At 42.8% G+C, this 144,179-nt stretch overlaps 1 protein-coding gene across 1 annotated transcript; it reads left to right on the top strand.

Annotated features, from left to right (window-relative positions):
- The first annotated feature begins 67,280 nt into the window (after positions 1-67,280).
- LOC141138830 (vomeronasal type-2 receptor 26-like) lies at positions 67,281-133,326 on the top strand. The gene is made up of 5 exons (XM_073624695.1): positions 67,281-67,535; positions 74,326-75,108; positions 88,644-88,862; positions 124,935-125,058; positions 132,434-133,326. The coding sequence occupies exons 1-5, from the start codon at positions 67,281-67,283 to the stop codon at positions 133,324-133,326; spliced, it is 2,274 nt and encodes a 757-aa protein (XP_073480796.1).
- The last annotated feature ends 10,853 nt before the right edge of the window (positions 133,327-144,179 follow it).

Raw genomic sequence — 144,179 nt, 5'->3', positions numbered from 1 at the left:
TAATGCCGCGTACACACGACTGAACTTTCCGGCAGAAAAGGTCAGACGGAATCGTTTCATCAGACATTCCGATCGTGTGTGGGCTTCATCGTACTTTTTCTTTCTAAAATTCTGACGGACCTAGAAATAGAACATGTTTCAAATCTTTCCGATGGAATCAGTTCCTATCGGGAAAACCGATCGTCTGTATGCTATTCCGACGGACCAAAAACGACGCAAGGGCAGCTATTGGCTACTGGCTATTGAACTTCCCTTTTTCTATTACGTCATCACGTTCTAAACAATCGGACTTTGGTGTGATCATGTGTAGGCAAGTCCGTTTCAGCGGAACTCCATCGGAACTCCGTCAAAAAGTCTGTCAGAGTTCATTCCGACAGAAAGACCGGTCGTGTGTACACGGCATTACAATGGGCCTCTTGTTTCCACTCCATAATCCTCAATGTTGCAATCTTGCACAGACAGAGCTCTCTCTATATTACATGTATGTACTGTACAGGGTTACAGCTGTGCTCATAATTCTACATACCCCTGGCAGAATTTGTAAGATGTGGATTATTTTTTTAAGAAAAAACATTTATTTCATTTTTATGAGATTCCAATTAAACATCTCAAAATAGCATAACCCTAATTAGTGAAGGAATCACCAGACAAAAGTCTTTGTAATCACAATGCACTTCCTGACCTTTGAACTCAGGTCATCTGGCTTACAAGGCCGATAAGTTAAGATTTGGATGATCCACCCCCCTCCCCCTCTATAATAGGATGAGGTCACAGCAGCCATAGTGACATGTGCTTTATCTGTGATAGGGAAGATATAAGGAGTGCTGCTGATAAAGTGCACAGGGAGAGATTAGTGTAGGGATTGTAGGGGTTGGCAGGTCTGTTATAGTAAATGTAAACCCTTACTGAATGCCATAGAGGTATTGAGAAAGATTTCATGAAATTATAAGTTATGGTAATTATTTGTGTAAAGGAAATGTGGAAGTTCTATATATAATTGTATTGTATTTTGTATGTATTGCACACGTCCCTCGCTGTGCACACGGCACTAATAATGTTTTCATTACATGTTTGCGTTCTTTCGAGTCCTGATTAGAATTAGTCTGCCTATGTTACGCCCCTTGTCACCATACAAGTACAATTGTAATATTAATGTGATACCTACGTAATCATGTGTATAAAAACCTTCAATTGTGTCATAATAAAGCAGAACAGTTATTTGGAAAGATGCTGAGTGTATCTTTTGTGTCTGTTCTCTACTGCAGTAGTTATTATTAATTTGGAACCACTAATCAATATGAGGATAGGAGTTGCCTATCTATAAATGTCCATGTCATTTGTATCTTTGCTTATTATAATATGTCTATGCAATGTAAGGCTGACGTGTCATTAAGAAAACCTTTTACCCAACTCCATGTCATTTCATGTCTTGTCAGATAAAGTTGTAATCTGATTGAACTTTGTAATATCTGTCATGTTTGTCAGTGGAAACTGTTATCATATCAATGTGACCTTTGTCATGTGACTATCTCCATGTTATGAGAATTCATTATCTCAAGGTACACCTATAATAATTAGGACATAAAAGAGATTTCATTCAATAAAATAATACATAATGAGATTCCTTATGAAGTCTGTAGTCTGTGACATCACATAACCGCACACCATCTGACAATTTCCTGACCAATCATATCACACATCCATAATATATAAATAAAATATTCATCATACAAATATACGCCATTTCTTCTGCAATATCACCTTTAACCATTTTGCTGTCAGAACCATTTTTTCTGCACAAATAATAAAATGCACATTTTAAGCCTGAAGATGGGGTAAACTCCCTAAATATTATATATTGTCTGAAAGCAGAGAACCTGGAGAATAAAATGTTGGTAGTTTTATGTCACACGTTTATAATGGAATTGTTTATAAAACGCATATTTTCACTAAAGAAAATACACTAAAGTTAATTTTAGTGCACATAAATGCAATATATTACCCAATTTTTATTAAAAAATAAAATTTGAGGTTGTGTTCAGTAAATAGATCCCCAACATGTCACAACTTCAAATTGTGTGTGCCTCTGAAACTACCACAAACTTTGCTACTCAGAATTGTCCATAGTTGACACTTTAAAAGCCTTTATTCTATCAGTTTAGTTACTTTTTTGTATTTATTATTTGTTACTATTTTAACTTTTTTTTCACAAGTATCCCTTGAATTCCACAGAAGAAAGATAATAGAGTGTTAATTGTGTATTATCTGCTTCTCTGGACACCTTTGTTGTCGGCGCCTTACTATTAGACATGTTCGTTTCATTCCCAATCGAAATTTGAACAACATTTTCATTATTCAGAGATTCAAATTTGTCTGAATTTCTGAATTATAGTAGAATTGAATTTCAACAAATCCAAAATGAAGAAATGAAATTTGTCCAAAATAGCCAATTATTCAAATCAAATTTGAATCAAACCAAACTCTAATTGAATTGGATTTGAATTTGAATTTGAAAACAAATTCAAAATGTAAACATATTGCTGACAATTACTGATGTTCTTTAACCACCTCAATACCGGGCACTTTCACCCCCTTCCTGCCCAGGCCATTTTTCAGCTTTCAGCGCTGTCACACTTTGAATAAGCGGCACTGATGGGTGGCACTGGGCACAGATAGGCAGCACTGGTGGGCACAGATAGGTGGCACTGATGGGCGTCATTAATGGGCACTGATGGGCATTGATGGGTGGCATTGATTGGCAGCAGTGATGAGCATTGATGAGCACCAGTGATGGGCATTGATGGGCAGCACTGATAGCCAGCACTGACTGGCATCACTGATGGCCACTGATTGCTGGCCCTTGTGGGCACTGACTGCTGGCACTTGTGGGCAAAGATTGGTGCCAATTGTGGGCACTGGTTGGCACTGATTGCTGGCAGTAGAGGGCATACATTGCTGCCATTGCTGGCACTTAATTGTAATCAGGGCACTGATGATCAGTGCCCTGATTACATCCCTAGATGTCCTCTGTCAGGAGATGCCGCTGATCGGCTCTCAGCTGTAAACATCTCCGTGTTTACATGTGACCAGCTGTGATTGGATACAGACGATCACATGGTTAAAGAGCCGCAGCCACAGCTCTTTACGCAGATTGGGGGCGCGTCTTGTCCTAGCAACACGGCGTGGCCCCAGGGAGAAAGCAGTCATTCTGGAGGGCCATCATATGACATCCACCCAGAATGAGAGCCGTGCTGCCCAGCTGTCATTTGACGGCTGGAGGGCAGGAAGAGGTTAAAGACTGTGGGGGGGGTTATTTATTAAAGCTGGAGAGTGCAAAATCTGGTGCAGCTCTGCGTAGAAACCAGTCAGCTTCCAGGTTTTGTTGTCAAAGCTATGCGCAGCTGCACCAGATTCTGAGTGCTCCAGTTTTAGTAAATCTCCCCCTATGTGTATATTAGTGGACCTAAAAGATCTGATGATGTTTTGAATCCAAAGGATCTTCAAATATTGATTAGATTTAGATTTTTCTTCTCCTCGCTCACTCTGCATTTTATAAATGGATAAAAATAAAGAAGTAAATCTGTATATATGAAATCATTTGTACTTTACATTATTTCTTCACACCTGCCTAAATCTTTTGCACAGTACTGTACATAGAGACAGCAAAATATTGATGACAAATGTTTCTTTTATAACTGAGAAGACATCACATATTGGGAATAAATCTTATTTTTAATGCAAATAAGATGAATGTGTCTTTTTTTTTTTTCTGGTGAATTATAATTTTATCATCATTTGTGTGCAGATCACCATACAGATCATTCATAAAGTATTCAGATCCCCTTCACTTTTATCTGGGTTGTTATGTTGCACCCGGATGATACTACAGATGTTTACATTCAATTTTCTCTCATTAATCTACGCTCAGCGCCCCATAATGATAAAGTGACAACAGCATTTTAGAAATGTTTATAAATGTATGAAAAAGGAAAAACTGAAGTCTCACATTGACAGAAGTATTCAGATTCTTTACAACAACACTTGAAATGTACCTCAAATACCTCCCAATCCTTGATCATTGGTGAGATGTTTCTACACCTTGATTGGAGTCCACCTAAATTGATTGGACATGGTTTCGAAAGGCCCACACCTCTCTATAAAAGATCTTACAGCTGACAATGCATACTATATCAGAGCAAAGGAAGAGGTCAACGGAACTGACTGAAAAGCTCAGAGACAGGATTATTGCAAAGCACTAGGGATGAGCCCAATGTTCGAGTCGAACTTAAGTTCGACTCGAACATCGGGTGTTCGCCTGTTCGCTGAACAGCAAACAATATGCGGTGTTCGCAGCAAATTCAAAAGCTGCCGGAACACCATTAAAGTCTATGGGACACGAACAAGAAAAATCAAAAGTGCACATTTTAAAGGCTTATATGTAAGTTATTGTCATAAAAAGTGTTTGGGGACCTGGGTCCTGCCCCAGGAGGCATGTATCAATGCAAATTTTTTTTTTTAAACGTCCGTTTTTTCGGGAGCAGTGATTTTTTTTTAATGCTTAAAGTGAAATAAAAATGAAATATTCCTTTAAATATCATGCCTGGGGGTGTCTATAGTATGCCTGTAAAGTGCTACATTTTTCCCGTGTTTAGAACAGTACCACAGCAAAATGACATTTCTAAAGGAAAAATTGTCATTTAAAACTGATCGTGGCTGTAATGAATTATTGGGTCTCGGCAATATAGATACAGATAATTGAAAAAAAGTTCATGGGATCCCCCCCTCCATTACCAGGCCCTTTGGCTCTGGTATGAATATTAAAGGGAACCCCAAATCAAAAATTAAAAACAAAATTGCATGGGGGTCCCTCTAAAATCCATACCAGGCCCTTAAGGTCTGGTATAGATTTTAAGGGGAACCCCGAGCCAAAATAAAAAAAAATGGTGTAGGGCCCCCCAAAAATCCATAGGGGGGGACGAGAGAGTGCCCTCTCCTGAACCTTACCAGGCCATATGCCCTTAACATGGGAAGGGTGCTTTGGGGTCCCCCCCAAAACACCTTGTCCCCATGTTGATGGGGACAAGGGCCTAATCCCCACAACCCTTGCCCAGTGGTTGTGGGGGTCTGCTGGCGGGGTCTTATCAGAATATGGAAGCCCCCTTTAACAAGGGACTCCCAGATCCAGACATCCCTATGTGAATGGGTATTGGGTACATTGTACCCCTACTCATTCACCCAAAAAAGTTACCACTAGTTACCACTAGTTACTGTCTATAACAAGCGGGGTCCCCTATCTATGCTAGCCACTCGCAAAATGTGCCCCAAAACTTGGGGGCAGGGACTTAAATAGATCTTGCTGACTCAAGATGGCCAACAAGGGTCACATGGCCACAGTGTAAACAACCAGAACACTGCTCCATTGACCCAGAATACCATAGAGAAACTGTATTTCTCTTGGACTTCTTCTCCAAGCTGTGGTATCACTCGGGTTGAGTGTCACCTACAGTGAAGAAAGACTATACCTGCCTACATGTCTATCCCACACAAGTGTGCCCATAGCAAGCAGCAGAAGGGCAGGGGGGAGGAGGGGGAGGAGCCAAGAGCACCTGCAGGGGACCCCAGAAGAGGAGGTTTGGGGCTGTTCTGTGCAAAACCGTTGCACATAGTAGATAAGCATAACATGTTTGCTATTTTTAAAAAAATCCCTTTACAATCAATTTAACTCTAGTCAGACTTGTTGTGATTTTCCAGGTTTGATTTCATACTGTCCTATCATCCAGGATCCAGGAATACTAAAGCTGATGTGTTATCCCATTCCTTCAAGAAACAAGATGTGGAGCCACAACCGGCCTTTAATATTGACCCATCTCAGATGCTGAAAGATGCACAGATATGCTTAAATCAAATTTCCCCTGGAAAAACTTTTTTTAAATTCCTGAGAGAATACACTCCCACAAGGGTACAAAACTGAATTGCAATACAAGAAATGAACAGCAAATCATTGTACAAAGTGAGAATGGTAGGCCTATTTAAGTCCTGTAGGAGTAAGAGAGAAACATAGTACAAATCTTAGTGCTTAGTATTTATGTGTAGCACCCTCTAGTGTGTGCTACTAGTAGTACTCTGACTCATATTAACAGGTGAGTCTGTAATTAGGTCAGGGTTACTAGAGGCCAAGGCTAGATGACTCATCCTGGCAGCTCTATGGTGCCCCCTTCCATTTCTTGAATGTTGAAGCATGTTCTAGAATTAGTGGGTGTTCGCTAGAAGGGGCTGCCATAAATATTTATGGGCCCTCTGCCAATCCCCAAGAATAGGCCTGGTAGGGGTCTAGGAAAACAGATAAATAGACATGGGCCATGACAGCAAGGGAGATCAGGTTGAAGATGAAGGAGCAGAGCTGAGGAGGCTGTCAGTGGCCATTGAGGGACCCCTTACTGGGTGGGGTGAGCCTCAGGCTTGGAGCTCAGGAAAAGGTGAGGAGCAAGCAGAGACAGTGAGTAGATCAGCACAGTGCAGGGGCAAGACAAGCGGAGAGACTGTCATCTGTAACGGTGCTCTCTTGAGAACCGTAGTATGCCAAGTCTTGTCATTGGTACACACCTGAAATAGATGCCCATAAAGTGCATAAGGGGCATATGTAACAGTGGGGGCAGAGGTGGAGGACCTTTCGAGGATGGAATAGAGAAATTGTAGAAAAAAAAATATATGTATATATATACTGTCAGGGAAATTTTAAGCTTCTCCCTATAAGCAAATAATTTCTTTGCGCTTAAAAGCACAAAAAACAGCTCTCTTATATAATGCCGGGAAAGAGCGATTGTATTTCTCCAAGTAACACAGACACAGATGCTGGTTTCACCTTGAGCTTAGCAGAATCCTCGAGAGAATAGCCAGCTTCTTTTATTTATACTATAAGCATGAATAACAAAGGAAGGTGGTGGCTTCAGAATCAGCCAATCAGACACTTGTATTCTTTCAAAAGAACCAATCACACACATGTATCTATTCAAATAGAAATACAGCAGTGATGTGTGCAAATGGTCATGTGCAGAGCCATGCAGCAAGCGTCTTTGTGAGACACAGAGTGTCTCACAATTTGAGCACTACTTACATGGCTCTGAACATGATCGTGTGCACATTCCCACTGCTACCAATGATGCGAGCCATACTCTATCATGGCTCAGTGGGCCATAATTTTGTATGGTTATGCTATGGTTCCCATGTACGCAGATCTGCTTACTTAGGAGTTTAGATGCGGTTGCCATGGAGTGGCCAGTCCCTTGGTGAGGCATAAACAAACATCCTTAAAAGAGCAAACAGATCTGCCGTGTCCACGGGAAGGTTTCCGCAGCCAATGGTCTTCCATCAATGTCTGTATGTGCGAATACGCTCACATGAGCGTATTACAGCAAAACTGACACTGGGGGACAACTGACAACATACATTAATAAAAATTTCCACAACAATACATATCTCTCTAGGCATATATGTAACATCCCAAAACTATTGATATGACTATGCATTCGTTTATAAAGACACTGCCTAAGCAGTAGGGATGAGCTTTATGTTTGGGTCGGGTCAGCTAAGAGAACCATAATTGGCCAAAGGCAGGGTGCCTTTGGCCAATCATGGCTCAGGGGGACTAAGTCCATGCCCCACACATTATAAGGCTGCCTGCACGTTGGCCCTGTGTAGTGTGTTGTTGGCGTGGACGGAGAGAGAGTGTGATTTAGATTAAGCAGGCAGGCAGGTTATTCAGTTAGCTGCAGTGTATTTAACATATATATACAGTCAGTCTCGTGCTTATATATACAGTATATATACATATATATATATATATATATATATATATATATATATATATATATATACACTGCATCCAGTTTAGCTATATCTGACTGCAGGCCATTCCTGGTGTGTTTTTTCTAATATACTTCAGGCAGGCAGGTTATTCAGTTACCTGCAGTGTATTTAATATTTACAGTATCTCACAAAAGTGAGTATACCCCTTACATTTTTAAATATTATCCTTAAATATAAATAATAATATATCCTTAAATATTTTATTATATATTTTCATGTGACAACACTAAAGAAATGACACTTTGCTACAATGTAAAGTAATGAGTGTACGGGTTGTATAACAGTGTAAATTTGCTGTCCCCTCAAAATAACTCAACGCACAGTCATTAATGTCTAAACCGCTGGCAACAAAAGTGAGTACACCCCTAAGTGAAAATGTCCAAATTGGGCCCAATTAGCCATTTTCCCTCCCCGGTGTCATGTGACTCGTTGGTGTTACAAAGTCTCAGGTGTGAATGGGGAGCAGGTGTGTTAAATTTGGTGTTATCGCTCTCTCTCTCTCTCATACCGGTCACTGGAAGTTCAACATGGCACCCCATGGCAAAGAACTCTCTGAGGATCTGAAAAAAAAGAATTGTTCTACATAAAAATGACCTAGGCTATAAGAAGTTTGCCAAGACCCTGAAACTGAGCTGCAGCATGGTGGCCAAGATGATACAGCGGTTTAACAGGACAGGTTCCACTCAGAACAGGCCTCGCCATAGTCAACCAAAGAAGTTGAGTGCACATGCTCAGAGTCATATCTAGAGGTTGTCTTTGGGAAAAAGACGTATGAGTGCTGCCAGCATTGCTGCAGATGTTGAAGGGGTGGGAGGTTAGCCTGTCAATTCTCAGACCATACACCTCACACTGCATCAAATTGGTCTGCATGGCTGTTGTCCGAGAAGGAAGCCTCTTCTAATGATGATGCACAAGAAAGCCCACAAACAGTTTGCTGAAGACAAGCAGATTAAGGACATTGATTACTGGAACCATGTCCTATGGTCTGATGAGACCAAGATAAACTTATTTGGTTCAGATGGTGTCAAGCATGTGTGACAGCAACCAGGTGAGGAGTACAAAGATAAGTGTGACTTGCCTACAGTGAAGCATGGTGGTGGGAGTGTCATGGTCTGGGGCTGCATGAGTGCTGCCGGCACTGGGGAGCTGCAGTTTATTGAGGAAACCATGAATGCCAACATGTACTGTGGCATACTGAAGCAGAGCATGATCCCCTCCCTTTGGAGACTGGGCCGCAGGGCAGTATTTCAACATAACGACCCCAAACACACCTCCAAGACAACCACTGCCTTGCTAAAGAAGCTGAGGGTAAAGGTGATGGACTGGCCAAGCATGTCTCCAGACCTAAAGCCTATTGAGCATCTGTGGGGCATCCTCAAACAGGAGGTGGAGGAGCGCAAGGTCTATAACATCCACCATCTCCATGATGTCTTCATGGAGGAGTGTAAGAGGACTCCAGTGACAACCCGTGAAGCTCTAGTGAACTCCATACCCAAGAGGGTTAAGGAAGTGCTGGAAAATAATGGTGGCCACACAAAATATTGACACTTTTTTTTATACATTAAAGTTTATTGAGAAACAAAAGAAAAAGTTGTATACAAGCATGGAAAACAATCAAAATGCAGACATGTGATACGATCAAGCACATAGTCAGAAAGAGAAAAAAAAGCCATGTTTTCTAAGTCAGTGGGTGGTAATATATAAAAACAGAAATAACAAAATGAACCACAAGCAATGCCTGGGTCCTCAGCTTGGTGACAGGTTCCACCACCATCGTAATGTAATTTCCCATTTGTCATATTTAAAGAGAGATGATACAGAGAAAAGAAAAGAGGGAGGAAAGTATAGAGAGAGAGAAAAAAGGCATACTATAGACACCCCCCAGGTACGAAATGTAAAGGAATATTACACTTTAATGCCCCGTACACATGGTCGGACATTGATCGGACATTCCGACATCAAAATCCTAGGATTTTTTCCAACGGATGTTGGCTCAAACTTGTCTTGCATACACACGGTCACACAAAGTTGTCGGAAAATCCGATCATTCTGAACGCCGTGACGTAAAACACGTACGTCGGGACTATAAACGGGGCAGTAGCCAATAGCTTCCACCTCTTTATTTATTCTGAGCATGCATGGCACTTTGTGCGTCAGATTTGTGTACACACGATCGGAAATTCCGACAACGGATTTTGTTGTCAGAAAATTTTATAGCCTGCTCTCAAACTTTGTGTGTCGGAAAATCCTATGGAAAATGTGTGATGGAGCCTACACATGGTCGTAATTTCTGACAACAAGGTCCTATCACACATTTTCCGTCGGAAAATCCGACCGTGTGTACGGGGCATTATGGTTATATTGTAGTGAGAGGATGTTTTGAACTACCAGCAATTATCATCAGGATCAAGCAAATATCGAGACAGGTGTCTAGTGAATCCATATGTAACACTATATATTCCAAGTCCTGAAGTAGGATTAAAAAGAGTTAAAGTGGATGTAAACCCAATGTCATCCTTTCTAAACTACTGCCATAGGGGTTATCTATAAGGATATACATGTCTCCTGCATGTATCTTTACCTGTCAAATGTCTCCCCTCTGTCTGTTATTAGACCCAAAAAACTGCAGATTCTGTGGGTGGGTCTGTTGTCTGGAGCTCGGTGGGTGGAGTCGTGATGTCAGTAGACTCCCCGCCCACCTCTACACTCCCCTTGTCAATATGCATTTTCTCCTGTGTATTCCTTACACTGAACTTCTCCTATGATCTCTAACATCCAGTGAAAAGACAGGAAAGTAACCACATGACTTCAGCATGCCAAATCATGCTGAGGTGTGGAACAGCCAATCCTTGCAGAGCTGCTGAAGAAAGGAGTGGGGGAGGGAATTAAATACTGCATGTGTCTTAGGCTGGTGCACAAGATATGTAAATCACCTGTCACTCACAGCAAGGGGGAGTATTTGATTGATTTATCTCACTGAACAATAAAAGAGGATTGCTCAGAGACGGATTAACTCTGTGTGGCAAGACTGGGCTCAAATGATAGGAAGTCTTATACTTTACTGTATGATATAAAAAAACAAATTGGGTTTACATCCACTTTAAGAAGACCAGCAAGGGTAATACGTTCATGTGCGGTGAAGATATGAGATTCAGTGAATTATGGTTGACCTATTAAATTTTCATAACATTGAGAATATCTAAAGACAAACCAGGGAGACCAAGTTTTGTGGTAACGGTCAACATTCTCAGTAGACTGGGCCTTGGTATCCTCCATCTCGCAGATGAAGGAGACCTTATGGAGCCAGTCTTTCAGAGTGGGGGTCCTTGTTGATTTCCAAAAAAGCGGAATCAGAGAGTTAGCTGCATTAATCATATGTCTAGAGAGGGAATTCTTGTATTGCTTGAGAGAAAAATTTGAAATGTGTAGCAAACAACAAGTCGCATCAAGCTTAAGTTTGGTCATTGTAATTTGATAGACAATCTCATTCACTTTGGACCAGAATGGTAGTATCATTTCACAATGCCACCAAATGTGTAGCAAGGTACCTTTTTGTTTATTGCATCTCCAGCAAATATCTTAGGAGTGAGGATACCACTTGTGGATTTTCTCTGGAGTGGCATACCAGTGAGTTAGAATTTTTAGAATTGTTAGAGTTTTATATGCAGTTTCCTGCATTCGGGTGCTGAGTGAACATCTGTGGGCCAAGACACAGGATCTTTCCCATTGATGATCTGTGATCAGTATTCCAAGCTCATCTGTCCATCTCTCTCTGAACCTGTCCAGGCTCGCAATCTTTAGACTCTGCAACCATGTATATGAGGTGGAGGTGGCTTTCTGAACCTGTTCTCCTTTTAAGCACACCGACTCAAACTCAGTGAGGTCTCTCATGAAGTGACTTCTACGAGCAATATTATTGACATAGTGGTGCACCTAAAGATACGACCACATGGGCATGAGGGGAGTATTATTGTCTTCCTTGAGTTGGTTGAAATCTTTCATTGTCTTATTGGTAAAGCAATGTAAAGCAAGGAGAGGCAAAGTCTTGTCTGATGGTCTCAATAAGCGATTCCCCAACCCTGGTGGGAAATCAGGAGATATTTCTCCCAGCACTTGCGGCCATCGATCGGCGGGAACGAGTGTGATGCAGATGGCGGCTCTGTTTGCTCATCCTCACTCAATTCAGTGCAGAATGACGGGTTAGGGCCGCTAGTCCAACGGAGCTCTTCAGCTAAGCTGCCATTCTTGCCGCGTGCCAAGCCACGCCCCAAATATTGACACTTTGGGCCCAATTTGGACATTTTCACTTAGGGGGGTACTCACTTTTGTTGCCAGTGGTTTAGACATTAATGGTTGTGTGTTGAGTTATTTTGAGGAAACAGCAAATTTACACTGTTATACAAGCTGTACACGCACTACTTTGCATTGTATCAAAGTGTAATCTTCAGTGTTTTCACATGAAAAGATATAATAAAATATTTTATATGCAGTGTATATAAATAAATATTTTATGCAGTGTATATATATATATATATATATATATATATATATATATATATACACTGCATCCAGTGTAGCCAAGCCTATATCTGACTGCAGGTAATTTCTGGTGTACTTTTTATAATATACTTCAGGCAGGAAGGTTATTCAGTTAGCTGCAGTGTATTAAATATATATATATATATATACTTTTCTGGCGGTGTACACAGTGCACAATACAGTGCACCCATAGTTGCTATTAGACTTCTGGTGGTGTACACAGTCCTGTGCAGCCATAGTGCAGTTGCTACTACTTTTCTGGTGGTGTACACAGTACACAATACAGTGCACCCATAGTTGCTATTACACTTCTGGTGGTGTACACCGTATTGTTCACCCATAGTGCAGTTGCTATTACTTTTCTGGTGGTGTACACAGTACACAATACAGTGCACCCATAGTTGCTATTACATTTCTGATGGTGTACACAGTACCGTGCACCCCTAGTGCAGTTGCTACTACTTTTCCGGTGGTGTACACAGTACACAATACAGTGTAGTGTGGTTTTGCTAAACAAAATTTACAGCATGTCCGGAAGGCCACCAAGGAGAGGCAGAGGCTCACAGGCCACTAAAAGAAGGCAAGCAGGCTCTGTGTCTACAGTCAACAGTGCTGGTCATGGACACGGTGCACCCTCAGCACATGGCCGTGGGGCATGCTTGACCTTTTTTTCTGCAGCTGGCTGTGTTATTGAGCCACAACATGCAGAAGAGTTGGTGGAATGGATAACAAAGCAGTCCTCATCCTCCTCATCCTCTGTCACCCAGACGTATTTTGCCTGCCAATGCAGCTGCCAAATCGACCTATTCCATCGGCTCCAGGTCAACAGTCACTCCTTTCCTAGCCCCACCATCATGCACGGAGGAGTCCCCCAAACTATTCAACACAGTGTTGGGTACATGCTGCAGGAGGATGCGCAGTGATTGGAGGGCTCCGATGATGATACCCTGGTTGAGGTAAGGAGTAACGTGAGCCTAGAAAGAGGGGGTGCCCAAGAAGGACAAAAAACTGGCAGTCATGTTCCCCCAGCTGCAGCATACTGCCAAGTTTGCTTCAGCGATGAGGTGGGAGGGGATGATGAGGTCATTGACTCTACTTGGGTGCCTGATAGAAGAGAGGAGGAGGCACATCTCCAAAGAGGCAGGATGCCCTCCAGGGGGCAGCTAAAGGGCAGCCACCCTATTGCATCACACTGCAGAGCTAAGCAGGTGCGGGGCGCTGCCGACTCCCCATATATTTTTAAAAGTTCTTTGGTGTGGGCCTTTTTTGACATGTGTGCAGCAGATCGCACCATTGCTGTTTGCAACATATGTCTGAAGCGTATCAAGCGTGGCCAAAAAAGCAGCCGCTTGGGCACCACATGCTGGACCAGACATATGACGACCTCCCATGCAGTCTGTTGGCAACAGCACTTAAAAGGCTCACATCAAAGAATAAGGCAGACCTCTCCTTGGTCCTCATCAGCTGGGATCTCCAACCACACTATACCGCCAGTCCTCTCAGAAACCTGCACTGAGAGGAATGAACGTATAGAAATAGGTGTCCCAAGTACTTGCGGCCAATCTGCTAGCGGTACACCAACATCCGATTTTAGCAGGCAAATTTCCGTACCTCAGTTGCTAAACTGTTGAAAGAAATTTAGTCCCAGCGATCCACATGCTCAGCGTCTGAATGCTAGCTTGGCCAAATTGCTAGCACTGCAACTGCTGCCTTTTCAGCTGGTAGACTCTGCCCCCTTTCATGAATTTGTGGAATGTGCGGTACCTCAGTGGCAGGTTCCCAAACTCAATTTCTTTTCATGGAAGGCCATTCCGGCTCTCTACCAGCATGTGGAAGGCAATGTCTTGGCCTCGTTGGACAGGGCAGTCAGCAGTAAGGTGCATATTCATGGTTCAGCAGGCATGGACAGGGATGTTACCTTTCTTTCACGGTGCACTGGGTAATTCTGCTGACAGCTGGGAAGGATGCAGGACAGGGTTCAGTATTGTTGGAGCTTGTTCCACCACCACGCCTCCAAAATGCTAGTAGTGGGAATTCTGCCACAGCTCTCTCCTCCACCCCCTCCTCTTCTTCTTCTTCTATGGCCTCTTTCTTTGCAGATTTGTCCTCTGAACCAGCGGTGCTCCGTAGGGGCTCAAGGGGCTATGCAAGCACTCAGGCAAAAAGATGCCATGCGGTGCTTGGGTTGGTCTGCTTAGGACACAGGAGCCACACTGGGGCAGAGATTCTGTCAGCTCTGCAGGGGCAGGCTCAGAGGTGGTTGACGCCACGCCAGCTTCAGCCAAGAATGGTTGTATGCGACAATGGCACCCATCTCCTCTCCACCCTCTGACAGGAACACTTGACCCATGTTCCCTGTTTGGCTCCCGTCCTGAATTTGGTGGTGCAGCGGTTCATGAGCAGGTACCCAGGCTTCCTGAGGCAGGCCAGGAAAGTCTGTGGTCATTTCCGCCGGTCATATAATGCCAGTGCTCGACTGGCTGACTTTCAAAGGGAATGCAACCTGCCCAAGAACCGCCTCATTTGTGACATGCCCACCAGGTGGGACTCAACATTGGCAATGCTGCAGCGGCTGCACACACAGCAGAGGGCCATCAATGAGTACCTTGTGAGTATGGCACCAGGGCAGGGTCAGGGGTGCTTGGATTTTTTTCACCATGCCAGTGGCTACTGATCAAGGATGCATACACTGTTCTGTCACCATTTGAGGAGGCCACAAGGATGGTGAGCCCACCAAGAGTAACTGTGAGGGCTTACAGTGTTGTGGCACCACCACCACCACCAAAGGCCCAATTTGTCTCCCCCTGTTTAACAGTGGCATGTAATTACAATTCATGATATAATATTTCACAGCAGGGCCTTTTCCTGCGCCCACCAAGAGTAACTGTGAGTGCTTACAGTGTTGTGGCACCACCACCACCACCAAATGCCCAATTTTTCTGCCCCTGTTTAACAGGGGCATGTAATTACATTTCTTGATATAATATTTCACAGTAGGGCCTGTTCCAGTGCCCACCAAGAGTAACTGTGAGGGCTCACAGTGTTCTGGTACCACCAACATCTAATGCCGCGTGCAAATGAGCGGAATTTCCATCCACAAAATCTTGGATGGTTTTTCTGACGGAATTTCGCTCAAGCTTGTCTTGCATACACACGGTCACACAAAAGTTCTCTGAACTTTCAACCATCAAGAACACGGTGATGTACAACACTACAACGAGCCGAGAAAATGAAGTTCAATCCTTCCGAGCATGCGCAGAATTGTTTCCGAGCATGCGCGATTTTTTGCACATCCGAATTGCATACAGACGATCACATTTTCGAATAGGAACTTTTCCCGACCAAAAAATAGTGAACATGCTCTCAACCGATGGAGCATACACACGGTTGCATTTTCCGACAAAAAGCTCTCATCGGAGCATTTACGATTGTGTGTACGCGGCATAAGGCCCAATTTTCCACAGAGTTTATAGGGCAGGCCGTATAGTATATTCAGGCAGTCCACTATTTTCAAACATCCGACTTACAAATGACTCCTACTTACAAATGGAGGGAGACAACAGGAAGTGAGAGGAAATCTACCCCTAGGAAGGTAAATTATCTCCTGTAAGAATTAATATGGGAAAAAGGTGTCTCCACTGATGCTTTATCACCAATCCTTGTTTCCCTAATAACCCAAAATTTTAAAAATCCAATTGTCATTGGGACAGAAAGTGAGGTGAAATCTTCTGAACAGGTGCACAGACAGCAAAACAAATGTTACAGCGTTGATAACCCTTCCCTATATTATCCAAAAAACTTAAAAATAGATTTTTTGGCTGGAGCTACACTTAAAAAATGTACCTGTTCCAAATTACAAACAGATTGAACTCAAGAACAAACCTACAGTCCCTATCTTGTTTGTAACCCGAGGACCACCTGTATACTCCTGTTCAGAGTATGTAGGGCCTGGGCGCCCCACACCTTTTTTTGCGTGCGGGGTTCCCCTTATTATCCATACAAGACCCAAAGGGCCTGGTAATGGGCTGGTGGGGGGGACCCATGCCGTTTTTCTCAATGATTTTCATCTATATTGCCAGGACCAGACAATACAATACAGCCGCAAGCAGTTCTAAATGACTTTTATTCCTTTAGAAATGTCATTTTGCTGCAGGGACTGTTCTAAACACGGGAAAAAATGTGCCACTTTACAGGCATACTATAGTCACCACCCAGGCATGACATTTAAAGGAATATTTCACTTTTATTGTTTCACTTTAAGCATTATTTAAATCACTGCTCCAGAAAAAACTGACATTTTTAAAACTTTTTTTGATTTAATACATGTCCCCTGGGGCAGGACCCGGGTCCCCAAACACTTTTTATGACAATAACTTGCATATTAGTCTTTAAAATTAGCACTTTTAATTTTTCACGTTCGGGTCCAATAGACTTTAACGGTGTTCGTGTGTTCACACAAACTTTTTGTCAGGGTTCCCCTTAATTTCCATATCAGACCTGAAGGGCGTGGTGTGGATTTTAGGGCGACCCCCACACCATTTTTAAAAAAATTTTGGTTCGGGGTTCCCCTTAAAATTCATACCAGACCCAAAGGGCCTGTTAATGGATTGGGGGGGACCCATGAAATTTAATTTTGCTGTGGTACTGTTCTAAACACGGGAAAAATGCGCCATTTTACAGGCATACTATAGACACCCCCTTACGATATTTGAAGGAATATTTCATTTTTATTGTTTTACTTTAAGCATTAAAAAAATCACTGCTCCCGAAAAAACTTCTGTTTTTAAAAAAATGTTTGCATTGATACATGTCCCCTTGGGCAGCACCCAGGTCCTCAAACACTTTTTATGACAATAACTTGCATATAAGCCTTTAAAATGAGCACTTTTGATTTTTCATGTTAGTGTCCCATAGACTTTAAAGGTGTTCCGGTGGCTTTCGAATTTGCCGCAAACACAGCATATTGTTCGCTGTTTGGTATACAGGCGAACACCTGATGTTCGACTTGAACATCGGGCTCATCCCTAATGCCGAGATGGCCGATACCTGTACCTGAAGCTAGCTAACTGATAAGGATAGGTCTAGACCTGATTGCAGGAAGCTAAGAATGCCCTGGACTGCTGGAGCATTGCACGGGTTGACCTGGAGTACATGTGATCTGTGAAACTGGCCCATATTCCTTCATAGACCCTGTTGGTGCTCTTTCTTCCAGTGTTCAGGAGGGTAGGGATGACCTCTTCTGGGCAGTCTAGAGCTTCAAGCTTTCCCCTCTCAAGAACCAAGCCCTGAGGTGCAGGTGGGAAGGACAGGCATGCAGGGATGTGCCCTAAGACAATAGGCCCGGCCTGAGTGGCAGGGGAACTGAGTCCCGATAGCTGAGGAGTTATAAGAGAGGAAACCATGACCTGTTGGGCCAGAAAGGAATTATTGCTATCACTTCCACATTCTCTGTTCTATGTCTCCAGAGGAACTGGAGTATCACAGGCACCAGAGGAAAGGCATAAGCCTTGCAGAACTTCCACTGATCTATGAGGGCATCCATCCTATAGGCCTGAGGGTCTCGGAACCCTGAGTAGTACTTGGCCAACCTATTATTGCACGGGGAGGCACTTCTACTTCTGGTGACACTCTCAGGGTCAAAAGCCACTCCAACACTACTTTATGGAAAGAGCACTTGTTGTTGTTCATCTGAACACAAGATAGGAAATCTGCCTGAACATTCTGGATTCCGGGTATGTAGATTGTTGAAATATTGGACAAGTTCTTCTGCGCCCAGCTCATAATTGGCCCTCCTTCCTGTAGCAGGAACAAGCTGTGGGTTCCTCCTTGCTTCCTTATGTAGGCCACTGCGGTTGTATTGTCCAACCTGACCATCACTGAGGATTGCACCATTAGGTGACAGAAGGCTAGTAATGCCTGGAATGTGGCCCACATTTGCAGGATTTTTGGACACTATTCCATGTGAGGGGGAGTCCCATCTTCCCTGTGCTTCCTCCGATAGACAATGATCGCCCCAGCCCTTGTTTCTGGCATCTGATGTGATTGTGACCCATGTGATGGGAATGATCGAGTGGCAATTGTGAAGGTTTCCCAGCCGAAGGAGAGACACCCTCATAACTGGAGTAAGGTAGATGCCTTGGTTCTTGTCGTCTGATCTCCATTGCTGTAGAAAACCTTTCTGGAAGGGTTGTGTCCACCACTGTTCCCACTTCACCATGGGAATTGTAGCCGCCATGGTGCCAATCACTTTCAGAGACTAGAGGGCCGAGAGATGAGAGAGATGAGATGAAGCAAGGGCTGAGCGGATTCTGTTTCGAATCACTGCAATCTTCTCTTTGGACAACCCTCTACTGTGTTGAAGTGAACTCCGAGAAACACGAGGGACTGTGAGGGTTCCAGGTGACACTTCTCTAGAGTCAGGAGCCACCCGAACTTTTGAAGGGTGGAGATGACCAGGCTCCTGTGTTCTAGCAGTTGACATTTGTTTTGTGCCAGGAGAAGGACGTCATCTAGGTAGTGATGAAGACGAACCCCCTTGACTCGGAGCAGCGCCACAACTGCCAACAAGACTTTGGAGAAGATACGAGAAGATGTCGTTAGTCCAAAGGGGAGACAGGTGAAGTGTAAGTGCAGCGGGCCTACAGCAAAACAGAGGAATTGTTAAAAGTCTGCTGCTACCGGGCTGTGGAAATATGCGTCTTTCAGATCAATCAACACTAACCAGTCTCCTGGCTGCACCGACTGGATGGTGTATAAAGACTATATTTTGAATATTTCTTTCCTGATGAAGCAGTTGAGATGGGTCAAGTCTATGACCGGTCTGCATTGTGTCATTCTTTTTCTGTACCATGACCAGAGGAGAATACATGCCCTGGTCTTGCTAGCCGTCCGGAGCAGGAATAGCTGTGCCTTGCTCCAATAAAGAGTTTATGTAGGCTAATAGGATTTACTTTTTTTTTCTGAATGTGAAAGGGACATAGGAATGAATCTGAACCTGGAGGTGCTGCTGAAGACCCAGGTGCAACTTTAGGAGACCGTTTTGATGGTCCAGAAGTCCTGGATTGAGGCCACCCAGACATGCTGAAAGTGGAGAAGACCAGCCCCCACCTGGCATTCCTGTATAAAGCTTCAGACTAAAGAATGCAAAGCAAGTGGACCTTGAAACAAAATCGATAAGGCCGAGACCTGGCCTTTGATGGTACTCAAGGCCAGCTTCATCTCTAACCCCATTTGCAGAAAGGCAAGGATTCTACCCATAACATATTTTCTAGGATGCCAACCCCTGGATTCACACCAGGAAACATATGCCTTCCAGACTCTATAATAAATGACTCTGGAAACTGGCTTCCTTGCATTAATCAAAGTAGATATCACTGAGCCTGAAAGCCCATGATTCCTCAGAATGTGGGTTTCTATAGCCAAACCGTTAAATTTAGTGTTTGTAAGGTAGAATGGAATACTGGTCCCTGCGATAGCAGGTCTGGACAAACATGGTGGTAGGGTCCATGGGGCCCCTACCGCTATCTTTACTATTTCTGCATACCAAGATCTTCTGGGCCACGCTGGGGCCACGAGAACCACTGACTTCTTTCCTTGCTTGATCCTGCGAAGAAGTTGTGGTAGCAGCAGAATAGGAGGGAATGCATAAATCAGTGAGAACTGATCCCACAGGGTCACCAACGCATCTGTTCCGCATACAAGTAGATCCCTTGTTCTTGACACAAAGTTGTCGACTTTGTTGTTGAACCTGGATGCAAAAAAGATCTACATCTGGGATCCCCCATCTTTGTCATATAGCCAGGAAGATGTCTGGGTGAAGGGACCATTCCCCCGGGAACAACTGCTGGAGACTTAAGTAGTCCGCCTGCCAGTTTTCTACCCCTGGAATGAAGATTACCGATATGCATGGCACATGCTTTTCTGCCCAGGTTAGGATATGGTTTACCTCTCCCTGGGCTGCCTGACTTCTTTTGCCCCCTTGGTGATTGATATAAGCCACTGCTGTTTCATTGTCAGATTGAATCCTGACAGGAGAATCCCGGAACCTGAATGTCTAGGCATTTAGGGCTAGGTGCGCTGCCCAAATCTCTAGAATGTTGATGGGCAAGGTCCTTTCGGTTCTGAACCATTTCCCTTGGACAGATGCTTCTTCCAGGACTGTTCCCCAACCTGAAAGGCTGGCATCTGTTGTTACCATCTTCCAGGTAACTGGTAAGAATGATTTCCCCTTTTGCAGATTCTCGGATATCCTCCACCAACTGAGGCTCTGGCGCACTTTTGGCGACAAACGCAACAGAAAATCTAGTGCTTGGACCTTCTTGTTCCAGGCAGACAGGATACTGTTTTGCAGCAGTCTCGAATGAAACTGAGCATAGGGAACCACTTCGAATGATGCCACCATTTTCCCCAACAACCTCATACAAAGGCGAATAGAAGGATCCTTCTTCGCCCTGACCACCTGAATCAGCTCCTTTATGGCGCTGATCTTTGCCTGGGGTAAAAACACCCTCTTCTGGGCTGTATCTATAACCAGACCCAAGTATTCTAATCTTCTTACTGGCTTTAAAGAAGATTTCTCTAGGTTGAGGACCCAACCTAGGTATTCCAGGTAGTTGACTGTGGTGACCATACTTTGGTCCAAGCGGGCTACGGACCGGTCTATCAAGAGCAGGTCGTCTAGGTATGGTATTATCGTTATACCTAGAGTCCTTAATCTGGCCAAAGGAAGGGATAGAAGTTTTGTAAACACCCAAGGTGCAGTAGCTAGACCAAAAGGCAAGGCTACAAACTGAAAATTGAGTTTTTCTACTTTTTCTACTTCGAAACGTAGATATTTCTGGTGAGCGGGGAAAATAGGATACATGCAGGTATGCATCCTTGATGTCGATTGATGCCAGAAGTTCTCCTCCTTGTAGGATGGAGACTACTGATTGGATAGATTCCATGTGAAAAGAGCAGATATTGAGTAACTGGTTTAGATCTTTGAGATCTAGAATGGGTCTGACATCACCATTTGGTTTTGGCACAGTGAAAAGGTTTGAATAAAATCCCAACCCCTGCTCTTCCATGGGAACCACCATGATCACTTTTTGCAACAAAAGTCGGTCTAACGATTGAAAGAGAGAGTTCTTTTTTCTCTGAATCTTTGGGGACATTTGACCTGAGGAGACGGGAGTTCTCGGAACTCTAGTTTGTAACCTAAAGCTATTGTGGAGACCACCCATCTGTCTCTAAATTCTTCCTGCCAGACCCTTGAGAACTGCAGAAGTCTTCCCCCCACTCGAACAGGCCGGGGCACCACTTCATAAAGAGGCTTTAGCATTCTCTCTTGTAGGTTTCCTCCCCCAGGACTTCTTTTGTCCCTGGGGTTGACCCTGAGATTAACCTCTAGAACCTGATGGAGGAGGCCATTGCTACTGCCTGGAGGCTGAAGCCCCTGGCACTGGAAAAAGAGCCTGTTTAAATGAGGGATGTTTACTCTTTTTCCTAACTAGAAAAAGGGTACTTTTCCCACTTATTATCTTTTGGATATATTTGTCCAAATCCTCCCCAAACAGCTTTTCACCGCAGAAAGGAAAACCAGCCAGGAGCTTTTTGCATGGCACTTCAGCTGACCAACTTTTCAACCATAATATTCTACGCATATGTACCAACCCAAGCGTAAGATGAGAGGTTTGAAGAATATAATCTCTGATTGCGTCAATTGCAAAACACAAAGCCACTGGCAGCTCGGCTAAATCCTGGGCCTGCTGTTCAGGGAAAACCTTGAGCACCTGTTTCAAATGGTCTCTCAAGGATTGACATACCCCAATTGCTGCCACTGCAGGTTGATCCACTGAACCTGCCAAGGAGAAAATGTTTTTTAACTGGAATTCCAATTTTTTATCAGTTGGATCCCTAAGCATTTGTGCATTATCAACCGAACAAGTGAACTTTTATTCGCAGAGGATATAGCAGCATCAATTGCTGGTATACTCCACATCTTAGTACCTTTTTCCTCCATAGGATAAAGTGTTGAAAACTTTTTTAGAGGGCAAAAAATGCTTATCTGGGTGATCCCACTCAGAATGGATAAGCTTTTCTAGCAATGAATGGACAGGAAAGGCACGCAAAGCTTGAGGAGACTTTAGTGACCCCAACAAGAAGTGGGCTCTTCAACCGACTCAGTTAAGGGTAGCTTAAATGTGGCGCGGACCATTTCAGTACGATAATGCACCAGAAATTTCTCAGCTTGTGAAGCTGAAGAAGGTCCTTCCCCATGGAAGTGGAGGAATCTGTTTCCTGGGCAATCCATTGCTAATCCTCTAGCTTCCTGTGTAACAGGATCACACCCTGGCTCAGGTATATGTACCTGAGCCGGGGGGGCAGTATTCAGACTCTTGCTATCAGTACCCTAAAAGCTACCTGTGCCTGTGAAGATCCAAGACTAAGGTTGGGCCTCCAGGAGCAACCCCATGCCTCTCCTTGTCTACCTCTGCCTGGGCAATCCAATGCTAAGCATTGTGTTGTCAGGGTCATAGGATCACGCCAAGGCTCAGGTATATGTACACGAGCCAGGGGGGGCAGGTACTCAGACTCTTGTTGCCTGTCTCCCTGAAGGCCACCTGTACCTGTGAGGACCTCCAGGAGGTCTACTTGTGCCTCTCCTTGTACAGCTGCCTCTCTGCCTGCATGTTCTGCTCCTCTCTTTCTCTGGACCCAACGTATTCCTGCCAGGGGACCTGCATCCATGGACCTTCCTGGACCAGTCTTCTGTCACCTAGACCACCTCACCAGCTGTCTGGGACTGTCGGGCTTCCTCAGCATTCGTACAGGAGTGTGTGAACTTTCCTGTATCACCAGACCCTGCTTCCTAGGGGAAGATAGTCTGCAGCTGTATGAGGGAATCCACACACTGGCCACAGCACACAGTGCACACATGGAGGTGTAAAGAGGTGGGAACTGTGCATAAGGTGCCAGCTGTTTGCTGCATGTCTCCCCGCATATATGCGTTGCAGGCTGTGGGGGACATGTGGGGAGTGGAGGGGAAGTTGGGTGCTTTGACAGGTGACATTTTAAAACAGCTAGAAAGACTGCAGAAGTGGTCTTCCAATCCAGTACAATGGAGTGCAAAGGGTTTCAGTAATTCTGAGCAAATGCATAGTTACCACGAGTAACTCATTTTACCTATTTACCAATTTTTTGTTGTGCATTTTTCCTAGCAAAAAAAACAACAAAGCAAAGTGAATTTTAACAATTTGACATTCACTTTCCATCCTGTAAAAATATAATTTTACCAGAAAAAAAAAACATTTTTATATATATATATATATATATATATATATATATATATATATATATACAGTATATGTATTTAAAAGTATATCCTGAAAATGAATAAATATAATACTGAATTGTTAAAAGTGTACTGAATATGAAACATAAGAATAAACCAACTTTATTAGATCAGTTACACTGCCTGATATAGATTTTATATTTTCAGGTGGACGTTACTATTATTCTGTTCTTTGTTCTGTAGTGTAAATCGGTGTCAGCCGATGTGTATAAAGTTCCGATGATTGCTTCTACTTCTGGGCAGAGCTGCCGGTGACTGAGAGGATCTGCTGTGTGACATGAAATGTTCTCCAGTGCTCTGTGTCTTTTACCTGCTGATACTCGTCCTTCCCATCACATCCTATGGAGAAGTATTGACCCGGAGCTCAGCATCTGCTTGCAGACTTGATAGGCTAAAGCCATGGTTTGAGTATGAATATTACCAGGAGGGAGATGTTATCATTGGAGGATTAATCTCTGCTCACTTACACAGCCTATTTGATACAAGCATTAAAGATGTAAGAATTGGTTTTGATGGTTCTGTAACCGTTTCCGTGTGTCACACGTAAGTTTCCATTTCTCATCTCACTCTCTCTATATAACTCAACAAAGATAAATATAATGCTTTTTCTTCATTTTCATTGTATTGTTTTATGACAATTTACAAATGTATCTGTGGATGTTTTTTTATATACTGTCTCCTTATTAGAATACAGTCTGTGTTTCTCCAATAAACATTTAATACATGGGGCTTCCATAATATTGTGTCTTCAAGCCATGCTGAGATTTCTGATAAATAGCCAAGTCAAGTCCTTATAGACGGCATCTGCAGATGGTTCCATCTCTGCCAGGAGTGAGGGAGGGAGGGAGGTGTGCTGTCTTTCTATAACTTGAGTGTACGATCTCCTACTATTCAGGAATGTTCACAATAAAGGCTATTTACAGCATAGCAGTAAGTCAGTCTGGTTAAAAATTTAAGGGTATATGTAGAAATCAGGGAATACAGTATGACACTCAACAAATATTCACTGCGGGTGATTCTCCCAGTTTTATGTGTGTACCTCAGCGCTTTGGTTAATTTATATGAGTTGTATTAACGCTAACACCAAAAATGACTAGAACTCAAAAACTGCCACGATACACAGACCCCAAACTATCTCCACACATACAAGTTGGGTGTGCTATCCCTTTAAAAATGTAATATCTCACTATTGTACTAAAATACAATCCAAATTTCAAAATATTAACCGCTTCAGCCCCGGAAGATTTTTACCCCTTCCTGACCAGAGCACTTTTTGCGGTTCGGCACTGCATCGCTTTAACTGACAATTGCGCGGTCGTGCGCCGTTGCACCCAAACAAAATTGACGTCCTTTTTTTCCCACAAATAGAGCTTTCTTTTGGTGGTATTTGATCACCTCTGCGGTTTTTATTTTTTTGCACTATAAACAAAAAAATAGCGACAATTTTGAAAAAAAAAAAAGCAATATTTTTTACTTTTTGCTTTAATAAATATCCCCCAAAAATATATAAAGAAAACAATTTTTTTTCCTCAGTTTAGACCGATGTGTATTTTTCTACATATTTTTGGTAAAAAAATTGCAATAAGCGTATATTGATTGTTTTGCGCAAAAGTTATAGCGTCTACAAAATAGGGGAACATTTTTTTTTATTAGTAATGGCGGCGATATGCGATTTTTATCGGGACTGCGACATTATGGTGGACACATGGAACACTTTTGACACTATTTTCGGACCATTGTCATTTATACAGCGATCAGTGCTATAATAATGCACTGATTACTGTGTAAATGACACTGGCAGGGAAGGGGTTAAACACTAGGGGGCGATGAAGGGGTTAAGTGTGTCCTAGGGACTGATTCTAACTGTGGGGGGGTGGGCTACCACTGACATAAGAGCGATCACTGCTCCCGATGACAGGGAGCAGTGATCTCTGTCATGTCACAAGGCAGAACAGGGAAATTTCTTGTTTGCATAGGCATCTCTTCATTCTGCGGCTCTGTGACACAATCACCGGGACACCGGCAGACATTGAGTCCGCTGGTCCGGCGGGCACGGTCACGATGTACGAGGTGGGCGTGTGTGCGCCTGCTAGCCTTGCCAATTAAAGGGGACGTACAGGTACACCCATTTGCCCACCACTGCCATTGTGCCGACGTATATTGGCGTGCAGCGGTCGGCAAGTGGTTAAAAATGTAATATCTCACTATTGTACTAAAATACAATCCAAATTTCTAAATATTAAAGACCAACTTCTAATTCATAAATAGTAAAGTTATGACTAAGGCCTTACAGAGTGAAACACGTCAACTGACTTGATCTGCATTTGTTCACTGTGGCTATTCCATAAAATGAAGAAATTTTAAGAGCAACAACCGGAGGCGGAGAGCGGATCATTTTTTCTACATAAATACTAAAGTACCTGTGCAAATAAATAGAATAACATTTTCATGTGTAAAATGAGACACGAGTTTCATGTGCAGATTTCAGCATTAATTATTAACTTCTTCCACAAACCAAAACCTCATAAATGTCCAAAATGTTATATATTTCAAAACAGTTCCATGCAAATGTGAAGAATTTAAACTTGTGCAGATCCATTGCAATCTTTTGACACCAATTTCTGTGTACTGTCCCCCAGAGAGGAGCACACACAATCTGCTTACCAGATAGGATAGACCTCTGAGGACAATTGCTCTTTGTTATCTGCTTCTCTTGAGTCTTATGAATGAATCTGCATATGGATCTTACGTTATATGTTGAATTTTGCACATGACATTTTTATTTTATTTATTTGCTCCAGTACTTTAGTATTTATCTAGTATTTATCTAGTATTTATTTAGTAACCTCAACTCGGGGCATTTTCACCCCCTTCCTGACCAGGCCAATTTTCAGCTTTCAGTGCTGTCACACTTTGAATAGCAATTATGCAACATTGTACCCAAATGACATTTTTATTATTTTTTGAGACAGATAGAGCTTTCTTTTGGTGGAATGTAATCATCACTGGGTTTTTTTGCTATATAAACGAAAAAATACAAAAAAAAACTTGTTTTCATAGTTTTTGTAAAAATTTTGCAAATAAATGATCATTCATCATAAATGTAGTCCAAAATGTATTCTGCCACCTTTTTTGGTAAAACATAACCCAAATTAGTGTACATTGTTTAGTATTTGTGGAAGTTATAGAGTCTACAAACTATGATATGTACAACAGGTGAGGTCAATGGCTGGTGAGGTGCTGGCTAGTATCAGAGCCAGATACACACAGGTTACATAAATGTTAGAGCGAGAGCAATAATTCTAGCACCAGACCTCCTCTGTAACTCTAAACAGGTAACCTGTAAAAAAATTGAAAGCATCACCTATGGAGATTTATAAGTACTGAAGTTTGGTGCCATTCTACAAGTGTGCGCAATTTTAAAGTGTGACATGTTAGGTATCTATTTACTCGGCGTAACATCCTCATTCACATTATACAAAAAAATGTAACGTAACTAACGTTTTTGTATTCATGAAACAGTTTTATTCATGAAAAAAGTCTTTAAAAAAAATTGCTGCGCAAATACCGTGTGACATAAAAAGTTGCAACGACCACCATTTTATTCTGCTAAAACAATATATATAATGTTTGGGGGTTCTAAATAATTTTCTAGCAAAAAAATTATGATTTTTACATGTAAGAGAGAAGTGTCAGAATTGGCCTGGGTGGCAAGGGGTTAATTACCATAAGTAAGTAATATACAAATAAATATTATATATTGTTTTTAAGGTAATTTACTATATTTTCAAAATCTGTACTCAAGCAGGTGGCTTAACGGACAAATAACTGAAGTTTGAAGTTATAACTTCCAACCAGTAATTTCACAGTAAATAGATAAATAATAAATTATTATCTTTTAACATTTAACATGTACCGTAAATATATGATTTAGCTTGAATATAACAGTACCTTTTCAACAGAATCAGTTTCTCCCTATTAACTGTGTGAGAAAAATATGGGATTGTGGGGAAATCTTATAGACATAAACACATGTTTTTTCCTTGTAGTTAAGAGGGCTGAGCTGGAAGGGGCCATTTGTCTTTTAGAAACATGCCCCCTTCTATGACACTGCAGTGAGAGGCGTGCCTCCACTGCAGCATTTTTTAATGGACAGTTGGGACCAATGGTACTTTACCATTGGTCCAAGACTCCAAGCTGTTCATTGAGCTCAGTGCCTCTGATAATAAGTGAGGAGAGACACTGTGAGCCCATCCTCTCAGTCTGCTGCAAACCGAGTGTGCCAGCTTGTATTTAAAGTGGCCGCTCTGTATTTAGCTTCTGACAGGCTGCACTAGAAGCCCCATAGCTCTGGAACTATAGGTCATAGGAGCTCCAAATTTTTCCCAGTGGTGGGGTGGGTCTCTGTGACCATAGGTCGCTGAGCTACGACCCTCGAAGCACTACTTTTTTTTTTTAATGTTCATGGCAGGTGAGGCCCTGCCTCAACTGCCTCCCCTGACTGCACGTCCCTGATATACAGGATACAATTGAAAATTGATCAGTCCTGATAAAATGACCACCTACTGTATATCATTTCTTGAGGCCCTAAAAGTGCAGGACAGTACAAATACCCCAAAATGACACCTTTTTGGAAAGTGAACAGTCTGAGGTAATTAGTAAGAGGTGTGGTGGGTTTTTTTAAGTTGTAATTTTTGCCAACATTTTGGGGAAAATTATGAAAGTAAATAAAATGTGTTTTTCCATAAAAATTGCATTTTAGGCTGGGTTCACACTGAAATCATATGTGGCTCACAGCGGGGGTCACTGTTCTCTGTTTCAGGGATAAATCAGGTCTGAGTTTTTACCTGAATTCGAAACCTGAAATTAAGCCAAAGACACACATCACCCTGGTTCAATCCACTCCGCGGCCACCCTAGAGATGTGTGAACTAGCTCTATTGAGAGCCGGTCACAGTCTCCTGACATGCGAATTGGATGTGGGAAAACCCACATCCAATTTGCATAAGTGTGAACCCAGCCTTAAGTTATTCCTCACACACAGCATAGGCATACCTAAAATTAAACCCCAAAACACATTCTGCTACTCCTCCTGGGTAGGACGATACCACATGTGAGGCTTTTTCACAGCTTAGCCACATAGAAAGGCCCAAAATCTAATGAGCACCTTCAGGCAGTCTAGGGACATAACATTACACATCTAATTTCCTGACTACCTAACACGTTTTTTGGAGGCCTGGAGCAACAGGATAGTGAAAACGCCCATAAAATGACCACATTTTAGAAAACAAACACCTCAAGGCACCTTTTAAGAGGCATTTGAGTCTTCTGAGGACTTTATGTTTTTTGCGATACATTTTTGGAAAATGATGAATGAAAATTAAAATGTATTTTTTTTTTTTTTTGCAAAACATTGTCAATTAATAAGATGTTTTAACAAACAGCATAGACATATTTAAAATTACATCTCCCGAGTATGTTGATACCACGTGTCAGACTTTTTCCCAGCCTAACCACATAGAGAGGCTCAACATCCAATGAGCACCTTTGAGCATTTCAGGGGCATAAATTACACATATGATTTTGTGACTGCCTATTACATTTTTGGAGGACCCGGAACATCAGGACAGTGGAAACACCCACAAAATAACCATATTTTAGAAAGCAAACACCTCAAGGTATCTTCTAAGAGGCATGAGGAGTCTTCTGAAGACTTAATTTTTTTGCCACAAGTTTTCAAAAAGTGAGGCATTAAAAAGCATCCATATCTACTAGTAAAATCAGCACAAATTAAACTTGTAAGGCACACAGTTAACCCTTCCATTACCCCTAGGCGATAACCCCCTTCCCAGCGAGTGTATTAGTGTCACTGGGGATATCAGTGTCAGTTAGTCAGTTGCTACCCAGTGTCAGTTAGTGTCAGATTACCTGCTGCAATATCACAGTCCCACTATAAGTTTCTGATCATGACATTACTAGCATAAAAAATAAATAAATACAAATTCCAGTATACGTAAGTCATCATTTGTAGATGGAATAACTTTCACGCAAACCAATCAATATACAGTAAAAAAAAAAATCTGAAGAAAACCAAAAACTTAGTTTTCTCCTCTAGCAAACACTACTCTTGATCCCCTGACATACGTGAGACTGCCGTGCTTTCTTGAATCCCACTTATACAGTGGCAGGGCAAAAGATAAGTCCAGAGGGCAGGCAATAAACATGACCAATTAACAGGCCGAGGTTATTTCAGGCGGCAGGCAGAGACATGGTCGATTAACAGGCTGAGGTCAGTTCAGAAGAAAGGCAGAAACTTGGTCAATAAACAGTTCAGGCGGTAGGCAGAGGCAGGCAAATGGGTCCAGGCGGTAGGCAGAAACATGGCATGGAAATAGTAGGTAGTAACAAGGGAAATATTATCACCATACCTTCACTAATATTGAATTGAAGTATAGTAGCAACAGAAGCACTCTCCTATACAGAGGCCAGGCTAGTTGAAACATTGGGGACAATAGTATCGGGTTCACCATGAATTCTGTTTTTGGGGCATACAGGATATCTTCTTTGGGGTATGCGCTCTGTTTGGGTAAGTCGGAGGATATCGGGGAGATATCTTTCATGCAGCCTGCTAACTGTGTCAGAGCGAATTTGTTCAGGTACGGCACTTATAGATGAGGGATGTGACAATCTTTCCTGATAGTATAAGAAGGTGACAGGTCTTTGTGCAGACTTCTGATAGAGGAAGTAGGAATTGTAAAGGGCCAAGTGAAAAAGGTAGAGCAATACTTTATACCAGCAGATTGATCTTCTGGTGGCTAAGACATTTGATTCTTTAAATCCACTCCTCCATGAACTGGTTGTAATCGTGTATGAACTGGGGTTTTTGGATGCCTCCCTTGAATTTCCAATAAGCTGTTGTTGGGGATAGAGGAAAGGACATACACATCTTGTTTGTCTCACCACTTAATGGCCATGATCTCTTCATTCCTCAGACTGGCTGACTCCCCTGTGTTCAGCCTGGTGGCAACCCGTTGTAGGAAGCCTTTCTGACTGGGTCGAACTGTGCTGTAGCCTACAGTTTTGTGGAATTTTTGGAGGCTTGTATAAAATATAAACAAAAGTGTGTTTTGCTATCAAGATAAAGGGCTAGTGCATCAATACTTTAATCAAATGATAAGGCAAATAAAGTGTTTAAACAAACGTGATTATGTGCAAATAAATTCATTCTTATAGACAGGGCCGGATTTCCGACAAGACCACCGAGGCCAGGCCTCGGGGCGGCAGTAGAGCAGGGGCGGCGCCAAAGCCGCCCCCCCGCCGCATGAAACCCCCCCCGATCTGTCCCCAGGAGTCCCGGCTCCCACGGCTGCCTCCCTGCACAAATACAGCCCCCGGCGCGGTGGCGCGTCGGCCTGTAGATAAGATACATGCACTGCTAGTAAACATAGGGGCGGACAGACTTGGCCAGGGGGAGGGAGCAAATGACGCCCCCATTAAATGCCCGGCGCCGTGACTGGCCAGACCGGGTGTATGTCATTACACTGACTGAGGCGGAGGCGGAGCTTAATTCTCCACCTACCCTCCTCTGCGTGACTGACACATCCCTATCCATGTTCTTCTTGTCCCGGGGGGCGGGGTCTCAGGGTCTCTCTCTGTCACTCACAGGAGGAAACAAAAGAGGAGGATGATGGGATTGGAACCCCCGCAAGTTGTGGCCAGGACAGCAGGTAAGTTGAATTTATTTTTGTAAGTGTCAGTGCTCACTGCTCAGCTTAGATTAAATGCAATTTTTCTGAGCATATTGCAATAAAGTGATCCATGCATGCTCAAACCCATTAAACTGTCCACATTCACTGAAAGTTCATGTACTGCAAACTTTGCAGTACATGAACTTTCACTGAATGTGGACTGTTTAATAAGTTTGCATAGGTTCCAGCATGCATGGAGCACTTTGCAGTACATGATTTTTTACTGAATGTGGTGGACTGTCTGTCTAATAAGTTTGCATATATTCCTGTAGAGTCCCATAGATTCATGATAGGCAGCATTGGTAGGCTGCACTGATAGGCGGCACTGATGGGTACTGGTAGGCTGCACTGGTGAGCACTGATAGGCGGCACTGGTGAGCTGCACTGATGGGCACTGGTAGGCTGCACTAATGAGCACTGATACGCGGCACTGATAGGCGACACTGGTATTCTGCACTGATGGGCACTGGTAGGCTGCACTGATGGGCACTGGTAGGCTGCACTGATAGGCTGCACTGATAGGCGGCACTGATGGGCACTAATAGGCGGCACTGGTAGGCTGCACTGATGAGCACTGATAGGCGGCACTGGTAGGCTGCACTGATGGGCACTGGTAGGCTGCACTGATAGGCTGAACTAATGAGCACTGATAGGCGGCACTGATGGGCACTAATAGGCGGCACTGGTAGGCTGCACTGATGAGCACTGATAGGCGGCACTGATGGGCACTGATAGGCGGCACTGATAGGTGGCACTGATGAGCACTGGTAGGCGGCACTGATGGGCTGCACTAATGAGCACTGATAGGCGACACTGGTAGGCTGCACTGATGGGCACTGGTAAGCTGCACTGATAGGCTGCACTAATGAGCACTGATAGGTGGCACTGGTAGGCTGCGCTGATGAGCACTGATAGGCAGCACTGGTAGGCTGCACTGATAGGCGGCACTGATGGGTACTGGTAGGCTGCACTGGTGAGCACTGATAGGCGGCACTGGTGAGCTGCACTGATGGGCACTGGTAGGCTGCACTGATGGGCACTGGTAGGCTGCACTAATGAGCACTGATACGCGGCACTGATAGGCGACACTGGTATTCTGCACTGATGGGCACTGGTAGGCTGCACTGATGGGCACTGATAGGCTGCACTGATAGGCTGCACTGATGGGCACTAATAGGCGGCACTGGTAGGCTGCACTGATGAGCACTGATAGGCGGCACTGGTAGGCTGCACTGATGGGCACTGGTAGGCTGCACTGATAGGCTGAACTAATGAGCACTGATAGGCGGCACTGATGGGCACTAATAGGCGGCACTGGTAGGCTGCACTGATGAGCACTGATAGGCGGCACTGATGGGCACTGATAGGCGGCACTGATGGGCACTGATAGGCAGCACTAATGAGCACTGGTAGGCGGCACTGATGGGCTGCACTAATGAGCACTGATAGGCGACACTGGTAGGCTGCACTGATGGGCACTGATAGGCGGCATTGGTAGGCTGCACTGATAGGCTGAACTAATGAGCACTGATAGGCGGCACTGATGGGCACTGATAGGCTGCACTGATGGGTACCGATATGCTTTATGTTGATATTGTTAAAGTTGTTGTTGATATTTATTTTTGGAACTTAATTCTGCATAAAACATTTAATAGTGTAATTTCATGAGATATGTTTAGGTGTGAGGTGTGTTTAGGGGAGGGGTGGGGCAGGGCAGGGTTTGGGTGGGCCAAGTGGTGGTGAGTAACTCTTAAGGCCTGGCTAGTGGCTCAGGACTTTTAGCCCTGCATTGTACATTCACATCAGACCCTGTCCTCAAAGAGCTTACAATCTAAAGTCCCTAACTGACATTCATACATACACATGGTAGGGGCAACAACCTGAAATCTAGTAGGTTAGTGAAAGCATCTTCATTTTCCTGTGAAGTTATACTGTATACTGCTGATTACCTGTCACTTTTACACACACACAGCCATATATGTATGAGTGTACAATTGATAGTCTCTGATCATCTCCTGTAATATGTCTGCAGTCTCTGACAATCTCCTGTACCATGTCCCCAGTCTCTGACCATCTCCTGTACCAAGTCCCCTGTCTCTGACCATCTCTTGTACCATGTCCCCAGTCTCTGACCATCTCCTGTACCATGTCCCCAGTCTCTGACCATCTCTTGTACCATGTCCCCAGTCTCTGACCATTTCCTGTACCATGTCCCCAGTCTCTGACCATCTCCTGTACCATATCCACAGTCTCTGACCATCTCTTGTACCATGTCCCCAGTCTCTGACCATCTCCTGTACCATGTCCCCAGTCTCTGACCATCTCTTGTACCATGTCCCCAGTCTCTGACCATTTCCTTTACCATGTCCCCAGTCTCTGATCATCTCCTGTACCATGTCCCCAGTCTCTGACCATCTCCTGTACCATGTCCCCAGTCTCTGACCATCTCCTGTACCATATCCACAGTCTCTGACCATCTCCTGTACCATGTCCCCAGTCTCTGACCATCTCCTGTACCAAGTCCCCAGTCTCTGACCATCTCCTGTACCATGTCCCCAGTCTCTGACCATCTCTTGTACCATGTCCCCAGTCTCTGACCATCTCCTTTACCATGTCCCCAGTCTCTGACCATCTCCTGTACCATGTCCCCAGTCTCTGACCATCTCCTGTACCATGTCCCCAGTCTCTGACCATCTCCTGTACCATGTTCCCAGTCTCTGACCATCTCTTGTACCATGTCCCCAGTCTCTGACCATCTCCTGTACCATATCCACAGTCTCTGACCATCTCTTGTACCATGTCCCCAGTCTCTGACCATCTCCTATACCATGTCCCCAGTCTCTGACCATCTCTTGTACCATGTCCCCAGTCTCTGACCATCTCCTTTACCATGTCCCCAGTCTCTGACCATCTCCTGTACCATGTCCCCAGTCTCTGACCATCTCCTGTACCATGTCCCCAGTCTCTGACCATCTCCTGTACCGTATCCCCAGTCTCTGACCATCTCTTGTACCATGTCCCCAGTCTCTGACCATCTCTTGTACCATGTCCCCAGTCTCTGACCATCTCCTTTACCATGTCCCCAGTCTCTGACCATCTCCTTTACCATGTCCCCAGTCTCTGACCATCTCCTGTACCATGTCCCCAGTCTCTGACCATCTCCTGTACCATATCCTCAGTCTCTGACCATCTCTTGTACCATGTCACCAGTCTCTGACCATCTCCTGTACCATGTCCCCAGTCTCTAACCATCTCCTGTACCATTTCCACAGTCTCTGACCATCTCTTGTACCATGTCCCCAGTCTCTGACTATCTCCTTTACCATGTCCCCAGTCTCTGACCATCTCTTGTACCATGTCCCCAGTCTCTGACCATCTCCTGTACCATGTCCCCAGTCTCTGGCCATCTCTTGCACTTTCAGTATTGGTGCTGTTTTGGTATCGGTTTCGGTTTTCGGCATCTTGTATTTTTCATTTTCGGTATCGGTTTCGGCACCAAAAAAACCATTCGGTGCATCTCTAGTTTTTTCATCTTAATGCATTAGATGCATCATGGTGAAAAAAAAAGCCCATTTGTATTGATCACATGTCCCTTCACTGGCCAAGGATCTGCCCCTTTTGTATACTGTATGTTAGAAACTTAGAGGCTGTTATTTAAATAGTGAGAACATTTTTAAATGCCACAGTAAGAGAAAGATTAGGTGTCATTAACAAAAGACTATTTTCTTGATTTAGAAAAAAACTCTAATATGTCAGAGAAAAGACAAAAATTGAGTGGTCATGCTTACCGCCAAATTGCAAAGGAGAAAGCTGAACGTATAAAAGAAGAGCTCAAGCACATGCCAAAAATACAAAGTTTTTTCTCTAACAGAGGCACTGTTGGAGGTTCTGTACCTGTGGAGACTGAACAGGTGGCAGAAGGGCAGCAGTACATAGAAGACAATACCACTGAGCCTATTGCAACTTCTGAAATAATTTATTCTAATGAAGAAGCCAATATTGATTTGGTATTTTCTTCTGATCCTATGGATTGGGATAGGAATAGTGAAAAGCTAAAGGACTATTTAGCTATAAATGGCATAACTCAAAATAAAAATGCTGACTTTTCCTTATCGGCTCGCAAATATTCTGATCGGACCCGGTCATTCTCCAATTTCTTGTTTAAACGCAAACTGCAGAATGGAGAACTGTATGAGAGAACCTGGCTGGTATACTCTGAGAAAGCAAAAGCTGTTTTTTGTGCCCCTTGTCATCTTTTTGGTAGTTCATCTGCTAAATGTCAGCTGGCTCAAGAAGGATTTAGTGATTGGAAGAATGCTTCTGTTCACCTAAGAGAACGCGAAGACTCTGAGCAACATAAAACATGTTTTATGAAATTAAAAAACAGGAACACTGCATGTGGCAAAATTGATAACATGCTAATTTTGCAACAAAACAAAGAAAGAGAGTACTGGAGAAATGTCCTCAGGCGTGTTGTTGCGGTTGTGAAGGCTTTATCTTCTCGTGGATTGGCATTTAGAGGCACAGATGAAAGTTTTGGCTATCATACAAATGGTAACTATCTAATGTTACTTGAACTCATTGCTGAGTTTGATCCCTTCATGAACGAGCACATTAAGCGCTATGGCAATGCTGGCTCTGGCACAGCATCCTATCTATCCAAAACTGTTTGCTATGAGTTCATTGAAATATTGGCAGTCAGACTGTTAGATGCAATAATTGTCGAGGTGAAGGATGCTAAATATTACTCGATAAGCGTGGATTCAACCCCAGATGTTTCTCACGTGGATCAGCTAGCCTTCATTATACGATATGTGAATGACGAGGGTGTGCCAGTGGAACGATTTATAAAGTTCATACCACATATTGGCCACAAAGCTCAAAGTTTATTTAAAGCTGTAAGTGATACACTAGAATTTCACCAACTTGACCTTCAGAATTGTAGAGGTCAGTCATACGATAATGCTAGCAATATGGCTGGCCCATATTCTGGACTTCAGGCTCGTTTTAAAGAAGTAAATCCACTAGCTACATATATACCATGCTCTGCACATTCCCTGAACCTTGTAGGAACATGTGCTGCAGAAAGCTGCATAGAAGCAGTATCATTCTTTGGAGTTATCCAACAGCTGTATAATTTTTTTTCTGGCTCTACCAGTAGGTGGGAAGTCTTAACTTCTCATTTAAATGCCAAGTCCACAGTTAAAAATCTGTCTGTCACAAGATGGTCAGCACGCAGCGATGCATTTCGTACTCTGAGGAAATCATGGACAGAAATTATTGAAGCCCTGGAAGCAATAGAGGATGATGACTCTCAAAGGCCAGTGACAAAAAGTGAGGCTGCAGCACTTCTAAGAAGTCTGAATTGTCTGGAGATCGCCTTCATGACAGTATTTTGGAACAGCATTTTGGAACCTTTTAATGCAACAAACAAACGATTGCAGAGTGCAGATATAGACATTTCATCAGTTGTGAAGCTCTATGGGGCACTTCTCCACCTCATGCAAAGCTATAGAAATGAGTTTGAAAGGTTTGAATCAGAAGCCAAAGACCATTTCAAAACCGCCTGCGCTAGAGCTAGAAAAAAAAAAATTTCCATTTGATGTAAGTCAAGAAGGACACGTACAGTTAAATGCTACAGACCATTTCAGGGTAAACACGTTCTTTGCAACTCTTGACAAATTAAACAGTGAGCTGCAAAGAAGATCTGAGGCTTATGAACAAGTCTACAACAAGTTTCATTTTCTTGAAAAGCTTACTACACTAGCAACCAGTGATATACAATCTCAGGCTTCCAACCTATGTAACAGCTATCCTGATGATTTGGAAACGTCACTTCCTGATGAATGTCTGCACCTTTGTTCTTACTTGAAAAATATTGATAAAGGTGAAGCTTCAATTTCAGAGCTCTACAAAACATTCAAAGCAGAAAAATTGCAGGTTATTTACCCTAACATCGATATAGCAATGCGTATTTATCTTTTGCACTCTGGTTACTAACTGTTCAGCAGAACGATCTTTTTCATGTCTGAAACGAGTAAAGAACTATTTAAGATCATCTTTGGGTCAAGAAAGACTGAACAGTTTAGCTTTACTTGCCATTGAGTCAGAACTTTTAAATACTTTGTCCTACGAAGATATTATTGATGAGTTTGCCAAAAGAAAAGTTAGAGCTAAAAAATTGTAGGGAGTTTCTTACTGCTGTAATCTTTAATTAAAAGCCAATTATTTTCAGTGTTCTTGTGTGTGGAGATATGTTTTTATTTGATCTATTGTAGCAGTCATCGATAAAGGACGAGAATGGTGGTGTGGGTGTGTGTGTGTGTGTGTGTGTGTGGGGGGGCGGCATTGAAGGACCCGGCCTTGGGGCGGGAAAGGGAGTAAATCCGGGCCTGCTTATAGAAAAGAGCACAGCAGTCCATCAATATATGCTCAGTGCAGTCAGTCCATAAATGAATGTATGTGACGCCCAAATTAAATGATCCTGTGTGTATACACCACTTCACCCCTGAGTGGGCACCACACTCACAAGCCACTTACCACAAAGATGGAGTTTCTTTTCTTAATAAATGCTGGTATTTTATGCTACTACACTACTGAGCTCCATCTGTGGATTGCCTTGGTTATTGTGGCAACCCCCGTTCCTGAGCCCTGGATTGTGCCATCCATCCATCCTAGTGGGATTTCTCCCTAAATGTGCAGCCAGACCTCCATCTTTGAGGTCTTACCTGTCGGTAAGCAGTTTGTGAATGGTGTGCGCACTCGGGTGTGAAGGGGTTGTAGAGAGTCAGCCTAGAGAAGGTTAATAAAAGAGGGCAATTACTTCCAATTCGGGCCTACTTATTAGGCAGCTCAGATAGGCTGATGGGAATGGCGGGTTTGCTATGACTGCTGAGGAGAGCTTGGTGCTGGAAGGACACCTGTTGCCTCTCTCTTGAACTTGCTGGGTGAGCTTGCCTGAACTGGGACTTTGCTATGTTATATTCTGTGGCTGGGATGTTGAGAATTATTTAAAAGGACTGTCTAGTGAGACCCAAAGAGAGAGAAAACAAGAGAGAAAAATAGAGAAGGGCCGAGCATGACAGTATGAGAAGGGGAGACAGCATAGGGTTAAAAGGCGGTGAAGGTTTTGTAAGTAGGGGAAGAAAGGATTGGTGTAGAAGAGAAGAGTTGGGAGGGGTTTTGTTTAAGGGGGAGGTGAGGCTCCCAGGCAGCAGTGGTAGGGGCAGAAGAGATAGGAAGAAGTTTCCATGCTACTAGACATCACAGCACCATGGCCGATGTCGATTTGATTCTGGCCCAGCTGCAGGCAGTTGCCGTGACCAAGGGACCAGAGTGGTTACACTGCCAGGTGTCCTCCCTTCTAGAGGACCAGGCATCTGGGTTGGCAGCAGGGGGGCAGGAGCTCCAACAGGCTCAGAGGTCCAGGCCTCTGGAGCGTTTCTCACCGGGATTCTCCCCCTGAACTTTGAGCCATGGTAGGGGCCCCACACGGGACCTGTCAGGCCCACTGGCAAAGCACCCCTCGGCTTCCGCGGGTGGTGCACCTGGACTGAATCCTTTCCTCAGGTGGAGCTAGGTCAGTGGGGCAATGGTACGCGCATGCGCCTCTCCCCTGCCCGCTCGGCGGAACTATTGGGAGATGGCGGACTCCTCCCCCTTAGGGGTGACTGCTCATGGGGAGTCTCAGTGAGGGAGAAGCACAGCCAGGGCTGCCAGGCCCTTACCAGATACAGCCGGTGGCTCCACCGAGAAGGCAGGTCCTCCTGCTGAGAGAGAAGGTGGAGAAGCAACCGGAAATGGGGGGCTGATGCACAGGGCCCAAGTTGAGGGGCAAGTGCAGCGGCGCATCGGTGGGTGGATCTGATGCTGGTAGGTGAGGCCAGAAATGGCAAGGATCCACAGCATCCAAGCCCTCCTCATCTGGGATGCTGCCGATGGAGGACCAACAAGTGCAGTCAGAGGGCGAGCTGTCTTGCTCAGAGGTGGAGGAGGAGCAGATTCTGGATCAGCCGCCATTGGGGGCACTCCTGGTCAGCCTGGTAAGTCCTCTTTATTATTTAACAATTCTTTAAGTGCTGCATTGTGTGAGTTGCTGGGGGTAGTGGATGGGGGTGCTGCAGTGGCTGCCAGAGCCACGTCGCAATCATCTGCGGGAGTGGCAGCTGGCCCACAAGTGCTTCTGGGACAGATGAGCAGCTGCAAGACTTGCTGGGGGGTCTGCAGGATTTGGTGCAGTGATTTGCGGGGGGAAAGGGGGTTCAGGTGCCGTGTCACCGTGGGTCCCGCCAGTTGGTGGATCAGTTGCGGGTGGTGCAGGGAAGGGGTCAAATGGGGTGGCCCCCCACCCCCCCGGTCAAGGTGATCACACCTGTCACTAAAGGGCTTACAGCATCGCCCCCAGCCTCGGTGTCTGTAGATGAAGCAGCAGGGGAGTAAACCGGAGCGTCGCAGGAGGTCAAGGGTAAAACGGATACTGTTAGGATTGCCGATGCAGCAAAATTTGAGGTTTACGTGTGCTTTGAGGGGCCGCTAAAGCCCGACAACACCAAGAAAGAGGATGAGGAGAAGCGGCGGTACAGATTGATTCCGCTGGCTTTCTCTAACTGGCTGCAGGCGTTCACCATTATGGAAAGCGTCATTGGGGAGAAGAGCCTGGAACACTGTTCAGCGCTCTTTTGTTACATGGATGCCATCGGAGAGGCTCATAGAGTCTATGGGGAATTGGCATGGCTACGGTATGACGAGCAGTTCTGGCAGTGTAGGGCCGTCTGTCCATCTGTCCGCTGAGATCACAAAGACATTTGCCTCTGGATGCGTCTGATGTCCTCGGCTCAGGCCCCGAATCAGTTTTTTTCAGGGGAAGGGGCGGTGGTGCATCTTCCCCAGGACAACCGGCCGGTAAGAAATGGGGTCTCTGCTGGCAGTACAATGAGGGATCATGTAAGTTTGGGGGGGCATGCCGTTTTAAGCACAAGTGCTCCGGCTGTGAAAGTTCTCATCCCATGTCCCGCTGCTTCAAAAAAGGCAAGGGCCATGCCGGAAAGTTTGCTAACAAGAGGGATGACACCGGTGAGGAGGGAAGGGACGCGGGATTCTTGGAGGGTTTTAAGATCCCATGTTCTTTGTCTGCCATCCTGCCTATAGCGTAGAATTTGCATTCTGCATTGCAGAATCCTGGAGTGGTTTCTGAGAAGTTGGCTAAGGAAGTGGCACTTAGTCGCATGGGTGGGCCTTTCTCGGTTAAGCCTTTGCTGGACTTGGTAATTACGCCTCTGACGGTGATGCCTAAGAAGAAGACTCACAAGTTTCGCCTTATTCACCACCTGTCTTTCCCGAAGGGAGGTTCAGTCAACGATGCCATAGATCCTGAAGCATGTACGGTGTCTTGTACCTCTTTTAACGCAGCAGTTGCTTGGGTTTGCCGATTTGGAAGGGGGGCGCTGATGGCAAAATCTGACATTGAATCCACTTTACACTTGCTTCCAGTCCATCCGGACAGTTTCCGCCTGCTTGGTCGTTTCTGGCAAGACATGGATCGCTGCCTGCCCATTGGCTGCTCCATTTCCTGTGCCTTGTTCGAGACATTCAGCTCCTTTGTTGAATGGGTGGTTCGTGATGTATCGGAGGTGAATTCATTCATTATTTGGATAATTTCCTTGGCGTGGGGCCACCTTCATCTAATGTGTGTGCGATACTTGCAGCACATTCCGTTGGCTGCGGATAAAAGAAGGAGGGCCTGACAACCGTGCTCAGTTTTTTGGGCATAGTTCTCGACTCGGGCGATATGGAGTGTCGCCTGCTGGAGGATAAATTAGTGGGGCGCTCAAGATGGAAATTCGGGGGACATTGGGACTGCACAAGATTCTGCTTCGGAAGCTACAATCTCTGTTGGGTAAGTTTAATTTAGCATGTCGCATTGTTTTGACGACGGCTCTCGGCGGCTAATGCGGGGGTTAGGACCCCCACCCATTTTATCCGTCTCACTAGGGAACATCGAGAGGACTTGAGGGTGTGGCACACGTTTTTGGAAACCTATAACGGTCAATCAGTTTGGATATCCGGTCTGGTGAGCAACTTTGACTTGGACACAGCCAGGTTGACAAGTTATAGGGCTTTTGATCAGGGTCACTGGAGCGCGGAACCTTGGCCGCTGGGTAGACGCGGGCATTCTATGTAACCTGGTGCTCCTGGAACTTTTTCTGATGGTGTTGGCTATAGGTGAGTCATTTCGGAACTTTCGGAAAATATGGTTAAACTGTGACAACATGGGAGTGGTTTAAGTCATTAACTGCATTACAGCATCGTCACAACCTGTAATACGGCTGCTGTGCCACATGGTGCTGCATTGTTTGCAGTTGAATATTTTTCTTTATGCTGTCCACCTTCCTGCTGTCGACAATACTTTGGCTGACTCCTTGTCTCGGTTTCAGTGGGACAGGTTCTGAGAGCTGGTACTGGTGGCCGAGCAACAGGGGAGTTCCTTGTCCCGGATGGCTGTGGAAGATTGTCTTGGAGTCATCGCTGGATGGATCGGAACGGTGTTTGAGGGAGTCCACGTGGGCGGCCTACGCCAGGGTATTACAGGAATGGTTGGTGATGATTCGGTGAGCCAGGGTTGAGCAAGAAGGTCAGGAGGTAAGGCTACTGGTACTTTACTTTGTTTACAGAAACCTGGAGTAAGGGGTGTCGGTGTCTGCCATTGAGCAGAAACTGGCTGGCTTGGCATTTTTCTTCAAACTACAGGGCATGGTGGATTTTACAAAAGATTTTTGGATCTGCCAGGCTTTAAAGGGGTATCGTAAGTTGCATAAGCACAAGGAAGCTAGGCGGCCCATGTCCTTTGTTAATTTACCGGTAATTTCTGGTCATCTGGGGTCATTGTGTACGTCGAGATACGAGGTCTCCTTATTTAAGGCTGAGTTTCCTCTGGCCTTTTTTGGAGCGTTTCGGATCAGTGAACTGGTCAGCCCATCTAAGAGCGTTCTGGGTGGGGTTTTTGGTGCAGGATGTGATTTGCAGGTAAGACAGTTGCTGTGCAGTTCCAAGACAGACCAGTTTGGCAAGGGTACGTGGGTGCAGCTGTTTTCTCTGCCAGGTTCCCCCGTTTGCCCGTGGGGGTGGTACGGGAGTTCTTAGTGGTTTGCACAGTCCTGGAGGGGCCATTTTTGTTACATGGGGATGGGTCTCCTTTAAATTTCAGTTTGTGTCCGTTTTGCCAAAGAGTCTTAGGGCAGTGGATTTAGTTCACAAACAATATGCCTTGCCCTCCTTCTGCATTGGGGCAGCTACGGAGGCCGCACAGTGTGGGCTGGACGAGGCAGCTGTAAAACGGATTGGTAGATGGGATTCCAGGAGATTCCATACCTACATTTGCCCGCATTTGTTGTCAGATTAGATGATGATGGAGGGGGAGGGGAAGTAGTGGGTGCATGTCTTTATGTGTTTTCATGTTGGGTGAGTGTCCATTGTTTGTCTTGGTGTTATTCCATGGTGTTTTTGTTTTTTCTTTCAGATGGAGAGCAGCTAAGCCTCATCTGGATTATGGGCCACTTGTATGTTTTTGGGGGGGCCAGGCAAGCTGGGTATTTCTAGGCAGGAGGCGTGTATTCATTGGTTGGGGGTAACCAGGAGGATGTGGAGCAGGGTCATACCTGAGGTGCATCGTTTTGCACGTCTGGACAGGCCAACTGCCATTCTGGTACTCCATGTTGTCGGGAACAATTTGGGGGTTCGTTCCATTAGGGAGCTCATTATGGATGTCAAGTTTGATTTCCTGCAGCTCCACATGGCCTTTCCTGACATGCTGGTCTTGTGGTCAGACATTGTGGCTCGGACAACTTGGCACCTGGCGAGGTCAGTGGCAAGGCTTAATAAGGCCCGCATAAAGGTAAATAAGGTGGTGGGCCAATTCATTATTATTATTATTATTATTATTATATGGTATTAGAGTCAGATACTGGACTGTACCTCTGGGGGGATGGTGTCCACTATCTGCGGTGGGTATCGATTTATGGGCCCTGGGGCTACAGGATGGGATTCAGCATGCTTTGTGGGTGTGGAGGGGCCCTTAACAGTAAGGTGTTACCCTTACGGGCGGTGGCAGTGTTGGGAACTCATCGGTAGTATGTGGCCCTCTGGTGTATTCCAGTTAAAACGGTTAGCTGGAATATGGTGATGGTTGCACTGCGGTTAGTGGGTTGTCTCCGAGCTGGTGTGTTATGGCTGGAGGCCTATCATGGAAAAAGGTCCCGCAGTGTAGAAGTGGAATATATTTTAATTTTGGGGTGCCGTCAAAGACCAACAGGCTGAGTGACTGATAGTTTTGTTTTCAGATGTTTATGTGTTAAAGATTGTGAAATTTTAATATTTTGTTAATAAAAGACTGCTATGGCCATTTGTACTACAATTCCATGTGTGGTCTTGTTAATTTTAGGTAACGGTAAGAGGGGAGGTGGAGTACCAGTGATCGGGCAGATATCAAGAAGGTTGGGGACATTTGGTCTTCACTGGTCATGTACTGATAAGAAGAGTTTTTGTGTTGTTTGGACTGCCCTTGAAGACAAAGTTTGTCATTTTTGTGTTGCTTTTTGCTGAATGAAGCCTTTTAGGTTGACTAAACTGTCTCACAGCTACCTGTTAACCCCTCAGATCCTGACAATTGGTGGAGGATGCATTGGGCAGTTTGAGGGGTGAAGGCCAGTCCCATGTCTTGGGTTAAAGCTGCACAGGCTCTGAAAACTTCAGATAAAACAATGGAGGAATTCTTAAAGCAGTTGATGGTGTCTAATTCTACACAGCAGCAAATGAATGTTGCACAGCAACAAATGAATAGTGCTCAACAAGAGACAAACCACTTACTGATGGAACAGATAGCAGGATTACAAAAGGCCAGCAGACTGAAATTTTGAAAAGTGACCCCGCTGTAAAGAATGATATGCGGAAGGCAGTGCAGCAGACCCTGAAAAAAAAGTTGGCCACAGATAATTCTGAAGCTTATTTGGAAATGTTTGAGAGGATTGCAACAAGGGAAGGTCTGCCTGAGAAAGACTGGGCAGATGTGCTGTCTCCTTTCCTGACTGCAGATCCCCAACAGGCATACTGTGACTTGGCCCCTGAATCAGCACGGGAATATAAACTGCTAAAAGCAGAAATACTAGCAAGGCTGGGAGTTACTGCTGCTTTAAGGGTGAGCCAAGTCCATGGCTGGCGCTTGGACAAGGCTAAGCCTGCCCGTGCGCAGCTGTATCACCTGATGCACTTGTTCCAGGATTGGCTGAAACCAGAGGAGAAGACCACCTCTCAGATTGTAGACCGAGCTGCACTGGATTGCTTTTTGCATGGTCTTCCTAAGGAGCTGCATGGATGGATGGCTCAGTCCAATCCTCAGTCCCTGGATGAGATGGCTGCTGCTGTCAAGCGCTACAGTTGTGCAGCAGCACAGGACAGTCCAGGACAGTCCCTGTGTGTCCAGGACAGTCCCTTTATTACCAGAGAGCTGGCCCATTCCAAGGGAGAGCGTTCCAGCTCCAAGATGGCACCTGTTGAATGCATGGTGTCTGCTTGGGTGCCTTAAACTCCTGCCAGGAGCACCCCAATGTTAAATCCTCCTGAGATTCAGCAGGGGGATTGGGAACCCCCGTAAGGTTCGCTGCAACAACTGGGTCATATGACCACCCAGTGTTCAAGGTGGGAGAGCCAATGGAATGTGACATGGCTTGACATGACTCTATGTTTGCTTTTGCCGCTGGTCCCTTGAACAATCTAAGCCTACTTGAGAGTGTGGTGTGGGTTAATGGACAAGAGGTTGTAGCACTTGTAGCACTTGACTCGGGAGTGGGGTTACCCTGCTTCGATCGACAGGTCACAGGGACAGCTGGTACCTGGGAAAAAGATTGGAGTGGTGTCTGTACATAGGGTTGTCAAGGACTATCCAATGGCCCGTGTAACTTTGTCCACAACAGCATGAACTGCTACACTGAGAGTTGGGGTGATCCCGGGGTTGCCCCATGACTTGCTAATTGGGAAAAACTGCCCCATATTTTGAGACTTGTGTGAACAAAAGTTCAAAGGTTCAGGGGCCCCCCTAAAAAGGAGAAACCCCCATGTAAAGTGTTTAATATTGTGTTGCACAACGTAAATAGTAATGAAATGTATCAGATGTGTGAACCTGCAGAAGCTGACCTAGGTTTTCTGGAGTTGTTTACAGGATTGGAAGCAGAGAGTTCTCCCTCTGAGCCTGACTTGTTATATCTTGGGGGCCCCCTAGATGATTTCCTTGGTGCGGAGTGATGCCACTCCAGGCATAGTATCCCAAATGAACGCCCGCCCCACTCAAACCTTCAGGTGCAGACTCTGCAAACATGTAGACAATCAAGGAAGATAGCTGAGCGGCTGCACTCCGAATATACACCTTTATTGTAGCAAAAACAGTGTTAAAAATCCAAAGCTGTCACATCATGGCTGAAGCAGGTACAAAAAAAAAAAGGCTAATGCTGCGTACACACGAGCAGACTTTTCGATCGGACTGGTCCGACGGACCAAGTCCGGCGGACAATTCGACCATGTGTGGGCTTCATCGGACCTGACGGACTTTAGAATTGGAACATGTTTCAAATCTTTCAGACGGACTCGAGTCCGGTCGAAAAGTCCACTCATCTGTATGCTAGTCCGACGGACGCTAGGGTAGCTATTGGCTACCCACAGGGGAACCCCGAACCAAAATTTAAAAAAAAAAATGACGTGGGGGTCCCCCTAAATTCCATACCAGGCCCATCAGGTCTGGTATGGATATTAAGGGGAACCCCGCGCCAAAATTAAAAAAAAAAAAACAGCAATAGATTTGGAACACGTTTCAAATCTTTCCGACGGACTCAAGTCCGGTCGAAAAGTCCGCTCGTCTGTATGCTAGTCCGACGGACGCTAGGGTAGCTATTGGCTACTGGCTATCAACTTCCTTATTTTAGTCTGGTCGTTAGGGATGAGCCGAACCCCTCTGTTCAGTTTGCATCAGAACATGCGAACAGGCAAAATATTTGTTCGAACATGTGAACACCGTTAAAGTCTATGGGACGCGAACATGAATAATCAAAAGTGCCAATTTTAAAAGCTTATATACAAGTTATTGTCATAAAAAGTGTTTGGGGACCTGGGTCCTGCCCCATGAGACATGGATCAATGCAAAAAAAAGTTTTAAAAACGGACGTTTTTTCGGGAGCAGTGATTTTATTAATGTTTAAAGTGAAACAATAAAAGTGTAATATTCCTTTAAATTTTGTACCTGGGGGGGTGTCTATAGTATGCCTGTAAAGTGGCGCATGTTTCCCGTGTTTAGAACAGTCTGACAGCAAAATGATATTTCAAAGGAAAAAAAGTCATTTAAAACTATTTGCGGCTATTAATGAATTGTTGATATGCCAATACACATAAAAGTTCATTGATAAAAATGGCATAGGATTTCCCCACAGGGGAACCCCGAACCAAAATTTAAAAAAAAAATGACGTGGGGGTCCCCCCAAATATCATACTAGGCCCTTCAGGTCTGGTATGGATATTTAGGGGAACCCCGCGCCAAAATTAAAAAAAAAAATGCCGTGGGGGTCCCCCTCAAAATCCATACCAGACCCTTTAGGTCTGGTATGGATTTTAAGGGGAACCAGCGACAAAAAAAAAAAATGACGATAGATTTGGAACATGTTTCAAATCTTTCCAACGGACTCAAGTCCGGTCAAAAAGTCTGCTCGTCTGTATGCTAGTCCGACGGACGCTAGGGTAGCTATTGGCTACTGGCTATCAACTTCCTTATTTTAGTCCGGTCGTTAGAGATGAGCCGAACCCCCCTGTTCGTTTCGCACCAGAACATGCGAACAGGCAAAACATTTTTTGAACACGCGAACACCATTAAAGTCTATGGGACTCGAACATGAATAATCAAAAGTGCTAATTTTAAATGCTTATATGCAAATTATTGTCATAAAAAGTGTTTGGGGACCTGGGTCCTGCTCCAGGGGACATGGATCAATGCAAAAAAAAGTTTTATAAAAAGAAGTTTTTTCAGGAGCAGTGATTTTAATAATGCTTAATGTGAAACAATAAAAGTGTAATATTCCTTTAAATTTCGTAACTGGGGGGTGTCTATAGTATGTCTGTAAAGGGGCGCATGTTTCCCATGTTTAGAACAGTCTGACAGCAAAATGACATTTCAAAGGAAAAAAAGTCATTTAAAACTACTCGCGGCTATTAATGAATTGTGGGTCCGCCAATACACATAAAAGTTCATTGATAAAAATGGCATAGGTTTTCCCCACAGGGGAACCCTGAACCAATCTTTAAAAAAAAAAATGGCGTGGGCGTCCCCCTAAATTCCATACCAGGCCCTTCAGGTCTGGTATGAATATTAAGGGGAACCCTGCACCAAAATTAAAAAAAAATGGCGTGGGGGTCCCCCTCAAAATCCATACCAGACCCTTATCCGAGCACGCAACCTGGCAGGCCGCAGGAAAAGAGGGGGGACGAGAGATCAGCCCCCCTCCTTAACCATACCAGGCCACATGCCCTCAACATTGGGAGGTTGCTTTGGGGTCCCCCCAAAGCACCTTGTCCCCATGTTGATGGGGAGAAGAGCCTCATCCCCACAACCCTTGCCCAGTGGTTGTAGGTGTCTGCGGGCAGGGGGCTTATTGGAATCTGGAAGCCCCCTTTAACAAGGGGACCCCCAGATCCTGCCCCCCCATATGAAATGGTAAGGGGGTACAAAATTACCCCTACCATTTCACAAAAAAAGTGTCAAAAATGTTGAAAATGACAAGAGACAGTTTTTGACAATTCCTTTATTTAAAGTCTTCTTCTTTCCATCTGCTTTCTTCTATGTTCTTCTACCTGGGGGCTGCCCCCTCTCCAGACCACCCCCTATATGCATAATGGATAGATTCATGCATAGCATGAATCTATACATGGCCGCTGCGGCCACCCCCTATTAATGTGTCCGGCCCCTTTCGGGGCACCGGGTGCATGACTTACAGCGGCAGGGGATTTTTTTGAACCACCTGATTAGAGTCAGAGGCTCTAATAGGCTTCAAAACAGGGTGGGCTCAGGTCACAGAACATGCGACCGGAGCCCACCCAGGTGTGTTACAACAGTGAATAAATATTCACTGTTGAAACACTGATCCTCAATCCAGCCAATCAGAAGCGGGTGTGAGAACCGTTTTCTGAATGCCTAAAAGAGAAGACTCCCAATTGGCCGCTGAGGAGGAGGGAGGAAACGGAAGCCACCGCCATGAAGAGCAGGAGAACGGGAAGCCACCAGTGATGGAGAACAGGAGGCTGCCGCCGAGCAGGGGGAAGCTGCCGATGATGGGGTAAGTGCTACCGATCGGGGGGGCATACTGTTTATCCCCTCCCAAAAAAATGTTCCACCAGCCGCCACTGAGATATATATATATATTTCTAGATTGTAAGCTCTAACGAGCAGGGCCCTCTGATCCCTCCTGGATTGATTTGTATTGTAAGTGTACTGTCTGCCCCATGTTGTAAAGCACTGCGCAAACTGTTGGCGCTATATAAATCCTGTATAATAATATATATATATATATATATATATATATATATATATATATACACAGGATATATAATATACACAAGAATGTGTGTATATTGAGCTTTGGGGTGCACACCCTAATGCAATAGGCTGCACACGCCTATGTCGCGGTCACAGCATTCAGTGCACTGCTTCTGCTAAAGGAGAAAGTAATGGCTTTCGGGTGGGTGTTCCCCCACCCCGAGCATCCTGCACGAATACTAGATAGTGTCCCTGCTGCCGTGACCACACTGAGCGCAGTGATCAGAGGTAACAGAAAGCATCCACTCTCCACCCACCGCCACCACTCATTGCCTGTCAGTAGTAGTGGTGGATTGGTTGCTTGGTCATCCAAGCAACCAATCAGGTGCTTGCCCCGTCCCCAGGGTCTGACTTTTAAAGGAGAAGGAGAATAGAGCTTCCTACTGCAGACCTGCCAGGGCTACAATTGTCTGGTAAAGAGGGGTTCTTGCCAGGTTTAGGTATTGCTGAAATGTGTGAACTGTGAGTGTGGGATTTCCCTGCAGAGCAATGTTCCAAATAACTCCAGCATATGCGGTGTCAGAGTGGGCAAGAACTTTTATAGTTGTGATATGGAAGACCATCAGGACCTGGAGATTCATGAGGAGGAAGGTCCTTGACTATTTTTGCGAATTCCTCAGTGGTAATAGGGGCATTACGTTTTTCAAGGTCTGAGGAGGTCAATTTAGGTAGAGAGATATTTTCGACAAATTGGTCAAAATTATCTTGTGTAAAATTTAAAGTGGTGTTCCGGGGTAAGGCAATTATAAAGTTTACAGTAAAAATACCTAAAAACCTTAGTCATGGTTTGAGGTCAGAGGGTAGGGGTACCATCAGCTTGAATAAGTAGATCTAGGAAAGAATGGAAGGGGCGTGGGCAGAGCTTATTAACCAACATTCTGTGTGGTTTATTAGAGAACTCATTAAAAGTTTTGTTTAGCCTACATCAAGGACTTAGCTACCTTGTTCAGTGCCAAGGACTTTAATTAATTGCGTAGTGAAACAACCTTACGGGGGCCCTCAACTTAAGGGGCACCAACAAGCCCATGCTCCACAAGCTTCAAGTCCACTAGTAGGGACACTCACAGGCCCTCGATATCTCTCTTTAGACAAGAGCCCTCAGCAATACATAAGCATCGGAAGTAGGCCTTGTGAGCTTCCCGAAGGGTTGAGGCCCCCTGTACAGAACCTACGTTTAGTTAGTTTAGTCTCTCCTTGATGGCTGAAGAATTAAGAAGGTGATCATTAAGATGCCAGTGACAGATCTTAGAGGTGGGGGTTTGTAAGGAAACATCTAAGGAAAAAGGTGCATGGTCAGACCAAGTGAAGGGTGAAATATTAGAATCTACAGCATGAGGGAGCAGTGGAGCTGATATAAAGAAATGATCTAATCTAGAGTACATTTTATGAGCCATAGAATAAAAGGTATTTTGCCTATGTGTTGGATGTTTAATTCTCCAGGCATCAAATAGGTGATGGAATCTGATACATTTTCAAAATGAGGTGGCCTGGGACATAACCTTCTGTGATGGGGTGTCTCTAAATAGTGCATGTCTGTCTCTAGTGGGAGACATAACCATATTAAAGTCACGTCCAATTATTATAAAGGGTTGAGAAATAATGCTGAAAAAGGACAAAAAGCTTATCTAGGAAACCAATTTGCCTAGAGCTGGGAACATACACATTCACCAATGTGAATGAGGAGGACATGTAGTCACAGACCAGGATGACAAACCTCCCCTGGGGGGGTTGATGTATTTATCTTAATCCTGTAAGGGGCAAGATTTTTTTTTTTTTTAAATCGTTTATTTATAACAGTTTTAGAAATCTTACAAATAGAGTAAAGCATTTCAATATAAAGAAGCACTACATGTACAGTTGGGTGAGACATATCGAGAGCATTGTATAGTCAGATAATAAGGTCTTCCATCTAAGATCAACAACGCATATGTACTATACCATACAAAATAATAGAATGAAGTAAAACATCAAAGAATTATAAAGACAATATAACAAATAGTTAGCACCAAGGAGACCAGAAAACGCAAATGTCACCAGAAACATGGCGTAAACGGGACAGATTATTTAAGATTCATTGTTTTCGAGGGACTAAGATTCATCCCAAACTTTCCATATCTTATAAAAGGAAGGTAGTGAATCATTGAGACTTTAGAGATACCTGAAAAGGGGAGGCCTAATAAAAAGTGTATGGGGTTCAGAGGTATGGGGGTGTTTAATAACTTCTGCAAAAGCTTTTATATTTAAGTCCAGAAAGGGCTAATAGAAGGACTCTCCCAAAAGATGTGGAAATGGGTGCCCGTAGCTTCATTACATCTCCAACATTGTATAGGAGCTGTTGGGTTGCGGGCGTGTAGGATATCTGGGGTTCTATACCAAAAGAGCAAAATCTTAAATCTTAATCAGTTTCTCTCTGCACTACACAGCATGAGATTTTGGACGAGGACTCACAATTTCCCCCCCAATCTATTGGAGATATAGGTTGCTGTAATTTATGGGTCCATTTCTTCATTTAGTAATGAGTGGATGCCATAAGGGGAGAGGCTTCATGCAAAATGTTATATATGGATGAGATTAGTTGGGGATCATATAGGCCATTGGCACATAAAAGTTCAAAATTGGTGGGTTTCTATAAAGATAATGAGGGTGATTTAGAGAGGAAAAATATTTAAATTGTATATATGAGTACAAAAGTGATGTGGGGATCTGATGTTTAGCTTGGAGGTCTGCAAAAGACAGGAGTCTACGTGTCACTAGGTGTACAAGTTGCAGTCGCAGTTGAAAGATTCCCGCTTAAGTCCATGGCAGCATCCGAACATAGAATAGACCATCAGGGATGTCCGGGTTAAAAAGTACATTTAAAAATGGAGGGCAGGAAGAGGAAAGGGAAAACTGCTCTGAGCATTTCTTCCAGATTGATAGGGTGAAGAACATTTGAGTCAGGCATAAGGATCTCAGCATAAGGAAAGGGAAAACCGCTCCGAGCATCTCTTCCAGATTGATAGGGTGAAGAGCATTGGAGCCAGGCATGTGTTTGCTTGAGGAGGGCCATAACATGTAACATGGGTGTACCGGGGCGATAACCCTGATTTCAATCTCAGCCCATCTGTTTGGGGTCTTCCTAGATGTCCAGGATGTCAATACTCTGAGATGAGATGCTTAGTAATATTGATGATGTCCGGAGCAGCCATGTTCCTTTGGAGAGCTTTCAATTGCAACATTGGAATTGAAACTGGGAGTGTCTAAAATAAGTATAGCAATTTGAGGAGTATTGACATCTTGAGAACATTAATTCTTCCAAGAAGAGATATAGGAATAGAGGGCCATTGATTTAATAGACAAGTTATTTCCGTGAACATAGGGAGAAAGTTGGCCTGATATAGGGAGGGGTAAGAGGGTGTGATATGGATGCCCAAATTTTTAAGTGTATGAGTGCACCAACGATATTTAAAGTTATGTTGGAGAGGGATGAGTTGGTCTGGTGGGATGTTAATAGGTAGAGCTTCGGTTTTTGAGGGATTCATTTTAAACCCCGATAAAGATCCAAAGGAAAATAATACAAAATAGCAGCGCTAAAAAAACGTGACCAAAAATGAAAAAAATTGAATAAGTCCAAGTGTATAGATAAGTGTATAGATACCATAAACAGTGAAAATAACAGTCCAGAAAATAGCTAAGTGCTATAGGTAAGTGCTAAAAAGTGACACCTCTTGACGACAGTGCACCACCACCACATAGATTGTGCGCTTACCGGAAAGCAAACTTTAGAGAGCCCGCGGCTAAACACCCAGTCAGGGCCTTTATCCAAACGGAGGATGATATTCCACCACTAGTTAGGGAAGGAGCTTGTATGAACCTCAATTTAGCCAAAAGTACTTGAGCATCAGCCACCAGGAATCAATTGAGATATTGCCCAGAAAATAGAAAGAGAGACTCCATAGTGTGTATTGTTGTACCATTAAGGATTTAATAAGAAAAAAGAATTGCACTTACAAATGGGAAGATAAAAACAGTCATATCACAACAGCCGGCCAGCAAGTGAACACCTGTCCACTGAGAAGCGCAATTACGTCAGCACGTCAACCCCCCCCCCCCCTTTAATTCTTTTCAAAGATCCAAAGGAGGCCAAGGTGCCATGTAGGGAAGGTAGAGATGGATGGGGATGGTTTAAAGTCAACAAAATATTATCGGCAAAAAGTGACACTGTATATTCATGCTGTTGCAGCAGCACTCCATGAATGTCTGGATGGGACCTAATGGCAAAGGCAAGGGGTTCCAATCTTAGAATAAAAAGCAAGGGCGACAAAGTGCAACCCTATCCGGTGCCATTGTTTAGGGGGAAGGTCTGCGACAGATGAGAAGACAGCTGAACTTGGGAAGAGGATTTTGAATATAAGGCCTTTAAAGCCTGAATGAAAGGGCCCGAGAACCCATATCTGGAAAGGACTGCAAACATAAATGGCCAGCTTGAGAAAACAGAGGCTTTTTGTGCATCCAAACTTAAAACAATGGCAAGACGTTTAGTCTTAGTCAGGAGGTCTATCAAGTCTATCGTTCGTCTCGTGCTGTCCCCTGCATGTCTTGTTAGAACAAAACCTACCTGGTCTCTGGGTATCAATGACGACAGCAATAGTGAAAATCTGTTGGCTAAGATTTTTGTAAACATCTTGTAAACTGAGTTTAATAATGCGATGGGTAAGGATGGGTTACTACCCGGTTTAGGAATAAAAGTTATAAATGCATGGAAAAACTGTGAGTGTGGGAGGGTACCTTCTAGTAAGGAGGAAAATAGGGTCAGTAGATACGGGCTTAATATTGGGGAAAATGTTTTGTAGTAGATATAAGGGAGCCCATCAGGACCTGGGGATTTATGGGACGGTAAACATTTAATCACTTCCACTATTTCCTCGACAGTGATAGGTGCGTTAAGCATAGATCATTGTTCAGGGGAAATCTCAGGTGATTTTAAGGAGGCCATGAAATCGCCAAACTTTGCCTGTGTAAAATGAAAATTAGGTTCGGAGCTCAAACAGTTATAAAGTTCCTGATAGAAATCACCAAACACCTTAGACATTTCACGGGGGCAATAGGTGGGGGTACCACCTGGCTGCATTAAATGATCAGGAATTGATAAGAATGGACGTGGTTTAAGTCTGTTGACCAGCATCCTATGTGGTTTGTTAGCATACTCATAATATTTTTGTCTAGACCACAGTAATGATTTAGATATCTTGCTCATGTTAAATGATTTAATGTGGTTACGGATCGAGACAACAGCTCTTAAGTGTTCCACCGTGGGGGAGTGAAGTTGGTGCATCTCCGCAGTCCCCAGCTGAGTGAGGAGCTCAGCTTTCAACTTGGTGGAATCTCTTTTTAGGCGAGAGCCTGCAGAGATGCACTCACCTCTGAAAAAGGCCTTATGGGCTTCCCACAAGGTGGAAATCTCAGATACTGAACAATCATTTAATTGAAAAAATTCAGACAATTTTCGTTACAGTTGAGTTTGGATTTTGGGATTTTGTAGCAAGGATTTATTGAGACGCCAATGACATGTTTTGGGCATTGGAGCAGATAGAACCATATCTAGGTTAATAGGTGCATGGTCCGACCAAGTGATAGTGTTTATCTCTGATGAGACTACATAAGGTAGTAGAGGGGCGGTTACAAAGAAATGATTCAGTCTAGAATATAGTTTGAGGTGGAGAATAAAACGTGTATTGTTTCTGGGTAGGGTGCTTCACTCTCCACGTATCATAAAGATTATGAGATCCAGTCAGTTTACGAAAGGAAGGGGACAATTTCTGAGTATGGATCCGTGGAGTGTTTTGAAACAGGGCATATCTATCCTTGGTCGGGGACATACACACATTAAAATCCCCTCCTATAACCATAAAAGTTTGTGAGAAAGATTGTTTTTCTCACAAAGGTATTTGAGAAGCTACAATCTGTCCCACATTCGGGGCATAGATATTAGCCAAAGAAAATTATGTTTTCTGGAGAATACAACTCAGGAGAACAAACCAACCGTGAGGGTCTAGATAGGAAGAAAGAACACGTATTTGGCTGGAACGATTAATTAGAATCGCAACTCCAGCTTTCCCAGAGGGGTCGGAAGCCATAAAGCAAGGGTCTCAAACTGGCGGCCCTCCAGCTGTTGCAAAACTACAAGTCCCATCATGCCTCTGCCTGTGGGAGTCATGCTTGTAACTATCAGCCTTGCAATGCCTCATGGGACTTGTAATTTCGCAACAGTTTGAAACCCCTGCCATAAAGGCTGTAGGGAAATGCTTGGAGGCAAACTTAAAAGAACCCCCAGGTCTAAAAGGAGTCTCCTGAATCATAATCACATCCACCTTTGAAGACCTGAATTCCTTCAAAGCTATCCATCTTTTTTGAATGGAATTCAAGCCCTTCACATTGCAAGAAAAGACCTTAAGAGCCATGATATATCATAGAGGCATGTAACTAATGACATACAGAGAATAAGCAGACAAATACTGATCCATGGTGCAACAAACATGAAAAACATTTAAGCATATATGTTGAAATGGTGCAAAAAAAACAGAGCTGAGAACATAAAGAAGGTAAAAATAAGACCTGAAAAAGGAGTTGGGGGAAAAAAACAACAAAAAAAAATTGAAAATATTATGTAAAAACATTTTTTGAGAGGCCTGAAGGGAAAAATATCTTCAGGAATCCAAGGCAAAGGCCTAGGACAATGGTGAGGTGCATGGCTACTTGCAAGATCCAGTGGTGAGGTTCCATCTCCTCTGAGTAGCATATAACAAAGATCAGTGGGAGGCAACTGACGTAACAAAAAAAAAAGAATAAAAAATAACTCCCCCCTCCCCTTGTAATGGTTGTGTGCATTTGGCGCATGAAAGCTGTAGGCAACATTCATTTTGTTCAGGTCTCAGCCATGTTTGTCATGAGAAGAGGCATAGCCAGTAATCTTACTCCTTCCTTCCTTCCTTCCTTCCTTCCTTCCTTCCTTCCTTCCTTCCTTCCTTCCTTCCTTCCTTCCTTCCTTCCCTCCTTCGTTCCTTCCCTCCTTCCTTCCTTCCCTCCTTCCTTCCTTCCTTTCGTTTCTGCTGACCATAAAAAATCTACGGATGAACACTTTCCCGTGACCTATCATAAAGCTCTGCAAAATCCTCAGTTCTGTCACCCATGGTTTGTAGGGCAATTAAAGCACTAGGAACACATAGCGTGCCAAAAATGTCTAACCAGAAAAAAGTCAGGCATGGGGCAACCTCTCTGAGACCCCTGCCCAGTTCACAGCTTAACCACTTGCCGACCGCCTCACGCATATATACGTGAACAGAATGACACGGGCAGGCAAAATCATGTACCTGGTACGTGATTGCCTTCCCGCGGGCAGGGGGTCTGATCGGACACCCCCCCGGTGCCAGCGGCGGTTGGCTTTTGTCTGGGAGCATTTAGAGATGAGGGGGAGGCCATCCGATCATGCCCCCCCCTTGCGATCGCTCCCAGCCAATGAGAAACTTCCCCTGCCTCTGTGTAGTACACAGAGGCAGAGGATGTGATGTCATCTCTCCTCGGCTCGGCAGTTTCCGTTCCGGCGCCGAGGAGAGAAGACATGTGAGTGCACAACACATAAACACACACAAAGTAGAACATGCCAGGCACACTTTACACCCCCGATCCCCCCCCGTGCGCCCCCCGATCCCCCCCAATCACCCCTCCCCCCCTGTCACACTGAAACCAAGCAGTGTTTTTTTTTTTTCTGATTACCGCATGGTGTCAGTTTGTGACAGTTAGAAGTGGTAGGGCAGTTAGTGTTAGCCCCCTGTATGTCTAGGGTACCCCCCTAACCCCCCCAATAAAGTTTTAACCCCTTGATCACCCCCTGTCACCAGTGTCGCTAAGCGATAATTTTTCTGATCGCTGTATTAGTGTCGCTGGTGACGCTAGTTAGGGACGTAAATATTTAGGTTCGCCGTCAGCGTTTTATAGCGACAGGGACCCCCATATACTATCTAATAAATGTTTTAACCCCTTGATTGCCCCCTAGTTAACCCTTTCACCACTGATCACCGTATAACCGTTACAGTTGACGCAGGTTAGTTCGTTTATTTTTTATAGTGTCAGGGCACCCGCTGTTTATTACCGAATAAAGGTTTAGCCCCCTGATTCCCCGGCGGTGATATGCGTCGCCCCAGGCAGCGTCAGATTAGCGCCAGTACCGCTAACACCCACGCACGCACGCAGCATACGCCTCCCTTAGTGCTATAGTATCTGAACAGCTCAATATCTGATCCGATCAGATCTATACTAGCGTCACCAGCAGTTTAGGGTTCCCAAAAACACAGTGTTAGCGGGATCAGCCCAGATACCTGCTAGCACCTGCGTTTTGCCCCTCCGCCCTGCCCAGCCCAGCCCACCCAAGTGCAGTATTGATTGATCACTGTCACTTACAAAACACTAAACGCATAACTGTAGCGTTCGCAGAGTCAGACCTGAGCCCTGCGATCGCTAACAGTTTTTTTGGTAGCGTTTTGGTGAACTGGCAAGCACCAGCCCCAGGCAGCGTCAGATTAGCGCCAGTACCGCTAACACCCACTCACGCACCATACACCTCCTTTAGTGGTATAGTATCTGAACAGATCAATATCTGATCCGATCAGATCTATACTGGTGTCCCCAGCAGTTTAGGGTTTCCAAAAACGCAGTGTTAGGGGGATCAGCCCAGATACCTGCTAGCACCTGCGTTTTGCCCCTCCGCCTGGCCCGGCCCAGCCCACCCAAGTGCAGTATCGATCGATCACTGTCACTTACAAAACACTAAACGCATAACTGTAGCGTTCGCAGAGTCAGGCCTGATCCCTGCGATCGCTAACAGTTTTTTTGGTAGCGTTTTGGTGAACTGGCAAGCACCAGCGGCCTAGTACACCCCGGTCATAGTCAAACCAGCACTGCAGTAACACTTGGTGACGTGGCGAGTCCCATAAGTGCAGTTCAAGCTGGTGAGGTGGCAAGCACAAGTAGTGTCCCGCTGCCACCAAGAAGAAGACAAACACAGGCCCGTCGTGCCCATAATGCCCTTCCTGCTGCATTTGCCAATCCTAATTGGGAACCCACCACTTCTGCAGCGCCCGTACTTCCCCCATTCACATCCCCAACCAAATGCAGTCGGCTGCATGAGAGGCATTTTCTTTATGTCCTCCCGAGTACCCCTACCCAACGAACCCCCCCAAAAAAGATGTTGTGTCTGCAGCAAGCGCGGATATAGGCGTGACACCCGCTATTATTGTCCCTCCTGTCCTGACAATCCTGGTCTTTGCATTGGTGAATGTTTTGAACGCTACCATTCACTAGTTGAGTATTAGCGTAGGGTACAGCATTGCACAGACTAGGACACACTTTCACAGGGTCTCCCAAGATGCCATCGCATTTTGAGAGACCCGAACCTGGAATCGGTTACAGTTACAAAAGTTACAGTTACAAAAAAAAGTGTAAAAAAGAAAAAAAAAAACACAAACAAAAATATAAAATAAAAAAAAATAGTTGTCGTTTTATTGTTCTCTCTCTCTCTATTCTCTCTATTGTTCTGCTCTTTTTTACTGTATTCTATTTTGCAATGTTTTATTGTTATTATGTTTTATCATGTTTGCTTTTCAGGTATGCAATTTTTTATACTTTACCGTTTACTGTGCTTTATTGTTAACCATTTTTTTGTCTTCAGGTACGCCATTCACGACTTTGAGTGGTTATACCAGAATGATGCCTGCAGGTTTAGGTATCATCTTGGTATCATTCTTTTCAGCCAGCGGTCGGCTTTCATGTAAAAGCAATCCTAGCGGCTAATTAGCCTCTAGACTGCTTTTACAAGCAGTGGGAGGGAATGCCCCCCCACCTTCTTCCGTGTTTTTCTCTGGCTCTCCTGTCTCAACAGGGAACCTGAGAATGCAGCCGGTGATTCAGCCAGCTGACCATAGAACTGATCAGAGACCAGAGTGGCTCCAAACATCTCTATGGCCTAAGAAACCGGAAGCTACGAGCATTTTATGACTTAGATTTCGCCGGATGTAAACAGCGCCATTGGGAAATTGGGAAAGCATTTTATCACACCGATCTTGGTGTGGTCAGATGCTTTGAGGGCAGAGGAGAAATATAGGGTCTAATAGACCCCAATTTTTTCAAAAAAGAGTACCTGTCACTACCTATTGCTATCATAGGGGATATTTACATTCCCTGAGATAACAATAAAAATGATTTTTAAAAAAAATGAAAGGAACAGTTTAAAAATAAGATAAAAAAGCAAAAAAATAATAAAGAAAAAAAAAAAAAAAAAAAAAGCACCCCTGTCCCCCCTGCTCTCGCGCTAAGGCGAACGCAAGCATCGGTCTGGCATCAAATGTAAACAGCAATTGCACCATGTATGTGAGGTATCACCGCGAAGGTCAGATCAAGGGCAGTAATTTTAGCAGTAGACCTCCTCTATAAATCTAAAGTGGTAACCTGTAAAGGCTTTTAAAGGCTTTTAAAAATGTATTTAGTTTGTCGCTACTGCACGTTTGTGCGCTATTTTAAAGCATGTCATGTTTGGTATCCATGTACTCGGCCTAAGATCATCTTTTTTATTTCATCAAACATTTGGGCAATATAGTGTGTTTTAGTGCATTAAAATTTAAAAAAGTGTGTTTTTTCCCCAAAATATGCGTTTGAAAAATCACTGCGCAAATAGTGTGAAAAAAAAAAAATGAAACACCCACCATTTTAATCTGTAGGGCATTTGCTTTAAAAAAATATATAATGTTTGGGGGTTCAAAGTAATTTTCTTGCAAAAAAAAATATTTTTTTCATGTAATCAAAAAGTGTCAGAAAGGGCTTTGTCTTCAAGTGGTTAGAAGAGTGGGTGATGTGTGACATAAGCTTCTAAATGTTGTGCATAAAATGCCAGGACAGTTCAAACCCCCCCCCCCCAAATGACCCCATTTTGGAAATTAGACACCCCAAGCTATTTGCTGAGAGGCATGTCGAGTCCACGGAATATTTTATATTGTGACACAAGTTGCAGGAAAGAGACAATTTTTTTTTTTTTTTTGCACAAAGTTGTCACTAAATGATCTATTGCTCAAACATGCCATGGAAATATGTGAAATTACACCCCAAAATACATTCTGTTGCTTTTCCTGAGTATGGGGATACCACATGTGTGGGACTTTTTGGGAGCCTAGCCGCATACGGGACCCCGAAAACCAAGCACCGCCTTCAGGCTTTCTAAGGGCGTACATTTTTTATTTCACTCTTCACTGCCTATCACAGTTTCGGAGGCCATGGAATGCCCAGGTGGCAAACCCCCCCCCAAATGACCCCATTTTGGAAAGTAGACACCCCAAGCTATTTGCTGAGAGGCATGTCGAGTCCATGGAATATTTTATATTGTGACACAAGTTGCGGGAAAGAGACAATTTTTTTTTTTTTTGCACAAAGTTGTCACTAAATGATATATTGCTCAAACATGCCATGGGAATATGTGAAATTACACCCCAAAATACATTCTGTTGCTTCTCCTGAGTATGAGGATACCACATGTGTGGGACTTTTTGGGAGCCTAGCTGCATACGGGACCCCGAAAACCAAGCACCGCTTTCAGGCTTTCTAAGGGCGTACATTTTTTATTTCACTCTTCACTGCCTATCACAGTTTCGGAGGCCATGGAATGCCCAGGTGGCAAACCCCCCCCCCCCCAAATGACCCCATTTTGGAAAGTATATTTGCTGAGTGGTATAGTGAGTATTTTGCAGACCTCACTTTTTGTCACAAAGTTTTGAAAATTGAAAAAAGAAAAAAAAAATGTTTTCTTGTCTTTCTTCATTTTCAAAAACAAATGAGAGCTGCAAAATACTCACCATGCCTCTCATCAAATAGCTTGGGGTGTCTACTTTCCAAAATGGGGTCATTTGGGGGGGGTTGTGCCACCTGGGCATTCCATGGCCTCCGAAACTGTGATAGGCAGTGAAGAGTGAAATCAAAAATTTACACCCTTAGAAATCCTGAAGGCGGTGATTGGTTTTCGGGGCCCCGTACGCAGCTAGGCTCCTAAAAAGTCCCACACATGTGGTATCCCCATACTCAGGAAAAGCAGCTAAATGTATTTTGGGGTACAATTCCACATATGCCCATGGCCTGTGTGAGCAATATATCATTTAGTGACAACTTTGTGCAAAAAAAAAAAAAAAAAAATTATCACTTTCCCGCAACTTGTATCAAAATATGAAATAATCCATGGACTCAACATGCCTCAAAGCAAATAGCTTGGGGTGTCTACTTTCCAAAATGGGGTCATTTGTGGGGATTTTATGCCATCTGGGCATTTTATGGCCTTCAAAACTGTGATAGGTAGTGAGGAGTAAAATCAAAAATTTACGCCCTTAGAAATCCTAAAGGCAGTGATTGGTTTCAGGGCCCCGTATGCGGCTAGGCTCCCAAAAAGTCCCATACTCAGGAGAAGCAGCTAAATGTATTTTGGGGTGCAATTCCACATATGCCCATGGCCTGTGTGAGCAATATATCATTTAGTGACAACTTTTTGTAATTTTTTTTTTTTGTCATTCAATCACTTGGGACAAAAAAAATGAATATTCAATGGGCTCAACATGCCTCTCAGCAATTTGCTTGGGGTGTCTACTTTCCAAAATGGGGTCATTTGTGGGGATTTTATGCCATCTGGGCATTTTATGGCCTTCAAAACTGTGATAGGTAGTGAGGAGTAAAATCAAAAATTTACGCCCTTAGAAATCCTAAAGGCAGTGATTGGTTTCAGGGCCCCGTATGCGGCTAGGCTCCCAAAAAGTCCCATACTCAGGAGAAGCAGCTAAATGTATTTTGGGGTGCAATTCCACATATGCCCATGGCCTGTGTGAGCAATATATCATTTAGTGACAACTTTTTGTAATTTTTTTTTTTTGTCATTCAATCACTTGGGACAAAAAAAATGAATATTCAATGGGCTCAACATGCCTCTCAGCAATTTGCTTGGGGTGTCTACTTTCCAAAATGGGGTCACTTGTGGGGGTTTTTATACTGCCCTGCCATTTTAGCACCTCAAGAAACGACATAGGCAGTCATAAATTAAAGGCTGTGTAAATTCCAGAAAATGTACCCTAATTTGTAGGCGCTATAACTTTTGCGCAAACCAATAAATAAACACTTATTGACATTTTTTTACCAAAGACATGTGGCCGAATACATTTTGGCCTAAATGTATGACTAAAATTTAGTTTATTGGATTTTTCTTAGAACAAAAAGTAGAAAATATCATTTTGACTGTTGTCAATCAAAGTCAGACAGCCAATGAGAATAGAAAGGGGGCAGGGCCGGGCAGAAGCTCCATGTCTGAATGGACACACTGAGCCGGGACTTGGAGGGGCCAGGAGAGTCGAAGAGGGACCAGAGAAAAGGATCCTGGATGCTCTGTGCAAATCCACTGCAACAGAGCAGGTAAGTATAACACATTTGTTATTTTTAATTAAAAAAAAAAGACTTTACAATCACTTTAATTTCAGACTAAAACTGTGTGAGCGGGAGCGCCTTGATACAGTCATAAACATGATGGCCACTCCTTAGATGCTTAATTGGTAAGATGGCCTCTATCAACACCCCTTTTATCTCAGAGAAAAGGGGCATGCCAGGACAGTTTGACAGCTCTTGTTAACATCAAACCAAGGAACACCTAACAGGACTTGTGAGACTGTACCATTGTTGCTTATTTGCTGGACTCTGCTGAAACCAGGACATTGCAAGTATTCTTCCTTTTCAACTCTTTTTTATTTCTCTGTTCACTTAATGTCTCTTTATTTCTATGTAACAACCTTTTTTCTGTAAATATTTTATTTGCACCGTTTTAACCTTTTCATTATTAAATCCTAGAATGTTTTAATGCAAACTAAAAAGAATCCCTGTCTCTTGAAGAGCGCTACTGTATAGTATAAGTGCTCTGAACATACCTGTCTGTGGAGATAGTATGTGTTACAGACATTTATTCTAAAATCATAGTTGGTAAAGCTAATATTGTGAAGGGTTGATAGGTCCAAAGCTATCTGTTGTCAGTTTGGAGTTTAAAGGGTTAATTGCTTAATTCATGTAGCCCAGCCACAATCACTCTCAGGCTGCTGATACCTAGATTGGGTCCCGCAAGCTGAAAAATCTTTGTGCAGGGTGCAGCTGAGAGTGGCATTGTTATGTAAGTGGCTGTGTGAGATTGGCCAGTCCTTTGTCACGAGTTGGTGCGAAGGGCATGGATCTGATATGCACTTTTGTCACACACCCACCTTTAAAATTCAGCTTTTCTTGAGTTTTCTAGGTTTTCCCAGAAATAAGTATATGTAGTACTGTTTAGGATGTGGTGGTGTATCCCTGCTATTATCCCGATAAAGATATTTTCACACATACTACATAATATACACCTATTTTGTTTTACCAAAGAAATGTAGCAGAATACATTTTTGGCATACATTTATGAAGAATGATTATTTGCAAAGTTTTAAAACAGAAACTAAGATTTTTTTTTTTCTTTTAATTCTCCTTTTGTATAGTAAAAAATAAAAAACCCAGTGGTGATTAAATACCACCAGAAGAAAGCTCTATCTGTCTCAAAAAATGATACAAAATTCATTTGAGCGCAGTGTTGATTGACTTGGTAACTGTCATTCAATGATAATTGAAACATGTCCTGGAAAGGTATAACATGCAGGTCTTCAAGCGGCTCGATAAGATTACTTTTTTGAAGCAGAAAAAAGCAAATTTTAGCCCAAAATATTCAATCATACTTTATTTCTTTTTCAGATATGCAATTTATAAATTATACATATTAGCTTTACAGAATTAACAAATTATTTCCCCTGCTGCCCTCTTCAAAACACTGCTCGTCTCTGCATCCTCTGCAACCCTCCTCCAACACTGCTCACCTCTACAACCCTCCTCCAACCCTGCTCCCCTCTGCAACCCTCCTCCAACCCTGCTCACCTCTGCAACCCTCCTCCAACACTGATCACCTCTGCAACCCTCCTCCAACCCTGCTCCCCTCTGCAACCCTCCTCCAACACTCCTCACCTCTGCAACCTTCCTCCAACCCTGCTCACCTCTGCAACCCTCCTCCAACCCTGCTCACCTCTGCAACCCTCCTCCAACCCTGCTCCCCTCTGCAACCCTCCTCCAACCCTTCTCACCTCTGCAACCCTCCTCCAACACTGCTCCCCTCTGTAACCCTCCTCCAACCCTGCTCACCTCTGCAACCCTCCTCCACCACTGCTCACCTCTGCAACCCTCCTCCAACCCTGCTCCCCTCTGCAACCCTCCTCCAACCCTGCTCACCTCTGCAACCCTCCTCCACCACTGCTCACCTCTGCAACCCTCCTCCAACACTGCTCCCCTCTGCAACCCTCCTCCAACCCTGTTCACCTCTGCAACCCTCCTCCAACACTGCTCCCCTCTGCAACCCTCCTCCAACCCTGTTCACCTCTGCAACCCTCCTCCAACACTGCTCCCCTCTGCAACCCTCCCCCAACATTGCTTACCTCTGCATCCTCTGCAACCCTCCTCCAACACTGATCCCCTCTGCAACCCTCCTCCAACACTGCTCCCCTCTGCAACCCTCCTCCAACCCTGCTCCCCTCTGCAACCCTGCCACCTCTGCAACCCTCCTCCAAAACTGCTCACCTCTGCAACACTCCTCTAACACTGCTCCCCTCTGCAACCCTCCTCCAACACTGCTCACCTCTGCATCCTCTGCAACCCTCCTTCAACACTGCTCACCTCTGCAACCCTCCTCCAACACTGCTCACCTCTGCAACCCTCCTCCAACACTGCTCCCCTCTGCAACTCTCCTCCAACCCTGCTCCCCTCTGAAACCCTGCTCACCTCTGCAACTCTTATCCAAAACTGCTCACCTCTGCAACCCTCCTCCAACACTGCTCCCCTCTGCTACCCTTCTCCAAACCCTGCTTACCTCTTGAACCCTCCTCCAACACTGCTCACCTCTGCATCCTCTGAAACCCTCCTATAACACTGCTCACCTCTGCATCCTCTCCAACCCTCCTCCAACACTTTTAACCTCTGAAACCCTCCTCCAACACTGCTCACCTCTGCATCCTCTGCAACCCTCCTTCAACACTGCTCACCTCTGCATCCTCTGCAACCCTCCTGCAACACTGCTCACCTCTGCAACCCTCCTCCAACACTGCTCACTTCTGCAACCCTCCTCCAACACTGCTCACCTCTGCATCCTCTGCAACCCTCCTCCAACACTGCTCCCCTCTGCAACCCTCCTCCAACATTGCTCAGCTCTGCATTCTCTCCAACCCTCCTCCAACACTGCTCACCTCTGCAGCCCTCCTTCAACACTGCTCACTTTGCATCCTCTTGAACCCTCCTCCAACACTGCTCACCTCTGCATCCTCTCCAACCCTCCTCCAACACTTTTAACCTCTGAAACCCTCCTCCAACACTGCTCACCTCTGCATCCTCTGCAACCCTCCTCCAACACTGCTCACCTCTGCAACCCTCCTCCAACACTGCTCACTTCTGCATCCTCTGCAACTCACCTCTGCAACCCTCCTCCAACCCTCTTCTAACACTGTTCATCCCTGCACCCCCTGCAGCCCTTTCCAGCACTATTAATCCAACACTGCTCCCTTCTGCTTCTCATGCACCCTCTTTTAAAACTCTTCACCTCTGTACCTCCTGCAGACTGCTCATCCATTCCCCCTTATGCACCCTTCCCCCAGCACTGCTCACCTCTGCACCTCCTGCAACCCCCTTCCAGCACTGCTCACCTCTGCACCTCCATCACACTGCTCATCCATTCCCCATTCTGCATCCCTCTTCCAGCACTGCTCACCTCTGCAACCCTCCTCCAACACTGCTCACTTCTGCATCCTCTGCAGCTCTCCTCCTACACTGCTCACCTCTGTACCCTCTATAACCCTCCTCCAACACTGCTTACCTCTGCAACCCTCCTCCAACCCTGCTCACCTCTGCAACCCTCCTCCAACCCTCTTCTAACACTGTTCATCCCTGCACCCCCTGCAGCCCTTTCCAGCACTATTAATCCAACACTGCTCCCTTCTGCTTCTCATGCACCCTCTTTTAAAACTCTTCACTTTTGTACCTCCTGCAGACTGCTCATCCATTCCCCCTTATGCACCCTTCCCCCAGCACTGCTCACCTCTGCACCTCCTGCAACCCCCTTCCAGCACTGCTCACCTCTGCACCTCCATCACACTGCTCATCCATTCCCCCTTCTGTAACCCTCTTTCAGCTCTGCTCACTTCTGCACCACCTGCGCACTGCTCATCCATCCCCCTTCTGCAACCTCTCTTTCAGCAATGCTCACTTCTGTGCCTCTCTTTCAGCACTGATCATCTCTGCACCTCTTGTAACCCTCTTCAAGCACTGCTCACCTCTGCACCTCCTGCACATCTCCTCCAGCACTGCTCACCTCTACACCTCCTGCACCCCTCTTCCAGCACTGCTCACCTCTGCACCTCCTGCACCCCTCTTCCAGCACTGCTCACCTCTGCACCTCCTGCACCCCTCTTCCAGCACTGCTCACCTCTACACCTCCTGCACCCCCTTTCAGCACTGCTCACCTCTACACCTCCTGCACCCCTCTTCCAGCACTGCTCACCTCTGCACCTCCTGTACCCCTCTTCCAGCAATGCTCACCTCTACACCTCCTGCACTGCTCTTCCAGCACAATTCATCCCTGCATCCTCTGCAACTCTATTCTAGCACTGTTCATATCTGCATCCTCTGCATTTCTATTCTAGCACTGTTCACCTCTGCATCCCCTGCAACCCTGCTCATCCATTCCCGCATTGGCACCCTTTTTCCAGCACTGCTCACTTCTGCATCTCCTGCACACTGCTCATCCATTCCCCCTTCTGCACCCTCCTTTCAGCACTGCTCACCTCTACACCTCCTGCACCCCTCTTCCACCACTGCTCATCCCTGCACCCCCAGGTCACTGAGCAATAGAGATTTCAAAATGTTGAAAAGTTACCAGGTTTACCAGATATAATTAGCAGTTTACTGTTTGTAATGTATGTCATCTGCAATTGCCTTTTAACTTTTAAATATTATGGTTATGGTTTGAAAACCTCTCAATATCCCACAGTGTTGACCTTGAGGAGTACAAAAGTATCTTGGCGATGATCTTGATTGTCAATCGGATTAACAAGGACCCCAATCTTCTGCCCAATGTTACTCTGGGCTATTATATATTTAGTACTTGTTCTGATCCAATGAAAACTTTGGGCTATGCCATAAAGATATTGTCTGGAGAAAAGGAAGCTCCCAACTATTACTGTAAAGGACGTGGAGAAGTGGCTGGTTTTATTGGTGACAGTACTGTCTATACAAATCAGGCGTTGGCCCAATTACTTAGTCTGTATCGGTATACACAGGTAAGTAATCACTTCAGTATATTATGTATGTAACATGGAGTGTACAATAAATGGCTTAGTACAGTCTAGGTGGATTTCTTGTGGCTTTCCTGTTCTAGAATGAGTGCAGGTCAAAATAAACAGAAATCTGATTATTTCAGGTCCACAGAACATTGTAACTTGGGAAATAATTCAGTGACTATTATCCACAAGTCCCACTGGGTCCCAGCACTTTACTTAATTGTTTTATTTGCTTGAATGAGAAAGCAATCCAGGTGGCTTGAACTTACCATGTCCCTTTGGTAGGTTCTTAGTTATCTTCTGGTGTTTTGGATCTGGTGTCCAGAAGATAAGCTCAATAATCAGGAGCTGTAAGAAAACACATTGTGCCATTTGTTTAAAGAATATGTTACCCCAACATTTCATATTTCTGATATGCGGCTGCTTTACCATGTACTTATTTGAAAAATGTATCCTGTTCTCTTTTGTATTGCTTTCTTTGTGTGAAACCCTTGTTGTTCCAGCCAGTCCCTCTGCTTTCCTATTAAAAACTGACCACACTAAGCATGAGAGCACAGCGTGGTCAGTTCCCAGCTGTACTGGGAACTCAGCCTGCTCTCCTCTAATGATAAGACTTGCTCTGACATGCCCCATCCACCCACACAGCCATTCACTGAGAAATTCAATATGCTGCTGTTTCTCCTCCCTCAGCTCCTGTGCAGCACAGAAAATGTAAAAAATGGGGGAAAAATAGTTTTTAAACCTATACACAAATATTTTGCCTTTCATTTCTATTTTAAACTCAGTTGGGTTGTTTTACAAGGTAAGGGTTTACATACACTTTAAAGTGGTTGCAAACATAGATAGCTAAAATGTTAAGTTTACTTTTTGTTAACTCAGCAAACCAACACAACTCATTTGTGCACAGTCTGGCAGGGAAACTAGCAGCCTGTCATCTGTAATCCTCCCCGCTTTGCTACTAAAAGGAAAATCCAAGCTGATTGGAAAAAAGCCAATGTGGTACCAATATTCAAAAAAGGGCATAGACATACTCTGGGGAACTACAAGCCGGTCAGCCTAACATCAATAGTAGGTAAATTATTGGAGGGGATGATAAGATACTATATCCAAGAATTTGCTGAGGAAAACAGTATCATTAGTCGTAATCAGCATGGGTTTACAATAGGTTGTTCTTGCCAGACCAATCTGTTAACATTCTATGAGGAAGTGAGTTGCAATCTAGATAGGGGGTGGTCTGTGGATGTGGCGTATCTGGATTTTGCAAAAGCATTCAGGACAGTTCCCCATACATGCCTAATCTAAAAGCTGAGGTCTGCAGGCATGGACCATAAGGTTTGTTCTTGGATAGAAAACTTGCTACAGGGGTGCGTCCAAAGGGTAGTGATAAATAATGTGTACTCAGACTCAGGGCCGTCTTTAATTTTGATTGGGCCCTGGGCAAACATTTTCTTGGGCCCCCCCTCCATTCTGAGACATACAAAAAATAGCAGGTAGACTCAAAATCAGTTTACTGCAGCAGATCACGCAGCAATTGCAATTGTTTGCCAGAGGTTACAGCCTATCCTTATTGCTCACTGGCTGGTTTCTAGAGGTTACAACACATAATTTCTGTTTTCCAATTGGTTGCTAGAGGTTAGTGTACATTATTAGCTCTCACTAATTGGTTGCTAGGGGTTACAGCACATCATTGCCACTTACTGATTGGTTGCTAGAGATTAAAGCAGATCACTACTGTTCGCTGATTGGTTGCTAGAGGTTAATGCACATCATTACCTCTCACTGAGCAGTGGAGCAATCCCAAATAATTGAGCAAGTAAAGGGGCACATTAATACACATACTACAGGAGAGTGTCAGAAAGTGCAGACATACTACAGGAGAGGTTCAGAGACTGCAGACATACTGCGTAAGAGGTTCATAGACTGCGGACATACTACAGGAGACAATCAGAGACTGCGGACATACTGCAGGAGATTACCAGAGACTGCGGACATACTGCAAGAGATTACCAGAGACTGCGGACATACTGCAGGAGATTACTAGAGACTGCGGACATACTGCAGGAGATTACCAGAGACTGCGGACATACTGCAGGAGATTACCAGAGACTGCGGACATACTGCAGGAGATTACCAGAGACTGCGGACATACTGCAGGAGATTACCAGAGACTGCGGACATACTGCAGGAGATTACTAGAGACTACGAACATACTGCAGGAGAGTACTAGAGACTGCGGACATACTGCAGGAGACAATCAGAGACAGCAGACATTATACAGGGGATGGTCAGAGAACTTTCAGCAATGCACAGCTTTACAGTTGAATAACACAGCTCAGAGATTAAACAGTCAGGCATTTTATGGGTGTAAGGACATACCTGGCCAGCCAAACTCACTTCAGGTGTGTGGGCGGAGCTTTCACTCTCTGCTCTAACTACAACAGCCAGGAGCTCTACTGACGCTTTGTTGGGGGGCTGCACTACCCGTAAATTGGGGCCCCAATGACAGCTTTGCAGAGCGCACAGATGACATGGGAGGATGTATTCCCGCGCTAGCCAGCTGAGGGGGTGGGGCAGGGAGTTCCACTGACGCTCTGACCCCACCCACATGCAGCCTGTGTACTCGGAACAGAGGGACTGTAGTGAGAGCCAGTGATCGGAGTGGGAGCGTCGGTGGAGCTCCCAGGCCCACCCCCGGACCTCTGTATTCACCAGCCAGTATAGAGGGGGGGCCGGGAACTACACTGATGCTCCCACTCCGATCACTGGCTCTCACTACAGACACTCTGTTCCGAGTATACAGGCTGCATGTAGGCGGGGTCAGAGCATCAGTGGAGCTCCCGGCCCCACCCCCTCTCAACTAGCTAGTGTGGGAATACAGCCTCCCGTGTCCTCTGTGCGCTCTGCAAAGCTGTCATCGGGACCCCAATTCATGGGTAGCGCGGGCCCCCCAACAAAGATTGGGCCCAGGGCAAGTGCCTCATTTGCCCTGCGCTAAAGACAGCCCTGCTCAGACTGGTCTGGAGTAGTAAGTGGGGTACCACAATGTTCTGTCTTGGGACCAATTCTGTTTAATTCATTCATAAATGATATAGAGGATGGGATAAATAGCTCAATCTCAGTTTATGCGGAGGATACAAAAATAAGCAGGGCAATAACTTCACAGCAGGATATAGAAATTTTTACAGAAAGACCTGAACAAAATAATGGAATGGGCAACTACATGACAAATAATAAAATAATGCGCTTGCGGGCTAAGAACATAAATGCAAACTACTCACTGGGGGGAGAACTGCTGGGGGAGTCAAGGAGGAGAAAGATAAGGTGGTCCTAGTGGAAGATAGACTGTGCAATAGCATACAGCGTCGAGCTGCAGCTACCAAAGCCGGCAGAATATTAGCATGCATAAAAAAGGGATATACTCCAGAGATAAAACTTTAATCCTGCCGCTTTATAAAACTCTGGTTTGGCTACATATGGAGTATTCCATCCACTTCTGGTCACCAGTCCACAGAAGGGATGTACTGGAGCTGGAGAGAGTCCAAAGAAAGGCAAATAAATTAATAAGGGGACTGGAGGACCTCAAACATGAGGAGCTAATGCAAGCACTAAATTTTATTCTTGTTGGAGAAAAGATGCTTGAGAGGGAACATGATAATGATCTACAAATATCTCAATGGTGACCCCAGCATAGGAAAAGAGCTATCCAATCTCAGGGGGTGTAAGAGGACACGGGGCCACACAATGAGATTGGAGGAGAAGCGACTTAACCTTAAGCCGTGCAGGGGGTTTTTCACTGTCAGGGCGGTGAGAATGTAGAACTCTCTTCCACAAGCAGTGGTGTCAGCGGAGAGTATTGATATTTAGACATGTGTAATTAATTTAGTTCCGAATTTGTTTTTTAACACATTTTGACAAATTAGTTAATTCGGAAATATCCGAATTAACGAAAACACGTTTTAACAAATTTTTCTGCATCTTCGTAAATTTGGAATTCGAAAATTGAAAACCTGAAAATGCAATAATCTGAAATAATAACCAGCTAATAATAACTTAACTATTACTAACTATTAAATTATAGGTATTGGAATTTCCTTTCAAATTTGAAGTTACAAATTATCCGAAATAACGAATGCCGTAATAATAATAATGAAAGGCAAAACCATTTTGTATAGATATAAAAAAAAACATTATAAATACCTTTTTTCCCTTTTTATAAGTGATCACTTTCCCTCTGTTCTCAGCTGCATAAGAGCTGGGGGAGGAGAAGCAGCAGCACACTGAGCTTCCACAGAACTGACCACAGTGTGCTCTCCTGCTTAGTGTAGTCAGTTTTTAATAAGAAAGCAATGGAACTAGCAGGAACACCAGGGATTTCCCTCAAAGAAAACAATACAAAGAGAACAGGATACTTTCTCACACAAGTTCAAGGTACAGCAGGCACTTGTTTGGGTAGCAAATGCTTTAAAATCACCCCCCCCCAGAGTAGTGCAATGTCCTCTGCCCCCTTTGCAACACTCCCCTCAACGGTGTCCTCTGCCCCCCTTCACAACAACCCCCACAATTGTGTCTTCTGTCCCCTTCACATCACCCCCCACAGCAGTGTCCTCTGCCCCTTTACATCATCACCCACAGTAGTGTCCTCTGCCCCTTTACATCATCACCCGCAGTAGTGTCCTCTGCCCCTTTACATCACCACCCACAGCAGTGTCCTCTGCCCCTTTACATCACCACCCACAGCAGTGTCCTCTGCCCCTTTATATCACCCCACAGCAGTGTCCTCTGCCCCTTTACATCACCACCCACAGCAGTGTCCTCTGCCCCTTTACATCACTACCCACAGCAGTGTCCTCTGCCCCTTTACATCACCCCACAGCAGTGTCCTCTGCCCCTTTACATCACCACCCACAGCAGTGTCCTCTGCCCCTTTACATCACCCCCCACAGTAGTGTCCTCTGCCCCTTTACATCACCACCCACAGCACAGTGTCCTCTGCCCCTTTACATCACCCTACAGCAGTGTCCTCTGCCCCTTTACATCACTACCCACAGCAGTGTCCTCTGCCCCTTTACATCATCACCCGCAGTAGTGTCCTCTGCCCCTTTACATCACCACCCACAGCAGTGTCCTCTGCCCCTTTACATCACTCCACAGCAGTGTCCTCTGCCCCTTTACATCACCCCACAGCAATGTCCTCTGCCCCTTTACATCACCACCTACAGCAGTGTCCTCTGCCCCTTTACATCACCCCCCCCCCACAGTAGTGTCCTCAGCCCCTTTGCACAACCCCCACATTTGTGTCTTCTGCCCCTTCACATCACCCCCCACAGTAGTGTCCTCTGCTCCTTTACATCACCCCCCCACAGCAGTGTCCTCTGCCCCTTTACATCATCCCCACAGTAGTGCCCTCTGCCTCTTCACATCACCACCCACAGCAGTGTCTTCTGCTCCTTCACATCACCACCCACAGCAGTGTCCTCTGCCCCCTTTACATCACCCCCCACAGCAGATCTGCCCCCCACTTCACACCACAGCCACCCCACTTCACACCACAGCCCCCAGAGCTCTGCCCCCCACTTCACACCACAGCCCCTGCAGCTCTTCTCCCCTATTCACACCACAGTGCCCCCACAGTTCTGACCCCCATTCACACCACAGTGCCCCCACAGCTCTGCCCTCCAACTCACACCACAGCCTCCCTCTGCAGATCTGCCCCCTCACTCTCCTACTTTTGCACAGGTGTACAGCAGAGCGGAGAGCTGGAGGCAGGACAGCTCTGAACAGAGGGAGGGAGCAGGAACTTTTCATATTAACAAGTTAATGAGGGGTTGCTAGGACTGCTAGGACTGCCCTGTATCCTAGCAACCAATGACAGGCTGGATAACTTGAGAAGTTAACTCCGCTATCTCTCGCTACTGATCTCTGTCCAGAGCTGTTCTGCTTCCATCTCTTCACTCTGCTATTATAATGACTGAGGTGGATGCTGGGGGAAGAACTGGTTGCTAAATGACAGGTCCGTGGGGTTCCGGATGGGAAAGTGTCTGGGTCTGCCATTTAGTGATGCCTGTCCTACACATATTCCTTGTGCTGTATCTAAGAGAGCTGCAGAATGATTTTGTGCAATTGAGGAGGATTATATGTACATTACATTGGACCAGAAGGTGCATGGATTGGAGAAGTTGTATGCTCTATGAAACCAAATTAAATACAGTATATACCAGGGAGGTCTTATTGTTTTACAGCTATATGGGATGGTCCCCTCAAGGGTTTTTTTAGCAGTAAAGTATTAAATAAAAAAAGTTGTAATTGAATAAAATCTTTTTATTTTACAAAATGAAATTCAAATTCATGAATGGTTTAAAATATGAGCTCTGGTTACAGACTTAAAAAAACATGTGGATGGCAATTTTGTAATGTAATGTTTAATTTGCTCCACTGTGTGATTTTTGCTATGTATGCTGAAAATTAAGCAAATTAAACATTACATTACAAAATTGCCATCCACATGAATACCCCAATACGTTTCGACCCATATAGTCGTGGTCTTCTTGTTTTATAGCAGCCCCAGTGTGAGCAGTTGTTGTAGGTGAGTTAAGGGCTGGATGTGAAGCTGGTGAAGGTAAGTAGGTATTGTGTGCTTTTATATACTGAGATCTCTATGCTATAAATTCTGACAAGTACTTCTTGTACAATGACAAGAAATCTTTGAGTGACATTTATATATTACATTTCTCATATTTTTGTTGTTTGAATAATAATATCCCATTCAAATATTTCCCAACATCTTATCCAGATCACTTATCGAGTCATTGACACTCCCCTGAGTGAAGGAAAAACATATCCAACTTTATTCCGTATGACACCAGACGACCGGGTCCGGTATGCAGCTATGTTTAAATTATTGCAGCATTTAGGGTGGAATTGGGTTGGAATATTCTCATCAGAGGATGGCAGCGGTGATGAGGATTCCCAAGAACTGAGTAAGAAGATGAGCCAACACGGGATATGCACAGATTATATAATTCAACTCATTACGGATATTGAAAATGATATTCAGAATATAAGGACTATTAGTAAATCAACAGCTAAAGTTGTCATAGTGTGTGGGCCTTACACAGACCACTTTTATCACATTGTTTCTCATATACCATCTGTTATAGGAAATATCACATTCATTTTTCCACCATCATGGAGTAAAATAAATAATATGTATAACAGTAACTTTACATCAATCAACTGCAGCTTCATATTTTCATGGCCACCAATATTCAACCTAGACCCCAATATTCACATTCCTCACATGTTTCCTAAAGGCTTACATGACCCAATACTGGAAGATATTTGGATTTACTGGTTTCAGTACCTTTCCCCAAATCTATACAAAAATTACATTTTTGGAACTTCTCAAGAGTTGAATTTAAATCCTCCTCCTAATTTAACAGATGTGTCATTTATATTAAGTGGTTGTACACCTATACCTTCCTATGCATACACGGCTGTATATATTCTGGCCAGTGCTGCACATGAAATATACATGATGAACAATAAATCTAAACAAAATGCATTCCAGCACTTGGTAAGTAGGATAATAAGTGCTTATAGTACTATAATCTGATCCTATATTATATAAGAATTATGTGAGTGAAGTGGGTCCGTTGGCATGGACCATAGGTGAGTACATGGATTGAAAACTGGCTGCAAGGGTGAGTTCAAAGGGTGGCGATAAATGGGGAGTACTCAGAATGGTCAGGGGTGGGAAGTGGGGTCCCCCAGGGTTCTGTGCTGGGACCAATCCTATTTAATTTGTTCATAAACGACCTGGAGGATGGGGAAAACAGTTCAATCTCTGTATTTGCAGACAATACTAAGCTAAGCAGGGCAATAACTTCTGCGCAGGATGAGGAAACCTTACAAGAAGATCTGAACAAATTAATGAGGTGGGCGACTACATGGCAAATGAGGTTCAATGTAGAAAAATGTAAAATAATGCATTTGGGTGGCAAAAATATGAATGCAATCTATACACTGGGGGGAGAACCTCTGGAGGAATCTAGGATGGAAAAAGACCTGGGGTTCCTATGTCATCGAAATTAAGCTGTACGCAGAGCACACAGCCAAATCTCCTCTCTCTAATAATAATAATAACATTTTCGTCTAATGATATAAATTCATCTTACCTAAAAACCCACGCATCCAAGTAATCAGACATCACCATCATTCCTTACATTACCAGCTCAGCCTTTGTCAGCATCTCTGACCTCTCCCTCGCTATAAGGCTCTTTTATTAACACAAAAGGTTTCACAAACAGGAAGTGATGTTTCCATAAACTATCCCCTATTTTGTAGACGCTAGAAACTTTTGCGCAAACCAATCAATATACGCTTATTGCATTTTTTTTTTTTTTTTTACCAAAAATATGTAGAAGAATACATATCGGCCTAAACTGAGGAAAAAAGCTCTATTTGTTGGAAAAAAAGGACATCAATTTTATTTGGGTGCAACGTCGCACGACAGCGCAATTGTCAGTTAAAGCAATGCAGTGCCGAATGGCAAAAAATGGCCCGGTCATTCAGCAGCCAAATCTTCTGGGGCTGAAGTGGTTAAAGATTTTGTGCATCTTGATTATAAGCCCCTGTCTCTAGGACTAAACTCATAAGGCTGAAACATGTCAGAGAAGGGTGGCCTTCAGGTGAGAATAGCAGCGTGTCTTTGGTTGGCTCAATAAAGTTTTAGCGAGAAAGTGATGTCACCATTGTTCAGTGTTCTTTGAGCCAATACAATCTGGTATTTGGGAACAAAGCAGCCATTGCTACATAAATCCAGAAATGTGTGACACCATGATAACTCCACCCATCATCCTGTGCTTTACACTGAAAACATAGTTGTGGTTGACAGCAAAATGGTGTCACAGGTGCCATTTTGTGGAAGACCACATCAGTGTTTTCACTACAGGGCAGCACCTCGTCTCCCTTCCTGGCATCTCACCTGCACTCTGGGCACCTCATCTTCCTACAAGCAGTTAAACTCCCTCCAAGTTCCCTTCTTCTTCCTCAGCTCTAATAGTAAAATTGGCTTTTTCATTTTTCCATTTCTACCTACCTTTCATCTTATCTTACACACTTTTCTCTTACACATAATGATTGCTGTAATAAATATTTCCAGTACATACTGCCCTGTTATACCCTCTGCACTGCTCTCCTGTACATACTGCCCTCTGTCATACCCGCCAGGCTGCCACAATCCCTTCCTGTACATACTGCCATCTGTCATAACCTCTTAATGGACCTCTGTTCTAAACAGGGCTATGTCTGCTGTAAATGCTTCCTCTGTCTGGTACCGCACGATCCAAGACCCTTTTAGCCCACCCAGTCACTAGCCTTAACTCTGTATAGGGTGAAAAACATCAGACTCATTATTCAAGCACATGTAACAACAGATATACAACTCAGGGACACCCCCCTCCCTTAGATTCAGGGTGGGGTAAACTGTCCAATAACAATAGACACACAGGTCAGGTGTATTCAAACTTCTCATCAGTAAATAGTCTTATCAGCAGGGAGGGGTTGCTGGAGGAGTCCCCCCTCCACATAGAAATACATCCCAGTATATACTTTTCTCCCAAGACCGACAGAAACAACAGAACAATTGAATACAACCACGCCCAAAGTGACTCCCGTCCCAGTGACACTTGGCGCAAACACTTGTAGCGCTGGTGCTGGGGAACAGTAGGGCAATCATGGGAAGTAGGGTCCCTGTGACAACCGCTCCCCCCTCCAATTTGCGAGTGCTAAAAGGGGAACCTCAACAGCCTACCCTAGAGGCACTTGTGGGTTGCTGGGCTTTACAGGGAATCTTGTTGGCGGGAGAGCCCATCTGCATTTTGGGATTGGCTCCCCCTTCAGTACTGAATAGTGAAGTTGTATGGTTGTAGGGCCAAATTCCACCTTAGCAGGTGGCCGTTATCCCCTGAGGCCCGATTCAGCCAGATGAGGGGGTTGTGGTCCGTGAAGATGGTGAACTCCCTGCCGTACAAATAGGGTTGTAGTTTTTTCCAAGGCCCATACTATAGCCAGCCACTCCTTTTCGAAGGTGGCATAGGCCATCTCCCTGTCCAGAAACTTTCTGCTAAGGAGGACCACTGGGTGCTCCTCCCCCTCCTCATTTACCTGGCTGAGGACAGCCTCTAGCCCATATGTGGAGGCATCTGTCTTGAACCTTTGCTTGTAGTTTGGAGCTGCCAGGACGAGGTCTATTTCAGCTGGTCAAAGGCATTTTGGCAGGCCGGAGTCCACGTCACCACCCTGGACATAGTCATCTTGGTCAGGTCCGTCAGTGGCTTCGCAATTGTGCTGAAATGGGGAACAAATTTGCAATAATATTTATCAGTGCCCAAAAAGGCCATAACCTGCTTTTTATTCTGAGGAGTGGACCAGTCTCTAATAGCTTTGATTTTAGCTGGTTCGGGGCACTGTCTGACTCCCCCCCACCCGGTGTTCCAAGTATTGGACCTCAGGCATTCCCATCTGGCACTTATCGGGCCGGATAGTGAGGTTGGCCCCTGTAATTAGGTCTAGGATGGTGCCCACATGCCAGAGGTGGTCTTCTCATGTTTCGCTGAAGATGGCAATGTCATCAAGGTAGGCACAGGCAAAGTCTTGGCAGCCCTGCAGCAACTGATCCACCATGTGCTGGAAGGTGGCAGGGGCATTCTTCATCCCAAAGAGCATGCTGAGAAATTCTAAAACAGCCCAAAGGGGGTGATGAAGGCAGAATGTTCCCTCCCTTCCCCGGTTAAGGGGATTTTCCAGTAACCCTTACACAAAATTGAATGGTGTCATCTTTCTTGGCTACAAGAACAACAGGTTAGACCCAGGGGCTCTGGGAGGGTTGGATAATTCCTAGGTCCAACATTTTGTTAAGTTTATGTTTTATGGTGTTCAGGATGGCTTCTGGAACTCGGTAGGGGTCTTGTTGGATGGGTCGGGTTTGCAAAGTTTCCACATGATGAATGGTGAGGGTCATCCTTCCGGGCCAAGAGGAAAACATGGGATGGCAGTGGTGCACAACATTCTTCATGGACACCTGCTGTTCCTGGCTGAGCTTGGAGCAAAAGGGTACCTGGTGTACATCAGTCGCGTGGCGCGCTACCTCCAGGAGATTGAGCATGACTTTGTTGTCTTCTTCAGAGGGTAGGGGGCAGACTGCCAGGACGGGAAGGTTTCTGTCATGGTATTCCTTGATCATATTGACAGTCATAGTGACAGTCTTTTTCCGCTTCCCCTGTTCATCCAGCGCAAGAACATACTTGGTCTCATTTAACTTCTTGATGATTCAAAAGTGTCCCTCCCATGTAGATTGTAATTTATTTTGGGAATTTGGGATTAGCATGAGGACCTGTTGGCTCTCGGCAAAATGACAGGTTCGAGCTTTGCGGTCATACCCTGTCTTTTGGTGGGTTTGCGCAGCCCTGAAATGGCCTGCCGTGAGCCCAGCAAGTTGGCCCATTCATTCACGCAGTTCTAGGACGTAGGGGACCACAGGAACCCCCGTATCATATATTTGGCCCTCCCAGTATTCTTTCAGCAGGGTCAGGGGGCTTCAGACCTTCCTCCCATACAGCAGTTCAAATGGGGAAAAACCAGTAGATTCCTGCAGGATCACCCGGTAGGCGAAGAGAAGGTGGGGAAGGTACCATTTCCCAGTCTGGTTCCTGGTTAATAAAAGCACTTAGCATGGCCTTCAGGGTCTGGTATGCCCATGCCTGTGCGCCAATGCGCATCTATTAACCATACTTTTCTTACAGTGTGTCAGAAACCATGAAATCAGGCTGAGACAGAAGTACAGTTAACTCACACTTCTTTAATAATAAAAGTAAAAAGAACAAACGTAGTCAAAACTTAGCCAAAGTTCAGTAACCGGAACAGATAGTCAGCCAAGCCAGATGTCAGGGATCAACATAGAGAAACAGCAAGCAGGATCTGGAGCCAGAAGGGATGTCAGCAAAGCAAGCCTTTAAATGGGAATGCAGGAGATTGTCACTGTGATGTTGACCAAGACGAAGGCAGAGCTCCTCTGGACTGAACGGCTTAAGTAGGCAGGACTGACAAACAGGATATCATCAATAGGGATGAGCTCGATGTGAACATCAGGTGTTCTCCTGTTTACCGAACAGCGAACAATATGCGGTGTTTGCGGCAAATTCGAAAGCCGCCGGAACACCATTAAAGTCTATGGGACACCAACATGAAAAATCAAAAGTGCTAATTTTAAAGGCTTATATGCAAGTTATTGTCATAAAAAGTGTTTGGGGACATGAGTCCTGCCCCAGGGGACATGTAGCAATGCAATTTTTTTTTAAAAAAGGTCAGTTTTTTCAGGAGCAGTGATTTTTTTAATGCTTAAAGTGAAACAATAAAAATGAAATATTCCTTTAAATATCATCAAAAATATAAAGTGTAGCGCTAAAAAAGCTAATTAACCTCTAATATGGTGAAGGTACGTAAACCTATAAACACAAATGCTGTGAAAAAAAAAGTTGTTGAAAATAATAAACTGAAATGTTCCAATGACCAAATATCACATGTATAGTGTCCAATAGAACTTTCTCTTCAATCCTCGACTAAGGCAGGAGATACGTAGTCACAATAAACCCAAATTGTGCCAGAAAGCATATAGGATTGATTCAGATGAGAGGATGGGTACTCTTACCGGAACAGGTGGACGCACCTACCATACGGTAGTGCGTCTAATAGGCTTGGAGTACTGGAACCCCAGTGATGTAATGATGTCAGACTGGATGGTGATGTAAGGGCCATTGACTCAGATTCACCCAGGTTGGACGATGGTTTCAAGATGAAAATGCCAAACCGATCCACCACCGAAACGGTCCCAGGTAGTGGTATTCAGAAAGTGGATATCCGCACTCAAGCATGGGGGAACAAGAAAAAAAGGGAAGCTCCACATGGCGCAGGTCAACAAATGTTGGTTTATTGGGGAAAAAAATGCCAAACATGGATGGCTAAAAGTGATCACAAAATATAAAAAGTAAAAACAGCGATGTGGGAGACAGGGAATGCTGGCCCGATGCGTTTCGACTGAAGAGTCTTCAACTGGGGCATATCCTAACCTCCCCACATTGCTAACATATATAAACTGTACATCAATTACAAATTTGAATGGATCCGCCTCCATCATGGCGGAACCGGAAGTAGATTGGACAACACACGTCTAAAATCTCACCTAAATACATACAAAATTATATAGTAATGTGCATGACCTGATAAATGATGGTTATATCCAGATCGAAAGATTAACAACTACTATACTGAAACAAGAGAGCCAGGTGCAAACCAGAATCGTCTATAGTTTGCGTCCCAAGCCTCATGTTGAGCATAGGAAGTGACAAAAGCACTTCCCCAGGAACGTAGGGGAAGCCACGTAGTGGAGGGGAGAAGAAACCGCAACTTCACCTCCACTAAGCTACATAGGGCACATGTCCCGAACGTAGCATGTGATACAAGGGCCGTCCGATCACATGACCACCCACAGACAATGTCCCACATCAACATCCGATCACGATGGCGATGTGGGAGAGATAAACATGCCGAGTAAGGGCACGTGACCATACTATGCCAAGACATGCTAACAGGAGAAACAAGTGAAAATGGAAATTAGAATAAACCACGGGCTAATCCCCATTAGCTGCCATATTAAAGAGAGTGAAAAAAGGGGGGACATTTATATATATATATATATATATATATATATATATATATATATATATATATATATATATATATATACTTCTCAGGCTAGACTGAAAGGAAGGGCAAGTAATACGCACATACACCCCTAAAAGGGTGCATGATCACACCACAGCCCCATCATGTGGAGAAAAAATAGACCGACAGGGGAACACATTCAGGGTGCCTCAGCTCTCATAACGGGTGAGAGGTAACCCAACAGTGTCCACCAAAGACAGCCGATAAATTCCACACAGACACATAGATATGTCACTTGTGGAAATGCCTGAGATACTACCACTCAATGTAAATAATGTTCATAGGTAGTATAAACATCCCAAATGTATGAACCATAATCACAGTCTTACCCCAAAAAACGTAGATGATGAAAATATATATTCAAATGTTCACATAACGAACACACAGATAAAGGGGGCCCTAGGAACCTAAGAATAAATAGGGGTGTGCCGCAGATGGGACGCCAGGAGGAGAGGTGCCACCTATGCCCAGCTGATAAAGCAATTGATGTCCCAATCCACATTCATACCATGGGGCGAGTAGCACCTCAGCTTGTGAATCCAATAGGTCTCAAGCCACGGCACACCCCTAAGGCGGGACTCACCCCTCCAGTAAGGAACAAACTTATCAATGACCTGGAAAGAAGTACCCATAGGGTCCTTATCATAAAATTGTAGGTAATGGCGGGGAACGCTATGCTGCTTAGTGCAGCCCTTTTTGATCTTAGCTATATGCTCGTTCACCCTAATTGAAAAAGTCCTAGTTGTACGTCCAACATATTGCTGCTTGCAAGGACAAGTAATCAAATACACAATGTACTTAGTGGCACACGTAGTGAAGTGTTTCATACTATAGCTCCGCAACGTTACGGCTGAAAGAAAGGAGTAAGATTTGCGTCTGCCACAAACATTATGTTGACAAACATTACACTTCCTGCAGGGGAAGTACCCCTTGCAATTTTGGTAAAAGGAAATGGCCCGGGGAGGATCCAAAGTGTTGGGGCGACCTCACCCAGTATAGAGTGAGCACCTCGAAAAATGATGCCCGTCCGATCCGGTAGGACCAACCCCAACACCCGGTCATTCAATAAAACTTTCCAGTGTTTGTTTAATATCTTTTTGATTTCATTGTGTTGAATAGAATAAGAGGTAAAAAAGGACCATTTAAAATGGTTCTCCCTTTGTACCTTGGGACAATCCGCCAATAAAGAGTTCCTATCTACACCACTGACCGCTTGGATATCAGCATCTAGTTCCAAAGGCTTGTACCCCTTCTCCATAAATCTCAACTTGAGCGTTTGGGATTTGGAAAGAAAGTCACCCATATCAGTGCAATTTCGTCAAAGTCGAAGAAATTGGCCTTTGGGGACGTAAACCTATAAACAGAAATGCTGTGAAAAAAAAGGGTGTTGAAAATAATATTAATAATAAAATTTAACCCACAACTCTTCATCTTACATTCACAAATCGTAACCCCGATTTGGGAATTCGTTCCCTATTCATTATTTTTTGAATGTTTGATTATAAATTTCATGTATAACAAGTGGTGTTCTAAATTGCATGTAGGGTAGGAAATACTAAATACATAATATTTTTATATGGAAAATGTAACATTTATAATATCTATTTTAAATTTTGTAATTTAAACTTAATAAAATAAAATCATTTTTATCTTCTATAGCCTAACAACTCGTGTGCCTTTAAAGTCCAATTTCCTAGCTCTCACACTCTTTTTGTTGAAAATAATAAACTGAAATGTTCCAATGACCAAATATCACATGTATAGTGTCCAATAGAACTTTCTCTTCAATCCTCGACTAAGGCAGGAGATACGTGGTCACAGTAAACCCAAACTGTGCCAGAAAGCATAGAGGATTGATTCAGATGAGAGGATGGGTACTCTTACCGGAACAGGTGGACACACCTACCGTACGGCAGTGAGTCTAATAGGCTTGTGTTACTGAATCCCCAGGAATGTAATGATGTCAGACTGGATGGTGATGTAAGGGCCACGGACTCAGATTCACCCAGGTTGGACAATGGTTCCAAGATGAAAATGCCAAACCGATCCACCACCAAACTGGTCCCAGGTAGTGGTATTTAGAAAGTGGATATCCGTACTCAAGCATGGGGGAAAAAGGAAAAAGGGAAGCTCCACATGGCGCAGGTCAACTAATATTGGTTTATTGGGGATAAAAAATGCCAAACATGGATGGCTAAAAGTGATCACAAAATATAAAAAGAAAAAACAGCAATGTGGGAAGGTTTACTTTGGCATGTCTACCCTTAACAGGGTGATACCGACCTAGAACCCTGGTTCCGTTATTTTAATGATGTAGGGATAAAGCTCATAGGTTTCTTAGTTGAGAGAAAACAATTCAGATTGACCCCGATAGATCAAGAGATTCGGGATCTCAAAGACAAACTTATACCATATTGTGGGTCATCTGAATATATCTCTCATTCCACCAATCTAAGAACACCACCAGAGGCCCAATTTTTCTGCCCCTGTTCAACAGGTGTATGTAATTACAATTCTTGATCTAATATTTCACAGCAGGACCCGTTCCAGCACCCACCAAGAGTAACTGTGAGGATTTACAGTGTTGTGGCACCAGCACCACCACCACCGTCACCAAAGGCCCAATTTTCCTGACCCTGTTCAACAAGGGCATGTAATTACAATTCTTGATCTAATATTTCACAGCTGGGCTCTGTGAGTTTTACAGTGTTGTAGCAACACCAACCCCTAAGGGCCCAATTTCTGCAGAGTATATAGAGCAGGCCCCTACTTTCAAAAATCCAACTTACAAACGACTTCTTCTTGCAAACGGAAGGAGACAAAAGGAAGTGAGATGAAATCTACCCCTAGGAGCTGAAATTCTCTCCTGTAAGAGTTAATATGGGAAAAATGTTTCTCCTTTCCACTGATGCTTTATCACCAATCCTTGTTTCACTAAAAATCCCAAATTTTCAAAAAACTTTTGTCATTGGGACAGAAAGTGAGGTGAAATCTTCTGAAGAGGAGCACAGACAGCAAAACAAATGTCACAGGGGTGATAACCCTTCCCTATGTTCTCCAAAAAGCTTAAAATAGATTTTTTGGCTGGAGCTAAACACTTTAAGAATGTACCAGTTCAAAATTACAAACAGATTCTACTTAACAATAAACATACAGTCCCTGTCTTGTTTGCACTGCCTGTATACTGCTGTTCAGAGGGCCTGGGGCCCCACGCTTTTCCTTTTTTTAATTTGGGTGCAGGGTTCCCCTTAATATCCATACAAGACCCAAGGGGCCTGGTAATGGACTGGGGGGGGTACCCATGCCGTTTGTCTCACTGATTTTCATCCATATTACCGGGACTGGACATTACATTAAAGCCGTAAGCAGTTTTAAATGACTTTTATTACTTTAAAAATGTCATTTGGCTGCAAACAGCGGAAAAAAATCTGCTGGCCTCCCCCACGGTGGAAAAATTGAGAAATGTCATCTCAATCCGAGATCGAATCAAGTCTTTTGATATGAATCAAATTTCCAAATCCATGTTATGGGCTAAGCAAAAATTTTACGACTATGCAAACAAACCACATAGGATGCTAGTGAACAAATTAAAACCTCGGCCCCTTCTATCTATACCCGACCACTTGATACAACCCGATGGCACCCCCACATACTGTCCGAAAACTATGTCAAAGGTCTTTGGTGATTTTTATAAGCAACTTTATAACTGTTTAGGCCCCGATTCACATCCTCAATTCTCGCAATCAGAGTTTGATAAATTTATAAACTCCTTCTCACTACCGAAGATATCTGCTGATCATCTATCCTCTCTTAACGCTCCGATTACTGGAGAGGAAATAGGAGAGGTGATTAAAAATCTTCCAACCCACAAATCTCCGGGCCCCGATGGTCTCCCTTACATCTACTATAAAACCTTTACACATATTTTAACCCCCTATCTACAATCCCTATTCTCCTCCTTTTTTCAGGGATCCATCCCACATTCACAATTCTTACATGCCAATATAACGGTAATCCCTAAACCAGGTAAGGATCCTGCACTACCCGACAACTACCGCCCAATTGCTTTATTAAACTCAGACTACAAAATCTTCACCAAGATACTAGCCAATAGATTATCCCCACTATTAACGTCCCTGATTCACAGAGACCAAGTGGGATTTGTTCCCTCGAGACATGCTGGAGATAATACAAGAAGAACCATAGATCTGATAGACCTAGTAACTAGAACTAAACGCCCTACCATAGTCCTGAGCTTAGATGCTCAAAAAGCTTTCGATCGGTTGAGCTGGCCCTTCATGTTCGCAGTCTTAACCCGATTCGGATTCTCAGGCCCCTTTATACGAGCCCTACATACCCTATACTCCCTCCCCACGTCTCAAGTCCAGCTGTCCTCTTATACCTCGCAACGATTTACTCTCAGTAATGGTACGAGACAAGGCTGCCCTTTGTCGCCTCTATTATTTATATTAAGCCTAGAACCCTTAGCAGCAGCTATCAGATCCCATCCTAATATCAGAGGAATCCCATTGCGACATCAGGACTACAAACTTTCTCTTTTCGCAGATGACATTCTGCTAACCATCACACATCCCGAGATTTCATTACCCTTCTTACACGAAACCCTCTCCACATTTGGGTCCTTATCAGGATTTTGTATTAACCAGACCAAAACAGAAGCCCTCCCCATCAATATACCCTCAGATATACTCAGCTCCTTACAAAACAAGTTTAAATACAGATGGTGCCAGACTTCACTAAAATATTTAGGAATTCATCTTACTCCTTCATACCACTCTCTTTATCAAGCCAACTTTCCCCCTATGTTCGCAGAAATTGCTAAACTCCTACAACATTGGTCTTCCATCTCAATTTCCCTTCTTGGTAGGATTAACGTTCTCAAAATGTCGGTCTTGCCCAAATTACTGTACCTTTTTGAAACACTTCCAGTCCCGGTCCCTATGTCGCAGCTGAGAAGTCTCCAGAGAAAGTGCCTTAACTTTGTCTGGAACAATGCATCCCATAGAATTGCTCAATCGGTAGTCCTTTCTCCTAGAACAAGAGGAGGACTAGCCTCCCCCGATTTTATTAAATATTACTATGCCTCTCATCTTAGAGTATTGACAACATGGACCTCAAGGAAGGCTGCAAATAGATGGGCCGAAATTGAAATGGGGATTACTGCCCCTGTACATTTATGCTATCTATTATGGCCTTCCTCTCAGAAATTCATACCTCAACTACGGTCTCTGTGTCTCTCCCCGATGCTTTTTACGCTTTCAATCTGGAAAAGGTGCAGGGACAAATTTAATCTATCCTCACCCTTTTCCCCTCTCCAGAATTTCCTTTTTAACCCAGAAATCCCGGACGGATTATCATACCTGCGAACAATTTCATGGACACACGCGGAGATGTTTCAGCTGCGACATTTAGTTCACCCAGTAACACACAAACTGTTACCTTTCTCAATCCTTAAAGAAAAACACGCCCTACCGAAATCTACAGAATTCTTTTACCTACAAGTTAAACACTTTTTCCAATCTTGCTTCCCCTCCTTATCCTTAGAAAATCCCACTGCTTTTGAATTACTATGTACAAATGGTCCTTACGAACCAAACTTAATCTCATCCATATATAAAATACTCCAGACAACACCCCCCTTAAATGACTCCATACATAGATACATGACTAAATGGTCCAAGATGCTAAACAGATCAATTTCACTACTAGATTGGGGTAAAATATGGGAGTCGGCTTTTAAAGTCTCCAGATGCGTGGCACAAAAGGAAACCGCTATTAAGATAATATTTCTTTGGTACAAAACTCCTGAGTTGCTACATGCCCAAAATGCGTCTCTTTCTCATTTGTGCTGGAGATGTGGGCGGTCCGTAGGTACACATCTTCACATTTTCTGGGATTGTCATGTCCTAAGTGCATATTGGATTGAGATACAAAATATGTTGCAATCACTTTTTGCTAAGCCTATTCAATTGAATCCCATACATTTCCTACTAGGTTTACCCTTCCCGGATATCCCTAAATCACTACAGAGACTAGGTTCCTTTGTACTTTTGGCAGCAAAAAGAGCCATCCCTAGACTTTGGCTCTCTACCAACGTTCCCACTTTACACCACGCCCTTGCCATTGTTGCAGATATACGTAAAATGGAACATTTAACAGCAAAAATTGAAGGTAAAATTCCCCAATTCGAAAAAATTTGGAAACCTTGGGATGATTCAAAATATTGCTCGGTACCTTCCATTTCTGCTCCTTTTTGATTCCAAAGTACATGTCCTCCTGAGCATCCTTGTGTTTTGAACATGTTATTGCGATAGCAATATAGATACTGTATGGATTTACTTTTTTTCTTAATATATATGTCCCTATTCGGGAAGAAGCTTACTTCTATCTATACAGATATCCTCACCATGTTTCTCCTTTTTTACAATGTTTGCACTACTTATATTGTGATTGTTTCTATGCAAACTGTCATGTCTTTTTGTTATGTTGATAGATATTTGTTACAAAAACTTTTTGAAAAATAAAAAATTATAAAAAAAAAAAAAAAAAATGTCATTTGGTGCAGGGACTGTTCTAAGCACGGGAAACACGCGCCACTTTACAGGCATACTACAGACACCCCCCAGGTACGATGTTTAAAGGAATATTTCACTTTTTTTTTTTCACTTTAAGCATCATTAAAATCACTGCTCCCGAAAAAACGTCAGTTTTTAAAACTTTTTTTTTGCATTGATACATGTCCCCTGGGACAGGACCCGGGTCCCCAAACCCTTTTTAGGACAATACCATGCAAATTAGCCTTTAAAATTAGCACTTTTGTTTTCGAACGTTCGAGTCCCATAGACTTCAATGGGGTTCTAACGTTCGTGCGAAGTTTCGGTCCGTTCGCAGGTTCTGGTGAGTTATTCTGAGGGGGCAGCAAATTTACATTGTTATACAAGCTGTACACTCACTACTTTACATTGTAGCAAAGTGTAATTTCTTCAGTGTTGTCACATGAAAAGATATAATAAAATATTTACAAAATGTGAGGGGTGTACTCACTTTTGTGAGATACTGTATATACTGTATGTATATATACACACACATTTTTCCAATCTGAAAATAAAACAAATGATTGATGATTCTCTGGATTGGACATGGAAACATTGCAGGATAATGAAAAAATAAAGAATGTGTGATTCTCCTGATTCATTTATTTCACATTTATAGAATTGCCACCTAGTACATTGATTAAATCTGACCACTTTGTATTTTATTTCAGACTTTGTATATGATAATGTGTGTATTTCTGTCTTCCATGAAAAGCTGCACAATGTGAGCAATAATTATTACAGGGACTCATACGGATCCAAGATCTACTTTAATGAGTGGAAAGAAATTGTAACTGATCTTTTTTTACAAAGCTGGATTTTTCGTAATGCTTCACATATTTTCTATACCACAATTTCCACTCTTCAAGGCCCAGACTATCTGCCTCAAACATTTCCCAATATGAGTAATCCCTGCTTCTGGAAAAGCGGCAAAGTAAGACATAACTTGATGTTTTCTGTTTATATCATTTGCTGATGAGGTTCATAATTTGGATTTATAGGGATCTTTTAGCCTTGTTTTAAGATGTATTAGAAAATGTTCATGAAAGGAGTCATTTTTGGAGTCAGTGAAGGTTGTTGATTGTGGTATTTTTGTGGGTGTGGAACATTTCTTACAAGATATTTATATTCTATTTATATTCTATTTTGTGTATAGAAGGTAATGGGAGCCGTAAATCTTTGAAATATGTGACCTGAGATATACTTTCTTTTTTTTTCTTTTTTTTTTACAAACTGTTTATTTAGAGATAACAGGACATATTACAATGTATAAAGAAAAACAGCAGTGCAGATTTAGAAGTGCACTATGTAGAGTGCAGAACTCAAGAGTGCACTACTCACAAAGTGCAGGGTTCAGAAGCATGCCACATATAGAGTTTACTGTTCGGAGTGTGCCAGCACAGGGTGCAGACTCCAGGCCTGCGCTACACACAGGATGCAGAGTTCAGGAGTGTGCAATATACAGAGTATACAGGGTTGAGGAGAGCGTTATGCACATAGTGCAGGGTTTAGGAGTGCGCTACATACAGAGTGCAGGGTTCAAAAATATGCTACATACAGAGTGTACTATTCAGGAGTGCGCCAGCACAGAGTGCAGATTTTAGGCATGTGCTACACACAGGGTGTAGAGTTCTGAAGTGCGCTATGTACAAAGTGCAGCGTTCAGGAGTAAGCTAGGTACAGAGTGCAGAGTGAAGGTGTGCGCTACGCACAGGGTGCACAGTTCAGGAGTGAGCTAGGTACAGGTTGCAGAGTTTGTGTGCGTTATGCACAGAATGCAAAAATCCGAAAATCAGATGTGCACTATGCACAGAGTACAGATTTCAGGCATGCACTAAGCACAGGGTGTACAGTTCATGCGTGTGCTATGTACAGAGTGCAGAGTTCCATAGTGCACTACGCCAGTTTACAGAACCTCCCAGTACAGAGCTCTTCAACCTTCCCTGTTCCATACCTACATTAGCTCTCCTCTCCCCCCACAGAACAGAATCTACTGTAGAACTTACTGTGGCCGTAAGTAGAAGTAGAAGTAGAAGCCAGCACTGGAGAGGCAGACGTTACGATGGAAAAAAAACCCAACCACCCTCAGTGTACTCTCCCTTCCTGTGCCGGGTGCTGGTACATGGAGAGGGTTCCAGCACCCAGCTCCTGCTGCCACTCTGCATGTTGGGTGCTAAATTACTCCTTTCTGTGCCAGCTGCTGGAACACACAAAGTCCCATGTCGGGCACCCAACTGCCACTCTGCATGTTGTGCTCAGCGTGGTTAGGGTGTGCCCAGGCACACCCGGGACTCCCCGTATGCAAGCCTAGGACCATGTGTATGAAGTGACTGATGACTTCTCACCATGTAGCTTAATGGAAGCAGCACTTGAATGCTTACCCTCACCAGGAAAAGGCTGTACTCCTCCCTCACCTTCCAGATCCTCTCTACCCCTACCCTCAGTATACAAGATTCTCCAGCAACAGACTCCAGTGCTAGGGATGAAAGAGGAAGAGGGTCAACATGCAGAGTAAGGGCAAACTTAGGGTGGGACCTTGTTCAGATTCAACCAGCCCTATCCTGCCATCTTCAGCTGTATTATTGGGCAGGCAAGTTTCTCTATTCATCTGCTGGAATGGAAGAAGAAATTCACCACCAGCTACCATTGCAAAATGACTTTTTTTACAGCTTCTGCCTTTCCAGCTGGTGAATTCAGCCCCCTTTTGTGAATTTGTGGCTGTGCAGAAGCAGGTTATCAGCCACCATTTATCTGTAAGGTCATCTCTAATCTTCACCATCACGTGGAAGGCAATGTTTCCACATCACTGGACCATGTGGTTCAGCAAATATAGTCAGGAAAGTTATATATACTGTAGTTCATGGTCAACTGGGTAACTCTGTTGGCAGCTGGGAAGTATGCAGGATAGGGCACTCTGTTGGAGTTGATTGTTACATAGTTATTCTGGTTGAACAAAAATACACAATACACAAGTCCATCCAGTTCAACCCATAGAGAAAAAAAAACACACAAATAGAAAACCTCCATATACACAATCCTATACTCAGTTGATCCAGAGAAAGGCAAAAAAAAAAACCCCAATGAACCATGATCCAATTTGCTTCAACGGGGGGGGAAAAATCCCTCTTGATTCCCCAAAAGGCAATCAGATAATCCCTAGATCAACTTTACCTACAAATATTTAAAATCTGTTATATTTTGTGCATTTAGGAAAGAATCCAGGTCTTTAAAAAAAATCTTTATGTATGAATAAAAGAAAATCATTAGTCTATTAATAGGTACAGAAGACTCAAATAGACTGCCAGTATCCAAAAATAGAACAATGATCAAAAACAGTTTGCCTCAACAGGGACACATGTTCCCAGGGATATATTGCAAATATTACCATAACACATATAACTGTGGGGCAATCCAGTGATTGTGATCAATAAAGGCCCTGACTAGGGCCCAATACCAATGTCTATTAGAGTCAGAGAAGCCAAGAAGCCAAGAAGAGCTAAAGAAAGAATCCAAGAGGGGCTAGGAAGGGGTAAAAGGGAGGCAAGCCTAGACAAAAAACTCCAACCCCCCCATGGGGGAAGAGGGTAAGAAAAAAAACAGCATTAAAGTTTTCCAAACCATCCCTAGTTTAGCAATATGATCAACAGCGGTAAGGTGTCTCACATGTTTAACTATACTAAAGAATATCACTGCATCAATTGTCTATATAGGTCAGAGGTGGTAAAATCAATCCAAACTGCCCAAGTCGTATAAATTAGAGAATATTTTTAAAGACATTGGTGCCTCCACTCCTCCATTGCTTGGGAACCACAGAGGACCTCCAGTTTAGAGGTATAAGGCTTCTGCCAGCATTGAGCAGGTGAGGAATCAAAGAGAGTTTGTATTTACCAACAGGTAAATGAGCAGCATGAAATAATATGGGAAGAGGTTTGTCCCCTGATGTTGTGTGACCGTGGCAATAAGGTTCCAGATTTCTCCCTGGTGAATCCAGGCCTATTTTAAAACAATTTACTCCCTCAAGAACCAACTCTTGAGGGAGTCTATTCCACATTTTCATAGTTCTTACTGTGAATAAGCCTTTCCATATTTGAAGGTTAAATCTTTTTACCACCAGACAAAAAGAGTACCTCCTCTGTGATGAAAGTGAAATACTCAACACCAAGTTCCCTATATGGACCACTTATGTATTTGTACATGTGGAACATATCCCCCCTTAATCTCCTCTTCTCAAGAGAGAATAAATTAATTAATAAATAAATGTCCTAATGCATGTCCTAAGGTCTGTCCAGGAAGTAATAGAGAAATGTTTTTATACATCCAGCTGGACAGTGAGGTAAGGGGCGTGTAAGGTAAATATTTCTACAAAAGAAATCCATTAATGGTATATTGGTGCATAAGGTAGCTGGAATTAAAAAAAAAAAGGAAACTTATCCTTTAACCAAAAATAGAGGCCCCACCAACATACAATAGAAATCAATAGTGGCTTGACAGGCAGAGCAGATGGAAGCATTCTAGGAGAGCTCCGGGACTTCCACAGCTCCACGAATAGAAAAAACGCTATTTCACCCGCAATGGGCAGACTTACCAGAGCGACACCTAACTACGAGGCAAGGCGCACTCTGGAAATGGCTTCTCCCCACCATATCTCAGATATCTTCAAGCCTTGCTCGGCCCGCAATAACAGCTCACTAATGGGCAAGATGGTGGCGTCCCACCACAAGGAAGAAGAAGACAATGACAGATCCATCGCAACCTTATGCCCCGTACACACGGTCGGATTTTCCGACGGAAAATGTGTGAAAGGACCTTGTTGTCGGAAATTCCGACCGTGTGTAGGCTCTATCACACATTTTCCATCGGATTTTCCGACACACAAAGTTTGAGAGCAGGCTATAAAATTTTCCGACAAAAAAATCCGTTGTCGGAATTTCTGATCGTGTGTACACAAATCCGACGCACAAAGTGCCACGCATGCTCAGAATAAATAAAGAGATGAAAGCTATTGGCTACTGCCCCGTTTATAGTCCCAACGTACGTGTTTTACGTCACCGCGTTCAGAATGATCGGATTTTCCAACAACTTTGTGTAACCGTGTGTATGCAAGACAAGTTTGAGCCAACATCCGTCGGAAAAAATCCTAGGATTTTGTTGTCGGAATGTCCGAGCAATGTCCGACCGTGTGTATGGGCCATTAGAAGACTCAGTAAGGGACTCTACTCATGCTGACCAGCCCTTAACGTTGGCTGACATGACAGAGATAGCTGCTGACATTAAAAAGTCAGTGACTGCCTCAATCACTGGCTTAAAATCTGAGCTCAGAAACATGTCAGAGCAGCTGGCTAATCAGAAGAGAATGGGGAGGAAAAGAGGCGAGGCAATCACTAGACTAGAATCCATTGCTGAGACACACTCCAACCACCTGATCTATAGGACCAGACATCTAGAAGACCCAGACAACAGAGGAAGGAAAAGTAATGTAAGGATGAGAGGTGTATCTGAAAACATCACGCAGAACAAATAAAGCCTGTCCTACAGAAAATATTCAACAATGTCCTGGAAAAAGACACAGAAACTCAAATACGTTTTGAATGGGCTCATAGAGCTCTCAGACCAAAGGGCCCAGATGACACACCACCCATAGATATAATCTGCTGTCTTTCCTTGTCAAAAGGTTTAATTAGTTTGTACAAGGTGATAACAGGTATGATAGTGGGATATAATATGACAAAAGGAATGAAGCTCATTGTTATGTAGGTATATAGACATACAAAGCACATAGTATATAACCATAAATGATCAGGAATGATGGTACAGAAATTTTGTGAACATGACCAAAATTAGTAAAATTACTAGAAATAATTGCAGTCATTGCAGAAAAGTTGGGGAAGAGAGTTAAATTCTGCAAGATCAAGAGCTTCAAAATCATAAAAAGGTAAGTGGTGGTGAAAAATAGAGAGAAAAGAAAAGGAAAGAAGATAGAGAGTCGTGGAAAAGAATGTCCACTTGGTCGGCCCAAAAGTCACTATGAAATATAGTATGGTTATTCGTAGATCAACTACCAAGGTAGAACACTTTCATCGAAAGTTGAAGGGAGGTGGTTTTTTATCCATGGGTGCCTTAATTTTCAAATTTGGGGATCTGATCTCTTTCAAAGGGTGCTATTTTAGCATGAATCATGGAATTATGCATCCTGTGTTTTGACTCAACCACTACAGAAGGGGATTTCCATGCTTTTGCAACTGTTTGTTTAGTGGCTGTAAGTAGTTGGACAAAAAGTTTAAATTGGATGTGTGTTAAGCACACCGGTTTCAAATTGAGTAATGCAGTATTTGGGTCAGGATGAATTTTCAAGCCAAACAGGCTATAGGGCAGGTCCACCATGTGTGTAGGTATGTGCCAATTCTGAAAAACCTCGGAAACAGAAGGCAGAATAATTAGGCACATACATAGCTATTCTGGATGGAACCAGATACCAACGGGTCAAAACTTTGTAATTGGCTTCCAGCGCTAGAACATTAGGGGAAGATGGTTTTGTTACCATCCAGATCTTAGACCAATCTGCTGAGTCAAGGGTATGACCAAGGTCTGCCTCCCAATTCTGGGTGTATGATGGTTTATCTGATTCTGAATTGGATAAAAATTGGGAATATAAGGAAGAGACTAGACCTTTAATATTGGAGTTTTCCTTACACACTGATTCAAAATCCAAAAATTGAGTAAGACTGCCAGTGTTAGTATTCGGTGTGTAGAAGTTTTTAATTTGAAGATATTGGAACAATTCTGATGGTGGTAGACTGCAGGTCTCGCAGAGAGTTGGGAAAGGGATAAATGACTTAGAAGTAACAAATTTGTGAAATCTTAGAACTTCCAAGGATGTCCATATTTTAAATGATGAGGGAGAGACCCATGCAGGGAAAAAGGCGGGGTTTTTAAAAAATGAAAGGAGAGGATTATGTGGGGATTGTAAATGATGTTGAAATTTAAGTTTATCCCAGAGAGATATAAAGTGTTTAGTGATGGGATTAGGTAGTTTGGGATGATCTTTGGGGCAAAGCCAGAGTAAATTAGAGATCAATAAAGGATCACATTCTGGGTACCCATAGAGGAATTTCATGTGTTGTGTGGTATTTAGATAAACTAGCAATATGTGCTGCTTTATAATAGGATGCAAAGTTGGGGAAGCCGAGGCCTCCGCTAGTTTTAGGGAGATATAGTGTGGTATAAGTGGTTTGGAGAGGCCAAACAAATGATGTAGCTTTTTTCTGAATTAATCTTAGATAGTAGGCAGGAATTGGGATTGGTAGTACTCTAAAGAGATACAAAAGTTTGGGCAGAAGTGCCATTTTTATAGCACTAATTCTTCCCAACCACAGTAGTGGGAGGTGAGTCCATTGTTTCAACAAGTCTGTCACCCTTTCCAAGGTTTGTGGATAATTGGCAGAGAAAAGATCAGGCATGGAGGCTGTAAGATTAATCATTAAATATGGGATTGATTTCTCAGCCCAGGTAAAAGGAAGTGCTATTTTAGCCAAATCCAGTTCCATGCTGGTGAGAGAAATATTTAATACTAAACACTTCTTAGGATTAATTATGAGACCTGAGAGGGTAGCAAACTTGTTGAGAATGGGTATGAGGGATATAAATACAACATTTATATCCCTCCACCATTTAAAATGGATGTTATGCTAAGACTAAATGAATTCCTGTTAGATAAGGAAGAAGTGCCAGTCATAGTAGTAGGAGACTTCAATGAGGTCCTAGACAAAAAGTCGGATAGGTTCCCTGTACGAATACACTCAGAGTCTGTAGAGAAGCCCCGACTGAGCCAATTTTTGGATGAACTGGGGTTAATGGACATGTGGAGGGCGCGGAATCCGGGAGTTCAGCAATATTCTTGCTACTCAGCCTCGTATTCCATGCTCTCCAGGATAGATATGGCCTTGGGAAATGAGAGAGCGCTGCAGATCACAGAAAAGATCGTATATCTGCCAAGAGGGATATCAGATCACTCCCCATTGGTGCTTACACTGAAATTAGGGGGGAAAAGAGCGCAGAGCAAGTGGAAAATAAATCCATACTGGTTTGAATTAATAAAAAAAACAGACGGGGTCCTACCTAAACTAAGAGAATTTGTAGAATTTAATGAAGGTACGGTGGTAGCTGGACACTTTGAAGGCATATCTCAGAGGTGTCCTAATTCAACAGGTGGCTAAATTTAATAAGGAGCCCAGGGTATGAGAGGAAAATATCCGAAGAGAGGTGATAGAGGCTGAAAACAATTGCGTAATAAATCCAAAACCTGGGAGGGAAAAAATATGGTTAGATAAACAACAAGACTAGAAGATAGCAATTATGTGGAAAGTTGAGACTAGACGACTTTTCTCACGGCAGTCTTCTTTTGTAGAGGGCGAAAGTGTAGGAAAGATGCTGGCGCAGCTGGTGAAGTCCAACTCCCCACCTTCTATTATCCCCACTATTAGATCCACAAGAGGAGAGATTATATCTAACACCACCAAGATAGTGCAGACATTTAGGGCTTACTACAAAAATCTTTATACAGCTCAGAAGGTGGGAGTAGAGGGTGTAATGGAGGTTTTTCTGGGAAAACTGGAAATACCGACCATTACACAAGAGGAAAGAGATGAGTTGGAAACTCCAATTATGCTCGTGGAACTCCAACAGGCAGTAGCCAGTATGGCAAATCAAAAGTCCCCTGGCCCAGATGGGCTACCAATTGAGGCATATAAATACTATGGAGAAATATTACTTCCGGAACTCCTAAAAGTATTAGGGGAAGCGACCAGGAAGGGAGGACTGCCTGTTTCAATGCTAGAAGCATCTATTATAGTCATACAAAAAGAAGGGAAGGACCCTCTAGATGTGGATGCATATAGACCAATTTCTCTCTTATTTTTTATAAAAAAAATTTGGCCAAGTTTCTGGCAGCCAGGCTGAATAGAATTATCTCTAAACTGATCCACCCAGATCAGGCGAGATTTATAGCCAATAGATCAACAAGCATGAACATCAGAAGGACATTTCTAAACTTACAGACCCAGACGAAGAATGAGGGATCAAGAGCGGTGTTGTCACTGGATGTGAGCAAAGCTTTTGACAGCGTGGAGTGGGGATACATCTGGAGGGTGTTGTGGAAATTTGGATTTGGTTCCTCCTTCACCGGCTGGATAAGAATGCTTTATGATAAGCCCAGAGCTAGGCTCAGAATTAATAACGGACTCTCGGATAAAATCGAGCTGGAAAGGGGGAAGAGACAGGGGTGTCCATTGTCACAATTGGTGGCCTGAGGAGTCCATATGTAAGGGAGGCCAGAATTCGCAGAGATCCAGATAGCAGCAGATGACATCTGTGTCCCCAGGCTGTGGTACCACAAGAAGCTGCATCTTTTGGCCGACCAGACTGAACCCAGGGCAATCACTGTCTGGTCTTCCTTCCACACTTCCTTCCGGGCTGTGGCTGTGCAGTTGGAGATGTGGCAGGAGGAGTAGGACCTGGAGGAGGAGGAGGACTGGGAGGACCTGGAGGAGGACTGGGAGGACCTGGAGGAGAGGGAGGAGGAGGAGGAGGACCTGCAGGAGGAGGAGGACCATCCCAAAGCTGTGTGTGAGGTGTAATTTGGCCCCTCATACCTTTCTCCAGAGCCTCTGATATGAGGGCCTCACACATGGCTTTTTGGCCCTCCTCCATCCTCTGCATTTTATATGCTATGAATGCAGCAATGTTCTCCTGCCTGGTGTGGGGTGCTCCCAGGACCTCTGTAGCCCTCCAAAAGAATGCTATAGCAGCCTCCTCTAGGGTACTCGTCCTACTGCACACTTTCTGTTTTCAGGTGTGGTGGAGGGACCTTGATATCAGCCAGTCGGCTCAGCCCGGCCACCTCCTGGCTGAGACTTCCCTGTGTATGAAAAAGGGACATGGTTTTAGTTGTTGCTTCATCAATCCCAATCCTAAATTAGTACTCCCAACTAACTTCTAGTTAACATCATTAATTGGACAAGCAGAAATATTTAGAGGAATGCTATACCTGGCTCAATCTGGGCTCCTCCACATATCGCCTGGAAGGCCCAGGTTGGGCGTCAGAAGCCTCAGCCGGGGGGGAAGGAAGCGTGGAAGGAAGACTGGAGAGGGATGGCCTGGGTTCAGAAAGTGCAGCCTGTCGTAGTACAACATCCTGGGGACATAGATGTCATCTGCTGCTCTGGATCTCTGTGAATCCAGGACTTTCTTGCGCTCCCTCAGATATGTGCTCCTCAGGCCACCAATTAATATCTTTAAATAGGTGATGTCTGCCGTGAGGATCACCTGCTTCACAATTTCACACAATTGCTCCAGTGCTGCCTTCCTCTTTGCTTGGTTCTTGAAATGGGGGTGGGTAATCTCCCACAGACATGGCAGCTCACTTAGCATATCTATGAATACTGACATAAAGTCATTATCTTTCATTAAGATATCCATGTTCACTGCAAGACACAACACAAGACAAAGCCTAATGTCAGACAAAACTCTCCTAATCTTGTTACAATATAGGCCTCAATCTAGAAGCAGTATAGGCACAAGTTTGTCTCTTACCTTCGTTCTTATGATCAGAGCGTCCAATGCTCCTTCCTCCGCTCACAGATCATACGTAATACGCACGCGTGTTACGCTTTATACACACTGCACATGCGTGTAACTCCCCCCGCCCCTGACGTTCTTTCTAGTGTATTCCCCGCCCCTTTACGTTCGGCGCAGTGGGGGAAGAGCATGATGGCGGAGTTACAACAGGTGCGTGATAATAATTCTAACAACGAGGAGGAGGAGGAGGAAAGCCCGGTTCCAGGCACGTCCCGATCCAGAAGGAGGCGTTTTAAGGCCACAAATATGTCGTTTGGGGAGATGTTGGAGATGGTCGACATCATGAAGAAGTCCGACTATGACGGAAAATATGGGCCTTACCCCAACCCCAACATCCGAAAGGCCAAGATCATGGCGAAAGTGGTCAGGAGTCTTGAGAGGAATTTCGGGGTACGACGATCTAAAGATCAGCTCAGGAAGCGGTGGTCGGACCTGAAGTTGAGTGAGCCAGAGCAGTACCGAAAGATCCGGAGAGTGCTGCAAAAAAGTAAGTAGTTGTGCTGTGTTCCTATTCTTTCTGTCTTTATTCCGTTCGTTCTGCTCCATATGCTTTTAGTAATTGTAACGTTTCAAAAGGTCAACTTTAATGTTCATGGGCCCATTATTCGTTCGTATCAAACATTTTTCTTTCGGCCTCTAGAACACCATTGCATTTTCACACATTTTTGGGGGCCTACTTGGATGCCAAATATTTGTTTGTGTAGATGGGTTTGTTACTAGAATGAAATGCTAACTAGATTGTGTGTAAGGAGAGGACACTGAGCAGCTGTTTTCACATCTGGACACTGGAGCACTAGTGTGGGACCCCAGAACACCCTTTTTATTAGGGGGGCCACACAGGTGCTCCAGTGTATACTATAGGGGGGGCTACATCTGTGAAGCTTGTACAAAGTATTGCGGCTTGACAAAGGGCAATAAAAAATATACATCTTGGAACTCGGCTAAAATAGACAATTGTACCCCACTTCCAAGCAATGTTTCCTATTTCTAGTTCTGCCTTCAAATATCTGTGTGCTAATTATACCATTTTTGTTTTACATAGGGGAGAAAAGACTCGGAGGACACCCCTCATCCCAGGAGACCAGAGACCCCCCACCTCTGGAAGAAGGGGAAATACCAACCCAAGAAGCTGAGCAGGAGGAAGAAGAAGATGTGGTGGAGATTGGCATCACAACAGGTGAGTGTCTGCGACCACAGGCTCAGGTAAAAGAGATGGATGGTGGCATATTTTTGAGACCTTTTTTTTGTTCTTTATCTCTTTTTAGGTGATCGTGATCCAGAACGCTTTACATCTGAAAGTGCCCAGATACTCATCGGGGAGATCATGGGGTGTAATCTCCAATCGCAAAACATCCAGCAACAAATCACTGACGTTATTAAAAAAAATAATAACATCATTGATGTTTTGGGGTGAATTTAAACCCCACAAAATCACCTGTTTTATGTTACTAAAATTTTTACAATGTTTAGAAAAGCCAAATTTGGAGGATGCACACAGTGTGCCAACATGTGCTATCTGCCATCATGGGAGATCAATGAACGCGTTTTGGGGGTGCAACCCCTTCCTCAATTATAAAGTCGCATTGAGGAAGGGCTTGCTCCCCCAAAACACGTCCCTTGATCCCCCCTGATGGCAGATAGCACATGTTGACATTCGTAAATTGGTGTGCATCTTCCAAATTTGGCTTTTTCAGGGGTGATTTCCCCCCCATCTGAACGCTATATCAAACACAGTTCCTAAATACTCATGTCTGATATAGCCTTCAGGTTTTACCATATGTGAACTTTGTAAGTTCAAGTTTTTTGGCTTTCTTGTTGGTTTTACACAGGCCTGTTTTATTTGAAATGGATATTTTGATTTTTGATAATGCTACTGCAAACATTGTTATACAACAAACATGTTGGTTTGTTTTAAAAACCTTGCGTAAATGCACATGTGATTGTGCAGCTATAAAAAAGTGCCTTACTCAAGAATGTGTGGATTATTGTCTCAACACTACAACACTTTTGGGGTGATGTAATTGCTGTTTTATGCACAAATGGGGGTTATTTCCTAAGGGCAATTACACTTTGCACTACAAGTGCAGGTTCAGTGCAGTTGCAAGTGCACTTGTAGTGAAATGTGTTTTGGCATTTAGGAAGTACCAGCCAACACTGTTTTTAATAAGGTTACCCAATCACGACATTTTCTGCACTCAAAACAATTCTGTCAGGGTCAGCTAAAACAAACACAAGCAGTAAATGTCCACAAAGAATTTCTTTTGGTTGTTTTTTATTTGAAAAAGGTGTCACAGATTCTCTGGCATATTGATAGCCCCCCTACCCGCAAAGAACTCCAGGTAGCGTAACCGGACATCACGGGCATTCAGGGAGGGCAAGCCAGGACGGCCACTTTCAAGCGCCGTCAGTGTTGATGGATTTGGGATTCCGGCCTCAGGCCCAACTGAGCCAGCATAGTTGGCTGAATGTTTTCTTAAAAAATTATGGAGAACACAGCAGGCAAGTATTATATGGTTCAGTTTATACTCCGCCATATGGATGGGTGTCAGAAATAATCGGAACCGGCTGGCCAGGATTCCAAATGTGTTCTCCACCACTCTTTGGGCTCTGGCCAGCCGGTAATTAAAAACCCTCTGTTCCGGGGTGAGGGTCCTCATCGGGAATGGCCGCATCAGGTGGTCCCCCAGCGCAAATGCTTCATCAGCAACGAACACAAATGGGAGACCTTCAACATTGTCCTCTGGAGGTGGCAAGTCCAAGCTGCCATTCTGGAGATGCCTGTAGAACTCCGTCTGGGCGATCACTCCACCATCGAACATCCGGCCATTCTTCCACACGTCCACATACAAGAAGTCGTAATTAGCCGACACCACCACCAACATCACTATACTATTAAACCCCTTATAATTATAATAGTCCGACCCCGAGTTGGGTGGTGGGACGATGTGGACGTGTTTCCCATCAATTGCCCCTCCGCAGTTAGGAAAGTCCCACCGCTGGGCAAAGTGGGAGGTCACAGTCTGCCATTCCTGTGGTGTGGAAGGAAACTGTTGAGGAAAAAACAATAAACATTACTATTTTTTCACAGAAACATGGCAAGCAGATTATACACAAACATTATGGGGCAACCTCCAGATAGCATTTAATAAGGGGAATTTAACATGGCCAAAGTATAAGGTACACCTATCATATTCCCCCTCCCCCCCTCTCATGGGCCATTTCTAACATTATAGGGGGGGGAACTCTTGGACAGGTAACCCTCTTCACTTCATTGAGAGATAAATGCCTAAATACAGGGTATTACTTGGAACAGCCCCTCCTTAGTTACACTATTAGCAGACCACTGGACAGGTAAGAAGTGTCTGAATACAAAGATAGAAATACACACAGTACACATTTGAGGACATTTGGACATTCTGCTATTACCTATCAAGATAATAATAGGATACAAAAAATTTAAACAGTTCCATTGGAAAGTATACAGGCAGGCCCTTGCACTACATGCTTTGGGGAATTCATCCATAAATCTGACCAGTAAAGAGATGGGTATAGTGTGTATGGGTTTGGCAAAGTCAGCAGATAGATGATTGAGGATAGAGAATTGGGATCAGCTGACTTAGCAGTTGGGGGGAGGGAGGGTTACCCAAAATTTGTGGACACCACAAAAAAAGCCTCTGGCACTCTGCCTGAATTTAAAGCTAAAATAACATTAACAAACATTTTAGGGGGTGTTTGGGGTAAAGCACTACCATGGAGCTGATAAAATACATTGTTAAGTGACTACATGAGGTGAATATAGGGGCAGGAGACACCATGCTGGAGAGGTTATTGAAGGGCAAATATGTATGAAGGACATAAAATAATAATTACATAAAAATCCAGCATGCATGAGGACAAAGGGGACATTCACAGCATATTACAATCATGGTAATTAGGGAATGAGGAAAGAAATACAAGATATTAGCAAACATTCAATACAATAAAATGTGATATAAAAGGAAAAAAATCTTACCTTCATATACTCCTTCTGCAGGACCTGGATGATGGCAGAACAGGTCTCTGGGATAATGATACCCAGAGCCTGGGGGGAGATGCCTGTCGAGAACTTCAAGTCCTGCAGGCTTCTTCCTGTGGCCAAATACCGCAAGGTAGCGACCAACCTCTGCTCCGGAGTGATGGCTTGCCTCATGCAGGTATCCTGCCTGCTGATATAGGCGGTCAGTGAAGCCAACAAACGGTGAAATACGGGGTCCGTCATCCTAAAAAAAGTTCCTGAAATCATCAGGATTATTCTCACGGATCTCACGGAGAAAAGGCATATGACAGAACTGGTCACTCTGAAGCAACCAATTCTTGGTCCATGAACTCTTCCTCACCCTGTTCATGGACTGGACTTGTGTCAAGGTCAGGACCCCAACACCAAGCCCCCGCACAGCACGAACTCTACGAGGAGTACGCATACGAAACATGGCTAGAAAACGGTCGGCTGCTCAGAACGAAGTAACAGAACGCACTGAAGAACAGCAAGGCCTGTGAAGAGCGACCTGAAAAACAGCAACGAGCGGGCAAGATCGCACAGAAAACTCCGATACGAACTGACTGCACGCACTGAAGAGCAGATACAAACCCACAAGCACAAACTGAACGGCAGAAAACGATCTGAAAGCCACGAGTCTGAAAAAGCGCGAATCGTCTCTCATCAAACTTTTACTAACACGAGATTAGCAAAAGGAGCCCAAAGGGTGCCGCGCTTGGTTCTGAAGCGGCCTTTTCTAGTCTCGTCGTACGTGGTGTACGTCACCGCGTTGTTGTCGATCGGAAATTCCGACAACTTTGTGCGACCGTGTGTAGGCAAAACAAGTTTGAGCCAACATCCGTCGGAAAAAATCCTAGGATTTTGTTGTCGGAATGTCCGAACAAAGTCCGACCGTGTGTACGGGGCATTAGAATGGAATAAAATGCCCTTGTTTCAAAGTATACTTTGGGTAGGCTCTACTAAGGGTCTTATATCCGAAGTGTACGGACAGTTAGGCAAAGAAGCCAACACTGGGTGGAAACTCTGCAATCAAAGAGAGAGATGGGAAGTGGATATAGAGGAAATAACACAGGAGCAGTAGAGGAGAATCCTAGAGATGGGCCCAATGGTATCGGTCTCACCCCCGCAGAAGATATCCCACCTGATAAGTAGAGCTTATTACACCCCCAAGCGACTGTTGAAGTTTGGCAGAAGATCAGATGACAGGTGCCCCAGATGCCAGGGGACTGGCGATCTCATACATATGGTGTGGAGATGCCCCAAGCTGTTCCGATACTGGGAGGGAGTGCTTAATACCATGCGCAATATATTTGGAATAGCATTGGGGATGGATGCCGTGTTATGCATATTGGGTTATAGGAAGGAACGGGGGGAGGGGAAGAGCACCACAATTCCAATATTAAGATGCTTGTTTCAAGCGAGGAAAAATATTGCGACTAGATGGCAGTCGAGGGCACCCCCTACAGTAAGAGATTGGATTGGGGTAATGAATGAGACCATCTCTAAAGAAAGAGCAGTGTATACAAAAGGTGGTAATCTCAAAGAATATGATAAGATGTGGAGACTTTGGCTGGAGAAAAGAAAAGAAAATGGGTCCCCTTCAAAGGAGTAAAAAATGTTAAAGACATACTAGATAAACTCGATGTAATACGTTTTCCAACTTTAATATTGTAAATCATATGAAATGAAAAAATGGTTGAGAGATTCGATCTATTAATTCAGTTATGAGATTACTGGAAGGGTAATAGGAGGGGTGGAAAAGAGGGGAGGGATAAAGGAGTAACGCCAATTTTACAATATAGGGAACAGGTGAAGCAAGGGGGATAAGGATGTACTTTTGACCCTCTTTGTCTTTATCTCTCACTCTACATGATTATAGTATAATGTGATGTTATTTATTTATTCTTTTTTTTAATTAATCTTACTGTGAAGATAGAGACTATCTGTTTCCCTTTTTAATTGAATTGTTAAGCTTTGGAAGAAAATTGAATAAAGGATAAAGTTTAAAAAAAAAATAGAAAGAAAAAAAAAAGAATGGGTATGAGCTTGGGGTCTAAAACTTGTGGGGATGATAGGAATAGTAAGATATCATCTGCAAAGAGACAAAGTTTGTCAGTTATAGTTGGGTCTGATCTAATTAGTTGAGCAAGGGGTTATATTAATTTAGCAAACAAAAGAGGGGAAAGTGGGCAACCCTGACATGGGCACTTCCCTATATTGAAGGAGTCTGATTTATGCCCAGCGTATTTTATGTATGCCCGGAGGTTATCGTATAAAGAAGCAATCCAACTCATGAAGTGTGGACTAAAACCCCATTTCTGTAGGGAATAATGTAAGTAAGGCCAAGAAACAGATTTAAAAGCTTTCTTGACATCAAGGGAGAGAAAATAAGATGGGATGCGGCGAGTTTTTGCGATATGGGCTAAAAGGACTGCCCGACCTATATTGTCATTTGCTACTACTACGTACTTGATCACGATGTACAAGTTTACCAATTATTCTATTAAGAAGATTTGCCAAAATTTTTGCTAGGATTTTTATGTCAAGGTTCAGAAGGGAGATAGGGCGATAGTTTGTACAAGAGGAGTCATCAGAATGGGGTTTCGGGATCATGCAGATGGTTGCTGTTAGCGACTCCTGTCTGCAGGAGTCGCCTTCTAATAAAGTATTAAAGCCGTCTGCCAACATAGGGGATAATGTTTCTGAAAAGGTTTGATAGTATAAGGCCGAGTATCCGTCGGGGCCAGGTCTCTTATTCTTTTTTAAATCTTTGATGGTTTTAGCTACATCATCTACTAAAATGGGTTCATTAAGTTGGCTTTTTTGGTCACTAAATAGCTCAAGTACCGTATATACTCGAGTATAAGTCGAATTTTTCAGCCCTTTTGTTTGGGCTGAAAGTGTCCCCTTCGACTTATACTCGAGTCACCGCTGTCTATCTGCATGATCAGCGTGTCATGCAGGCAGACGGCGGCCGGCGTGTGATGATAATGTTCGGAGGCTATTCCAGCTTTCAAAAGCCACGCCTCCTGCTCGTCTGTGATAGGCTGAACAGCTGTCAGTGTACAGCCTATCACGGACATTCTCTCATCCTCGTCCGTGGTATGAGAATGAGAGAATGTCCGTGATAGGCAGTCAGCGATCAGCCTATCACAGACAAGGAGGAGGTGCGGCTTTTGAACTGTGGAATGGTCGCCGAACAGTATCATCACACGCCGGCCGCCGTCTGAGGATAGAGATCGCCACAGGGAGGCTGCACAGGACACAGGTAGGCTGCACATGCACACAGGACACATGCACACAGGACATGTACAGGACACAAGACATGTACAGGACACAGGACACAGGAACACAGGACACATGTACAGGACACACATGTACAGGACACATGTGTACAGGACACATGCACAGGGTACAGGTAGGCTGCACAGGACACAGGGAGGCATGCAGCTGCAGATGGGCATTGTTGACCCTCTGCATGTCTCATCCTCGTCTTATACTCGGGTCAATACGTTTTTCCCAGTTTTTTGTGGTAAATTAGGGGCTTCGACTTATACTCAGAACGACTTATACTCGAGTATATACGGTATATTTATTTGGGAAAAGAAGGTGTCAGCTGCTGTAGGACTAAAATTGTTAGTTGTCTTGTATAAGGTAGCTAAGTGGGAACAAATAAATAATTAAAGAGATAAAGATGGCGCTGCCCTCTAAATAACTAAATAATAAACTAAGGTCTAAGTGGGGCCAAGATATATGGAAATTGTATCACTGCTATTAATGTACAGAATAAACAATCTGTATATCAAGACAATTAAGATATTGAACCTGTAATACAAGTGTGATACCGGGAATGCAAAAACCGGTGTATGAAAATTAAGAACAACAAAGAAAATTTTTTAAAAAAATATTATAAAAAATACACCAATAGTGCAAAAATATTGGGACAAAATGGCGTCTCCCTCGCTGAAAAATTTTTTTGAAAGTGTGAAAAATATGTAAAAAATATTATCAGTGCTATGTTAATGGAGCTCCCATAAAACTAAGTGATACAAAATATAAGTGAAAAAAATCCTCAAAATTATTGTGACATAGAGCCCTATGGTGAATTCAAAGTGACGAGCTCCTTAGTATGTGTCTTATACTATATATTCTCCATGCGTACCCAGCATAAAAAACACAATCCCAGATTTCTTATTAACAAAATATGAAAATCAAATATTATAGAAATAAAAGCTGGTGTAAATAAATTTCTAACGAATAAGTGATTAATTCTGTGCAAACAATAATAAAATAAGTTCAATATTTTTCACTCCTTGGGAATTGCTATCCGTGACTTCTGTGCTTGTAGTTCAGAATGGTGACTTGAGGTGCTCTGCCCCCCAGTGCTCCCCCACTCACCAGAGTTGATCACCCCTACAGGGGTACCGAGCGATAAAGTGGGTGCTCTTGGGGTAGTTGTTGTTGTTCTCTCCTCTTGAATTGCTGTTACTTGATTCAATGCGATCCTTGATAAGTAATCCTGGTTAAGCAGTGTGCTTCAGCCTGACATAATCACTCCATGCCTCCTTAGCTGTAAAACTCTCCGGAATACCCAGAACCAGGAGAAAAACAAAGAGGCTGCCTTCGTGAAGTATGTCAAATAAGTTTTATTAGATAAACTTTAATCCAGTCCAATACTGATGGTAGATGATAAAAAACTAAGCAGAAAATTAAACCGGAACCGCTGTATGCAAGGATAGGACCAAACACAAGCTGTATGCGTGCGTTCCACCTTGCGTTCCAGCATCCACTTCCTGATCTGACGTGTGAGCGTGACTCCGCCTTACGCGTTTCGTCATCGGACGTTTTCAAAAGCGGTGACGACGCTCACGCCTCACACTCTAATGTAGTCCTACGGCAAACAACAGCCCTCCCACAATTATGGTAATATCGCTCGGGGGGTAGGGACATGTTGAAGCCGAGGGAAACCCACATTACACCACATACATATGCTAAAAATACGATCTGTACTCTGCAATAGTAATTAAAAGTAAACTTTGTACAGGTCATAAAAAATAGATGCAATGTAAATCATACCAGGTTGAGAGCTTATAGGCATGGGATAATAAGTGTCTATTGGTTACTGGAATGTACAATTATAAGAAGAAATTTATTAACATAATATAATTTAATAAAATGAAAATAAAATAAAAATTAAAATAAAAATAAAGGTCAGAATATAAATAAAATCCCCAAATAACATATGATATGGTGCACTCACTTAAGCTACCCATAATAGGCACTTGCTATGTTGCTATTATTTATGAGCCATATAATTAATATTTAAAATATATGTAATCTATACTCTGGCCTGTTTAACAGAATTTATATGTGTGTTGATAGATATTAATATTTAATGTTTTAAAATCTTTAAAAATATTTTAGTAAAAATATCTTAATAAAAAAATTTTTAAAAAAAAAAATTTTTTTATTTATTTATTATATCTTGTTAAAATTATTGTCTTACTAAAATAGTGAACCTAACAGGTACTTATTACCCACCAAAAAATAGTAGAAGGCAAGTGTAAATAGATGGATGAACCGACTCAGGTTAAATTATCAACTCCAGGTACTTAAATAGAAGACAGATATAAAGAAATGGATGAACCGACTCAAGATATATTATCAACTGTAGGTATTTGGGGGCTATAAGGTTCTGTATCTACAGATGTTTACATGTAAAAGAAGGGCGGAGCTTCATAAGTGTATATAACAAGTATTCACTCATGTTATAGCCCCCCCCCAAACCCTCAAGCATCTATGGGTTTTGCCTCAATATGATATTATTGGTAGATGTGTCCTATAATAAATTAAAACTAAATGCCTCAGGTGTGGACATTGAGACATACGGACAGGTAGGTCTAAGGACTTAAAGTTAGAGGCCTGGGGGAATAGTACGCTCTTATCTATGGATCAACCCCTTATTTACGTATCGAGTAACTACGGATACTGTTCTAATATTAAATATGAAAGGGGAGGGATATACATGGGTTATGTTCAACTGTACTTGTTTATAATTGTTTAGGGGTTAGCTATATAACAGTTCAGATCTATGTCCAAGTTGAGACCTTTTGGAGCAAGAGAACCCAGGCGATATATCCAACTTGTTTCATTCCTAGAAATTGCAGTTACTCTATTGCCACCACGCCAATGTTCCTCCACTGAGTCAATGCCATAAAAAATGAGCCCACTTGGGTCCCTATGGTGGACCTCATCAAAGTGTCTGGATAAACTATGGTTGGGGAACCCTTTCCTAATATTTTTAATGTGTTCCCGTATCCGGACAAACAGTTGACGTGTGGTTCTTCCCACATATTGCAAGTGGCAGGGACATTCCACAACATATGTAACATATGTGCTTCTGCACGTAATCAGTTGGTTAATTCGATATTCTTTGTGGTCACTACATGATTTAAATGTATTCTTCCGTCTTGGTTGTATCTTGGCTACTTTACAGGGTAGGCATCTCTGGCACCTAAAGAATCCTTTCAGTTCTGGACATATTTTAATAGATTTTGGGGGGTCTATGACATTTTTGACTAGGTGGTCCCTTAGATTGGGTGCCTTTCTATATACAAATTTAGGTTTGGACGGCAACAGTTTTGACAGGGTGAGATCTTCCTTGAGTATAGGCCAGTATTTTTTTATTATTTTTTCAAAATCTCTGAACTGGCTGTTGAACCCTGTGATAAACGCTATATCCGGTCTCTTATCATTAGTTTTGTTCTTGTTGCGGAGGAGGGGAGATCTATCTGCCGCCATAATATCTGCTTTTAATTTCAGGAGTTTTTCTTTGTCATATCCTTTTTCCTGGAATTTTTCAATTAGGATATTAGCCTGTGTGTTGTAATCTTCAGATTTATCACAATTTCTTCGTATGCGCAAGAGCTGGCTTCTTGGAACATTGGTCTTCCATCTTGGGTGGTGACAACTGACAATAGGAATATACCCATTGCGGTCAGTAGGTTTAAAGAAAGTGCGTGTTGATAACTTGTCTCCTGTTTTAAAAATTTCTAGATCAAGGTAGTCAATTTTATCAGGACTCCATTTCCCAGTGAACGTAATACCATATTTGTTGTTGTTTAGATTGTCAAGAAATTTTGTAAGACTCTCTGTTGTTCCGTTCCATAAGATGAACAGGTCATCTATATACCTCTTGTACATCCTAATCTGGGGTATGTTTTTACTAAAAATATATTGTTCCTCCCATAAGTCCATGAATAAATTAGCTACGCTAGGAGCATACCGCGCTCCCATTGCAACTCCCTTTGTTTGTACGTAGTATTTTCTATCATGCCAAAAATAGTTGCATGCCATGGCCATTTTAAGGCCCTCAAGAATGTACCCGATCTGTTCCTGTTTCATCCTTGTATTTCTGTGTAGGGCTCTTTCCACACCCTTCAGGCCATCCTTCTGTTCAATACTCGTATATAAAGAGTTCACATCCACTGCCACCATCAACCAATGTTCTGCTCCCTTTATCTCTTGTAATTCTTGGATCAGTTGCATACTGTCCCGCAGATATGATTTCCCTTCTTTGACTAGAGGTTTAAGAAATGTGTCTAGGTACTCTCCCAGTCTAGAGAAAATAGAATTAATCCCACTAATTATGGGTCTTCCTGGTGGTTTTTCTAGCCGTTTATGAATTTTAGGTGTATGATATATTACTGGTGTCCTGGTTGAGTTAGATATTAAATATTCCGCTTCTTTGCTGTTTAGGATGCCCTTATCTCTCCCTTTATCCACATAGGTTTTGAGCTTCCTTTCATATTTTTTCTTCGGGTTCGCTTTGAGTATTTTATAAGTATTTTCTATACTCAAAAGGTTATTCATCTCATCCAGGTAGTCCTTCTTATTTAGGATGACCAGTCCTCCCCCTTTATCTGCAGGCCTAATCACAACCTCATGTTTTTTTCCTATATTTTTGATGGTTTTCCATATATTATTAGGTCTTTTCTTGTTGGTATTTCCCATTAATTTGAGGTCTCCTTCAACCATTTTTTTAAAAGCATTAATGCATTGATTCCCTGGGGTTTTTGGATTAAAAATAGAATTGTTCTTGAGGCTTGTTTGTTCAAAAACTGAATCTGCCCTTCTTACTTCACTTGGGTTTAGTGCAAAATGTTTTTTTATGTTTAATTTTCTTAAAAATTTTTGTAGATCAATAAAAGCCTCAAATTGATCAAATGGTTTGTCAGGGGCATACTTGAGTCCCAATTCTAACACCTTCAGCTCTTCCCTCGTGAACTGTACATTGCTTAAATTGAAGATGCCTTGTCCTAGTAATTTCTGGGCCTCTTTCTTCTTCTTGCCTCCTCGCTTTCCCCTTGCCTGTTTTCTCTTTCTGTATGACTGTATGTATGTTCTGTATTCATCTCCTGTTGGTATTCCCTCATAGTTTCGTTGCGAGGATGAGTTACGTAATCCTGATATGCATTGTGCTCTCTTGGTCTTCTTGGACTCCAATAACGCTCTTCCCGTCTTGGTCCTTCCCTGTTCTGTCCTCTCCATCCCTGATTCCTGTAGGGAATACGGGGTCTCCATCTGCCTGGTGGTTTGTCCTGATAGGTGACTCTGCGAAAACCCCTCCTTTCTCCTTCACCTCTACCATAACCTGAGTATGATCTATTGTAATCATCCCTCGGGGGTTGTCTTCTGTACTCTGCCCTCAAGGGGGAGTACCGATTTCTAACAGGTACATTATATTTGTTTGTTGGGGTTCTTGGGTTAGGGGGACCTCTATGGTCATCCCTTCTATTATCTCTTCTATCCAGTGGGAAATTGGGGGTATTTTGCCCAGCTGGGCTATATGGTGGGTAGTCCATTCTCCTAGGTGTGCTTAAGGACGGAATGGGTATTGCTTCTTCAGACTCCTCTTCCATGGAGGGATCTTCTAATAGTTCTTCATCCTCTTCCCCGTTGACTTGCCATTTGTAGACTTTAGAATTTTTGTAATCCATTACATCTCTTTTAAATTTTTTCTGTTTCTTTGCTTGTATATTACCATCATACTTTTTTATGGACTCCTGTAATTCTTTTTCTTTATCTTTATACTCCTTCAAATGGTTGAAGGGTAAAAGTAGGTTTTTTATTTCCATGATACTTGTCTCAATTAATCGCATCTTAAATTGTCTCCTTTTAATAATATTCTGGAGCAGTTCCCCCTCACATTTATTGAAAAGGGAGTACCAATCTCTCATCAAATCACTGTTATCTAGCCCATCATTGGGGTGCATGTCCCACCTAAGCCTTCTAGGGGTGATTTTTTCTGTGACATACATTTCCAGTGTGGAAATATCCCACCACACCCTTAATTGTTTTTCCAGGGTGTGTTTTAATTGTTTAAGCAAACTGTGCATGTCATTATTATTAGAAATCTGCTCTTGGCTAAAAATCGCCTCTACATTTATATTTCTAGTATTAAAATATCCAAAAATGTCCATAGCTGCAGACTGAATCCACCTTTGACCTCTAGTCAAAGAAGGGAAATCATATCTGCGGGACAGTATGCAACTGATCCAAGAATTACAAGAGATAAAGGGAGCAGAACATTGGTTGATGGTGGCAGTGGATGTGAACTCTTTATATACGAGTATTGAACAGAAGGATGGCCTGAAGGGTGTGGAAAGAGCCCTACACAGAAATACAAGGATGAAACAGGAACAGATCGGGTACATTCTTGAGGGCCTTAAAATGGCCATGGCATGCAACTATTTTTGGCATGATAGAAAATACTACGTACAAACAAAGGGAGTTGCAATGGGAGCGCGGTATGCTCCTAGCGTAGCTAATTTATTCATGGACTTATGGGAGGAACAATATATTTTTAGTAAAAACATACCCCAGATTAGGATGTACAAGAGGTATATAGATGACCTGTTCATCTTATGGAACGGAACAACAGAGAGTCTTACAAAATTTCTTGACAATCTAAACAACAACAAATATGGTATTACGTTCACTGGGAAATGGAGTCCTGATAAAATTGACTACCTTGATCTAGAAATTTTTAAAACAGGAGACAAGTTATCAACACGCACTTTCTTTAAACCTACTGACCGCAATGGGTATATTCCCATTGTCAGTTGTCACCACCCAAGATGGAAGACCAATGTTCCAAGAAGCCAGCTCTTGCGCATACGAAGAAATTGTGATAAATCTGAAGATTACAACACACAGGCTAATATCCTAATTGAAAAATTCCAGGAAAAAGGATATGACAAAGAAAAACTCCTGAAATTAAAAGCAGATATTATGGCGGCAGATAGATCTCCCCTCCTCCGCAACAAGAACAAAACTAATGATAAGAGACCGGATATAGCGTTTATCACAGGGTTCAACAGCCAGTTCAGAGATTTTGAAAAAATAATAAAAAAATACTGGCCTATACTCAAGGAAGATCTCACCCTGTCAAAACTGTTGCCGTCCAAACCTAAATTTGTATATAGAAAGGCACCCAATCTAAGGGACCACCTAGTCAAAAATGTCATAGACCCCCCAAAATCTATTAAAATATGTCCAGAACTGAAAGGATTCTTTAGGTGCCAGAGATGCCTACCCTGTAAAGTAGCCAAGATACAACCAAGACGGAAGAATACATTTAAATCATGTAGTGACCACAAAGAATATCGAATTAACCAACTGATTACGTGCAGAAGCACATATGTTACATATGTTGTGGAATGTCCCTGCCACTTGCAATATGTGGGAAGAACCACACGTCAACTGTTTGTCCGGATACGGGAACACATTAAAAATATTAGGAAAGGGTTCCCCAACCATAGTTTATCCAGACACTTTGATGAGGTCCACCATAGGGACCCAAGTGGGCTCATTTTTTATGGCATTGACTCAGTGGAGGAACATTGGCGTGGTGGCAATAGAGTAACTGCAATTTCTAGGAATGAAACAAGTTGGATATATCGCCTGGGTTCTCTTGCTCCAAAAGGTCTCAACTTGGACATAGATCTGAACTGTTATATAGCTAACCCCTAAACAATTATAAACAAGTACAGTTGAACATAACCCATGTATATCCCTCCCCTTTCATATTTAATATTAGAACAGTATCCGTAGTTACTCGATACGTAAATAAGGGGTTGATCCATAGATAAGAGCGTACTATTCCCCCAGGCCTCTAACTTTAAGTCCTTAGACCTACCTGTCCGTATGTCTCAATGTCCACACCTGAGGCATTTAGTTTTAATTTATTATAGGACACATCTACCAATAATATCATATTGAGGCAAAACCCATAGATGCTTGAGGGTTTGGGGGGGGGCTATAACATGAGTGAATACTTGTTATATACACTTATGAAGCTCCGCCCTTCTTTTACATGTAAACATCTGTAGATACAGAACCTTATAGCCCCCAAATACCTACAGTTGATAATATATCTTGAGTCGGTTCATCCATTTCTTTATATCTGTCTTCTATTTAAGTACCTGGAGTTGATAATTTAACCTGAGTCGGTTCATCCATCTATTTACACTTGCCTTCTATTTTTTGGTGGGTAATAAGTACCTGTTAGGTTCACTATTTTAGTAAGACAATAATTTTAACAAGATATAATAAATAAATAAAAAAAATTTTTTTTTAAAAAATTTTTTTATTAAGATATTTTTACTAAAATATTTTTAAAGATTTTAAAACATTAAATATTAATATCTATCAACACACATATAAATTCTGTTAAACAGGCCAGAGTATAGATTACATATATTTTAAATATTAATTATATGGCTCATAAATAATAGCAACATAGCAAGTGCCTATTATGGGTAGCTTAAGTGAGTGCACCATATCATATGTTATTTGGGGATTTTATTTATATTCTGACCTTTATTTTTATTTTAATTTTAATTTTATTTTCATTTTATTAAATTATATTATGTTAATAAATTTCTTCTTATAATTGTACATTCCAGTAACCAATAGACACTTATTATCCCATGCCTATAAGCTCTCAACCTGGTATGATTTACATTGCATCTATTTTTTATGACCTGTACAAAGTTTACTTTTAATTACTATTGCAGAGTACAGATCGTATTTTTAGCATATGTATGTGGTGTAATGTGGGTTTCCCTCGGCTTCAACATGTCCCTACCCCCCGAGCGATATTACCATAATTGTGGGAGGGCTGTTGTTTGCCGTAGGACTACATTAGAGTGTGAGGCGTGAGCGTCGTCACCGCTTTTGAAAACGTCCGATGACGAAACGCGTAAGGCGGAGTCACGCTCACACGTCAGATCAGGAAGTGGATGCTGGAACGCAAGGTGGAACGCACGCATACAGCTTGTGTTTGGTCCTATCCTTGCATACAGCGGTTCCGGTTTAATTTTCTGCTTAGTTTTTTATCATCTACCATCAGTATTGGACTGGATTAAAGTTTATCTAATAAAACTTATTTGACATACTTCACGAAGGCAGCCTCTTTGTTTTTCTCCTGGTTCTGGGTATTCCGGAGAGTTTTACAGCTAAGGAGGCATGGAGTGATTATGTCAGGCTGAAGCACACTGCTTAACCAGGATTACTTATCAAGGATCGCATTGAATCAAGTAACAGCAATTCAAGAGGAGAGAACAACAACAACTACCCCAAGAGCACCCACTTTATCGCTCGGTACCCCTGTAGGGGTGATCAACTCTGGTGAGTGGGGGAGCACTGGGGGGCAGAGCACCTCAAGTCACCATTCTGAACTACAAGCACAGAAGTCACGGATAGCAATTCCCAAGGAGTGAAAAATATTGAACTTATTTTATTATTGTTTGCACAGAATTAATCACTTATTCGTTAGAAATTTATTTACACCAGCTTTTATTTCTATAATATTTGATTTTCATATTTTGTTAATAAGAAATCTGGGATTGTGTTTTTTATGCTGGGTACGCATGGAGAATATATAGTATAAGACACATACTAAGGAGCTCGTCACTTTGAATTCACCATAGGGCTCTATGTCACAATAATTTTGAGGATTTTTTTCACTTATATTTTGTATCACTTAGTTTTATGGGAGCTCCATTAACATAGCACTGATAATATTTTTTACATATTTTTCACACTTTCAAAAAAATTTTTCAGCGAGGGAGACGCCATTTTGTCCCAATATTTTTGCACTATTGGTGTATTTTTTATAATATTTTTTTAAAAAATTTTCTTTGTTGTTCTTAATTTTCATACACCGGTTTTTGCATTCCCGGTATCACACTTGTATTACAGGTTCAATATCTTAATTGTCTTGATATACAGATTGTTTATTCTGTACATTAATAGCAGTGATACAATTTCCATATATCTTGGCCCCACTTAGACCTTAGTTTATTATTTAGTTATTTAGAGGGCAGCGCCATCTTTATCTCTTTAATTATTTATTGATTCCTTAATTAGACCCTTAGGGGCACTAATTTGAGATAGGCAGCAGCCTTTTGTCTGTCCTGAGCGCGGATTTTTATATATAAATAAGTGGGAACAAAGTTTATGTACAGTAATGACAGGGTTATATGTGTAAATATTATTTGATAATTTAATTCTTATTGGTTTGGATAGTTTGTTAAATGATATGAGAGCTCTTGCCAGTAAAGTGCCTGATTTATTGGATTTCATATAGAAGGTATGTTTAGATCTGTATAGAGATTTTTCTGCTGATTCTGTGAGGAATAAATCGTATTCCAGATGGGCCTTTTCTAATTGGGTTTTAGTCGTTGGGGTGGGATTATCCTGAAATAATGCAAAGGAAGTGTTAAATTCAGACTCTAGCTTGCGAGCAAGATTTTTTCGTTTGTGTTTGAAAATGGTGGATTTTCTTTGAAATATTCCATGCATTACTGGTTTGTGTGCTTCCCAAAGTGTTAGTGGGGATATGTCAGGGCTAATATTATGTGTTAAATATCCTTTCAGAGCTTGTTCAATGGTTAAGCGATGGGATGTATGTTTAAGTAATATATCTGGGAGGTACCAAGTGGGGTCGTAAGCTTTAGGGATAGGTGAAGCAATTTTGGTTAGGACTGCATTATGATCAGACTAAGTAATGGGGATTATATCTGAATTGAGTATTTCTGGTAACATCCCTGTGGTTAGAAAGATATGATCGATGCATGAAAATGTTTGGTGAAGGTGTGAGTAGTACGTGTATCTTCTTTTAGTTTGATTATTTTCTCTCCAAGTGTCTACTAATTTGTGTTTAGAAAGAAGCTGAGAAAAAGACAGTTTATTAGGATTTTGGGGTGGGTGGTATGGTGATTTATTTAGGAATGGGTGGAGTACCTGGTTGGATTCACCACACATTATAATTGTTCCAATCTTATGTGTGGAAATTACCTGCATCAGGTGTGAGAGGAAAGGTGTGGGTTGTTTATTTGGTGAGTAATACGAAACTATGGTAACTGCTGTGTCCTTAGTGTGTCCTGTAAGAATTAAGTATCGCCCTTCAGGATCTTTAACTTCTGTTTGAAATGTGACTGGGATTGAGCGGTGGAAAGCTATGAGGATTCCACTCTGTTTGGTATTAGTTGAGGCTGTGAATATTTGTGTATAAAAAGAACTCATAAATTTAGGCGTAGAGTTTACTGTCAAGTGTGTTTCTTGTAAGCACACAATGTGTGTTTTTCGAGTATGAAAAGAGCAAAACGCTTTAGATCTCTTCTGTGGTGTATTGATACCCTGAACATTCAGGGAGAAAATGTTTAGAAGTGCCATGGTAGGAATTTACACTTACCAGTAATCGTGAAGTTCTGGCTAATTGAACCTATTAGAATGGACATGAAGGAGGAGAAGAGTGAAGAGGATCCAGGAGAGACTAAAGAAAAAAGAAAGTAAAAAAACAAATGAGGTTAGATAATACATTTTTTAAATAAATCTATAATAAGATGCAAAATTTGCCATCAGAGAAAATAGGGCCAATGTCGAACTCCCACATATTATGGGTGGTCGATCGAGGAAGGTACAGTGGAGCTCATGGAATTACCATGTATGGGAGAAGAGCCTTATTAAAGAGACATCGTTAAGATGTACTATTGTAAAAGCCGCAAGGCTTTCTGAAATTGTTATTCTATTTTCTCAAGAAAAATCCTAAAGGGGGAAGGATTTGGGTTGCTAAGAAGTCCGTAACCTGTGAGCATTTTGTTAAGGATGGAGAGCATTTAGGATAATGGAAGGAGGGTAGAAGGGGAAAGGGAGGGAAGTGTGAACCAGGGAGAGAAAAATTTTTGCTTGCAGGCAAAATTGACTTCAGTAAATGTAGGTTCCCTCATCCATGAAAGCCGTCAAACTGAGATGAAGGGTTTTCGGAGAGGTTACCCTTAAAATGCAGTGACTTGTATACAATTAACTGGCTGAAAAGTATCAAAATATTATTACTAGGGGAAAAACATTAACTGCTAGTATCTATAAAGACGTAAGGTTAGGGAGGATTACCAAACTCATAATCATCAGAATATCAGGATTCATACTATGGTATGATACGATAACTATGATACGAAGAGTAAGCAACATGCCCACTAAATGTGGAACAAACTAACCAAACTTTTGTGAGCATATAACTAGTAAGAGCAATAAGGGATCGAGCTAGGGCTTAGATAAGACCAATAGAAGGAATCCTATGAAAGCTAGAAAGTTTAAATTAGGGTTATATTGTAAATGGGTTCCATATTAGGTCATTAAATATACTTTCAGAAAATTCTCTCTCTCAAATGTTGATAATGGAGGAGTGTTCAAAGGAGCAGTTTGCTGTCAGTCGATGGAATCTTCTTGGTCCTGATGAGGGAAGCCAAATCAACCTCTTTTATTATGAGAATGCTGGGTTTCATTTTTCCTCCAAGATTGGGAAGAGTTGGGAGGAGAAGAAGATGATGCTGATCTTCTGTCTGAAGCATTGGTGGAGGGTGCTGCTTCTATCAGATGAAGGTCATGAAGTATCTGTTGAAGTTCTGAGGTTTAGGGGGTTTTTATCACGAGCTGCTGCCAGAAGTTGTTCTTTTGTTCAGTGATACTGGAACTTTGCGATTATATCCTGTGGGGGGCCATCAATTTTTTTTAGGTATGAGGGCTCTGTGAATTTTGTCCATTTTGAGTCTTTCAATTGGTATGCCTGGTTGGAGTTCTTGAAATAATGCAGTTACTGTAGATTGAATGTCAGTTATATTTTCTGGGATTCCCCTGATTAACAAATTGGAACGTCTGGCTCTGTTTTCATAATCTAACAATCTAGATTGTAGTATTAAATTTTCTTCTTTTATGTTATCCATTTCAGTCATAAAATCTTGTGCTGTATTTTCTATTTCTTCCACTTTGAGCTCTAAGACTGCTGTACGGTTGTCCAGCTCTCTTATTTCACTAGTCAGAATATTAGTGATGTGTTCAGATTTCTGCTTCAGAGCTTTATGTAGCATTCTTTCAAAATGTTTTAAAAGAGCTGGGGGAGCTGAGGAATCATGAGAAGTGTCTTGTGAGAAGAGAGTTTCTGAATCTGGCTCATCTTGAGAGTCTGGCTGGTGTGCCTTTTGTTTGTGATAGTGCACTGAGGTGATAGAAGTTGAGGGGGCCGACATCATTTTGGCTGAAGCCCGTGTCTGTGCCTCCTTACTAGAGGAATTTTTTTGTCTTTAAACAAAAGGACAGTAAATTGGCCTTTTGTTTGAAAAGTTTGGAGACCCCTGATCTAGATTAATAAAGGCATTGTTACAGACTTACTTGTTATAAACCCTCAAAGATTTAACTCTCTACATTTTTTTTTCTCACCACCCCCCTTTTTTTTTTTCTTTTCGATGTTGTTTGTTTTCTGTTTTTCGTTTCTGTTTTTCTCTCTCTCTCTGCAAAAATGGCCTATTCTGAACTAGGAAAATACCCCACGCTGATCTCCCATAACACTAATGATCTCAATATTCCGGAAAAAACATCCTCACTATTAGAAGAGCTTGTGAAAGCTAAACCTAAGATGGTTTTTCTTCAGGAAATTCACTTTAAAAAGGACAAAATTCCAAACCTGATGATTAAATATTTCACAAAGGTCTTCCATGCCTCTAATCCTCTGGCCAAGACAAAAGGAGTCGCAATATTATTAAGTAAATATTCTAACTTCTCTCTCACCGACGAAGTGGTTGATCCAGAGGGAAGATATCTCTTTCTCAAGGGGTCCTTTAATGGTCAGCAAATGACCCTCGCTAATCTTTACTTCCCTAATACAGCACATGTTTCGTTTTACCAGAGGATTATAGATAAACTGAAATGGTTCTCAGCAGTAATGATAATTCTAGGTGGAGATTTCAACATCCTATTTAATCCCTTACAAGACACCTCCAATGGTCAGACTTCAATTACCTATAAGACACTTAAAATTATTAAACAGATGCTAAATTCCCTAATGTTAATGGATTCCTGAAGACTAATAAATTCTACTGAGAAAGGTTTCACATTTTACTTAATACCACACAACAAATATTTGAGAATAGATTACCTTTTTATCACACAAAGAGATATTACCTTACTGATAGAAGCTAAAACTCAATTTCAGTCGGTTTCGGATAATGCACCCATTGCTATCACCCTCTCCCAACCTAAAAACCAGACCAAATCTTGTATTTGGAGATTAAATCCATCCTTGCTCCTGAAACCTGATATTCTCACTTAGGTAACAGATGCAATTAAAATTTACTTCACCTTGAACTGTAATAACGAAACATCCCCTCTTGTGACATGGGAGGCACACAAATGTGTAATAAGGGGAGAATTTATTAAATGGGGAGCTCCACTTAAAAAGGCTTCAGAACAGAGAATTTCCACTCTTTCTACCACCATTTAATGCCTTGAATCTCAACACAAACAATCACTCTCTGTACAATCGGCTGCTAAATTATTGGAAGCCAGGGGAGAACTTCAATCAATCTTAGAAAACAAGACGAGAAGTATACTTTTTTCAAAAAGTAACTTTATTACGAACGTGGTAATAAGAGCGAAAAGTATCTGGCCAGAGCTCTAAAAGACACCAACACCCTAGGAAACATATTTTGTATACGCTCAAGGGAAGGTACAGTATCTTGGAACACTTGACAGATAAGATTGCAGCACAATTTCCCAACTTCTATACGAAACTTTATGATCTACCTGTAAGTCATAAACCAAATATCCTTCAGGGAGATAGGAAACATATTATAGCAGAATTTCTAAAACAAAGCTCCCTACCAGCTTTACACCTAGATGAGATCCAAAAACTAGAACTCCCACTACAAGAAGATGAACTCATCCAAGCCATTTAAGACCTTAAACCAGGCAAAAGCCCAGGCTCAGATGGCCTGACTTCTCAATATTATAAAACATTTGTGGATATTTTGAAGTCGCCTTTACTGGCAAACTTTAACTATCTTGACACACAACAAAAAATCCCTGAATCATTTTTACAAGCCCACATCACAGTCATACCGAAGGCAAAAAAAGACCCCAAAGAATGCGCAAATTACAGAACAATCTTGCTCCTAAATTTTAAGTTAAAGCTCCTAGCCATAAGAGTAGCAAATCGCCTTAGACGCCTTCTTATGAACAGTATTGGCCCAGAGCAGGTAGACTTTATCCCAGGGAGGGAAGCCAGAGATAACAACTCTAAAGCACTAGCTCATGTCTGAACAAAATCAAAGGCCTTCTCCTGTCCACTGACATGGAGAAGGCCTTAGATAGAGTAGCGTGGGATTATATGTTTGCAACATGCAAACATTTGGGCTTACAAAAAAAAAAATATCTCTTGGTTAACCACTCTCTACTCTCTAACCACTGCAAAAATGAAGATTAACGGAACGTTATCTGACATGATAAAAATAAAAAATGGTACCAGACAGGGTTGCCCACTCTCTCCCCTCCTATTTATTATTTCACTAGAACCTTTCATGCAAACTATAAATCAAAATCCCTCTATCCATGGCTTTAAATTAGCTAATAGAGAATTTAAATCTGCAGTGTATGCAGACGACCTGCTATTTTTCCTGACACAACCTCATATCTCCATCCCCAATCTACTAGAAAACTTCAAGACATACGGTTACATTTCAAATTTAAAAATAAATTATAGCAAATCTGAGGCTTTAAAAACATCTCTACCTGTAGACACCTTAAAAAGAGTTAAACAAACAAACTTGCCTATTTAAATGGGGAAATAAAGCCCTGAAATATTTAGAAATTTGGCTTACTCCCAACCCAGGTGATTTATTTGAACAAAATTTTACACCACTTTTAAAAAATATTACGGAAGACTTAAAGAAATGACACTCAGGAGGCTTTTCATGGTTTGGGAGAGCTGCAATTGTGAAATTGGTTATCCTCCCTAGGATACTTTACTGTATACACGCTCTACCTATTAAAATTCCATCTGCTTTTTTCAGACGCTTGCAACAGACTCAATTTGTATGGGCCCACAAAAAAACAAGGTTAAGCTTTAACACAATAACATGCTCTAAAAATACAGGTTGGATGGGTCTACCAGATTTCAAACAGTACTACTATGCCACTCATATCACAAGGATTATAGATTGACACTGTCATGATACAAACAAAGCCTGGGTAGCCATTGAAAATGCATCCTCCCCTCTTCCCCTCAAAAGTTTATCCTGAATTCCAAAAAAACATTATCCCCAACTTTTAAAACAACACCCCTTCATCGGTACCACTTTACAGATCTTCCACTTAACCTCTTTCAATTTTGAATTAGCTTCAATCCAAGGCCCTCTTACTAGAATAGCAGATAACCCCGAATTCAGCCCAGGCTTGCAGAACAAAGCTATTCCCCCCACTTCCAGTGGTTCTTCATTACTGGTCTCTCATTGAATACAATCAGGACTGATAAAATCAAAAGAGGACATACAAACTCTATGTAAAGGTCAAACACTCTCCCAATGGACATACCTACAATTACGTAGTTTTCTCTCCAAACACAAACAATCCTTCTTGAAAACTCCTACGCAACTTGAGATTTTATGCATGAAAGCACAAGAAGTGAATAAAATCACTTCCCTGGCCTACTCATGGCTACAAGCTTCTTCTAACAAGCCAAATGTTAATTTCAGATCCAAATGGATAACATTTTAGGTAAAGACATTAGTGACTCTCAATGGGAAAATGCCTGAATACTTTCTCATAAAGGTTCAATTAGCACCAGAGTCCAAGAAACCTGATATAAGATACCTATATAGTGGTACGCTACCCCTGATAAACTACATTCTTGGTACCCACAAGCTTCAGGTAAGTGTTGGAGATGTAATATTGAAACAGGTTCAATGCTACACATTTGATGGTGTTGCCCTTTGATCTCTGATTTCTGGAGAAAGGTTTGTGAACTGACCAAGAAAATAACAGACTAAACCATAGAGCTAGATACTGCTCTCTGCCTTCTCCACACATCTCCACTACCTATCCGACGTTACAAAAATTTCCTAATCAAACATTTTCTCAATGCAGCAAAAATTTTGATACGCAGAGCCTGGAAAACCACACACACATCCCTTCGATCAAAGACTGGCTTCCAGAGATAGATTTTATGCATTCCTTGGAAGAAACCCTTGCCATGTCAAATGACCGCCTAGAACAATACCATAAAACCTGGAATAAATGGATCCATTCCAAATACTCTGCTGATTATGAACATCTTATGGGCACTTGAATTGACCTATCACCATATACATTGTCACTATTCTCTTTACCATGACATGATATTAATCTTCTATGTACTCTACTGAATACCTAACCTACCTATCCCTTATATCTGGGAATGCATAGACAGAATAGACCATACATTAAAATGTTCCATTTAAACTAAAATGCTTTAATTACGTTTTTCTTTTTCTTTCTTTTTTTTTGTGCATACTCTCTATTACTAAATATTTCATGTAAGATTTTTTTTATCAAGAATGCATTCCATTCCTATAAGTTCTTATATTTTTAGTTGTTAGATTATTTTCAATTACTACCAGTTATTTTATGTACTTACATTCTCTTTTGTAAACCCCTGAATACCCTTTTACTCTTCTTGTGTTATTTGTACACTCATATACAGTATCTCATAAAGTGAGTACACCCCTCACATTTTTGTAAATATTTTATTATATCTTTTCATGTGACAACACTGAAGAAATGACACTTTGCTACAATGTAAAGTAGTGAGTGTACAGCTTGTATAACAGTGTAAATTTGCTATCCCCTCAAAATAACTCAACACACAGCCATTAATGTCCAAACCGCTGGCAACAAAAGTGAGTACACCCCTAGGTGAAAATGCCAAATTGAGCCGAATTAGCATTTTTCCCTCCCTGGTGTCATGTGACTCGTTAGTGTTACAAGGTCTCAGGTGTGAATGGGGAGCAGGTGTGATAAATTTGGTGTTATCGCTCTCACTCTCTCATACTGGTCACTGGAAGTTCAACATGGCACCTCATGGCAAAGAACTCTCTGAGGATCTGTTGCTCTACATAAAGATGGCCTAGGCTATAAGAAGATTGCCAAGACCCTGAAACTGAGCTGCAGCATGGTGGCCAAGACCATACAGCAGTTTAACAGGACAGGTTCAATTCAGAACAGGCATCTCCATAGTCAATCAAAGAAGTTGAGTGGACTTTCATAGCCTCTTCTAAAGCCTCTTAAAGATAATGCACAAGAAAGCCCACAAACAGTTTGCTGAAGACATGCAGACTAAGGACATGGATTACTGGACATGTTAGAGTGGAAGAGGACTCCAGTGGCAGCCTGTGAACCTGGTGTACTCCATGCCCAAGAGGGTTAAGGCAGTTCTGGAAAAGAATGGTGGCTACGCAAATTATTGACACTTTGGGCCCAATTTGGACATTTTCACTTAGGGATGTACTCACGTTTGTTGCCAGTGGTTTAGACATTAATGGTTGTATGTTGAGTTATTTTGAGGGAACAGCAAATTTACACTGTTATACAAGCTGTTCACTCACTACTTTACATTGTAATAAAGTGTAATTTCTTCAGTGTTGTCACATGAAAAGATATAATAAAATATTCACAAAAATGTGAGGGGTGTACTCACTTTTGTGAAATACTGTATGTTTGTATACATTCAAATATTTTCACTAAAATCTATATTGTGAAAAAAAATAGATAAAAATCAATAAACACCCCAAATGAATGAAAACCTCAAAATGCTGCCCCCTGAATGTATCTCAGACCTGCAGAATTCACCTTGAACCCATTAGAGAGGAAAACCTGAACCTCATTCCTATTTGTAACACTTTGTATAGTCTCATGAGATATGATGGACATTTACATTATAATAATGATAATAATATTTGATTTCAGGTTCCGGTATCTCGATGCTCAGATCCCTGTTTACCTGGCAGCAGAAAAAAATTTGGATCTTCTATCCATAAATGCTGCTATGAGTGTGTCTCGTGTCCAGAAGGAGAGATCTCCAACATTTCCGGTAGAGTTTGTACACATTTTCCCATGTTTTACCACTTTAAAGGTTCTGCAAGTACAAAACGATACCTGTTGATCCTGCCTGAAATGTATTTAGCTTCTAAGTCCTGTTGTCGGCTGACTACACACAGGGGTTTCTGGACTGAAATCAAAAGAATAGTATCAGCCCTGCCCAGTTATATTTTGCTACTGCTACTTATTTATTACAGGTACTTATATAGCACCACCAATTTACCCAGCACTTCACATATATACAGTATATATTGCACATTCACTTCCGTTTCTGCCCTCAAGGAGCTTACAATCTAAGGTCCATAACTCACCTTTGTACATACACATACTGGGGCCAATTTAGACAGGAGTCAATGAACCTCTCAGCATGTCTTTGGAGTGTGGGAGGAATACTGAATACCCAGAGGAAACCCATGTAGGCACAGGGAGAACATGAAAACTCCAGGCAGGTAGTGCCCTGGTTGGGATTCAAACCAGTGACCCCAGTGCTGCTAGGCAGAAGTGCTAACCATTTAGCTTCCACTATTACTACTACAAAGCTGCTGAGTTCCTCCTCTATCCTCATTGATAGCATCAATAGGTATTTTTGCATGGTATTTTTGCACAGTATTTTGGCAAGTCTGAATGAATAAATTCCTGATATGGCACAATGCAGAACGTTTCATTTCTAAAGTTCCACATTTATGGTTAAAAAATTATCCTTAACCGTTTGTCGACCGTATAACTTACATACAGTATATGGCTGCAAAGTGGCACTGCTGCACTGGATCACTTACCTAGTATGTGACTCAACACTTCTGGGTCTGGGGGCACACATGCACCCCGCCAGTGGCCTGCTCCCACAATTATAGCTGATAGGCCATTACAGTGGACTCAGCTGAAGCACTACATGGCACCTTTTAGGCCTTTGAACGCTTAGGGGCTACTTGAGGTTCATAGGACAATTCAGCAGAGGAGGGCATGGAGGAGAAGTAGGAGGAGGAGGTGGTAGAGCTGACAAATCTTGCATCATCACCAGCTCTGTGGAAACGTGAGGGCACAACAAGCTGCAGCACTGAGCCCTGTCCTGCATCCTTCCGAGTTGCAAGCAGAGTTACCCCGTGTGCTGTGAATGACATATATTGTCCCTGACCATGCTTGCCGGACCACATGTCAGCAGTAACGTGGACTTTGCGTCTGACTGCCTGGCCCATCGATGCCACAACATTGCCTTCCATGAGATGGTGGAGAGATGGAATGGCCTTACATGAAAAGAAATAGTGACTGGGAACCTGCCATTGTGATACAGCACATTCTGCAAATTCATGGAAGGGAGCAGAATCCACCAGGAGGAAAGTCAGAAATTGTAGATCCAGCAGCTTTGACAAGCATGCATTTAGACGCTGGGCAAGTGGGTGGAAGGGACTGTATTTTTTTTCCGCTGCAGAAGATGGGGCAGAGAAATTTGCCGGCTATAGTCTACAGCTGGTGGTGTGCTACTGGCAGATGTGCTGCAAGGACCTGGGATACCCTGCCCTATACCATCATCCCTGTCAGTGGAGGCTGCTGAGTAGGGATGAGCTTCAAGTTCGAGTCGAACTCATGTTCGACTCGAACATCGGCTGTTCGCAAGTTTGCCGCACAGCGAACAATTTGTGGTGTTCGCGACAAATTCGAATGCCGCGGAACACCCTTTAAAAGTCTATGGGAGAAATCAAAAGTGCTAATTTTAAAGGCTTATATGCAAGTTATTGTCATAAAAAACTTTTTTTTGCATTGATCCATGTCCCCTGGGGCAGGACCCAGGTCCCCAAACACTTTTTATGACAATAACTTGCATATAAGCCTTTAAAATTAGCTTAGATTAGATTAGATTATTCATGTTCGTGTCCCATAGACTTTAACAGTGTTCGCGTATTTGAACAAACTTTTTTCCTGTTCACATGTTCTTGTGCTAACCGAACAGGGGGGTGTTCGGCTCATCCCTACTGCTGAGAGGTCATGAGCTATAGCAGGGGCAGACTGAAGTGAGTAAGGAGGAGGAGGGACAGATTTGTGCCCCTTTGTGTGGCTTTCAGGTGTTCTTGCCAATGGGCTAAGTGGCGGAAGGGCTAAGTGCCTTCTCAAGCATGTGGTACCCAAATGGCTGGTGTTTTTGCTACGTTTGATGTGCTTGAGACAAAATTTGCAAATAGCAACAGTGCGATCTGCTGCACATGTACTAAAAAAGGCCCATACAGCTGAGCTGTGGGAAGTGGTCCAGGAGATTACAGCTCTACAATGTGATGGAATAGGGTGGCTGCTCTCTACTCTTTCACGATGGCTGCCTCATTGGGGTTGTGCCTCACCCTCACTTTCCTCCTCTGCTCTATCTGGCACCCAAGTTGCATCAGTGACCTCATCATCATCATCTCCTCCATTCTCATTATCACTGGAGACAACTTAACTATACGCTGCGGCTGGGGGAACATGAATGACAGTTTGTGTGCCAGTGTTCTCACCTCTCTGTAGGCTCAAGTTTCTGCCTTCCTCAACCTCAGAACCAACATCTGAATCGAGTAATGGCTGTGCATCGTCAAGTGGCAAGTGGCTGATGCTGTGTTCAAATAACTCAGCTGACTCCTCCATAGCTGATGCTGGGGCTATGGCAGGAATAGCTGTGGACAAGAGGCAGATATAGCCACTCTGGCAGCTGCAGGGGACTGCCTACTAGTCTCTGCTTGGGTGATGAAAGATGAGGAGGATGAGGACGGTTTGGTTTAGTAAGCCAGTTTACCCCCTCCTCTGCATATTGTTGCTGGATAGCATGGGCAAAATCACTAAACAGAGGAAATGATGCCCTTCCTGAGGACTGACCATGTCCACCTTTACCATTGCCTGTGAATACATATGCTGCTAGACCCCTTGTAGTGCCATGGAAACGTCTGCCTCTCCTTGCTGTCCTCCCAGACATGATGGGGGTGGGGGTGGTGCTTATTAATCAAATGTAATAAAGATATGTAAATGCGTATGTGGATGCACTTTAATCAATGTAAAGTGGTGTTTGATGCACTTTAATTTGAGTTCTCACTACACAGACAAACTTCATGGATACACTACAATATACTGCATCAAATGTGCAGTAACGCACAGAATTATATGGTGTTAAACTTGCAGTAATGCAATGAAATACATGGCATTAAACTTGCAGTAACGTACAGAACCTTTTGGCATTAAACTTGTAGTAACGCAATGAAATATATGGCGTTAAACTTCCAGTAACAAACAGAACTATATGGCATTAAACTTGCAGTAATGCAATTAAATCTATAGCGTTAAACTTGCAGTAACACAATGAAATATATGGTGTTAAACTTGCAGTAACACAATGAAATATATGGCATTCAACTTGCAGTAATGCACAGAACTATATGGCACTAATCTCGCAGTAACACAATGAAATATATGGCGTTAAACTTGCAGTAACGCAATAAAATATATGATGTTAAACTTGAAGTAACGCAATGAAACATATGGCGTTTAAACTTCCAGTAACACAATGAAATATACAGGGTTAAACAGTCACTACACTCACACTCACTTAACTGTTCCTATATTCATACTGATATAAAGATGAATGGTGGTCACTCACTACTAGGGATGGGCGAACGGTTCGGCCCGAACATAAGTTCGGCCCGAACTTTGGTTGTTCAGATGTTCTGAGAACACTGAACAATGTGCGGTGTCAGGGCAAATTCGAAAGCCGTCGGAACACCGTTAAAGTCTATGGGACACTAACATGAAAAATCAAAAGTGCTAATTTTAAAGGCTTATATGCAAGTTATTGTCATAAAAAGTGCTTGGGGACCCGGGTCCTGCCCAGGGGACATGTATCAATGCAAAAATTATTTTTTTTAAAAGCCCATTTTTTCGGGAGAAGTGATTTTTTTTAATGCTTAAAGTGAAACAATAAAAGTGAAATATTCCTTTAAATATCGTGCCTGGGGGTGTCTATAGTATGCCTGTAAAGTGGTGCATTTTTCCCGTGTTTAGAACAGTACCACAGCAAAATGACATTTCTAAAGGAAAGATTGTCATTTAAAACTGATCGCGGCTGTAATGAATTGTCGAGTCTCGGCAATATAGATAAAACTATGACTATGACTACCTCACTATGCTACAGGAGTTTGGACAGACAGAGAAAGCGACAGACTTGATTTACCATTTCAAACATGCTTTCCAACACCATGGTGAACACCTTTCTGAGTATATAAGATGTTTGAACAAAATGCTGAACCAGAGTGCAGCAGATCCTAAGAGGGGCTCTATGTTCCAATCCAGTCTGGATCCAGCTGAAGACCTAAGCAGATGTCATGTTGCAGAAATATCCTGAGCTCATTAAGGTAGTGAGGGAGGAAGAAGCCATGTTTGAGGGCAAACAAGCTACAGTCAGGCCAGCATCAGCACCTTTAGCTGACGTTGGCAATGAAGCCCAATTTGGAGATAGCCATCATAAAGTCACAGGTGATGAATGATGGAGATGATGAACCTACTGGTAGCTAAAATTACCACATTGTCTGGCGAAAGTGCCAAAGGGTCTAACCTATCTCAACTCCTTCTGTCATCTCTACCCAGAAACCAGCAAGTCAAGGGGTCTGTTTCAACTGTGGAGGAGTCACACTCAAGACTTCAGTCAAACTCAATTGGAAACAACTGGGCCCCTTTGTTGTCCTGGAAGCTGACTGTCAAGGAGGGGGACACTGGGTGGAGGTAATCCCAGAAGTGATATTGACTAGGACTTTGCAACAAAACCATGGGAAGATCCCAGTCAGGGCTCAAATGTTTTTGGACAAGTGAATCCAGCCACCCCAGTCTCACCATCTGATTTGGCAGGGGGAGTAAAGGATCTAGAGAAGTTCTACCCTTACTTGCAGTAACGCAATAAAATATATGATGTTAAACTTGAAGTAACGCAATGAAATATATGGCGTTTAAACTTCCAGTAACACAATGAAATATACAGGGTTGTCTTTACTCTGTCTTTACTCTTCTTTACTCTCACGTGAGTGGAAAGAAAAAGTCATAGCCCAGCTTCTGAGATGGCAAGATATGTTTTTGAAGAATGAGTTTGATGTGGTATGTGCAAAAAGTGCCCAACTACGGATCCACCTTCAAGAAGACAAGCCATCCAGGGACAGATCCCATTGGGAGACCTTGAATATCTATGTGAACAGCTGGCAGAACTGAAGAAAGCAGGTATCATCCGGGAGTCTAGGAGTCCCTATGCAATGGTGTCCCTAGGGGGGGCCAGAGGGGGCCCTGACCCCCCAACATTATGCTGTGCCCCACCATGTGCTCCCCCAATTAAAATTGTTTTTTTTTTATTTACAAAAAGGCAATGTCTTTTTGTTTGCATTCATAGCGGATGCGCCACATCTTACTCGGGCCACCACTGGAGTAACAGAGTCTCTATTGAGAGGGAGAGCATCCCCAGTCAGCTCCTGCAGGTGATTCCTCCCCCCTCCCTCTGCTCACTGACACTGCAGAATGCAAGAGCTCACACAATCACGGCCGCCCGATCTGCTCCTTCCCCTGCATCCTCATTGGCAGGGAGAAGAGCGAGTTGCAGGAAGGACTCCACCAGGACTCTCAGTTACTGAAAAAACAGACTGATTTCTCCCGTCCTTAGGACAGGAGAACCAGCGCTGTCAATACCAGGGGCAGGGCAGCAAGAGGAGGCTGGGAAACCCCACAGTGGCAGAACACCAGGGCCCGGTGGCAAGACAACCTTTGCAACCCTGATAGTTCTCCCACTGCTTTGGACCCTTATATTTTCTTGGTATGATGGTGACATATATCTCTTGTTTTGTGCCACCCTGGGGGGCCCCAATACAGTAGGAAGGGAGCTCACTGCAGAACATGTGAAAGGGCCCATTGTGGGTTCGTAGTAAAGGGCCCCAGGATATATATATATATATATATATATATATATATATATATATATATATATATATATATATATATTGCATTTTATAGTTGCCCCCCTACTTTTGTCCTGATCCCCCCTAAAAATGAAAGCTGGAGATGCCACTGTCCCTATGCCTCCCATATAGTGGTGGCGCGGAAGAAGAATGGTTTCACTGAAGGAGTGGCCACTGGTTCCTAAGGTTTTGCATAGACTATCGGATACTAAATTGAAGAACCATCAACATTTCAGAGACTGATGGAGAAGACAGTAGGGAACATGAACCTGATTGAAGTGTTGGTGTACCTAGATGATATCATCGTCTTTGGAAAAACTCTCAAAGAACAGAAGAGTGTCTGGAGAAGGTTCTGAAGAGACTCCATGATGAGGGGTTAAAGCTGTCCTTGAAAAAATGTTCAGTTTTGCCAGCCTTCAGTTAATTACCTTGGCCATGTTGTCTCCACTGAAGGAGTGGCCACTGACCCCCAGAAGTTGGTAGATGTCACCTCCTGACCAAGACCTACCAATTTGTCTCAGCTTAGGTCATTCCTGGGGTTCTGCTCATACTACAGAAGATTAGTTGAGGGATTTACTAGAATAGCTTGCCCCTTAACAAATTACTGAAGAATGAGGATAAAGATTACAATCCAGACCTAACAAAACCAGTTAGACAACCTGGAGGGCCCAGAAAGCCTTGGGAGTCAATCCAAGACCAGTGGACTGACAAGTGTGGGCAAGCCTTCCGGCAGCTGAAGTGAAGTTTAACAAGTGCTCCTGTTCCGGTCTATGCTGATCCAGCCAAGTCATATGAACCCCATGTTGATGCCAGCCGAGATGAACATGATGGACACCTGTGGCCTGTCACTTATGTGAGCCGAAGTCTTGTACCTGCTGAGAAGAACTACCCTACCACAAGTTGGAATTCTTGACTCTGAAGTGGTCAGTGGTGGACAAGTTGAAAGACTACTTGTATGGTGCAGATTTCATAGTCAAGACAGACAACAAACTGCTCACATATTTTCTTACCACCGCCAAGTTGGATGTTAATGGTCACAGGTGTTTGGCCACCCAATCAAGGTTCAGTAGATTGCTTTAAAAAAGGCCTGAATTCTTTTTCAATGTACAAAATATAACTGGATACTAATATTTCTAGGTAAAGTTCATCCAGGGAATATCCAATTGCCTCTGAGGGGATCAGGAAGAAATTTTCCCCTGCTAGAGGAAATTGGATCATGCTTTACTGGGGTTTTTTGCCTTCCTCTGGACCAACTGTGGATATACTGTAGGATTGTGTATATAGGATTGTATTGGTTGTTTTTTTCCCCCTTTTATTGGTTGAACTAGATGGACTTGTGTCTTTTTTCAACCAGACTAACTATGTAACTATGTTTTCTCAGAAGCTCTGACTCAGATGCTCATTGTGTTTGTATTCTTCTTCCTGCAGACAGTGAAAACTGCATTAAATGTCCTGATGATGAATGGCCAAATGAGAAGAAGGATCAGTGTGTTCCAAAATTGGTGGAATTTCTCTCCTACACTAATGATACCATTGTTTCAGTATTTTCAACTGTCTCCATCCTCTGTTGTCTTCTGACTGGTTTAATATTGGGGATATTTATACATTATCAGGACACCCCCATTGTTAAAGCTAATAACCGGAACCTGAGCTATCTTCTCCTGGTCTCCATCATGCTGAGCTTCCTCTGTGTCTTCTTGTTCTTCGGCCATCCAGTAAATGTAACCTGCATGTTGCGTGTAACCTCTTTTGGTGTCATCTTCTCAGTTGCCGTCTCTACTCTACTTGCCAAAAGTATCATGGTGTGTATTGCTTTTAAAGCCACGAAACCTGGGAGTCCCTGGAGGAAATGGATGGGAGCCAAACTGCCCAATTTTATCATTTGTGTCTTCTCACTGGTTCAAGTAACCATCTGTGTCTCTTGGTTATCTATTTCTCCTCCCTTCCAGGATCAGGACACTCACTCTTATCAGGGGAAGATCATCATTCAGTGTAATGAGAGTTCAGTTATCGGCTTCTATTCTGTCCTGGGATATATGGGGCTTCTGGCAGCTGTGAGTTTCATTATTGCTTTTTTTGCCAGGACATTACCGGACAGTTTTAATGAGGCCAAGTACATCACCTTCAGCATGCTGGTGTTCTGCAGTGTCTGGATTTCCATGATCCCAGCCTATCTGAGCACAAGAGGGAAATACATGGTGGCTGTGAAGGTTTTTGCTATAATGGCATCAAGTTCTGGACTTCTTGGCTGTATGTTTTTCCACAAATGTTACATAATTCTATTCAGACCTGACCTAAATACAAAAATAGTTATCCACTAATATTTATGGAGGAACACTGGGTTACCGGTAGTTGTAACTGTATCACTATTATTGTTAATTTTAGTATTTTGTTAGCATATTGAGAATGAACATTGTTACATTTAAACATTTAATATTTACCTCTCCGGTAGATTCTGAGTTTAATTTATCCTCTCTTGAAGAATGAAGGACACTGCCGATATCTGAGACTTTGGGTTTGTTGGAAAGCTTGTCCCCTGCTGGTCACTTGTCCCCTGCTGTGTAGTCACTTAGTGAGGAGGAACAAAAACATCACAAAGCTTCAGATACTATCACCACCCATCACTCTTCAAGATGGTAAAAATTTCACTCACCACACTCCAGAAAGGTTAATATTAATCATGTTCTATTATAAGCTTCTTGTAATGTCATAATTGATTCTTTATTATTGTATGCAGATGTATCCAGCTATATTAATAAATTCATTTGGCTTGGTGTATTCTAAAATAATTTGCAATATTAGTTGAAGTTGATGAGTCATGTTCTGAATAAGTTCACATTTTAGGTGATGAGTTGACTTCATTTTACTTCCAATAGTTTTTATTGACCTTATAAACCAGTAGAGTGATACAGAAGGATGAAGCCATACAAATTACAGCAGTATGAGTGACAAGAGCACAAGAACAGTATTATGAAGAAAAACAATCATTCAATTAGCAGATGAGGTCAGATAGAAATAGTAGACTGAAAATAAGCTTACAGCCAGTAGCATTGGTGTAAAAGAAATGTCTTCATCATGGAGATGTAGAAGGAAAGGGTGAAGGGGTAAGGGAGGGAGGATTAACCTCTTCAGCCCCAGAAGATTTTACCCCCTTCCTGACCAGAGCACTTTTTATGATTCGGCACTGCATCGCTTTACCTGACAATTGAGCGGTCATGTGACGTGGCTCCCAAACAAAATTGACGTCCTTTTTTTTTCCCCACAAATAGAGCTTTCTTTTGGTGGTATTTGATCACCTCTGCGTTTTTTCTTTTTTGCGCTATAACCAAAAAAGAGCAACAATTTTGAAAAAAAAAAAGCAATATTTTTTACTTTTTGCTATAAAAAATATCCCCCAAAAATGTATACTTATTTTTCGTAAAAAAAACCCCGCAATAAGCACATATTGATTGGGTTGCACAAAAGTTATCACGTCTACAAAATATGGGATAGTTATATGGCATTTTTATTATTATTTTTTTTTTTTTTATTAGTAATGGCGGCAATTTGCGATTTTTATCGGGACTGCGACATTATGGCAGACACATCGGACACTTTTGACATTATTTTGGGACCATTGTCATTTATACAGTGGTCAGTGCTATAAAAATGCACTGATTACTGTGTAAATGACACTGGCAGTGAAGGGGTTAACCACTAGGTGGAGCTGTAGGGGTTAAGTGTGTCCTAGGGAGTGATTCTAACTGTGGGGGGATGGGCTTCAACTCACATGACAGCGATCACTGCTTCCGATGACAGAGAGCAGTGATCTCTGCCATGATACAAGGCAGAATGGGGGAATGCCTTCTTTACATAGGCACTTCCCTGTTCTGCGGCTCCGTGACACGATCGCCGGGAGACCAGTGGATATCGAGTTTGCCGGTCTCGCAGGCAGGGTCACACTGTACGTGGTGGTGTACGCTGTAAGCGCCTGCTATCCCCGCCTCTTAAAGGGGACATACAGGTACGCCCATTTGCCCACCTCTGCCATTGTGCCGACTTATATCGGCATGCAGCGGTCGGCAAGTGGTTAAAGATTGGCGTAAGGCTGGGTAGAAGAGCAAGACAGCGGGAGGAGGGAGGGTAATCAAATAAGGTAGTGAACTAATAAAACAAGGAAAAAGTTCCAGTCAGTAACAAAAGGCAATGTAAGTGCATGTCATCAATCTTATACAGTACAGTTTGGGTTATTTAACCATATAGACCAAGATAGATCATATATTTGGTAGTGGTACATTTTTTGATGACAGTATTTTTTCCATTTCAGACTGCTAGTTTAAGTCTCTAAGAGTGTTGACTATACTGGGTTGTAAAAGAAAATTCCAAAGTCTAACAATATTGGGTTTAGCTGCAAAAAGTAGGTGCAGAACCCTGAATTTAGCATTCAGGGTATTTGTTAAACACCTAAATGCAGTTATGCAAATGTAGGGTCAGGTAAAGTCAGAGTGCCTATAATATTAGAGGTGTAGAGTTTTGTGGGTATTGCCAAAAATGTCAATATTTAGTAGCACCATCATCCCTTGAATCAGATAATAGAAGAATAGTATAACCAGGAGGGGATTTTTTAGGTGTGATTAAGGTGTTTCACAAACTACTGTTATAAAAATTAAATAAAATAGCTTTTATTCACAAAATACGGTTAAAAGACATAGATACATAGGTTTAACCATATGTTGGTATGTAACATGGAGAAGTTTCCATCACGTAGTTTAACATGTTTTTCCATCTTTGGCTTCTTCTGAAAAGTGTGATAATAGTACTAATGAAACAAAAAAAAAGGCATATCATCACAGTATTCAAATCAACACAATAGCAATATAGAACAAAAAAAATGAACACCATTTTTAGGCAAGGCTGTACCTGCCAAGCAAATATGGAGCCCCCAATCTCCAAATGTGTTTTGGAGAAAACCATAAAAGTAAAAAGGGGAGTAGAAAGTGGGTCGTCCAATGGCGCCTCACAAGCCCACCACCAATGTTGTAGGATATAATGCTGAACCTCCCATAGAGGAGGGTAAGAGACCACAGAAACTATAAAGTAATAATGATAGTTCACTAAGAGTATTAAAAAAAAAAAACACATAACATAGTATCTCATATACACACTGATGCTATCAAGGTACTTTATATGTCACTTACTTGGGTTTAATCTGTTGGCAATATGGGGAGCCTATCTGTCCTCTGGATGGTATAGATGTCATAAGGAGTTTGTTTAAAATGCTATAACGATAACATATATACATTGCGATCAGAAAGATCCCAAATGTAGAATATTAGAGGCTGGGAAGTAGGTGGAGGTTCAAAAAGAAAGCCACAAAATATAGAAATGGGATCCCGTTTCTCCACATAGTCTCTGACATATAGGGTATTGCGTCATGTATAATCTAAAAGAACTTGAAGGCGGTGGGGTACCAATGATGGAGGTTTTTGGTATTGTTGCCAGTGGTTGAAACAGTGGGAGGCTTTATATGTAGTGGGGAGTGTGGTTTTCCAGCTGCTCTCGGTGAAGTGTCCATCTATTACTGTTTACCATCTCTGCATAGTATTGGTTAGGAGAAAGAGATATTTTAGTTTAATAGGCTGTAAAAGAGTGCTATTCATTTTTTGTGGTGCTTATGGTCTTAGAACAATTAATATACAGAGGAAGGAGGTTCAATATATGGAGGGAGAGGGATTTTATGGAAAAAATGAAAAATGTGTAAATAGGAGAAGTAGTCTCATGTTTGTAAATTAAATTTGGTTCATAATGTTCTGAACGTGTTAGATGCTTGGTTAGAGAATAGGTGTCTTAATAATGCAAGGCCCTTGGTGTTCCGATGGCATATTTGCAGTTTAGGGATGAACTGATGCAGTAGGTCAGCAGGGAAGCTAATCCTCTGTAGCAGTGGTCTCCAAACTCCAAAAATGGGGGCATAATTCTTGCCACTGACACCAAGGACATTTTCTACTTCCCCTGGTCACAGTGCGGCCCCCAAAAGTCTGAAGGACAGTAAACTAGCCCTTAGTTTAGAAAGTTTGGAGACCCCTGCTCTGTAGAGATGAATAGGTATTAGGTTGTAATGAAGCTTGGGACCAAACTTTGTGTGATATACTAACTGCTGGTTATTCTGACTTGCAGGGGGAGGGTAATCTTAGTTTAATTGCCATCATTGTCAGTTTGGGTTTTTTTTCTATAAAGAAGGAAGACTCCATTCCGGACCAGGTTTTATCTGGTGTTGAGTTCCATCAAAAGCAAAGTTTGTCTAGGATGGTAGCTTTATGATAAAGGGATATGTTTGGTAACCCCATGCCTTCATTAGATCTGTGTCTAAGAATAATATTAAACGTACATCTGAGAGGTGTATTGCCCTATACATATTGTGCTATAAGACGTTGAATCAATATAAAATATGATGAAGAGAGAGGGATAGTATTGGTTCTGAATAAGTAGAGCATTTCAGAGAGCAGTATCATTTTTAGAGCTACTATTCTACCAGCTATAGAAAGATCATGGGATTGCAATTGTTTTAGTTTCCATGGTAAAGAGGATACAATTGGTTTATAAATTAAAGGCTTAGTTCATCTTTAAAAATAAATAAATAAATAAATTTACTTTTTTGCAGTTAAAAAATGTGCATTTACTATTTTTTCTTAGGAGCCTGAAAAGCATTGCACCCACGATCAGCAGATCGAGGGTGCAAAGCCTAGCTCTTGTAGACTGTCTGTGTAGCTTTCTGACCATACCTCTGATAAAGGCAGGCAGTTACTAAATGACAGGAAGAATCAATGAACTACGAGGATACTCACCAGTGCCCTCATAGTTCATTGACAACTACAAGTCATCAGGTGCAAAAGCTGAAGGTAGTTGTAGTGCATTCATTCACAGAACTCTCATGGCTTAGAATGGCTGTGCTCTTTTCAAATTGCAGCAGCAAGTGTAGAGAGAATATTCCCAGACCCTTGTCACAATGGGGGATTTGGGGGCTTCAGCTTTAGAAAGATGTTACATGTTACACTCTCCATATGTTACTAAAGGTAAAATGATCCTTTATGGTCATATAAGTGTGAGATAGATGCCAAAATTAATGCATATCCCTAGAAAAGTGATTGCAACTGTTGCCCAGACATGTGAGGTTTCAGTGCTGGGGTAAGTGAAGGCTTAATATTTGGGATTTAGTTTTGTTTAGTTTATACTAAGAGCCAGTACTAAACTAGGAGATAATATATTGTATTTCTTACAGGGAAGTATTAGGGTTGGAGACTATGAGGATAAAACTTCCGCAAATAAGCTTATTTTATGTGCAATGTTGTGTAATATTATACTTGAAATGTGAAGGTTATTTCTTATCCGCTCTGCTAGAGTCTCCATTATCAAGGCAAATACTATGGGTGATAAGGGACATCCTTGCCTAGTTCCATTTGTAATGCAAAAACCTTTAGAAAGTATGCCAGATGAGAAGACTCTTGCTGAGGGACAGGAATATAGGGACATGATAGCACAAAGCAGCCACCAGATGATACCAAATTTTTGGAGGACTGCCTTTAGGATTTCCCAATTTTTGGAGGACTTCCTTTAGGAATCCCCAATGGACTCCGCCAAATGCCTTCTCTGCATTTCAAGATTGAAGAAGAAAAGGCGTTTTCTGGAGCTCCATGTTTTTAACCATTTGACCATTGGGCACTTAAACCCCCTTCCTAACCAGACCAATTTTCAGCTTTCGGTGCTCTCACATTTTGAATGACAATTACTCAGTCATGCAACACTGTACCTATATGAATTTTTTGTTATTTTTTTTCACACAAATAGAGCTTTCTTTTGGTGGTATTTAATCACAGCTGGGTTTTTTATTTTTTGCGCTATAAAAGAAAAAAGACCGAAAATTCTGTAAAAAAATGCATTTTTCTTTGTTATAAAATTTTGCAAATTAGTAAATTTTCTTCATATGTTTTGGCCAAACTTTATACTGCTACATATGTTTGGTAAAAATAACCAAAATTGCTGTATATTATTTGGTCTTTATGAAAGTTATAGAATCCACAAGCTAAGGTGCCAATCTCTGAAAATTGATCACACCTGAAGTATTGACGGCCTCATTTCTTAAGACGCTAACAAGCCAGGAAAGTACAAATACCCCCCAAATGACCCCTTTTTGAAAAGTAGACATTTCAAGGTATTTAGTAAGAGGCATGGTGAGTTTTTTGAAGTTGTAATTTTTTCCCACAATTCTTTGTAAAATCAAGATTTTTTTTTTCACAAAATTGTTATATTAGCAGGTTATTTCTCGCACACAGCATATGCATAGCACAAATTACACCCCAAAACACATTCTGCTACATCTCCTGAGTATGGTGATACCACATGTGTGAGACTTTTACACAGCGTGGCCACATACAAAGGCCCAACATGCAGGGAGTGCCATCAGGCGTTCTTGGAGCATAAATTACACATATAATTTCTTGACTACCTCTTACACTTTTGAAGGCCCTGGAGAACCAGGACAATGGAAAAGCCCCAAAAATTACCCCATTTTGGAAAGAAAACAACCCAATGTATAATCTATGAGGCATATCGAGTCATTTTTTTCTACAAGTTTTTGGAAAATGTGTAAAGAAAATGAAAACGAAAATTTTTTTACACAACGTTGTCCATTTACACAATATTTCTAGCACATAGCAGGGACATAAGTTTCAAATCTAATTTGACTACCTATTACACTTTTGTGAGGCACTGTAGTGGCATGGATGTGGCATGGATGATAACTGATGTGGCATGGATGAGCGTGAATGGGGATGGATGAGCCGTGGATGGGAATGGCTAAGCATGAATGTGTATGGCCGGGTACGGCTGAGTACAGATGGGTACGGCTGAGTATGGCTGGGTATAGATGGGATGGCTGGGTACGGCTGAGTACGGATGGGTATGTCTGAGTATGGCTGAGTATAGATGGTTCGGCTGGGTACGGCTGAGTATGGCTGGGTATGGCTGAGTATGGCTGGGTATGGCTAATTATGGATGGGGGGTGGATGGGATGGCTGAGCATGGATGGATGGATGAGTATTGCTGAGGATGGATAGATGGCTGAGCATGGATGGATGGATGAGTATGCTGAGTATGGATGAGGATGGATGAATGAGTATGCTGAGTATGGATGGATGGATGAGTATGCTGAGTATGGATGGGGGAGCATGGATGGATGGATGAGTATGCTGAGTATGAATGGGTGAGCATGGATGGATGAATGAGTATGCAGAGTATGGATGGGTATGCTGAGTATGGATGGATGGATGAGTATGCAGAGTATGGATGGGTATGCCGAGTATGGATGGGTATGCCGAGTATGGATGGGTTTGCCGAGTATGGATGGGTATGCCGAATATGGATGGATGGATGGGTATGCAGAGTATGGATGGGTATGCCGAGTATGGATGGGTATGCCGAGTATGGATGGGTTTGCCGAGTATGGATGGGTATGCCGAGTATGGATGGATGGATGGATGGGTATGCAGAGTATGGATGAGTATGCAGAGTATTGATGGGTATGGAGAGTATGGATGGGTATGCTGAGTATGGATGGATGGATGGATGGGTATGCAGAGTATAGATGGGTATGCTGAGTATGGATGGATGGATGGATGGATATGCAGAGTATGGCTGAGTATGCAGAGTATGGATGGGTATGCATGGCTGAGTATGCAGAGTATGGATGGGTATGCATGGCTGAGTATGCAGAGTATAGATGGGTATGCATGGCTGAGAATGGATGGATGGATTTGTCACTGAGCAGCGCTGTGGGCACTATACATCCAACCCACAGCGCTGCTGCCACCGATCTCTCCCCTCTCCGCTCACACTGGATGGAGAGGGGAAAGAGGAACTGGATATCATGCCGGTTTGTTTACATGTGATTACTCCGTCATTTGGACTAAATCATTAAAAGTTTGCAGCCCATGGAATTATGGTTCAGTAGTGATTTATTAATGGATTGAGTTTCCTGTGTTGTAAACAGTTTAAATAATTCTTCAAGTTGTTTAGAGTTTATTGTTGGAAGGTTAAAGGCCTTTAAGAAGGTTTCAGTAATAGAGGTAGTTTCTTGTGAGGCAGATTGGTTGTTTTGTAGGTCATACAATAATTGGTAGTAGTCTTTAAAGGCATTAACAATAGCTTGAGGATTTGCTGGATTTTTACCAGTGGTGGGACATTGTATATCTGATATGCTTTGTTTAGATTGTTGGGGTTTCATTTTTCTAGCTAGCATGGTGCTTGCTTTAATAAAAAGACAAAAGAAGTTAGCCGTTGGTATGTTTCAGGTTTATTTCATATTGATGCAATAATAGGTATCTCAATAGGTTCCTATCTTCCCTAATGGAAGAGGATAATTGAGCAGTAATATCATTTTTACAAGTATTCCAGAGTATAAAGTGGTCTAAATCAGGTGAATTGTTGACCTCAAAGAATTGCTGATGGGCTTCAACAATCTGTCGGGTGATGGATGGATTTATGAGGAGAGAGGTGTTAAATCTCCATAGACGGGAAGCAGATTTAGGGTGTTGATCCTCAATTTCTTTTTTTTAATCAGTATTTAAAAAAAAAAAAAATTACACTATTGAGACAAATCGACATGCTCAGGACAAAAACATAAAAAAAAGTATCATGAATGTATAATATTTAAATTGAGTAAAGGAAAGAAGTTCATTGCAAATACCCCCAATGTCAATTGTGATGGGATGACGGTCTGACCACAAAATGACTCCTCCTGCAGAAGAAGAGATGTTTTGGAGTGACCGTTTGTCTGTTTTTAAAAGGACTAATCTGGAGTAGGAATCATGGATTGTGAGAAAAAGGTAAAGTCTTTCTCCGAGCCGTGGTGTCAATGCCAGATATCATATAGGTCATGTTTGTGTAGGGATTTATTGAGGGATTGGGATAGAGACCTGTTGCTAGAGGATTACTCCTTAGTGACATCTCCAATAGTGTTGAGGTCACCTCCCATGAGGTAATGCTGATTTTGGTAATGCAAAGAGAAAGTGAATTTGTTTAGCGTTTTGAGTATAAGTATTTACCAATGTGTAGGTTACATTGTTATTGTTATTTTGCATGAGAATTTTTAGAGCAACCAAAGGGATCTGCAATATCTTGAATATGTTTAAAGGATACCGAGGTTGTTTTACTAAAGGCAAATCCACTTTGCACTACAAGTGCACTACAAGTGCACTTAGAAGTGCAGTCGCTGTAGATCTGAGGGGGACATGCAAGGAAAATAAAAAACAGCATTTTTGCTTGTACATGATTGGATGATAAAGTCAGCATAGCTTCCCCTCATTTCAGATCTTCCCCTCAGATTTACAGCGACTGCACTTCCAAGTGGTATAATGCATAGTGGATTTGCCTTTAACAAATCGACCCCATATTCTCTTTAATTGCTATGAGGACACCACTTTTTCTTTTGGTGGCAATAGCCATACAGACAGACACGGGGAAAGCATTTGATTTTCAGGTATGGGTGTTTAGCAGATGCAAAGTGGGTTTCTTTTTTTTTTTTTTTCCAAATATGTTTATTGAGATTTTAACATTTTTAGTACAAAAGTATAATAAATAGGTATTCAATACCCATGTGAAAAATAAGTCATTTGTGAGGGTGTGAGGCATATAAGATGGCCCTCACAAAATAAACAATAGAACTGAAAAAACAAAACAACAAAACTTGAAAACAGTGATAATTGTATAATAGCTGATCTGGTTAGGTAACAAATCTTGGGATCCACCAAAGAAACGACCTGAAGAGTGGAAGCATGTGAACACAGTGACTAAATAAAGGAAAGGTTGCAGATACATGTACATCTCTAATTAAAAGACAGTTACGAATCAGATAGAGCAATTGGAATGTCTAAGGGGGGAGGTCAGGGTGAGTCTGGTGGTCAGAAGTATCTTTGGTTCTAAGTTTGCCCAATGTGTTGGTGAGATCAGCACGTAGATATCAGTCCAAGAAGCGAAAGGGTTTCTTGTGTAGAGAAATTTCTTCTGGTGAAAAAGAGTGCTCCATGTAACAGCACCATCTAGCAATAAAACACTTTAAAGACTTAAAGTTTTGAGTGATGTGTCCAATTTTTCCATGACAAAAAGGGCTTGAAGCATTTGTTTCACTGATGCAACCTGAGGAGGAGTGGTGTGTATCCAGGCTTGCATGATGGCTCTGTGAGCTGCTAAGAGGCAGATGTGGGCCCACTTAGAGAAATAGTCACAGGTGGATGTGGAGGATGAGCTAAGCAGAGTGTCGCAGTTTAAAAGACATAGCAAGGGGTCCTTGGGTAGGGTTATTTGCTGGATCCTGTCAATAAACTTTAATACCTGGTCCCGGAAAGTAGAGATCTTTTGGCAGGTCCATAGTCTGTGGATGAGAGATAGTCTGGGGGTGGTACACCAGGGGCAGGATGAGAGAGAGGGATCTACTGTGCTGTGGCAAAACAGAAGATATGCGCGATGAGCAATTTTGAATTGAGTTTCTCACCAATTTTCGCAGACCCTTTAGAGAGCGGACTCTTTGGTAACCTGCAAAAATCTGTGCTGGTGCTTCCTGGTTGTCAAGGATGGATGTCCAGGGGTTGAAGGGGACTATGTGATACTTGGAAGCCTGGTGTGTAATGAGGTTGGAATATATCTCCGAAATAGAGTACTGGCCTCTGGTTAGCAGAACATCAATAAAGGAATGTTGGCAGGGGTTTTGACGTAGGCAAAAGCAGGATTTGAAATAGCCTGTTAACTGGTAGTAGTAGAACACCTGAGAGGATGGTATGGAGTATAGCTTGGTCAGCTCTGAGAAGTGTCTGATAGTTCCCTGGGCAGGGTTAAAAACATTGGAGACAGTCTTCAGGTCGGAAGAAGACCAAAGGGGAACATCGGGTTGCCTAGTATAGGTAAATGACAAGAGATGGTGGAGGGCAGACCCAGGAGTCTCCACACCTCTCTCCAAGCAATAAGGGGGTCTTTAATTAATAAATTATATGTAGGAAGGATATCCTGAGCCAGAGCACCTGGAGTGGGTGTGTCGTTACCAAGTGTCTTCACATTCGGGGCTTCACAGTTCAGAGCAGTGTTCCTTTTGTGTTATTTTTTAGAGCATGTTATGAACTGCTCTACGTTGTTTTCTTAGGGTCATCCA

Source organism: Aquarana catesbeiana, linkage group LG01 (assembly GCF_042186555.1).
Source record: "Aquarana catesbeiana isolate 2022-GZ linkage group LG01, ASM4218655v1, whole genome shotgun sequence".
Lineage (NCBI taxonomy): Eukaryota > Metazoa > Chordata > Amphibia > Anura > Ranidae > Aquarana > Aquarana catesbeiana.
The sequence above is the reverse complement of the archived record's forward strand: the minus strand, read 5'-3'. Positions and strand labels throughout refer to the sequence as shown.

Excerpts from the sequence above, each read along its gene's own strand:
- LOC141138830 (XM_073624695.1), top strand. The coding sequence starts at position 67,281 with ATGATCTTGATTGTCAATCGGATTAACAAGGACCCCAATCTTCTGCCC. Across the intron at positions 67,536-74,325 it reads GTCTGTATCGGTATACACAG|ATCACTTATCGAGTCATTGA; the intron begins GTAAGTAATCAC and ends CATCTTATCCAG. Across the intron at positions 88,863-124,934 it reads GCTTCTGGAAAAGCGGCAAA|GTTCCGGTATCTCGATGCTC; the intron begins GTAAGACATAAC and ends ATTTGATTTCAG.